Here is a 141913-nt window from a genome sequence, read left to right as displayed (position 1 = left end):
CTGGTAGCTATGGGCGTCAGGTCGTAGTAGTCACGAGTGTTGTGCGCCGCTGACTGGTGGAAGGAACAAAACATTGGTGTCCACACTTTCCCTCTTGCAGCCTTTGGGCGACCGGCCGCCGCATGCTGCATGGCATGCATCCCTGGCTCATTGTACTACTGCGCTCTCCCTAATCGGGGCCCCTTAGGAGGCTGATGGTTGCTCGATGAACGTCGCTCATATCCTCCTGTGAGTGCCTCCCTTCTCCTGGTCGACTGAGTTTCTTCTACGTTGATGTACTCCATGGCCTTCCTCTGTAGATGGCCGAAGTCTCTCGGTGGCTTCCGGATGAGCGATTGAAAGAACTCTTCTTCAATGATCCCTTGGATGAAGGTTTTCACCAGCACGTCCGAAGAGATTGTTGGGATGTCCATCGCCACCTGATTGAAGCGCTGGGATGTCCTCTCTAGGCCCTTGCCTGAGCGAAAATAAGTTCACGCTCATCTTCTGGTGGCAGCGATTGTTGGTGAAGTGATGAAGGAATGTCGCCCGGAAATCTTTGAAACTGTGGATTGATCCATCCAGCAATCTCTTGAACCAACATTATTCTGGTCCAGAGAGAGTGGTGAGAAAAACCCGACACTTGACTCCATCAGTGTACTGATGAAGTGGTCATCCGGGTCGGTGGTTCCATTGTACTCTCCTATCACTAAAGGAGTGTAGTGCCTTGGCATAGGGTCGTTCAGAATCTCCTGTGAAAACTGTTGATTGATCCACTCGAGTGAATCATCCTCCCTAGGCGCTTCCCCATTCCTCGTGTCCTGAACGGCGCATCATCTGAAGAAGACCCTCGGTCCTTGTCCGTTCGACCTCGTTCCTCCGATGGTCTTCTGAACAACGCTCAATGGAAGGGGATAGGCGCGTTGGGCGCTTCCCCATAAGTGTCGATCGATGGTCATTCGGGTCGGTGGTTCCATTGTACTCTCCTATTGCTAGAGGAGTGTAGTGCTTTGGCAGAGGATCGTTCAGAATCCCCTGCGAAAACTGTTGATTGATCCACTCGAGCGAATCATCCTCCCTAGGCGCTTTCCCATTCCTTGTGTCCTGAATGAACACATCATCTGAAGAAGACCCTCGGTTCTTGTTCGTTCGACTTCGTTCCTCCAATGGTCTTCTGAACAACGCTTGATGGAAGGGGATAGGCACGTTGGGCACTTCCCCATACGTGTCGGTTGGCTTCTTGTTCTATCCCCGAGGGGAGACTTGTTCCATTCGGTCTCCTTGCTCGGCTTAGCGACCCACTGGTGATGCTGCGGGCTCCTGTGCTAAGCGCTCGGCCAACGCCTATTGTTGTTGTTGCTCCACTATCTTCGTCGCTCGGGCTTGTATCAACATGTCGAGCTCCTCCTGTGTCAGCATCACCATGGCGATTCATCCAGCATCCTCCATCTTCTCGTTCGGATGCAGGCTACGTTCCCACAAACGGCGCCAAAATGATCATGTTCGAAATTGTAAAGCTGGAAAGCTAGGAGGTGGCAGTTTCGCTAACCTAACATGGACTTCGCTCTGCTCTGCAAAACAAATGACGTTAGGGAAGGGGTCTCCAGCGTTGGCCCTCCAACGCTCAAGTCAGTCACCAGAATGTAGAGAAAAACAGAGCAACAGTAGTAACAATAGAATTCAAGAATAACGCGTACTTCCATCGATGATGGACCCCCTTTATATAGAGCCCTGGTGGGTGACATGCACGCTTACCGAGGCATAAACACATTCTATAATATGCCCTATGATAGGACCTATCAGGAAAGTACCTCTGACACCATACCTTAACTGGCATGCATATCCCTGACAAGACAGTAGAATGTTCCATAATACGATCCGTTTGTCAACCATGTCTCGTGTTAGCGGCACCACCTCCCAAAAGAATGTAGAGCGATACTACAGTGGTCCCATTGCTGGGCCGAGAGGGGTAGTCGCTCGGTCGGGACTCCTCTTCGTCCTCGGCCAGGTCCCGCTGCTTGGCCGAGCGGGGTAGCCGCTCGGCTGGGACCCCTCCGCGTTGTAGACCTCGGTGGCTCTCCTATGTGATGGTTTTGTAGCACCTACCTTCCCCCCGTTCGAACAGGCTACTCGATCTCCCTCGGCGCCCTACTACCCCATATGGAGCGTCAACTATCGTACGTATCATCCTAAACTGGACTGGAGGTCTGTTCGGAACTGAGTCCCATGGGTCGAGGCCTGACAGCCCAACTGGTCATTGTCATTGCTCTCCTTTCGACCCTCTGGTACCCAGGCGTTAACCACCTTGACTTTGACCTCCACCCTAGCAATTGACCCCGTGCCAAGTAGGCCTCCCTCTATCGTCGCATAAGCGAGTAATTCTGATGTTGAGCACTAGAAAGGGATAGCAAGAGTACTGACGAACTTAAAGTATACACATAAATATGAACTACATTATACAAGATATCTTGTTGTGATCGAAGGATATAACGATGCGAGTTGGATATCTGATGAAAAGACTCTAAGTCTACGAGTGGATATGTATTAACTTTGGAAAGTATAGTCATTTCATGGAAATCTTTTAAACAAATCATAATGGCCAGATCCACGATGGAATCTGAGTTTGTAGCTTTTAACAAATGTGGTGAAGAGGTTGGATGATTACGATAATTCTTAGAAGATGTTCCTATATGGCCGAAATCGGTACCGACAATTTTCATACATTATGATGATAGTCAATCAACAATTGACCAGATATAGAGCCATCTATATAACGATAAGTCTAGACATATACATTATAGATATAATATCATTAGACAACTACTTTCAACAGAAGTTATCACTGTTGACTATGTGAAGTCAAAAGATAACTTAGTAGATACGTTAACCAAGGTGTTAAATAGGGAGTTAGTTGTAATTTCATTGTGAGGGATGGGTTTAATGTTGATGAGAAATATGTTAGATCGTGAAAGCACTAGAGGAGGCGGAGGAGGGGGGGGGGGGGTGAATAGCGATAAAAAAAATTCATAGTCGAGTGCACAACGGAAAAGTTAAATACACAATGGTAACAATAACCGATTTTACTTGGTTCGGAGCCTTTGTTGACTCCTACTCCAAGGCTCGCACTTATTGAGTGTTTTCGTTGGACAATTCACTAGCAGATCGCAAAAAGGGTACAAATGTAAGTACAAGAACTTTAAAGAAGAAATACCGACAACAATAAAAGGAAAAACTTTTAGCAGTAGGTTGTCGGAGAAGCTTCGCAGCATCACAGGAGCACAGCGCAGTAGAGCAGTCGTTGGAAGACGTTGGTATATTTTGCTCCAGGGCGAGACCTCCTTATATAAGATGCTCCGGGCACCCAGATCCCTTCCGGGTGCCTGGACCATAACGTAGGTCCGGCCAATCAATGCGCTCCCCGTGACGACAGGATAAATTTTTGCCTTCCGAGCGTCCGGACCGATTACGGGCACCTGGACCAACTCTGGGCACCCGGATCCCTTCCGGACGCCTAGACCACCTTTCTCCAGAAAGTCCTTCTCCTGCAAGAAAGAGTTACTCTGAGGAAAAATAACAGCTAAACTACCCTGCAAAACAGAAGTTAGCACAATTATAGTAAAAGAATAGTAATTAAATTCTGTCTCACCGAGATCAGAATCTAGTCACGATCTCAACTTAGATTCTCGAAATGGTTCTAAGTTGGATCGACGTCTACTGTTCCCTGAAACGGGGAACACTTCCTCACTAAGTCACTTCCCTCCAGTGACTTACCTGCCAAACATCCGGTCAGCCCGTTGTCCTATCTGGACTTCGTGCCATCTATCAAGTCAGCCCGTCGACCAAGCTAGACTTCGTGCCAGACATTAGGTCAGCCCGTCGAACAGTCTGGGCTTCGTGCCAGACATCACGTCAGTCCGTCGACCAGTCTGGACTTCGTGCCAGCTATCAAGTTGGTCTGTCGACCTAGCTGGGCTTCGTGCCAGCTATCAGATTAGCCCGTCGACCTAGCTGGACTTCTCCTGCACATTTATTCAAAGTATTGGATCACAACGAGACTAACTTAACCTACTTTGTCATTCATCAAAATCTGAGTTAGACCGTTAGTACTCACCGCACCACCAAAACATTGGTGCAAAGAAAACCTAACATATGCAGATTGGAGATCACAAGAACTATATTCAAAGGGACAACTTAACTACACTGACAAAGTTACTCACTGTGGGGAACGACCCAATAGATCAGTGAAGGATAGAGGTTAAGTACATGACTTTTAGTAATCTAATAGAGTAATGTGGAATACTCTTAAAAGATCACCTATGTGAGAAAGAAGTAGGGTCGCTTCAAAAAGAATTGTAAGCACAATTCCTAGAGTTTCTCACAAAATCAGGCATGTTTATTACCAAGAACAAATACACTCATGAGAATTGAGTTGTATCAGGAATAATCATGTGTGAGATATGTCAATACTTACACAAATGGTAGAATAGTTCAAAGACATCGTGTCTATTGGTGCAATTAGCCACAATTGTCAAACTCAGGTTTTGAGAAATAACAAACAATTTAAAGTTATATGTTATGTTATCTAACCTTTTTACCAAGTATACAGAAATTGACAGATCTAGAGGATCTGACACCAGACTGAAGCCCAGTTAGGTCTAACGACTTGATAACTAGTATGAAATTTAGATAAGTCAAGGATTAACCTGATATTTGGCAGGAAGTCCAGCTAAATCTGTGGGACCTAATAATTGGCCGAAGTCCAGTTGTGTCTATAGACCTAACAACTAGCATAAAGACCTGGTGGGTCAAGAGACAAGTCAAGTGACTGCAAATGGTAAGTGAAGATAAGCACTGGAGGAAAGTGATCCAGTGAGGATGAGTCTCGTTGAAACTTAGGCTTTGATCTAGCCCACTCCAACCTAGGAATCTAAGGCCGAGATCTAACTAGACTGGATCTAAGTCATACTACATTCATGCATTTATAGTTGTTTTTCTAACTCTGTGTTGTAGAAAGACTAACATTTTACAGGTTGAAAAATTGATTTGATCGGTCGATCGAACGTCAGGGATTAGTTGACCGAACCTAGAAGAACATATCAGAATTCAACTCAGGATTGGATTTCAACCAAAGGGATCGCTCGACCGAACGGTGGACAACTAGCGAGCAATTCAGACCAGATAAGTCAAGGGTGGATCGAAGGTTCTGTGAACCGAACAGTGAGGATCAGTCGACCGATAATAGTCAAGTCTCGAAAAGTGATCTCGATTTCAGTGGATTGGATCAGGTTCGAGTTGGCTTTAAAAAGGGGTGCTCGAAGCTTAGAAAATAGGACTTTTAGATAATCAATTTTTGATCATTCTATCGCTGCATTCTCCATCCGTTGCGACTCTACTATGCCCGATTGCTACTGGCAGACTGACTCCAATACCTATGCTCAGCCAAAGTCAATTCTTCTAAGTGTTGGTAACTGTTAGGACCTTCGGATGCGGCTAGAGAGGGGGGGTGTGAATAGCCGACCCCAAATTATCGTTTCTTCCTACAATTTAGGTTAGCGCAGCGGAAATAAAAGATAGAAACGAAAGCGGAGAAGATCAAACCTCAAACACGACGATGTAACGAGGTTCGGAGATGATACTCCTACTCCTCGGCGTGCCCGTAAGGTGGACGAAGCCTATCAATCCGTCGGTGGATGAGACCCCGGAAAATCGGCTAACAACAACTCCTTCTGGGTGGAGAAACCTCGCCACAAACTCTTTTGCAACAGCAATAAAGGAGTACAAGATAGAGCAAGAAAACAAGAAGAATATGAATGTAACAACACTTTGCTTGCCTTCTTGTCGACTGGAGTTTGATGAAGCAACAATTTCACGATGCCAGCAGCAACTGATCAGCAAACCAGCCGAAGCTTCAGAAACACAGAGCTCAGCAAAGCTCAGATCGCAAGAGTGAGGAACAAGAAGAAGAGTCGTTACTGTAGAGGCCCTCGACCTCGATATATATCCTGCACCTGCTGCACCTGTGAAGAAGACAAAGAGCAACACAGAAATCTAGCCGTTCAGCGAAAGCGCATGCACAATGATCTTAACTGTGGATCGGTCAGGAGACTGATCGCGATCCGTGGACCGATCAGACAACAGCCTGATCGGTCTGAGGATGGTCTGATCGGTCGTGGGACCGATCAGACTATATGTGGATCGGTCCATGACCGATCCCCCCCTCTCCTCTCCATCATTTCACTGATCGGTCTACAGACCGGATAACCACAGAAACATTCTATTTGGTTACCGATCGGTCACGAGACCGATCAAGACAATCGAATCCTGGATCGGTCACTAGACCGATCCAATGCCTTAGTTCCCAGCCCTAAACCTAAAGCCTTCCGGTCTAAAGAGCGAGCTCAGGCCCTCTCGGCCTAGTCAGAAGAGCAGGCTACAGAGCCCTCTCGACTTAGTCCGGAGAACGAGCTACCGAGTCCTCTCCGGGCTGTCCGGTCCAGGAACGAGCTCCCGATCCTCTCGACCTGGTCGGGAGGCAGGCTCCGAGCCCTCTCAGGCTTAGGTCCAGAGAACGAGCTACCGAGCCCTCTCTGACATAGTCCGGAGAACGAGCTACCGAGCCCTCTCCGACTTCCTCAACTGGTCCAGAGAACGAGCTCCCGAGCCCTCTCTGACCTAGTTCGGAGAACGAGCTACCGAGCCCTCTCCGACTTCGTCTGGTCCAGAGAACGAGCTCCCGAGCCCTCTCTGACCTAGTCCGGAGAACGAGCTACCGAGCTGTTAGAGTGTATACTAAAAGCCTAGCTTTTGGTATAAACATTTATCTAGAAATAAGAATCACATTGGTCAAATGTCTACATTTGTGATAAATGTAGTTGTTCAATTAATTTATATTGTAGATAACATGGTGTGTGGTGTCACACACAGAGGATCATGTTATCAGTACCTTATAAATTATAAACAGTAGCTCACGACCAAAATGGAAAGGAACAAACCATTAGAAGGTCGTAGTGTAATTAGGTATCAGTTTATCTTGACTGTATAATTACACTAGTACACTTAGAGTGTATTGAGTAGGACCATTTGAGGTCGTTTCTTTTATACTGATTTTATAAAGAAACAAAGACCTCGGTTATTATGGAAGTGTGTGCTCTTAATCCTAATATAATAACAAGCACATATATTTGATATTTATTTCTTTAATTTATCAATGGGTGAGATTTAGTTCGATGAATCAATAAGCCCGATAAGTTGGGAAATGGTATCACTTATAGTGTGTGTTGTTGATTATAGAAGGAAACTGTGTCCTAGAGATACTAGGATGATAATGTCCTCAAGAGGAGCTCATAAGGATTGTCATGTTAAACCCTGCAGGTGGACCTAGTCCGACATGATGATAAGGTTGAGTGGTACTACTCTTGGACTAAGATATTAATTAAGTGAGTTGTCAGTAACTTACTTAATTAGTGGACATTTGTTATCTTAAACACAGGGAGACTAACACACTCATAATAAGAAGGAGCCCAAAATGTAATTTGGGATTGGTGCGGTAGTTCAATAATAGTTCTCTAGTGGAATGAATTATTATTGATAAAATTAAGTTGTGTGTTCGGGGCGAACACGGGATGCTTAATTTTATCGGGAGACCAAAACCAATTCCTCCTCTCGGTCCCTATCGTAGCCTCTAGTATATAGAGATTTATACCCACCGCATACCCACCTTCTTACCCATCCAATGGGGCCGGCCAAAGCTTGGGTCCCAAACTTAGGTGGCCGGCCACTAGAATATTAAAAAGGATTTTTATTAAAATTATTTCTTATGTGGATATCATGTTTTTAAAAGAGAGTTAAAAAAATTAAAAATTTCCTTTTATAACTTTCTACAAAAGATTAAGAGAAGAGATTAATCTCTTTCCTTATTTGTAGTTTAAAAGGATGGTTTTAATTTTTGGTAAAAACTTTCCTTATTTGTAAATCATCTACATGATTAAAAGAGAGTTTAAAATTTGAAATCTTTCCTTATTTGTTGATTAAAGGAGGATTTTAAATTTTAAGAAAACTTTCCTTTTTAAACATGTTCATGATTTAAAAGAGAGTTTAAAAATTAAATATTCTCTTTTATAAGTTTCTATAAAAGATTAAGAAAAGATTTGATATCTTTCCTTATTTGTAGATTGAAAGAGATTTTAATTTTTAGAGATAACTTTCTTTTTATCCACATGTTTAAAAGAAAGATTTTAATTTATTAAATTTCCTTTTATAAATCAATCATGAAGGGATAAAATTATTGGAGAAAATTTTATAAATTTCCGGAAACAAATTAGGAAGTTTTAATTCTTGTTTAATTAAAACTCTCCTTGATTTGAGGAAATAAGTGGCCGGCCATGTTTTAGTGAGAAGAAAAATTATTTTAATTAAAATAAAATTTTCCTTTTCATGGCAAAAGAATTAAGGAAATTTTTATTAAAATTTCCTTATTTGCCAAGACCAAGGATTATAAAAGAGGAGGTAGAGGAGCCTTCAAGGGTGAACAACCTCTATTATTTTCTCCCTCTTTTCTTCCTTGGTGTGGCCGGCCTCCTTCCTTTCTCTTCTCTCCATCTTGTGGTCGGACCTCTCTTCCTCCTTGAAGATCAAGTGGTGGCCGGATTTTAGCTTGGAGAAGAAGGAGAGAAAGCTTACATCCCTTGGAGCTTGATTGATGGAAAAAGATCTTCATCTCTTGGAAGCATAGTGCTTGGCCGAAACTTGAAGAAAGGAGAAGAAGGTGCTTTGGTGGTTTCTCATCTCGGAAGATCGTTGCCCACACAACGTCCGAGGTTAGAAGAGGAATACGGTAGAAGATCAAGAGGTTTTTCTATAAGGTATAACTAGTAATTTTTCTTTCCGCATCATACTAGTTATTTATGGAAATAATACCAAATACAAGAGGCTTACGATTCTAGTATTTCGAATATGTTTTTCGAAGTTGTGTTCTTTTATTTTTCTTTTCCTTATGATTTGATTGTTCCTTTTGGTTGACCTAAAGTTATTTTAGGAAATTAAATATTAGCTTTCCATAAAAGGTTTTGTCTAGTCGATGGTGGTTGTTCTCATATCCAAGAAGGCCATGTGCCTCGCCACGTCAGTACTGGGAACCAATTATGAAAATTAATATTTAATGGAATTAATAACTTAGGTGATTTGGATCAAACGTGTTAAGTTCCGCAGGAGATCCAAGTCTAAACCTTAAAGAACAAATAGATTAAGTTTTGGATCAAACGTGTTAAGTTCCGCAGACGATCCAAAATTTAATTTAAAAGAACACATGGTAGCTAGGAAAAGGTTCAGACCTTTGTACAAAATTTTTGTACAGTGGAACCTCTAGGTTTTCCGAGTAGCATCCAACAATTGGTATCAGAGCTAGGGTTTTGCCTCTGTGTATTTGGTATTAGTTTAATTATGCACATGTCATACATAATCTATGCAGGATAATAGTAGGATGTGCTAACTTTGTGGATGCAGGATCCAACTATTATGGCTTATAGTTTTATGTGTGTGATTAGACCCTTGGACATGTCAAGGGCATTTATATGTGTGTGCATGATTGTATTATAAAATACAGCAGGAGCTGTATTTAGTTTTATTAGGATTTTATTTTTGATCTAGATACATGTACATTCCTTTTATGGAATATAGGATCAAAATTGTAAAATTCTATTTATGTCGCGGATCGAATCTTGCAAAGCGTGGAACCTTCTAAGGACCAGAGGCGCAGCGGAACAAGGAGCAAGATGGATGCGACAGCTAGACCCGGTGGCGGTGGCCAAATATGGCAGCAGCTTGGGATGACAACACATGGAAGACAACTAGAGATAAAAGCCATAATAGTTGAAAATTAGATTTTCTATTTATTGCTTTTATATTGTCTTTGTGTGCATGTTAGTTTACAAGTTTAGTAGGCTAGCATAGTTAAAATTCCTCATTAATAAATAACTAAGTGGGAGAGGGATTTTTAAGTAAATCCCATGGTCTCCATTACTGGTTTGTAAGTGATGCAAACAAGCTTGCGCGTTGGCTCTGAGTGCCTTCCTCCATAACGGATGAGCTTATTTGCGGATCACTAGAACAGACTTCCATTTTTGGATGACTATAGGAAGTTAATTAAGAGCGTGTGATCTTTCCCAACGGAAGGGGCATAATCTTATTAATGGACTTAGTGTCAAGTAATGGTATACACTTAGACACATCTAATAGTATCCTCCCCATCGGAGTCACTGCTATTATTTGTGTGACCAAATGAAACCAACTATTAATTTGTCATAAAACTAGGTTGACAAGATAATAAAATTAAAGGGTTAAAACCCCTCTTACAAATGATTGATTTTGTATACGTCCACACTAACGTGGCATACAAAATTAACGGTGTTTGAGATAATTTTATTTGTCATAAAGTTACGTTGACAAGATAGTTAATGGGTAAAACCCTCCTCTTACAAATGTTGATTTTGTATACGTCCACACTAACGTGGCATGCAAAATTCACGGTGTTTTGAGGTGTTGGTAAATTTAAATAGTATTGTTAGAGAAATCAATATTATTTTAAATTTAGAGTCTTGACCAAATATTTGATTAAAGATAGACCAACTATTAATTTTATTCGTCATAAAGTAAGGTTGACGAGATAATAAAATTAAATGATAAAATTTCCTCTTTGAATTATTATACGTGGCATACAAAATTCATGGGGATTTTTTAAGGAGTTGGTCTTAACCAAATATTTTTGTGATTCTTAGGATGATGGTCAATCCCTAGCTGATATACTTTAGGATAGACTTAGTGGTCCCAATAATAATTGATTGGAAATAGGATTTGGACATTAAGGTAGACTGTTCTCTTAGAACTAAGAACAATATAGGTGTATTTTATTCATTAGTTGATACATGTTTAGTGGAGTTATCTACCGGTACCTGGTGTGTAGATACAAGATGCCATTAATCATGTATGCAATTCATTGTTCCAGGAAACCCAACAACTAAATGAAAGGTAAATCACCGTCCACATGGGCACTACTGTAAAAGTGGTAGTTGCGGTGGGAGATGTTTATCCTTTGATAAGAATAAAATATGGATTTTAAGTAATTGTCTTTACATACCAAGTTTAGAAAGAACCTGATTTCAGTTTCTAAACTATTATAGATATTGTGTCTATTTTGATAACAAAGTTGTTATCAAGAAAAATAGGAAAGTTATCTATTCTGGTATGATGGTTGACAATTTATAATCCAATAACTCCCACGATGCAACAAATGGAAATTAGTCACACATCTTCTAATTTTAAGAGAAAGCAACCTTCGGAAATGAACCAATTATATCTTTGGCATCTAAAGCTAGGTTATATTAACTTAAGTAGGATTCATTGGTAGCTGATGAACTTTTGTGTTCATTAGTAGTGGAAATCTTTCCAACCTACAAGTCTTACTTGAAAGGAAAAATAACCAAGAAGCTTTTAAGTTTAAGGGGAATGGAGTCAAAGATATATTGGAATTGGTTCATTCTGATTTGTGTGATCCTATGACAATCCAGACAAGAGGTAGTATCGAATATTTCGTCTATTTTATAGACAACTATTAAAGATACAAATACATTTACTTAATGTACCGCAAGACTAAGTGCTTTGATTAGTTCAAAGAGTACAAGGCTGATGCGGAGAAATGTTAAAGTAAAAAAGTCACTATGGAAAATCGTAGTGGCAAGTACCTCTTGAGAGATTTTAGGAGTCACTTATCAGAAGTTGGATTTCAATCCCAACTAACTGCATCTGGAACACCTCAACAGAATGGTGTAGTAGAAAGAAGGTATAGGACTCTTATGGAATAATTAGATAGATGATGAGTTATTCAGAAAATTACCAAATTTGTTTTAAGGATATGCTCTGGAAACGGAAGTGAACGTAGTACCTTCCAAAGTCATAACTCTCTGCTCATATAGAATTGCTGAATAGGTGTAAGCCTATTTTGAAGCATATTCGGATTCGGGTAATCCAGCACATATGTTAAAGAGAGATAATGATAAGTTGGATAGGAGTTCACTTGTTTGTAAGATATCCTAGATAAACAAAAGTAGGTTTATAGTCTTAAAAATCAAAAGGTCATTGTTAGCATAAATGACTGATTTTAAAAGGACTATATAATGAACCACGTGCTCATAAGTAAATTTGTTCTTAAGGAAATAATAAAGGACATGTCTAACCTAGTACCAACTGTACAAGATGAGATACCACAAGAAAACTGCAACTCGTATCACAAATTGATACACAATTACGGAAAGTCTTATTGTAGTGGGAGGGTTGTTATGCAACCTAAATAGGTTCATGTTTTGGGAGAGTTTTGGACTCGATCTCTGGAGGGCATGAACATCCCGGTCATATGATGAAGCACTCCAAGATAAAGATGCAAGATCTTGGCAAAGAGTAATGAATAAAAGAATTAGAATATATGTATTCTAATAAAATCTGAAGCTTGTAGAATCACCAAATGGTGTAAAAGCCGTTGGGTATAAAAAGGTCTATAATAGGAAAAGAGGGATAGACAGGAAGGTAGTAACTTTCAAAGCAAGGCTTGATGAAAAAGGAAACTTTTTCACTGGTAGTCATGCTTAAGTTTATCCGGATTCTTTTATCTATTTGGCAAGTGGATGTCAAGACAACATTCCTTAATGGAAGTCTTGAAGAAAACATCCATATAAAGCAACCAGAAGGGTTCATTGCAAAGGGCTAAGAGCATCTTGTGTGTAAGCTCAATCAGTCTATGGACTGAAGCAAAGCTTCAAGGTCTTGGAACATCTGATTTATCAAAGTAATCCAGATCTATGGATTTAGTAACCGGATAAGTCTTGTGTATACAAAAGGTGTGATGGAAGCGTGGTGGTATTTCTTGTACTATACGTAGATAACATTTTTGGTAATTGGAAACAATATCAAAATGTTGTCAGAAGTAAGGGTATGGTTGTCCAAACAATTCGATATAAAGGACTTGGGAGAATGTATGTATTCTTGAGATCAAAATAATAAGGGATCGCAAGAAAAGAATATTTTACTTATCCCAAGCTTCATACATCGGAAAAATCCTTGCTCGTTTTAAAGCATGCAAAACTCCAAGAAAGGTTTCTTACCTTTTCAGCATGGAGTAACTTTATCTAAAGATATGTTTCTGTAGACATCAAAGGAGATAAAGGAAATAAAGGCAGTTCTTTATGCTTCGGCTGTCGGAAGCCTAATGTATGCTATGCACGAGATCAGAAATCTATTTTGCCAAGGGCATAGTTAGCAGATATCAAAGTAACCCTAGACAAGGACGCAGTAAAGCATATATTGTAGTACCTTAGAGGCACTAGAGATTATATGCTAGCTTACAAGGCAATTAATTTAGTCCTTGTGGGTTGCAAGGATTTTGACTTCCAATCGGATAGGGACAATAATAAGTCAACCACGGGGTTTTGTGTTTACTTTAGGAGGTAAAGTCATAACTATGGAAGAGTGATAAGCATAGGTGTTTTTCTGGACTCCACCATAGAAGCTTAGCATATGGCAAGCCTCTGAGGTAGCCATAAAAGCTGAATGACACAATAACCTCAAGATAGACTTAGATATGATTTCTAGTTTGTCCAAAAATTATTACAATTTATTGTAATAATGTTGGTACAATAGCAAACTCGAAGAAACCATAAGTCTATAAGGCAAGTAAACACAATAGAGCGCAAGTACCACCCAATACGAGGAATCGTATAAATGAGGAGAAATTGTTGCCGCCTAGATTGCATCAGGTGATGACCTATAGATCCTTTCACTAAGGTCCTTAAGGCAAGAGCTTTTGATGGGCATGTTGAAGGGATGGGAATCAGATGTTAGAGTGTATACTAAAAGCCTAGCTTTTGGTATAAACATTTATCTAGAAATAAGAATCACATTGGTCAAATGTCTACATTTGTGATAAATGTAGTTGTTCAATTAATTTATATTGTAGATAACATGGTGTGTGGTGTCACACACAGAGGATCATGTTATCAGTACCTTATAAATTATAAACAGTAGCTCACGACCAAAATGGAAAGGAACAAACCATTAGAAGGTCGTAGTGTAATTAGGTATCAGTTTATCTTGACTGTATAATTACACTAGTACACTTAAAGTGTATTGAGTAGGACCATTTGAGGTCGTTTCTTTTATACTGATTTTATAAAGAAACAAAGACCTCGGTTATTATGGAAGTATGTGCTCTTAATCCTAATATAATAACAAGCACATATATTTGATATTTATTTCTTTAATTTATCAATGGGTGAGATTTAGTTCGATGAATCAATAAGCCCGATAAGTTGGGAAATGGTATCACTTATAGTGTGTGTTGTTGATTATAGAAGGAAACTGTGTCCTAGAGATACTAGGTTGATAATGTCCTCAAGAGGAGCTCATAAGGATTGTCATGTTAAACCCTGCAGGTGGACCTAGTCCGACATGATGATAAGGTTGAGTGGTACTACTCTTGGACTAAGATATTAATTAAGTGAGTTGTCAGTAACTTACTTAATTAGTGGACATTGTTATCTTAAACAGGGAGACTAACACACTCATAATAAGAAGGAGCCCAAAATGTAATTTGGGATTGGTGCGTAGTTCAATAATAGTTCTCTAGTGGAATGAATTATTATTGATAAAATTAAGTTGTGTGTTCGGCGAACACGGATGCTTAATTTTATCGGGAGACCAAAATCAATTCCTCCTCTCGGTCCCTATCGTAGCCTCTAGTATATAGAGATTTATACCCACCGCATACCACCTTCTTACCCATCCAATGGGGCCGACCAAGCTAGCTTGGAACCCAAGCTAGGGCCGGCCAAGACCAAGTGGATGAGCCAAGGTGGTCGGCCAAAGCTTGGGTCCCAAGCTTAGGTGGCCGCCACTAGAATATTAAAAAGGATTTTATTAAAATTATTTCTTATGTGGATATCATGATTTTAAAAGAGAGTTAAAAAAATTAAAATTTCCTTTTATAACTTTCTACAAAAGATTAAGAGAAGAGATTAATCTCTTTCCTTATTTGTAGTTTAAAAGGATGGTTTTAATTTTTTGGTAAAAACTTTCCTTATTTGTAAATCATCTACATGATTAAAAGAGAGTTTAAAATTTGAAATCTTTCCTTATTTGTTGATTAAAGGAGGATTTTAAATTTTAAGAAAACTTTCCTTTTAAACATGTTCATGATTTAAAGAGAGTTTAAAAATTAAATATTCTCTTTTATAAGTTTCTACAAAAGATTAAGAAAAGATTTGATATCTTTCCTTATTTGTAGATTGAAAGAGATTTTAATTTTTAAAGATAACTTTCTTTTGATCCACATGTTTAAAAGAAAGATTTTAATTTATTAAATTTCCTTTTATAAACCAATCATGAAGGGATAAAATTATTGGAGAAATTTTTATAAATTTCCGAAGACAAATTAGGAAGTTTTAATTAATTAAAACTCTCCTTGATTATAGCTTGTGGTGGCCGGCCATATGAATTGATGAGAAGAAAATTGTTTTTAATTAAATAAATTTTCTTTTTCAATGGTAAAAGAATTAAGGAAGTTTTTATTAAAATTTCCTTATTTACCAAGACCAAGGATTATAAAAGAGGGGGTAGAGGAGACTTCAAAGTGAACAACCTCTATTATTTTCTCCCTCTTTTCTTCCTTGGTGTGGCTGACCTCTTCCTCTTCTCTTCTCTCCATCCTTTGTGGCCGGACCTCTCTTCCTCCTTGAAGATCAAGTGGTGGCCGGATTTTAGCTTGGAGAAGAAGGAGAGAAAGCTTACATCCCTTGGAGCTTGGTTGGTGGAAAAAGATCTTCATCTTTTGGAAGCATTGTGCTTGGCCGAAACTTGAAGAAAGGAGAAGAAGGTGCTTTGGTAGTTTCTCATCTCGGAAGATCGTTGCCCACACAACGTCCGAGGTTAGAAGAGGAATACGGTAGAAGATCAAGAGGTTTTTCTATAAGGTATAACTAGTAATTTTTCTTTCCGCATCATACTAGTTATTTATGGAAATAATACCAAATACAAGAGGCTTACGATTCTAGTATTTCGAATATGTTTTTCGAAGTTGTGTTCTTTTATTTTTCTTTTCCTTATGATTTGATTGTTCCTTTTGGTTGACCTAAAGTTATTTTAGGAAATTAAATATTAGCTTTCCATAAAAGGTTTTGTCTAGTCGGTGGTGGTTGTTCCCATATCCAAGAAGGCCATGTGCCTCGCCACGTCAGTACTGGGAACCAATTATGGAAATTAATATTTAATGGAATTAATAACTTAGGTGATTTGGATCAAACGTGTTAAGTTCCGCAGGAGATCCAAGTCTAAACCTTAAAGAACAAATAGATTAAGTTTTGGATCAAACGTGTTAAGTTCCGCAGACGATCCAAAATTTAATTTAAAAGAACACATGGTAGCTAGGAAAAGGTTCAGACCTTTGTACAAAATTTTTGTACAGTGGAACCTCTAGGTTTTCCGAGTAGCATCCAACACGAGCCCTCTCCGACTTCGTCCGGTCCAGAGAACGAACTACCGAGCCCTCTCTGACCTAGTCCGGAGAACGAGCTACCGAGCCCTCTCCGACTTCCTCATCTGGTCCAGAGAACGAGTTCCCGAGCCCTCTCTGACCTAGTTCGGAGAACGAGCTGCCGAGCCCTCTCCGACTTCGTCTGGTCCAGAGAACGAGCTCCCGAGCCCTCTCTGACCTGGTCCGGAGAACGAGTTGCCGAGCCCTCTCCGACTTCCCATGCCAAGCTTCCATACTTGGACTTCTCCCGTGCCAAACTCCCTACTTGGACTTTTCCGTGTCAAGTCTCCATACTTTGACTTTTCCCGTGCCAAGCTCTCTGCTTGGACTTTTCCGTGCCAAGTCTCCATACTTGGACTTTTCCGTGCCAAGTCTCCATACTTGGACTTTTCCCCGTGCCAAGCTCCCTGCTTGGACTTCTCCGTGCCAAGTCTCTATACTTGGACTTTTCCCGTGCCAAGTCTCCATACTTGGACTTTACCGAATCAAGTCAACTCAAGTCGGGTCAACCAGGTCAACCTTGATCGAAGGTTGCACCCACAATCTCCCAAGTTTGTATTCTTGTCAAATATCAAGATACAACTTTTCTATTCTCATCAAACATTAAAATACAACTCGAGTCAGGTCAACTCGAGTCGGGTCAACCTTTACCTAAGGTTGCACCAACAATCTCCCCCTTTTTGATGTTTGACAAAAACCATAATCAAGTTAGGTTAACCCGATAACCTAACTTAGGTTTTCCAATAGTTCTCCAATGCTCTTCCTTGAGCATTCTCCCCAAATTCCAATGTTCTTCCTTGAACATTCTCTAGACATTCTCCCCCTTTTTGACACATATCAAAAAGAGTGAATCAAGGTTAAGAGTTTCTTCTTAATGAAAGTCTCATACCTTTCATTGAAACCCTTAATTTCCCCCTTGATACTAAAGATAATAATCAACTTAGTGATAATCCCATATCACTCATCCTCAGAAATCGAGTAAAAACTCCCCCTAAAAGTCAACTCCCATTTGACCAATAGGTAAAACTCCCCCTAAAGGTCAACTCCCCCTTGACCATTGCACCAACAATGTCTTGGAGAGTTTCAATCCTTTAGAAATCTAAAATACCAACTTCCAGCTGAAATTTCAGACAATCAGTTGAAAATCAGCATTTTGGCATGCTCAGCCCTTTACTGGATCGGTCACCAGACCGATCCACACTTCCCTGGATCGGTCCAGTGACCGATCCAGACCTCCCTGGACCGATCGGAATCCTCTCTGATCGGTCCACAACTCTCTGATAGGAATTTCTGATTTTTCTCCCGAAATTCAGAAACCCCTAAAAATTCACAGAAAATTCCAAAAATTGTAAAATTTTGAGGATACATTCCTCATAACATATATTATCATGGAAAAATAGTTTTCTATGAAAATAACTTCCATTTTCAAATCTTGATACAAAGTTCGAAAAACTTTGAAATAGCTCAAGGTTAATCCATCTTTGTATCAACTTGCTCAATGATGAATGATATCACTAGAAAAGCTTCATCAAGGTTTTTCAAATCAATTTTGAAATGATTTTAAACCATTCAATTTAGGACCACAATCTTAGGGCTAAATGTACATGACTTGTACACGAGCTTTCCCTATGATCCTCAATTTAGAATTAGGCTCATCTAGGTACAAGAGCTATGCACCTTGATCCTAACTCATAATCCTAATATCTCACACACATCTAGGGTGTATCAAACACATCCAAGTCAATTTTGATGTGAGATATGGGTTTAGGTCATCTTAATCTAAGTTCTCATGCATTCTCTAGACAACAATTTGATTTCTATATCAAATTGAGTTTTTATCCTTAAATCAATTTAATTGATCATAAATGCAAGAGATGATGACATGGCATAAAATAATATCATAAGTGAAAACATGTGCCAATGTCATGATGTCATGTCATAAAGTATGAAACTTAAATAAGGCATGACATATAACTAACCTAAGCATTATCATGACATTTCAAAAGATAATAAAATAAATATGATGTCATGACATGGCATATGGCAAACAATATATGGCAAATAACATATAAAGGTATAGAAAATACCTAATTCTAGCCTTAGTTGCCATTTTTGATAATTTTGATCATTTTACCATAAATTCTTTATTTCTAAGTGTAATAGATCTAAAATCATATACTAAAGATTTTTAGATCACTATGTGCCAATTAGATTGACCCTAGAAAATTCCTCAAGTGTGATTGGCACATCCTAATCACCTTAGGAATGAGTAAAATTTTAAATTCCATTTTCAAGGCTTGATTACACCTTGAAAATTCCTAAAATGCCACCTTTTGCCATGATTAGGTTAACTACCTATCCAATTAAGGTTGGCACACCTTAACTCATCTAGCGTGATGGAATCACGCTCCTAGGAGCCCAAAACCTATTTGAGCTCATTGGGTTCACTAAATATTCACTAGGGATGACTTCCCTAGCAACCCTCCTAATGACCCTCCTAGGCTTTAAAGCCTTGGTCATTTGAGACTCATCAAGATCAACTCTAGGGGTGACTCCCCTTGTGACCTTGGTGATGGTCTTCCTAGCCCTAGGTCTTGTTCCATAATCGAATGGAACAATATGGTAAGTGGGCTTGACCACTTGAGACTTAGGCTTGTGACTCAAACCTCTCATGTCCTTGGGCTTTTGCTTTTGACCCTTAGACCCTAGAGTTGACTTCTCCAAATTCTTAAGAGTCTTTTCTAAGGTGTCAAGTCTTGACCTCAAGACTTGATTTTCCTTCTCTAATACCTCAAGTTTTAATTTGTCATTTTTCTTTGAGGTATTCCTAGGCATATGTCTAGTTGTTTTGGGATTCCTATCTAGGTTTTCCTTAACCTTAGATGAGTTAACTCTAGGGTTGGCATTTCTAGTATTATCCTTACCTAGACTAACATGTTTGGCACCTAAGCACATGTATCGATTTCTATGGTTATCATGCTTATCATCATTGGCAATTGCAATAAAGCTACTAGCATGTTTCTTATTAGAATTGCAATAATGTGCCTTAAAGGGTACCTTAGGGTTTGCCTTAGCTCCCCCTATAGATGTGCTTGGTCTCTTGTCCTTGTGAGGTTGCCTCCCCCCCGGACATTGGCTCCTATAATGTCCCCTTTGCTTGCATTGGAAGCACACCACGTGCTCCTTGCCCTTGCGTATCGGGACTCCGGCTTCCTTGACCTTTGGCGCCGGTGGAGTCTTCCTAATCCTCTTTGGACATTTACTCTTGTAATGCCCATATTCCCTACATTCAAAGCATATTATATGTAATTTATTTGAAATTAAGTTGCTTGAGTTACCTAGGGTTGAGGATGGATATACGCTCTCTTTTTCATCCCTTCCGGAGGTAGAGGTTTCTTCTTCTTGCTCCAATCTTGAAGAAGAACTCTTCTCCTCTTCTTCCTTAGATGTTGAGTAGCCCTCAACTTCTAATTCCATACCTCCATGATGTGAGCTACTTGGCTCACTTGACTCCTCTTCATGACTTGAATTGGAGCTCTCCTCATGAAACTTAGCCAAGTTGTTCCACAACTCCTTGGCGTCGTTGTATCCACCTATCTTACACAAGATATCATTAGGTAATGAAAATTCAAGGATTTTCGTTACCTCGTCGTTGATTGTGGATTGGTGGATTTGTTCCTTCGTCCACTTCTTCTTCTCGAGAGGTTCTCCCTTTTTATCCACCGGAGGAGTAAAACCTACTCGTACACAATTCCAATTCACTAGGTTAGTCATAAGAAAATACTTCATTCTTACCTTCCAATACGCGAAGTCGTCGCGATCGTAGAAGGGTGGAATCGTGATGTCTTCTCCAAGTAGATCCATTCTCTAGCTTGTGCTCCCCCGGGTGTTAATCCGACGAAGAGCAACCTGGCTCTGATACCACTTGTTAGGACCTTCGGATGCGGCTAGAGAGGGGGGGTGTGAATAGCCGACCCCAAATTATCGTTTCTTCCTACAATTTAGGTTAGCGCAGCGGAAATAAAAGATAGAAACGAAAGTGGAGAAGATCAAACCTCAAACACGATGATGTAACGAGGTTCGGAGATGATACTCCTACTCCTCGGCGTGTCCGTAAGGTGGATGAAGCCTATCAATCCGTCGGTGGATGAGACCCCGGAAAATCGGCTAACAACAACTCCTTCTGGGTGGAGAAACCTCGCCACAAACTCTTTTGCAACAGTAATAAAGGAGTACAAGATAGAGCAAGAAAACAAGAAGAATATGAATGTAACAACACTTTGCTTGCCTTCTTGTCGACTGGAGTTCGATGAAGCGACAACTTCACGATGCCAGCAGCAACTGATCAGCAAACCAGCCGAGGAAGCTCACACGAAGCTTCAGAAACACAGAACTCAGCAAAGCTCAGATCGCAAGAGTGAGGAACAAGAAGAAGAGTCGTTACTGTAGAGGCCCTCGACCTCGATATATATCCTGCACCTGCTGCACCTGTGAAGAAGACAAAGAGCAACACAGAAATCTAGCTGTTGTGTCGTAACGGCTAGGCCTGGACCGATCAGGCTCGAACCTGATCGGTCTGGGAGACTCCTGATCGGTCTGTGGACCGATCAAGCCCTAGGCTGATCGGTCCCCAGAACGATCAACCAACTCTCACAGAGAGTTGGCTTCGAAGTCTGATCGGTCTGTGGACCGATCAGACTATAGGTGGATCGGTCCACAGACCGATCCCCTCCTATCACTCTCTGAAGTCCATCGCTTCCTGATCGGTCTACAGACCGATCAGTTAACCCACAGAAACATTCTGTTTGGTTACTGATCGGTCACCAGACCGATCCAGACAATCAGAGTATCACTGGATCGGTCACCAGACCGATCCAATGCCTTAGAGCTTCCCAGCCCTAAACCCTAAAGCCTTCCCGGTCTAGAGAACGAGCTACCGAGCCCTCTCTGACCTAGTCCGGAGAACGAGCTACCGAGCCCTCTCCGACTTCCACGTTCGGTCCAGAGAACGAGCTACCGAGCCCTCTCTGACTTAGTCCGGAGAACGAGCTACCGAGCCCTCTCCGACTTCATCCGGTCCAGAGAACGAGCTCCCGAGCCCTCTCCGACCTAGTCCGGAGAACGAGCTACCGAGCCCTCTCCGACTTCCTCCGGTCCAGAGAACGAGCTCCCGAGCCCTCTCTGACCTAGTCCGGAGAACGAGCTACTGAGCCCTCTCCGACTTCGTCCGGTCCAGAGAACGAGCTCCCGAGCCCTCTCTGACCTAGTCCGGAGAACGAGCTACCGAGCCCTCTCCGACTTCGTCCGGTCCAGAGAACGAGCTCCCGAGCCCTCTCTGACCTAGTCCGGAGAACGAGCTACCGAGCCCTCTCCGACTTCGTCCGGTCCAGAGAACGAGCTACCGAGCCCTCTCTGACATAGTCCGGAGAACGAGCTACCGAGCCCTCTCCGACTTCCTCATCTGGTCCAGAGAACGAGCTCCCGAGCCCTCTCTGACCTAGTTTGGAGAACGAGCTGCCGAGCCCTCTCCGACTTCGTCTGGTCCAGAGAACGAGCTCCCGAGCCCTCTCTGACCTGGTCCGGAGAACGAGCTGCCGAGCCCTCTCCGACTTCCCATGCCAAGCTTCCATACTTGGACTTCTCTCGTGCCAAGCTCCCTGCTTGGACTTTTCCGTGCCAACTCTCCATACTTGGACTTTTCCCGTGCCAAGCTCCCTCTTGGACTTTTCCGTGCCAAGTCTCCATACTTGGACTTTTCCCCGTGCCAAGCTCCCTGCTTGGACTTCTCCGTGCCAAGTCTCCATACTTGGACTTTTCCCGTGCCAAGTCTCCATACTTGGACTTTACTGAATCAAGTCAACTCAAGTCAGGTCATTCAGGTCAACCTTGACCGAAGGTTGCACCCATAATCTCCCAAGTTTGTATTCTTGTCAAACATCAAGATACAACTTTTCTATTCTCGTCAAACATCAAAATACAACTCGAGTCAGGTCAACTCGAGTCGGGTCAACCAGGTCAACCTTGACCTAAGGTTGTACCAACAGTAACAACTTTGTTTATTGTGCATTTTCTTTATATACCTACAGAAGAAAAATGTAGGGTTGTTACACTTTTCTTCGTTTTTTGTATTCGGATTACTCTTTTGGCGGTTCTGAAAGAGAATTTAGTGGATTACCTACTGATAGGTTCGAGAGACCTAGGTCTAGGAGTAGGAGTAGCCGAAGGCTCCAAACCGAGTAACCACTTGTGTTCATATTTCCTTTTACTTGTAATTTATCTTTTTCGCTGCACACTTTGTTTTACAAACCAAAAAAAAGAAAGTGTTTAAAACTACGTGATTCACCCCCTCTCATGTGCATTGGTCCTACAGTGTCTACTGTCAGCTAATAAACAAACAGATTTTTACAAGGAAAGGTTCAAAGGGTAAAACCTACCTGGCCTATACTGGACTTAACTGTTGAATGCTATCATATACCCTATGTCCATTCATGTGGGGGGATTGTTAGAAATGTGAATGGAAAAGGAGGTGAAAAGTGTTGGGGTTCAATTAAAGTCCCACATTGAAAAAGATTTGGTAAAGATCATGAGTTTAAAAGGATGTAGGATATCTCTATTGGCATGAGACCTTTTGGGTAGCACCCAAGAGCAAAGTCATGAGGGTCTAGGCCCAAAGTGGACAATATCATGCGATTGTGGAGATATGTTGACATCCTTTGGGCACAACAATTGGTATCAGAGCCATGGTCCAGACCAGATGTCATGTGGGGGTGGCCTTGAACGAAGTTGAGGGTGGGTCCGGAGTAGGTCAGGGTGATCGGATGCTTGCGAGGAGGCCTGGAGCAGGTCAGAGTGACTGAATGCTCGTGGGGAGGCTCGAAATAGGTTAGATTGACCGGATGTTCGTGGGGAGCCCGAAGTAGGTCAAGGTGAATAAATGTTTGCGGAGAGGCCTAAAGCAGGTCAGGGTGATCGGATACTTGCGGGGAGGACTAAAGTAGGTTAGAGTGATCGGATGCTCACGGATAGGCCCAAAGCAAGTCAAGATTGACCAAATCTAGCTGCTTGCAGGGAGACCCGAAACAGGTTAGGATGACTAAATGCTCACGGGGGGCCAGATCATGAGAGTAATTATGGTCCTTCGTTTGAGGGGAGGATTGTTGGGGTTCAATTAAAGTCCAACATTGGACAGATTTGGTAAAGATCATGTGTTTAAAAGGATGTAGGATATCTCTATTGGTATGAGGCCTTTTGTGTAGAGCCCAAGAGCAAAACCATGAGGGTCTAAGCCTAAAGTGGACAATATCATATTATTGTAGAGATATGTGGACATCCTTTGGGCACAATAGAAAGGAAGAAGGAGACTCCTTCGTGTATTAGTTTAGTCCCATATTGAAATTTTCAAGGCACTATGGTTGGTTTATATTGTTGCACATGCATTGATGATGTGAATAAATGCATGGAAAGAGGTTTTCTCTTACACATGGGTGAGCAGGGGGTACAAATCCACAACCCAGATTTGCACTAAACCAAGTTGACTCATGTACGAGCACGACCTACACACGTTGAATGTCGAAACTATCGAGGTAAAATTTGTCTAAAAGAATGAACTAACGTTTTGTCACCTATATTTCTTTTTACTACATGCTCAAGAGTGTAAGAAAAATATTAATATTAAATTAATGACCGACATTAAACCCATTAATGGTGACTCTATAAGATCTCAAAAAATAATGGATGACATTAAACCCATTAATTGTGATTCCGTAATGTCTCGACAAAAATGGTCGACATTAAACCCAACATTGAATGGTCATAACTAGGTCATTCATTGCAGCCATGGGTGAGCCCTCCTATAAAAGGAGGTCATGAGCAAAAGGAGAGGAAGAGAAACAAAAAAGCAAAAGTAAAAGAATTCCTCCACCTTCGTTCCCCAATTCTTTTCTCTTAGTTGTACATCCGCTCATCTAAATTACTCATGATAACCCTCAGGTGCATTCTCAGTTCACCATGAAGAATCAGTGATTAGTTGTGTGTGTAGTTCTATCATTATATCCTAAGAAACAGATGACCCGAGAGAATCTCGAAACACAGTCGGAGGTGAGACGAATTTGTTTCAAGGAAACTGCGTTAAGCGCAGGCCTTAGTATCTCCCTAAGCAAATTCCTTTCCTGACTCCCGACTAGGCTTCCAACTCTCGACTCGGTGACTACTTTCGAACTCGGTGATATGAAGCACCAATCTTCCTGACAACCTAGTAGCTCGTCCTAACTTACAAGGCCGACAGTCTAAGATTCCGCTCAAGTCATCTCTACATATAAATTTGAATTTGATTTGCAAATTTAGTATTTTTTTTTTCAAAATCTCCCTATTGTCCAGCACTAACTACCAGATTAGACCATTGTTTGATTTGAAGAGAACGCTTCCACCATTCAACGTGTGTATGTATTTCTAGCTAAATTAATAAGTTGATTATTATGCCACTTATTCAGCAAAAATACGATTATGTTCACCTAACAGTCCCGGATTATTCATGTCACTTTTTAAAAACATGTCACTTTTTAAAAAACGTGGTACTGTCATATTAGTGGTCCCTCATGACTATCCCACATTATTGAAAGGGAATTTAATATAAATCCAAATTGACAAGTACATAGACGGGTTAGTAGAGATGATGAAATTCCCTATCAAGTTTCGACCCCCCCGATTACTATAATCATTATCCCATGTATTTACCAACTGAGTTAGCCCTGGGGGCCAAAAATGATAAACAAGGTAATACCTAACATAGGGTGACCGGCTCGATCTCACGAAAATTTCACACCGACCGCTAGGATAAATTAGGAAGCGTTCGTGGCCGATGGTCAATAAGCCTAACATCTCATGGTTGTGTACTCCATTTGAAGAAAAAAATCTCTTCAAATGTGTTGTAACTAGGGATCAAACTGCGGATGTAGAGGTGACAACTTGATGCCCTTTCGCTGCACTGTAGCCCCGGAGGTAAAAAAAATGATAAATCAGGTAACATTGAACTTCGGGCGACCAGCCTGACCTCACGAAAGTTTCCCATCGATCATCAAGGTAAATTGGGAAACGCATGAGGCGGGTTGCGCAAAAGTCTAGTATCCCGTAGTTACGCATTTCATTTGCCGCCAACCCGTCCCAAGGCCAACACGAAGGAGGTAAATCACGGACGGCTACTAACCTTTGGAAAAGCGACTAGCATATAAGGGAGGCATTTACCTCAACTTTGTCGAGATTCGAACCCTAGACCTCATGATAGCAACACCTCATGCGCTAGCCACTAGACTCATCCGAAAAGATATATAACCTTGGGAATAAAATGATAAATCATATAACACTGAATCCAAGATAATCGATTCAAGTTTATAAAAATTTTCCATCGGTCACCTACATAACTAAGAAAGTGCTTGCTATTATGGTTTGTTTGTGTTCCATATTAGCGTAAACCTTAAATCATAATAAGTTCTATTGTTATAATTTTGAATCAAAATATTTCTTCAAAATAAATTGTTTAATTTGGATTGATATGATTTTTATTTTTAATTTCAAACCGAAACTAAACAATACTTTCAGTTCAGTTTAAAACTGAAGTATTGAACTGGAACGATTTCCATTCAACTTGGATTTTGGATTCCACAAAATCCATTTAAACTCAAACCGTATCAACTCCTGCTTGTAAGGATATTTTAACATCACGAAGACTATTTCTTGTCCATTGCTTATAACATTCCTACTAATGCAGTGTACATGGTAACAAAAGATGAACACGCTCATCCCTAACGCTCCTATCAATTTGTCCCAAGATTAACATGAAAGAAGAAAATCACGGACGACTACTAATCTTTGGAATAATGATTAACACATAAAGAAGATATTTACTTCAATTTTATCAAGATTTGAACAGCATACATGATATGATAACAAATCACTTGTTTATTAACGCACAGAGCTTCGGCGTCCTTCATATGAATAGATTGATAGGGATCTTTTACCAACTTAGACGGAGAGAAAGGTAGGTTTTAAATGGGACAGGAAGCTTCCGTGATCAAATTCAAATATATCATCTTGTAATTTCCATATGTCAAGGGTGTAATAGACAAATTGCTGTAGTGGCGGCGGTAGTTGGCATTCTTTTTGTCCATGAGCTTTTTTCTGGTCATAAATCGTTCCAACGGTTGACTTTGACCAGCTGACTTCTGAATTTAATGATCTCTTAAAAATATTGTCGTGCCGTTTCCAACCTTCGTATATCAAAAAGGCTTACGTGAATGATGGGCTTTGCAAGTTTTTTCTCTCCCTTTTCTCCGTTATATTTCTGGTTCAAATTTGTTTTTTGCTCCAATTTTTTCTTAGTTTGTAAACTTTGACCACCTACGACAGGGATTAAAGTAGTTTCTATAGCGGTAACAATGTAACATAAATTATATTTGGGGTTAAACGATTCATATTTGACAATATTTTCACTGTTTATCATCCTTACATGAATAAAGAATGAATTTATTTGTTGAGCTTCTTTCCTATCTTTGTGAAATACCTGAAGTAAGAAGATGAAGCACGAGCACAACGCTGAGCCATAGCAGTTTGTCGAATCCGATGCGTGATGAGACATTAACATCAAGCTGCCCGGTATTTAGGTACTGGTTCTTACCAGATGATACGCTGACATTTACAGATTGAGAACCTGCAAATAGAAGCTTAGCAATTGCTCCAAAAGAGATCATATCCAACAACACGGACTTTGTAGGTGATGGATCTTACAATCATAGTTCGTCCAACCCATTCGTTGATTCGCGATATCGTAAACAAATATCTTGTCCTTCAGAATGATGTCTGTGGAGAAGCATTGTTCCAGTTAGTTGCAGAGAGTATTTTCAAACACTAAAGCAGTTGTGTAGATGGCAATAAGAATCCGATAGAAGTGTGTGATAATTCAATAAGACTCTGATAAGTGTGTGATGATGCACAAACTGTCGTACTCGAGGAGCCTTTAAAACCAAGTGAACACGATGAGAAATCGATGCTACATAGACAACACAACAAAGGTGTAGATTGTGAACCTCCGAGTATCGTAATTCCTAAACCATGGTTCTTCTGCCAGCCAATACACCATATGGTAGAATCATCCTGCGCATGAGTAATACAATGATTACCAGATAGTTTCGAAGAACTTGTTTCGTGCGCCATACGTAGATAATCTTCGAGTGTTGACTGTGATTGATTAAGCTCGGAGAGTAACTTACAACATAACCTTGTTGAAGAAGGTAATCTTCAGGCTTTAATGGCATGGATGCACCGCCTTTAAAGTTCAATGATACGGAAGGAAATGATTCATCGATGCTGCAGATTCAGAGATGCATTAGACAGACTAATATATTGTAGTTAAAATGCTCAAAAGAAGAAAAGAAGTCCCTTCTTCAATGGGAAAAACCTGCCGGTCGTAATGAAACACTCATTTCCTTTAAATGGTACTGAACGCACAGATGGCGAAAGCCAAGCTATTATCTGCATATAGGATAAGTAGTATTAGACCAAAATATGATGGTATAAACCAATAATGGGATATTTTTATAAAATCATGCTTAGTTTCTCGTATACAAGGATATCAAGTTTTACTTACTGCATTAACAAAGGGATCATAAGCTTGCTCTGCAAGGTAAGCTAATGTGGTTCCAGAGTCGATGATGGTTCCGTGTGTGTTTGATACTTCAAACACAGATGGGCTAATCGATAGTGTTTTCCCATTGACAGCAATACTCTCTAGATGTAAGTTGTAATGAGATCTGGAATCCAAACCAAGGCAGTAAATAATTCCATAGATCTAAAATAAGCAAAAGGGAAAACAACTTGGAGTAAGGATACAAAATATTTGTGACCAATTAAAGAAGAAACCTAATATCAATGCATTTTTTGAGGAAAATAAGTCCCCACGGGATGCCTAGTGGGCTAGAGGGTGGTAGACTTGTTAAAATGGGGCAAGAGATCAATTCCCAACGGGCGCATGGAGAAAAAAAACCCTCCCACCCCAGCCAACTTGGTGGTCGGTTATAAGCTGACCTCGTGATTTATCTCCTTTCACATAACTTGGGGACGGACTGAGGGGCGCCTGGGGTGAGCATAATCACCTTTTGCTAAAATTTTTTGAGGAAAATAGAGAATGCAAATAAGGGAAGCTAAAACATTAGCCAATCTATGTAAGCTGAGAAAAGACCATTAGGCAAAGTGCTTGTGATGAAAACTCTCGATTATTAAGCTCGCACCAAATCATCCACCATCAACTAGGAAACAACCTGTCATTATCAAATTTTAGTTAATGAATCACAAGAATAAACTTTAATTCTCATTGTATAAGAAGCCTTACACTGAACCATGTAATTACTTTTTGTATTTGTGTTGTTCTACTAAGAGAATTGAAGATCCCATCATGTGGGCTTGTGGTGAGCAGTGAAGGTTATTCCATATTCTAGAGTTTGATTTGGATTGACAAGTATGCAGTTTGAGATGATGGATTTTAGCAGTGGTGTTCAGACCCTTACAGCAGTCTCCAAAGCCACCAAGTGGTATCAGAGACATTTGTGATGCTAACAAAATCTAAATCAAATGAGGCCACACCAATCTAAATAAAGATAAAAATCAAAAAACATGTGTGCATTACAGCTGGGGCTTTATATTTCTACTCGATGAATTATACTTCCATCTCTCTGGTACACATAATTTTCATAACTTTTACTCATAATCCCTTGCTACAGAATCAAATCTAAAAGGACTCCATACATGTAAGTAAACCAGTATCACTAGTTGTCTTGTGGTAACAATCAACAGCAGCAATCGACGAATACAGTCTTTATCCAACTGCTAGAAAAGAATGGTTCTGGAAAATAAATAAAATCATCTAAGATCCTATAGCAAGTCCAAATCACAAGCAGAATTAGGCTGACAATATACTTTGTTCAATGACCCCATAGAATTTGCATCAAAGAGACTTACTGTGATGGAACAAGAGGGGTATAGACAATACCCGGTTCAATAATTTCTCCAAGAACCAATATGCCTCCACCATTATCAGATCCCTTCAAGCAATGAGAGAATACTCTAGGAGTCACACCTATAGAGGACAGCTGCGAGATGACGGATAATTGATGCTGTCCAAATCCAAAAATCCCATCAACTGCCCTGTCTGCCTTGGTCAAGTCTCCAGTCTGAGAGTTGCTACATCTGAGCACAAGAAAATGTCAAATTATAAATTCATCCAAGTTGAATCAGCATTTTCCAGCTTCCAAGTATATTAGCCTTAATTTTCAGGGAGATACCATTGAAGTTCATATTCTTCTTTGACATACTTGAATGCTTGTTTAGTTACTCAGAAACTAAACAATTTAGTATAGAAACAGTGAACCAACTTCTCCTCAGTATTTAAACCCCAAAAAATTCAACAACAACAACAAAAAACAAACAAAAAAGGCATTGTGATTTTTTTTTCATTTGAGTTAACCAACTTCATACCAAAATTGCAAAAAAATTTGGGCAATAATGAATTATAAAAAGATCAAATCTTAATAACTATTTGTTACCCAAACATAATGGTAGCTGAGGAATTCACTGTCTGCTGGTTTCCCATAACTGCCTCAAAATACATGGTATCAGATACATAATATCCAGACGTGCCACTCCCATCACCATACTGGAAAGAGTAACTGCAAGGGGAGTTTGAAGAACTAGAAGTAGAGCACAATGTTTCCCCATTTTGGAGGCCTGAGGTGCACCTATCATCAGAGCAACGGATTTGTGATGATGCGAAAGAAGTTTCAGGATTGAAGTACTCAAGCTGGATCTACAATGAGCAAATGACAACTTATGCAATTAGACTTCATTGAAGCTCTAAAAGGAATTGCCTTTTAAGTCTTAGAGAGTATCATCCATCAAATAAGAACAATTTCAGAAGTACAGAGAATTGATCTGTCACACTGAATCACTGATTGAGGGAGTTCAAAATTTAGAAAAGAGAAGAGTTCTTACGTTCAACCCACTGGATGTAGGGCATCCATTGCAAGGATTGCATGCCACCCACAAGATATCGCTTCCTGTATCAATCTGAACATAGAATTCTTTTGAGGGGTTCCCCAATTGGACACGAGTATAATAAAGTCTGTCATTACAAATTCAGAATCAGAAATTTCTAAGTGCATTAAACAGGAAAAAAAAATTGAAAGACCAAATGAAAAAGGAGGATGAAACATAGAGCCTCTATTAGTAATCCGTGCAGTTGTGCAACAGAAAAGTCAAGGTTTGCACGAAGAGAAAAAAGTGGAGAAAAAAACTCAAAAAGGTCACATTTTTAGTGAACATAGATGGGAAAAAAATTCCAACCGACGCAAGGAAGGGAAGCGGATACCCGACGGCGAAAGGATTGGCGGCGCCCCAAAGGGGGAAATTCACCACCTCGACGGCGGATGACTGCAGAAGCGACCGACCTGCGTGCCGGGCCCGATCCCGCGACCGGAGGTGCTCCAGCCCAATCCCTTTCGTTGGCAGCGCCCTCTCCAGCCTCAGCTTCGGCGGGAGAATCCAGTCGCCGGCCTTATCAGAGGAGACATGATCTATCAAGCAGACCGCCCAGATCGCGAGCAGTAGGATCAACGGAGGCCCCCACATCTCCCGATCAACCAACCACTCTTCTTCCTCTCCGCAAAGGCTTCACTTTTCGTCTTTTTTCGTATAAAAGGAGTTGCGACCGAAGAGCTTGCAGAGGAAGCGAAGTAGATGAGAAGATGAAGAGGAAGGGAAAAGAAAGGGATAGCGTGAGGCTGCGATGCCATTTACATGCTCCTACTCTTCCTCTTCCTCTTGCTCTTCCTCTTCCTCTCGAGCTCCATCTCTGCTTTGGTTTCTTGTGGATGACGAATCTGATGACTTGTGCAGATATTATTCGCCGCCATAGTAGAGAATCCTGTACGGTGTACTCGGGGACTAAGCTAAATATTCATTTTGTCCCCAAAATATTTTCCTTTTTTCAAATAGCTCCAAAATAATCAAATACACTGAAAATTTCAAACTCTTAAGATAATCCTAACCATTCAAATTATATAAAAAATAAATGAACCAATTTATAGTTGACTGTCAAGTTAGTCGGGAAAAAATTTCAAACTCTTACACACTATTTGATGATGAAAAATAGTTTCTAAGACAAAAAAAATTATAAAAATTTGCATCAAATTGTCCTGATCAAAATTTTAATAATCCTAACAATTCATTCAATCTCTTGATTGAATACATCCCTCTTAACTTTGGCAAATACTTTGCTTCAATTTTCTTTGATGTAAAATAATAGTGTGTGCCAAATAGGAGTAAACAGATAGTAAACTTAATTTGATTATTTGTCACACGTAAATACAAATAAAAACACAAGTCAAATGAGATGGATGAACTACAAAGATGAGTGTTGAGCAGGCTAAGCAAGTCTAATGAACCGAGTCAAGCAATCAAGGCAAATTGAATAGGTTGGACCTACAAGCCATTCATCTCTTTAATTTGTTTTTTTCAATCATCTAGTTTTCTATCTATTGGACTAAGCAAACAGAAGAATAGTAAACAATTGAAGGATAATATAGATGATATTTATCCATCCAATCACACAAATCTATTCATATGGATATTAGAGAAATGGCAACAAGACAACAAAAATGATTTAATCCCCCAAAAGTTGAGCTTGTTACATACATATGGATGCAAATACCTTTAGTAGCTTACAGCATCAAAAACCTTGACAATTTCTCATTTCACCCAATTGAAATATCTGGAGGGGAAAAAAATAGGATCAGCTGTTGACTGTGATGTATAATGAAATTTCGGCTTAAATCAAAGAAACAAAACTAAAACTTTAGGTTTGTACGCCGACTATGTCAATCATTTGATTTGTTGTGCTTAGTGTAGCAAGGGGTTTTGCTTCCTCTTTTGATTTAAAACTTTGGCTTTTTACATTCTTCAAACTGTTTGGCAACCTTTTCATTGCTTCCGTGGTAGGACACATACCATGACAATGAAGACGATTGCATGCTGCACCATACTTATTTCCTTCGGTTGGGTTAGCTTTGCTGAAACTCTTTGTTTGAGTTAACTTGTGTGACTTAACGCGAGTAAGAGGTACCTTGGGGGCAACCAAAATGACCAAACTTAGAACAAGTAATGCAACTGATAAGCTTTGCTGAGAGAAATCTAGCAGAGAGGACCAGTAACAAAAGCTTGTAACTAAAAAGAAGGGATTAACCTTGCAGGAACACTACTTCATTCATGGTGGATAAGTAAGATTCCTTCTTGCAATAACTTGTGTAAAAGATATTAATCTTTTAATTCAAAATGAATAACTTGCAAATTCTTTGTCTAGAATAAATATAATAGAAAAGCAGTGAGTACCTTCTTTAATTCAACCTTTGGTGGAGGACCCTCATTCTAGAACCTCAGAACAGGGTTTGCTTTGAAATTCAAGTTCTTTCTGAATTCCTTAAGAGCTTCCTCTTGCTCCTCCTAGAAAATATGAGAAGCTTATGATTTAAAATTAGAAATATCTGGACAACAGATGGCATATAAAGTTTAAATCTTTGCTTTTATCAGGAAAAAAAAAATCTATATGGTATGTTAGGCATCCACCACAAGAATATTTAATCACAAGCCCATATGCCAAATTGTCACAGCACCAAATTCTAACTGCAACTTAAAAATTTTATTGACTGCACAAATGCAAGTTGTTCAAAACAAATCTATGAATCTGCACTGGTGAACCCTGCCTCCAAATATTGCTTAGGAAGAATTGACATTGACAAAGATATTGCAAGATAAATGCAACAAATAACAAAGTACAAATTCTCGTGAACCATGACAAATATCCTATATATAATGTGAAAGCATACCCTCATCCTAGCTTCGAATTGCATTTTCTCTGCTTCCATAGAATGATGTTTCTGTTCTAATTTAGTGTAGAACTGAAGAAAAAAAAGCCTTAATAGAGAAAATGCAGTAGAGAAAAAATGACAACCATGATATTATGTGGATTTAAGCTTTATGATAACAACAAAAAATGCCTTAATAGAGAAAATACAGTACTTCTTTTCGCTTTTCTGCAGGTTCAATGCATCTGAAAGTAGGAGCAGTAGCGACAGTTGTTCTTCCTTTACATGTTTTGACAGAAGCTGCATGACTAATAAATAGTTGAGGAAAAACTAATAGAGGATCTATAAAATCATGTAGTCAGAAATTTAAAAAAAAAAAAGGGATACACAGGAGCAACAGAGTAGCGATAGCCAGTGACAGTCTGGTCTACTTTCATGTCAGGTTGCAAATGTGAATTGTCTGCTCCCCCATGCTTTTCTTTGCTGGCAGTTGCTTCATCAGTAGAACCATGACGATCTTCAGTTGCAAGAGAAAATGGTTGAGGAACAGTGTAACTATGTCTTGCATTTCCAACATTATCATGCTTCGATGCTTCTGGCTTATGATTAATTTTTGAGGGGCATGCATATTTGCTGATCCCTTGCGATTAAATACTATGTGTCTAGGATCAAGCGCTACTTTTCCTATCTTGTATTGACATCTGTTAACATTTCCTATTAAGTTGTCCTTTTCATATTAGTTTTCAGTGAGCCATTGTTTGATAGGGGGAAAAAATCATGTACATCTTCCTTTTAGCACAATTTTACTCTCATGCGCAAGTACATTGGTTACAGAGTTTTCAATAGCATACAATCCAAAAAAGGTGGTGATCATGCAGTCTTACATTAAAAGATCTAAATGTACTTTTGTACACACTTTCAGAAGAGACCAGTTATCCATGGAAAATTTTATTCAAGGAAAAGCAATATGTTCCCAGAATTAGTAAAGGGAGATTTTAACATGAAATTACCATGAAAAAAATGATCCAGGAAATAAGCAATACCAAGAGCAAAATCGATTAGAGAGTAAGTTCCACAAAGAATTCAATGAAAGCAGTAATTTTTAAGACGGTATTAGAAATATAATACGTTGAACAAGCTCTCATCTACTAAGGAAGATGCTTCCCTCCAATTCTTTCTTTTATCTTTTGCTTTCACTGTCATGGCTAAAATCAATTAGTCATTTCATGGAAAATCAAATCCATCACAGAGACCTGATGAATCATGCACCAAGGGAAGACCTGTATTGTTTGCACTGCACATTTAGACGATATGCATTCGCGCAAATAGTGCCCGTGAGATCAATCGCGTAACAAGAACTATCCAAACCAAGAAAATGAGACAGACGCAGGATGTATTTCAATCACAAAATCAAATCTCGCGAAATAGAAGAAAATTAGAACATAATCCGTCTTAAATTCAATCACAAAGTCAAATCTAGAAGGAAAAAAAGAAACAATTCAGCGATGAACAAGAGCTCCAGCCAAATTACCCATCAAATGGTCACTCAAATCTCCAAACGTCTACCCTAACAGGATTGGGGCGGATTCAAACAACGAACGGGAGATCAAACGACAGAATTTAGCAGAGGCCTCGAAACCCAACGAAGAGAGAACCAAAAGGGAAAGAAACAAATGCCATTGGAACCTCGTACCTCTTCGTTTCGACCTGCGATGGCTGCGATTGCTTCCTTCGCCTCAGCCTCCTCTTCCACGGCGGTCGCCGCCCCTTCTCTGGACGACGTTGAGCTCCGTTATGCTATTTACAGCACCTCCCTTCTCTATTGGCGGCGCCATCACTAGTTCACCACCACGTGGAGTGGAGTCCCATTAAGCCACAGCTTCAAGGGTGAGCTTACCGTAATCGGTGGAACGGTGAGAGGACTCGGATTAATCGGATGAGTATTACACGAACAACACAACGTCGCACGCATAAAGGCACCTGCATATAATAAGAACATGACCAGGGCCCCATGCTAGTCAACAATTTGGAGGTGGTAAGAACTGCGGGTGTCTGTCACAAAAGCAAGACATTTTATCACTGGAGTTAAAAACATTTAGGGTAGTTTTGTTCTCTCCTATGAATCGGAATGGGAATATGAATGAATATGAACTTGGATATCATTCTTAAAAATGATATTTAGTTAATTAAATATTTTCAATCGGAATGAACCTAAATTTTCTTTTTTATTCTTACAGGAAAATAAGAGAAAAAAAATTAAATAGGAGAGAAAGTTGAATGTGAGAAACATATAATAAGAGAAAATGATGAGAGAGAAAGTGTGTTGGAAAAAAATGAAAAGAGAGAAAGTATGATCAAAGAAAATGAGGAGAGTGCTGACAGAGAAAGTGTGCTGACAGAGAAAGAGTCAGGGGAAAAAATGAAGAGAGAGAATGTATTATGAGAGAAAATGAAAGAGTGAGGAGAGAGCAAGTGGGTTGAGAGAGAAAGTGGGTTGGGAAAAAAACAAAGAAAGAGAAAGTATGATGAGAGAAAATGAGAGACTGAGGAGAGAGAAAGTATGCTGAGAGAGAAAGAGTTATGGAAAAAAAAAAGAGAGAGAAAATGAAAAAGTGAGGAGAGAGAAAGTATGATGAGAGAGAAAGTTGGTTGAGAGAGAAAGAATGATGGGGAAAAATAAAGAGAGAGAAAGTGTTATGAGAGAAAATGTGAGATTGGAGAGAGAGAAAATATGATGAGAGAGTGTGTGCTGAGAGAAAAAGTGTGATTAGAGAAAATAAAGAGAGAGTGTGTGATGAGAGAGAATAAAGAGAGAGAAAGTGTGATGATAGAAAATGAGGAGAGAGTATGCTAAGAGAGATTGAGGAGAAAGAAAGTATGATGAGAGAGAAAGTACGATGAGAGAGAAAGTATGCTGAAAAAATAAGTAGAAAGTGTGATAGAAGAGAATGAAGAGAGAGAAAATAAGGAGAGAGAGTGTATGATGGAAGAGAATATAGAGAGAGAATAAGGAGAGAGAAAGTATCTTGAGAGAAAAAATATGATGATAAAATAAGGAGAGAGAAAATATGATGATAAAATAAGGAGAGAGAAAATATGATGAGAGAGTGTGTGTGAAATTAAAAAAAATTGAACAAATATACTAAGGATATTTTTGTCTAAAATTTAATTCACATTTCTATTCCATCAAAAACCCAAGGGAGGGGTGAGTTTCATCCATATCCAAATTTTTGGATTTCATTCCAAAATCTTGATTCTATTCTCATTAACCAAACACAAGATTTGAGAATGAATCCATTCCCTCATTCCCAAACCCACAAACCAAACGCCACCTTGATTTATTTGATTTTCATTTAACCGGTTTTGTCACTAAGGGTGAGTAATTAAATTAATTAAAAATTATTTAATATTAATTAATTGAATTAAATTACAAATTAATTATTTTAGTTAATATTGAATTAATTGAATTTGTTTAAAAAATAATTAAAAAATTTATATAAAATAGTTTAGCATGAAGATCCATTATGGTCGATATTCAATATTTATTCCCATGTTGGTGTTTAGTCTACTAGGGTGTGGGCCTATATGTATTGAAGAGTGTGCGCGCCCATTTTAAGAGCAAAAGGTGAATACGTTTGCCCCCAGCGCCCTCGCTAGCTCGCCCAAAGAGTAAAATAGAGAAGGTAAATCACAGTAATTAAAAAGGCAAGTGGCAGGTGAAGTGAATTTTCCACGGGTTACATGGATTTATGCCCCGCCAACCTCGAGAATTGACCCCTAGACCTTATGGGACATCAACCCTGTCACTTGTAAAGAAAACCATAACAGATGAAACTCCGACACTCCAAGAAGATCGAAGTGACTAACTGTGAAGGAAACTCTCTTAATGTGAAGATACTTCAAGGAATTACAGGAAATATAAAGCAACTGGAAGATAATTTTAACAATCATTACAAAGTTATCTAAAGACTCACACCTATCAACTAATTTGAAATAAATTTTCTTGAAAAGTAATAATGCATTAAAACCACCCAAAAAGTATGAACCCATAAATATTTCTTGAAACCCAGCAGTAGACTAAAATTATTTTAGTCTACTAGAAACATCACTTTATAATTTAACACTCCCCATTAAAGTGATGTTCTCAGAACTAAACCCAGCTTTGATCACAGATCGTCGAATGCACCCTTTGAAAGTGATTTTGTAAAAATATCGGCAATATTGTCTTCACTTTTAACTGTGATCATATCAATAATCTTGTCAAGCACTTTCTCACGAATGAAATGATGCTCAAGTTCAATATGTTTCGTCCTCGTGTGGAAGACAGAATTAGATGTAAGCTTGATTACACTAAGATTATCTCCATGAATAGGAATGGGTTGATCAATGGGCACGTGTAGATTCTCAAAGAGTCTACGAAGCCACATACACTCTTGAGCAGCATGAGCAGAGGCTTTGTACTCTACTTTCCATCAATAAAACCAAACTTCTTGACAAGCCGTTTAGTATAGCTGAACTGAGACGCAAAAATTGTCTTATCCAGATTTTCAATTTGAAGCCCAAGAAAATTACTAAGCTCCCCTAGTTTCTTCATATCAAAACGCAACAAAAGTTCTTCTTGAAGGCTAATGACCTCTGCATAATTGTTGTCCGTTAGAATTATGTCATCCACATACAATAGAATGACAACCATAAGTCCTTGATGTTTTTTGATAAAGAGACTTAAATCCGCTTTAGAAGTTGTGTAACCGCAGAATCTTAAATATTCTGCAATTTTTCTATACCATGCTCGTGGAGCTTGCTTTAATCCATAAAGGGTTTTCTTCAACGTACACAAAATCCGGATGATACTCAGACACAAATCCAAGCGGTAAATATGTCTATCAAGCTCTCCATATAAGAAAGTATTTTTCATGTCCAACTGCCACAATTTCCAACCAAGGCTAGCCGCTAATGATAGAACAGTATGTATTGAACTCATCTTCGCCACGGGGCTAAATGTTTCTTCGTAATCTTCCCCGTATTTTTTAGAGAAACTTCAAGCTATTAGCCTTGCTTTGAATCGATCTATGCTCTCGTCATCCTTTCTTTTTATTCGAAAGACCCATTTGCATTAAACAAGTTGCACTTCAGGAGATTTTGGAACCAAGTCCCACGTTTGATTTCTCTACAGGGCATCCATTTCTTCCTTCATAGCAGCTTCCCATTCTTTCACTCCTTTAGCTTCATCATAAGAAGATGGTTCTTCATCGTCAATAGGATTCGCAAAGAAGCAAGAAAATTTTGTGACAAAATTATCATCTCTATAATGAGATGGCCGCACAACATTTCGTCTCGGACATTGGCTGATTGTCTCCTCCTGAGAACCATAATTTTGGATAGAACACAAGTTCTCCCTTTCCCCTTGATTTTCTTCGGACAAATCTTATGAGAAATTGGACAATGACAAAGTTATTGTATCATTTTCTTCCTTATAGGCATTTTTAGAATCATGGGAAGAGATCACATCAAAGATAACATCACAAGATACAATACATTTATTAGACGTAGGATCCATACACCGTCAACCCTTTCTTAATCGGCAAAAATGCTTTTAATTGCCTTAGCATCCAACTTACTCTTTTGAGAATCAGACACATGAATATAGCATATTAAACCAAAGACTCGATGATACTCTACATTTGGTTTAACACCAAAGAGCAATTCATAAGGTGCCTTATTATTTGTCGAACTAAGTGGCACTCGGTTAATCACATAAGTTGCACATTTCATGCCCTTTGCCCACAATGCTTTGGGCAAATTCTTTGCATGCAACCAACATTTGCAGGTCTCCACAAGATTTCTAATTTTTTGCTCAGCCACACCATTTGGCTGTGGCGTCTCCGGACAAGACATTTCTCTTTTAATGCCATTTTTCGACAAAATGAGAAAAATTCATTTGAACAGAATTCCCCTCCATTATCTATCTGCAAAATCTTGATCTTTCTACACAATTTCCCTTCCATAATTTCCTAGACAAGAAATCTTGAAAATACCTTTGATTTGTGTTTTACAAAATAAACCCATATGAACCATGTATAATCATCATCCACAAATAGCAACATATAGTTAGATCCAGAATAAGAAGTGGTTCGAGTAGGATCCATCAACTCACCGTGGATTCGTTCCAAAGGAGCTGTACATCATGAATTTGAGCTCTTGAAAGAAAGTCTGTGTGCCTTTCCAAACTGACAGTCTTCACAAATTCTTTCATCCTCAAACTTTGATAAATCGGGCAAACCATCAACCATTTTTTCCTGAATCATAACCTTCAGCTTAGTCATGTTTGGATGACCAAGCCTCGCATGCCACAAAGAGGTAGTATCATTTGTATTCATCTTCTCAATGTATGAACTTGATGCAGATAGAACAAATAAATCATTAATACGCGTACCAATATGAACAACATCGGCTTAAATTTATTTGACGTTCCAAAGAAACTTCACATCGCGTGGTCCAAAGAGCACAAAATTTTCAGCATCCACCAAATTTGCGACTAAGAAAAGATTCTTTTGTATCCCCGGTACGTGACATATACATTTAGCGTGATTGATTCTCCACGATTATTGTCGATGACAACGGTGTGTTCTTTCTGAAATTTATGAACCGTATTATCAGCGGTGATAATACCGTTGTCGCTATCATGTAACCGAGAGCATGAAAAAATTGATTTGTCTCCGGTAAGATGATGACCGCAACCAGAATCCACAATCCATTCATTGTTGGTTGAATGCTTCGTGTGAGAAGCTCCTTTAGCCATTAAGCATGTTTCCCGTTGAGTTTTTCCATCAACAATATCAGTAAGAAAGCAATTCTTCCAATCATCTTCCTTTGGCTGTTCAGACTTCTCGGCCACATCGGTCATATTTGCGTAATTTTCTAACTTCAATTTAACTCGACAATTCTTTCTAATATGACCGAGTTTGCCGCACTTGTAACATTTAAACGTCTTCTTAGATGCTTTAGAATACTCTAGAATACCTTCTTCCATCTTACCTTTGCTTTTATAAAAACTCCCCTTTTTAATAAACAAGACACTCTTCGACTCATCCTTAATGTTCGTTGTAACCATTTGCTTGGCCAACGACTCCTGTGACGAGAGAAGATTTTCAAGTTCTTCTAGTGATGGTTGTTGAGTCCATCCTTGAATCGAAGTGCTAAACTAAGTATACTCAGGCTGAAGACCACGGATAATATATCACTTTTTTCTTACTTCCGAGATTCGCTCTTCAGGATTTAGAAGAGAAATTTTTGAACGTAAATTTTTTTACTTTAAGAAAATATTCAGAAATCTAGATACCATCTTGCTTCACAACCGCCAATTCGTTTTCGAGCATTTGCAGCTGAGCCTTATTCCTCTTATTGAACAATTGATCAAGAGTTTGCCAAATTTCACGAGCAACCCCATATCCGATTATATGCTCAAATATTCCATGAGAAATGAATCTCTTCAAAACAAATTCTGCCTTGGCATTTTGTTGTTTCTATTTCTTAAACGCTTCTGCATTCGCTGCGACATTTTCCGAAGACAGTGATTAATCTTCCTCACGAAAATAATTGGAGCTCTGATACCATGTAAAGAAAACCAGAACAGATGAAACTCCGACACTCCAAGAAGATCCAAGTAACTAACCGTGAAGGAAACTCTTTTGATATGAAGATACTTCAAGGAATTACAAGAAGGGTAGTACTAAATGACTAGAATCTGGCCAACTAGAATATATTTTGTAAGTCATTATCAAGGATATTTTAGTAATGTCACATTTATATATTAATTACATGCATAAATTACAATTCATTTCTAGCTGGTCAGATTCTGGCCAACAAGATTTATTATTACAAGAAATGTAAAACAACTAGAAGATAATTTTAACAACTATTACAAAGGTATTTAAAGACTCACACCTATCAACTAATTTGAAATAAATTTTCTTGAAAAACAACAATGCATTAAAACCACCCAAAGAGTACGAACCCATAAACATTTCTTGAAACCCAGCAGTAGACTAAAATTAATTTAGTCTTCTAGAAACATCACTTTATAATTCAACACTATTTACAATCTCAGCTAGCTCGTGGGGGCTGTCTGTTCCCATTTAAGCACCATGTCTATGTGCATTCGTTTTCGACATCATGTGCACCCATTCTTCATACCGAGTGCACACTCTTCACGGGAGCTCCAAGAGAGATCCACAGATACCTTCACCTCTAATTCACTTCACAGGAGATCTTGAAACAAATCTGATCATTTATGAACAGATCCAACTGCCAATTCATGATCAACAAGGCATTAATGCTTTATAAATTCCATCTCTGAGCTGTATGTAATATTCATCATTATTGAACTTCCTATCTAATTTGATTCTTAGGGACAGTGTAATCAATGGTTCTTTTGTCATCTTAATTATTTTCACTCCCTAATTTAAGCAGATATATGATGTGCTCCCTTCCCTTCAGAAGCTTCTCAGCATCAAACTCTATGCTATATTATTAATTGCTTCATCAGTACTTTGCCCCCACTTCCAGTTGGGCTTGCAATATTAAAAGAGAACCAAGCACCAAGAATCTCATCATGTTTCCCTATTTTAATTGTGGCAATAAACAATACACTAATTGTCTGGTAATAAGTGGAACAATTTATTGATTAATTAAGCAAGCCAACACCATTAACTAGAAGGCACACAGAAGCAGCAATGTTGAAGTAGCATTTCTTGCTGTCCATACATAAAGGTGATGAACAAACTAGTTTGATAATAAAAACATAATGAACAGTCTTGATTATACTTGAGAAATATGTAAGCACGCATGCAGATGTCTTGATCCAAATCCAGAGGGAAATTTGCCTTTTGTCATTTTACTTGGTGGAGCAAATCTTTAGCTTCTGTTCTTGCGCTTCTCCATGGCTCTTGGTGCTGCAATAGGAGAGAACAAAATTCAGTTCCTCTGATATATTGAATGTGTTTGGAAACTTATAAGAAATATACTGACCAATTCCAATGGCTTCTGATCCCTTCATGATACGTAAACGTTTGCACGAGTCAACAAACATCCTGGATCATAATGTTTCGAGATTAAGTAAATGTCGGTGTGAATTTCTCAAATGCAATGTGAAAGTTGGTGAAAGAAACTTACTCCCATGGAACATCACCGACAAGCATCCAATCTCCATCCTTGTCCTCATAGGTTGGTACATACTCAGATCCATTCAGCAGATCCATCACCTTGCTCTCATTCACGTAGTCCCTCCCACTCATTCCCTGAGAACCACTGTTTTCTGATACATTGCCAGAATATCAAAATTTTGATTTAACTCAACTGGTTTTCAGACACACAAAATGCATTGACCGTGAGATTGGTCTCAGAAAATTATGAACAAATACATTGGATCCTCTATTAAAGTTTTAGCTTTTTAGATTATAGTGAACCAATTAGGACCAGAACCAACCCATTATTTATTCTGCAGTTCTCTGATATATATATATATATATTACTGATCACAGATCATCCAAGTAACTATAGATACTTAACCTAAATGAGGATGATGCATCTACCATGAAGTTTCAGCACACAACTCTAAAGTAAGAGGGTCGTCGAGCAAGAAAATATTATAGCCACAGGGCTAAGTCCAATCATGGCAAACAGCAAAGTATTGGGAGAGTACCAAACATGAGTTGGCCTACATGATTCTGTGCGCTGTTATGGCTACAGAGTTAGCCACCAATTAAACAGATTCCTGAACCATCTCATGTGGGGCACAATGTGCACTCCTCTCACATGGCTTGTCCCAAGTTAAAAACTCCTTGATGGTGATTGCTCAATTAAGATAATTAAGGCGTACCCTACTGCATGCATGCATACCAGTGCTGGTGCTGAAGGAGCTGAACATCTTCTGCAAGGCCATGGAAAGCTCTTGGTAGCTCTTGTACATCTTTAGGTCCACCTTGCGCAGGTACGGAGCACCATCCATGCTCACCTTCACAAAGGCTGCCGGAGAGTTGCCAAGCTTTTCGCTGTCATCTTTGTTGTTGCCGGCCCGCTTCTCAGAGTGAACAGAGAGGATGTTCTTCCTGAAGGATCTCACTGGTGGCCAACCCACAACCTGTGCCCTGGCGCATAAATATATTCTCATAATGTTAGATCCAAACTGAAGTAAAATTTTGGTGATCATACATATCAAATATCTGTGAATTTGCTACTGAAAACCAAGAACATAAAATTTTGTTTATATCTAAGATAAAACTTTTGTTTAAGATATTAGGTTCGCCAACTTTCTATTTGAAGTGAACGCATGCAACCAAAAATCCATCCCCAACTAATTATGTGTGAATTTAGAAATAAACCTTGTTGTTAGTAAAGTTAGAATACGCTGACAACATGTTTGCTAGAATGATATAAAGTTTCTTCCTCGAGCAAAGACATCTGAAAAGAAAAGGAAATTTCTTTCATCCAAAGGAAAAAAACGCCAACAAATTCCTATAAATGAGGATTTGTGCGCAGGCATGAGACAAATCTCCAACTCCAAGAGATGATATAAATAATTCTAAGAAAATGCTAAATGATTCGAATCAAAACATAAAAAAATGCAGCAAATCATATTCCAAAAAGCACACATTAATTGATTGGGCGAAAAAAACATTAATTATGCTAATCGACGGAGAACCAAACGTACTTGGAAGCAGGCGGCTTTTCCGGGTCGACGCAACCGCCACAAGACGCAATGTTCACAAGGCTCGGCGTCTTCTTCATCATATTGTCGGCAGATTGCACGGCCGCCGCCGATTCCTTCGTCTCCGTCGGAGTCTGAAGCTGAAGCTTCAGATCAATGGTCTCCTCGAATCCCCTCTTCTTCGCGCCCTCGCCTTCCCCTCCGCCGCCGCTGCCGCCCCCGCAGGGCCAGCCCAGTCCCAGACGCAGCTCCGTCTCCTCCAACCCCAATCCACTCGCCATTTCACCGACGAACACTCCGCCGCAGTCTCTGATCTCTAAATCCTCCTCTTCTCTTCTCTTCTCCTCTCAAATTTGCTGCTTCGGCTTCGATCGCTACTCTCGCAAACCAATTATAAGAAGGGAAGCTTGGATCTCGAGCATTTTTTAACTCGGAAATCTCTAGGGAACCAACAAACACACCCACGCTCGAACTCATTGGCTAGAATCCCAGGGACCCACACCAAATAGGCCATTCCAAATGCGAGTAACACCAGAATAGGGTAGCATAGAGAACGAAGGTCAACAAGGCGTCGGTTTGACGTACTCGATGAGGTAAATCGTCGGGTCCCCCGGGAGACAGCGGGGGACAGGGCGCCGAGGTAGGGCCCGCACGAGAAACAAACTTTTAATGGCCGGGTCAGGACGCGGGTAACATGTGTGGAGATTCTAACGGAGCGCCCACGTGACGGTGTTGGGTCCGGTCCGGCTGGATCGAACCCCGGCCCATATGAACATTAAGAGGCGACTAAAGATGTCATAATTAAATGCAGAGCTTTTGTATTAGTGTAGAGATTAATTAGTGAAAATAATTAAGATTAGATCAAGAAGGAGGTAATTAGTAAGATTCTTACTTTCATGTCGACCATTTGGATATTTTTTCTTAAAAAAAAAAACAATCCGATACACGAAGCTCCCGTTATAAGGGATTCTGACGTGATCATGAACATGAGGAAAGATCCATTGTACAAAATCCTGAGGAAGGATCTATTATACGGAATCCTGAAGAAGGATCCATTGTACGCAATCTTACTTTTTACAAAAGACTGTTTTCAGAATTCTAACTCGTGACTTTTTTATTACAAATAATAATTTTACTGTTACGTCGAGACTTCCCATCTACCATTTGGATATTTTCTATTTTTAAAAATAATAGTCGACACATTTCGGTTCTTCAACTCTCCATGAGTGAATTTATTGTGAAGTTGTATCCTCAATGTCAACTTCTTCCTATGAAATCTGAGTAAAAAAACAACATTGCGTTGACAATGAAGATGCAAGCAAGGTCACAATCATAAATGATATACTTTTCTATAAAGTTTAGCGAAGAGATAAAGATTTATGTAACTGACTACCGATTAGTTGATCTACATAATCTGAAAGACACAAGAATCATCATAGCATCGACTTCAAAAGCAGTTTCAGTTATCCATGCATCTGTCTGTTGACAGATGATTGACGATCTGAATACTTTTGCACTCCTCCACAGATCCTTTTCTGAAGGTGCTCGAGGCTCGCTATTCGTTGCATTGAGACAGTTCTGCCCATTTTCCCCGGAGCTACAACACCATGGGATATATCGTCGACTGAAGTGGTAGTCTCAGGAAGACCAGGATTGATGCCCAAGTCCTGCATCTGCGCCTGAGAGATTTGATATTTATCATCGCGGACCGGAACAGCACCGTCAGATAAGTTCGATAGGCTTGTAGAAAAGGGTGCATTGATGGAGGTCATGCCAGAGACCGCCGAGCAGGAAGGAGGCATCCCAGTTAGATGTTTTACACTGTCCTCGGCCATCTTCACCTGGATACAGATGTAAAATTTGAAACTTGCATTGCGCATAGATTGAAACCAAAAGTTTTGAGAAAATATAAATGTGCAAGTGGGTGAACATATTGCCTTGGCTTTTAAAGTCTCCACATCAGCTTGGAGTATCCTATTGTCGACAGCAGCTTTGTTGTACTTTTGACTGATATCGGCGAGTCGCTTCTGCAGGGACGAGTTCTCAACTCTTAGCTGTAAAACCTGTTGCAAGGTCTTGGGAAGTACTTAAAGTGCTCCTTCACCAATTATGTTAAAGGATCCAACAATGAACAAAGAAACCTGTGCTTCAAGCTCACTTAAATGTGCTTGCTTTCTCCGTCTTGAGCGTCTTGCTGATTCTCGATTCGAGATCATTCTGAGAATAAGATAACAAATTGCTAAAAGAGAAGACCAGGATAAATAAATAAACAAGGATTAATTTGGAGCATAGAGTTGTTCAACAATCCGGCTATTTACTACTGTTCTAGTCATAACAGCTTTGATAAAGTAGGTCATGCAATTGATGGATTAACTTTAAGCATGGCATAACCATAACGTATGTTCAAATACACCTTTCAGCAAGCATTATAGATGGTTAGGACACTTGAACTGCTCAACACGAATAGACTTGCAACCAAAAAGTGGAGCGCATGTAGATATCTTCAACAATTGATACCTAGAAGCATGGAGATGTATTGTGTTGGAAAAACCGTGTTCAAGAAGACGATGGAGACTACAACTGTAAAATACTATGTTGTGAGCCCCCCATTTGAGAGGAAACATCATGTGCACTAGAAGAGCTCAGACATACTTGAACTTGTCTAGGAGACTATCGAAAAGAACACTCTTGCAACACACTTCCAATTGTAGTCTGTAGAAATTTGCTTATAACTCCAATGCCATGTTGAGCCGCAAACAGCCTAATCGTAACTCAAATACCTGATAAATTATTGGGAGAACCTGTACCATGGTTTGGAATGTCATTCAATTTTGGTTAGCACATGCAAGGCATCTTGTTCTGCTTGTAGACGGAAACTGAAATGGGAACACATAGCCAATACATTCCTCAAGAACTTCATTGCTTACTTCAATTTGCTGGCGCCAACTCACCATCAGTTGAAGTGAACATGCATGAAGAATCTAGAATGAGAGGCTGCTGCTGCTCAGACATAACCCATTAACTTGTTCACTATTAACTTGCGAACCTAAAATTCATTGACTAATTTAACGTATTTCTATCCCTATCATTCGGAACACGGCCTTGATCACTCTAGCCTCCAGCTTGTAAAGGAATTTTAAGCCTTGTAGTGTACACTTAAAGAGCTCTTAGAGAAACTCCTGATCTTGCGAAGGTGGAACTTGTACAACATGGGCACTCTATTAGCACTCTTACTCCTTAACCATATTGTTTGTGTTCCTCTTTTTATCAGCATGGGCACACTTATCGAGCTCGTAGACACTCTTGAACTTGTCTAGATGAGCACTGTATTTGTTAAACTATATTTGATACAGTATGTTATGAATTGACCCAATAATGAGGTGTAAATCAAAGTCAAAGTGAGGATGAGATGACAATCAAAATCACCGAGACTTGGCTCCTAACTCCTCAACGCTAAGGCATTCAGTATGAAGCCAGTCGGCTTCAAAGCCGGTCGGACTTAAGGGCATCAGTGCTCCAGACCTCAGTGTGAAGACGCACAGAATAAATTCGGTCGGCCCCAATGGTTGGTCGGGCTTATAGGGCATAGTTCCCTATCTCAGCACTAAGGCAACTCTCAGCATATGGTCGGTCGGCCCAAGTGTCGATCGGGTTTACAGGACATAGCTCCCTATCTCTCAACATATGTCCAGTCAGTCCAAGGGCTGGTCAGGTTTACAGGGTGTAGTTCTCTATCTTGCAATACTAAGATAACTCTTAGCATATGATCGGTCGGCTCCAGAGTTGATCGGACTTCCTAGACTATGGCCGGTCGGTCACAACGCTGATCAGGTTTACGAGGCTCAGCACGCCCCAACTTATATATAAGGCAAATGTATGAGGCAATTCTCAGTACCAACCTAGTTGGTCTAAGAGTCGGTCGTACTTAAGGGGCTTAGTTTCCCATTTCTATTGCCAGTCTCCCGTCATACAATCGATCGGCTTTAGGTAGGTCGGATTGCCTCCAAGAGACAACATTGTCAGGGAATCACAACAACCCGTCAAAGAATAACAACTACTTGTCAGAGAATATTCTACTCCTATAACATATATGTGCGATGGAACCTTCCTCGAAGGGTGGCTATACATCTTCCATCACCCGACATTCTGACGGCATATTCTCTCAACTGTCTTATTGATGGCAGAAGTTATAAGAAGCGACTTATATACCGGTAACGGAAGATTCCTCAAAGGATGACTGCACATCTTCTAGGTTGTACATCTTCCATCACCAGACATATTCTGACACCAAATATTCCTTGTCACCTCATTATTACGGAAGTTATGAGAGGTAGCATAAAAGGGGTCAAATATGCAAAAACATCCTCACGCCTTACATTGGGCGCATACATCTACTGTTCATTTTCTTCTCCATTTTTCGCTCCGTCACCATACTAACTTGGATATCGGAGGGTCTGTGTCAGGAATCCCTTCCCTGATTCTCGCTCTAACGTTCTCTTTGCTCTCTCTCTTTGCGGTGTGCGCAGAAAGGAGTGCCCCAGAGAGTGCTAGGTGTCATTTCTTCTCTCCCAGTCAAGAATAGAGTCATTTGCCTAGCACGTCATCTCCATCGCTTTCAGACAAGATCAATATTCTTTTTATTATATACTTTGCTCCGTTCACAACTTGTTTATATATCAACTACCATGTCAAAAATACTACGTTTAGTCTAGACATGAAACATCATCCTATTAAATGTATAAAAAACAGCTCGATAAATGTTGAAACTTTATATGAACAAAAGAAAATTTAGGCAGTTGTTTTACCCATGTGATGATAAAATTATCATTGGTCTCCTTTGCCGGGAAGAGCATTAGATACCTAGATATAAGGAGTTACACCTGTTCCAGCTTTAAACATCATGCCAAACTGTTGTGACTATGTTTGAATATCGGCAAAATTAAGCTGGTTCTTCTATTTTTCTTTTTAAAAATCTCCTCTTCTAAGGTAACAACAATAGCAACATGAATAATAGTAATAGTAATATCACCTACATTTGAATTGCAAAAACAACTAGATGCATAAACTGATCATCTGTGCCTCAATCAGAAATCAGGAGAATATGATAATAATTTTACTCTGATTCATTTGCATTTACCTCCTCAACCGCTTTGCATCAGCAGAATCCATATTTTCTGTCACTTCTGCTTCGCCTTCAACTTCATCTCCATCAGAGAGCTCTCTAGAGGATCCACTGGTAGCTGGTTTTCCCTGGACACCTGAATTTTGCATAATATAAAAGCTAGAAATCCACTTGTATTTGCCTTATGTTGCATCTTGAAAGCATCTCTTAAATACTAATCATACAAAGGTTAAAGAGCAGGAGAAAGAATGAGATACAGGTAAAAAATTATCGAAGTCATGGGATGGACAATGCACTTGATATGACTCACACAGTTAGTAAGCATAGTCAACTAAGAAGTTTTCTAGAAAACTTGAAGAGAAAATTTTAATAATAGAAAAATTATATTATGCAATCAAGTATACCACTTGTAGTTACAAATATTGTAGCAATAAAACTTTCGTTTCCGTTGAGCGTACCCTTTGTCGGTGCTTGATGTCCCTGCAGCGAAGCGTCTGGAGTAGGTGATTTGGTGTTACTATTAGCAGTAGGAACACAATCCTGAGGATTTACACTAGAACCCTGTAGAACATAAAGATTCATTGTCAGCAAGATTCAAAAACTGGTTCCTGCATTTCTTTTATAGATACACAATATAAATTGCTATTGAGATAAAATACTTTCAGGAGGATTTTCATGATTTAAACTGAAATATGATTCCTGACAGGGATGAGAAGAGAAGCAACCAACATCATCATTACCTATTTCTATGTTACTGCAAACAGCACCAGAAGCATCAACAATACAATCTGATTTCTATAAATGTGATTCGTCAAAATGTGACATAAGAATTGCTTCATACAAACTAATTGTGATTGTGTGAACAATCAATTAAATTTACTACAAAACAGATTCTGATGAAAAGAAATATTAACATCCTCAACCTCATCCTGGTATAATCACATAGACAATCTAAAAAACTTATTCTACAGGGTGAAAAAAAAAAACATTAATATGATATTTCAAAAATGTAATCTATCTTTAAACCTAGAAAGTATTTATCTGGTTTTATAGATTCAGCTAGGAAATTGCCTAAACTCCCTAAACCTTACGAGTTTTATAGTGAAAATCGACATAGAATGATTGATTTGCAGATGACTGAATGAAAGAATAAACTGAAAAGGCTCCTGGTTAATGGAAAAAAAAAAGGAGGAAAGATCTGGTCTTCCCTAGCTTGTACCTGAGAAAAGGAAACATTTTGGTTCTTCCTAAAATATTGAACTACAGGTGCAGCTGGTCTTTGGAGATGCAAATTTACTCTTTGTTTCTCCTCTCAGCTGCTTATTCATAGAGTACCATTTTCCTCCTAAAATTCAGCAACAAACTATCAACAAATAATTCAGTGGCACGCTTGTCCAAAGGGAGAGTGATAAGTGGTTCATCGTTAGTGTTAATGAGATGGTCAAGCCCAAGATGGGCACTCATACAACTTTACATTTGGTGTCATGAACAGTGCTTGAACTGAATTGCAAACAAAATTGGCATGATAATAGGATTCAAATTGTTGAGCAGAGTAGTGGAACCTAGTTGCGTACCCTGCAAAGGAACAAGAAGATAGAACAAAGGGAACCTTTTGCAAATCTAGAGGGCAATATAGGCAACAAGAAGCAACTCTAGAACATAACAAGAAGAACAGAACGGAGACCAGTACTAGGAAAATTCAAATAAGGGAATTTTAAAAAATAATCATTCTCAAGCATCCAATTCCCCATCAAAAAACAAGAAAGAGAAAGGAACAACAACAACATTTGATCTTCTTCGGGAAAAAGAAGGGTTTGACTTGTACCCGTGACATGGCGACGGCGGCGCAGTACATATCCAACTTCTGCTTCAGCAGCGCGGCGTACTCCACGGGATCAACCCCAGTCGACCGCGGAACGGACGTTCCGCCTCCATCAACGGAGACAGTCGTCTCGCTCTCGGCCTCTCTTGCCCCATCACCCTTCTCGGTGACAGAAGCACCACCGACTGGGGTAATATTATGATCGGAAGCTTCTGAAGCGGCGGCGGCCTCCTCCAAGAATCTCTGGAAGTACCACTCCGACGCGCTCCGGTTCATCCCGCCGGCAGCGGCCGGGGGATCCGCAGCGGGCCAGAGTGGATCGGGGATCTCCTCAGCAGAGAAGGCTTGTTCCATTACGTCGAAGTTCTTCCTACCTACTCCACGATTTCGACTAAACCTACGTACTAGGCGAATTGAACAATGAAGAGCCTTTATCGTACGATTCCAATTTCCAACCACACACAGTGAAAAGAACAAAAGAAGAAATTTACGAGGGAGAGGGACCGAGAGACGTCTCTTCCGCTTCCTTCTCTGGTCAAAATCTAGGCTTTTTACCGGGAGAAGAAGCGGCGCGGCGGCGGAGGACAAGGAGGATGAAGGAAAACAAAACGTTTTAATCCCAAGGCTGCGGCGTTGGGTTGTCGCAACGGCGCCTTGCTTGTCTCGTGCGCCTCCACTCCTTCCGGAGGGAGGATCCGCTGTCTTATTTCCGACAGGAAACAGAGACAAACATTGACGTGCGGAGATAGGTCCCACCGGAGAAAACCCACATCGTATTCGGACCCCACTTTTATCGTCTATTTATGTGGCTTACCAAAAATAGGCCTACTCGACCGCGATAGCTGTTCTTCGAGCTGCTTGTGCTCGCCTGCATTAACCAGGTCAGGGAACACAAAAACATGGGAAATTGATGGGACACAGGAAGTAGATGTCTGGGACCCGCAATTTAAATGAATAAATGATGGGGAAGATCCTATTCCCTGGCTTTTGAAGGACAGTGACTCTAGATCTTATCTCTTGCTATTCCGGGTGGAGTAGGTTTCACGTGGCTCGTCGCGTGTGCTTAAAAATACAAATCAATATAAAGGAAATTGAAGCTATTTAAAGAAATTTTAATATTATAATACAAAAATCAACGCAATTTCCTAAATCACGGAATCAAAGTTCTGAAATATTCAAATTAAGGAGTTAAATTTAGAAATTACCCGATATCCATTTTATCCCTCCCGATCTTATCAGTGAAATATTTTTTGGAACAAAGGGAGAAACTTTATTAACAAATTTAGAATGAGTCAATTGCTATAATAAATTATTATTTAAAATACTATATATTACATGTAACTATTTCTTTAAGTAGAAAACTTAAGGTTTATCTATAAGAAATATGCATTTTTTATTTTATGGTTTTTTTATATTTCAAATGTATAATATATATTTCTTTTTCTTTTTCTTTTCCTTTTTATTTTTTAATATATATAAATATGTAATGGATAATGATGAAATTTTTGTGATGATAGTTAATTTGGTTACGTAGAGATTACTTGACACAATTTGTTACACCATGGACCCATCACTAAATCCAATTTGAGGTGGAGGTGTTATCCTTCATTCCTCTTGGCTCATAAGACAAAGAGATCAACTGTTTTTCTTTTGCCAAAGAATAAGAATATATAATTTAAGAAAAAATTATGATATATTTGATAGGGTTGAGTCTCAAATCAAGTTTGAAGATAATTTAGAGGATTCATCCTCCAATTCAGGTTAAAATAGATTGACTCATTTTATTATTTAATCTCTTCTAATATTTCTCAAATAATCTTTTGTTTTTCCTTTTCCTACATCATCTAATCTAATCTCATTTCACTTTCTCCTTCTCCTTTCCCTCCACTTCCCCTCAAGTAAACATAGCATAAACCTATATTATATTTGTCATTTCTATGTGATTAATCAAATGAATAATTCCTATCCAACTTGCTCTCATTATTAATCATCATCATTCTTTGATATTTTGTCCAGTTGATTATTTTTATTTTATCTTTTTCCCCCTCTTAATAAAAATTATATAGAATCATCACATCAGCAACCCCTATAATCGATCTCACGGATATAGAGGGAGATAAATATAGGTACACAATTAAAAGTACATGATCGAGACGTTAACCTTAGATAATGACACCCCAAGGATCAAATCCTAGATCTCTCGATTATAAAATCATGCACCCTAATTGTACTACACCCTGGAAAATATTTTTTTTCTCTCTTAGTCAATAGAGTGGTCAATAACTTTTGGAATTAATAATCAAATCATTTTAACTTTCTTCCTTCCCAACCAAAGAATCATATTAAAAAAAGACTAAATTATATATATATATATATATATATATATATATATATATATATATATATATATATATATATGAGAAAATATGAATTATGTTGGCAACCAAATTGGATGAGATGAAAATAACGTATGTGGATACTTGGGCTCTTGTTATATTTCTTTCATGCACACATAGATTCAAAGTAGGTGGGATTTCAAATATCAAGCTCACTATTACCTTCTTTTTTTAATAAATATTATTTTGTATTTATATGGGATGAATAATAGAGTGACATTTTGAATTGGAACAAAATGTTAGAGTGTGATTGATCATGACTTCTGGTGGCAAGAAAAGTGTGAGGGAAAAGGCCATGAGAGTGACCTATTTCTTCCTTTTCCAATTCTCCCCATTACAACTAAACTAATCTCCATCCCTTTCATAATACACTATAATTACATCATAATAACTATTATAATGAAAACATTTTATTGGACGAGTTTCCAATCACTAGTTCAATAATTGGAACAGATCTAATTGAGTATGACGGTATGTAGGATAGTATCTACGATACAAGAAATATAAATCAACTCAACTCTTGTCTATTTCTTAATTACTAAATAGGTGATTATATTCATCCAAAATGTTCCTAAGTCCATTCTCAAGATTCTCAAGTTATGTGAATGGAAATAAATGACAAGATCAACTTATAGCTGACCGTAAAATTTTTTTCCCAACCATCTTAATAACACAAGCATGTAATAAAAGCTTTTTGAGCAAATCTAACTCTTCAGAGATAGTAACATATCGAATTGTCAAGCTAAAGTTCATTTCCACAGTTGCCAATACAATTAGTACACAGATCAGCATCTTATTTTTGTGAAATGAACCAAACTCTCCCTACTTATCCTCCTCTTCCAATCACGTCGACAGTGCAAACAAAAAAAATCAAAAACATTTCCTGTCAGTATCAGAGTATCCAGCATCGGCAGCGTTTCACATCTTGAGGCCCCTCGAACCACCGATCCCAAGACGAGTTTATATGTCCTGCGGTTCTGCAGAAAACGAAGTTATAGCATAGAGATTTTAGTAGGTTATCATCTTCAGTTATCGGCGGATAAGATGAGCTTGTGTGTTGATTACTCTAGGAGCAAGGGGTCTGGGCAGCTTTCTATTTGCCGTAGAAATCTGTTCGGAAGTAAAACTGTTAAATTAATCGTTAAGCCGATCATGTTTGGAAGCTAGTTATTGAGTTGAGTTTGCATACGTACTCTGGTAATGAAGCAGATACTTTGTCCATTTTATCAAGCTCTTCAAGCTCTTTCTGTTCAAAATCAGAGGAAAGAGTCTGATGGTTAGAAGAATATTACATGGATGAGAGGAAAAAATATGTGCAAATTTTTCGATTTGTTCAGTTGAAGCTATCAAGAAACTAGGAAAATAGATGAGGGAAATATCCATTAGTTGTAGTCCACCTTACAAAATTAAACAAATCAGAATCAATGCTCTGAATTAGTAGTAGATACACAGCCCTATCATGTATGAGCAATTGCAAAAGACAGATAAATAAATGTTAAATTCGTAATCGAGCAAGAAATTCAAAATGCCAATATGAGAAGATAATGACTGAATTAGTATAAAAAGTTAGATGAATCAGCCAGGAGATTGCAGTTGTTATCTTTTCCAAGCACATCATCAAACAGAAGAATCTTGAGGTATCATAAGTTGGCATAGTGCAGAGCAGCCGCAGCGATATGGCCCTATTGACATGCAAGGGTTCCATGTGTGGACGATGAAACTGCAGTAACGAGACTGCATGCATAGCAAAGAGTACTGACAGCATCAGTAACACTGATCGAAGGAGCAGAGAGGACCGGCAACAAAAGTAGAGATGATCAGCAATGGTGATAACACAAACAAAAGATTGTACTATGACTCAGATTTGTTGTTGGGTGGCAAATTTAGAAAGATTGTACTATGACTTGGACACTATAGGAGAGTTAGTAGGAAAACTTTTTTCCAAATGTTTTGATAGATATTCAGATCAAACCTTACTTCGCAAGCAATTGCATAAGAAAAAAGAAAGGAGAAAAATAAACTAGTTGCATAATTAAGTAGGAAACTAAAAATGCCAATATGGCATATAGCATAGTGAACGGGAAGGAATAAGGACAATCAAGCAGGAGACATCCATACCTAGAATTATTCTTCCCTAACAATGATATTGATAAAATGCCAGTTGAGTTCTTTACGTAAAACATAACCAAGAACCTAAGTCACTATTTCTTTTTTCAGTGCATGAAATACATATCAGGCCATCAGGGCACTATAAAATTCAAGATCACTTCATCGCTGAAACCATTCTCTTTCACAAAGATTACTTACCTCTAGACTCTAGATGTTAACCAATATTACAATCAAGGAACACACAGATTTATATGAAATACTACACAAGTTATTTTGCTTTAGGTTTAACATTCATCCATCCCTTGTTTATAAGATTAAACTTAAGAAGCTACTGCCTCAAACAAACAAATCGATCTAGATAAATTATTTCTGGTATTAGATTCATTCATCCTTAATCCTCTAGCCAGATTAAGATTTTTTTTTTAAAAAAAAAACTACCAATACTTGCAATGCTTCCATTATATCATAGTTATTTTTCTAACCAATAAAACCCATTTAGAAACAACCAGAATGCATGATAAACACTATCAAATAACTACTTTATGTGAAGATCAACATAGAGGAGCATCATTATCTTATTGAAGTTCTTTTAGTAGAATACAGTGTATGACCAAAAGAATAACAAAGAACTCCCAAAAAAATGAAGGCTCAACTGTCTTTCTAGCACACATTTCTTCTTATATCCCAGGACATTGCATAGAAGTGTGCCCATGGAGATTTTAGCGTTACAGAAAAGTATGAACATCAGAAGATTGTACTCTCCAAAGCAAATAGCTCATCCGCTGAATTAACATATATCAAGTTTCATAAAGCAAATAACAACCACAGACGTGTGGCAAGAAGTAAATTAAAATGATTTTTAGCAGGAATAAGTAAAAAAAGATTGTCCTTTTTTTTGTTTATTTATAGTCATTATCTTCTATAAGGAACTATTTGACCAGAAAAAAAAAAAAGAAGGGAGATGCGCGTTTTACTTCGAGGAACCGAGCTTCTTGCTCCAATCGCTTGACTTCCGCCAAAATCCAATGCTTCCCCCTGGTATCCGATAAAGTAGGTACCCTGCGATCAATCGCGGAGATGGGCTCAGCCTCATTTGTCTGCATTCTCGCCTCCCCTAAAAATTAGAAGCCGAAATCAAGGGCCGCAACAGGGACAAAAGAGGATCTTTAAGCCCCCACCAAGTTTCCTCCTCCTGCGCGTCGCTCCCCGGTGGTCCTTAACGCCTCCATGGCAGCGAATCCTTCAAGAAAATTTCCAGCAAAAAGATCCCTTTTCTTGTCTCATAGCGTTTGGCCGTGGCCGTAACGCAGCGGCTCGCTTTGATCGGCTTTTGGAAAGACCAAAAACGCTTTGCCTACCTTGTTCGCCCGTACCCGATCTCGCAGATGACGCTCGGTTGGACGCAGAGGTGGTCCCCAAACGCGGGCCCAGCAACTCCCTGGCGACCGACAGGGAGGCGGCGGAGCGGGAAGCAATGGTCGAACGGCGGCGGCGGCGGCGGCAGGTGGTCGAGATGCAATTCAACCTCACCGGGGCCTAGGTCAGTTAAGGCGAACTTGGTCGGTCTTCTTTTCCCTTTTTGCACAAATTTGTTTACTTTCGTCTTTTCCGCGGAGAAAACATGCAGACACGTAGGAGAGCCCACTGTTCATCTTTAATCAATTTATTATTATTATTATTTTAATCTAAATCAATACATGTAAAAAATTTATTTATAAAAATTCAAAAACAGAATCTCGTTAACTGTATTATCATTTTTATTATTTTATAAAACAGGCTTAGATATATAACGTTTAAAATTCTCTCCGTTCAATTTTATAATAGTTTTTTTATGAACTAATATATATTTTTTAATTTAATCTAAAAATATTTTCCTGTCTTAAATTTATATATACCAACTCATTCATTCCCTCCGCCGCCGGCCTGGTTTATTATTATTATTAATTTTTCTTTGTTTTTATGAGGATAAATCATATATTTATTATTAAGACAAGAATAAATAAAAATATTAAAGAAAAAAATTAGAATGGTGCTTATTATGAAAAAATTTCTAGAAATAGATTTAAAATGATAGAATATGTCACCAATAAATATATAAAGTAATGACAGAGTACACATCAAATAAAATTAGAAAAGAATTGATTAATAATAACAAAACAAAATAAATTGTATTTAAATATAAGAGGAGGGCCCTCTCAAGATTCCCTCACGCTCTAGCCAAAAAAAAATTAAAAAGCAAAGTTTTTTAATATATTTTTAAATTTTTCCTAACTTTTTTTATTTCGATTTGGGATCGAAAATAATAAATTTAAAAAATATTTAATTTTTTTTAAACAAATAATAAAATAATTTTAAAAAAATAATTTTTTATATAAAATTTAGTTTTCGACTGATATTTTGATAATAATTTTATTTTTTATTAATAAAATTATTAAATTCTTTAATTTTTTAGTCATTGTTAAAGGTAAATAAGACTTTATTAATTTTAACTTTAAAAAATTTATTTTTATTAAAGTATTTTATTTTGTATTGTATAGATAAAAAAAATCTCTAATTAATATTATTAAGAAAAAGATTAATATTATTATCGAGTAAGAAAAAAAAAAGAAGGGAAAAAATATTATTTAAGAGGGAGGAGAAGGGCGCTATTTAGAGTATCATAACAAAGCAAGGAGAAACATAAGAATCGTGAATGAGAAAAGAAAAATATAATTAGGATTTTTAAGAAATATTAAAAAGGAAAGAGTTTATTAGGTTTTATAAGAAATATAATTAAATAAAATAGTGTCATTAATTGTAAAATAAGATGGAAATAATAATAATAAATAAAATATATCAATTAAAAATGAATTATATTTAAGGTATAATAGAATTTAATATAAAATTATGGAAGGTAATTAATGAGTAAATAAAGATAAGTGTAAGTTATAAATAGTAAGCGATAATCAATTAATTGATAAGGTGTTATTAATAAATTAACATGATATTTATAATTAATTAATATTAATTACGTCAATTTAATTTCTTCAGTGTATTTAATTAATTAATAGATGGACCCTAATAAAATTAAAGACTTACTCACAAGGCAGATTTCCATTGTACAATTTCAATTTTGGTTAAAAAACTTTAACGTTTTCTGTTAGTATATATAGTGTATCATAAGTTTGAGAATAATTGTTAGTATATGATAAATTATTATTATATAAAGTTAGATTAGTCTTTTATTATTATTTTATTATTTATTTATACTTTTTTTTATAAAACCTAAATTTTTACAATATAATTTGCTAGTCTGCTGCTAGTTGTCTCATTCTCTCCTTCTCTTTGTGTTATCTTTTGTACTTTATTTTATTCATAGTTGTATGATTATAAGATTTTATTTTATTTTTTACTTTTAATAATTTGGCACAATAGTAAAATTGTTATTATATGACTTACAAATTATAGGAGTTTAATACACTGGGTTATTTTTTTTTACTTTATTAATTATATTATTGCTTATGCTCAACCAACATTATGATGTATTTTTCTCAGTTTTTTTATGATAAGACTACATATTTAGGAATATGTCAGTATTTATAATCTGGAGTTTCTAAACTACGTGACACTTTGTAAAATTGAATGAGTTATTTGCAATCTGAATTGTGCAATGTCAAGTCGATTTTATCATTTTTTTTATTTCATAAAACATGCTTAGACAAATAACGTTTAAAATTTTATCCATTCAATTTTATAATAAGATTTTTTTATTAACTAATATATATTAATTTAATCTAATCTAAAAATATTTTACCGACTTAAATTAAATTTGCACGACCTAAAAATAAATTTTATAAATTTATATGCCAACTTTTTCCTTCCGCCGGCGGCATCGAATTTATTATTATTAAATTCTTTTTTTAATAATATTGTTATGCAAATTTTTCGTTATTTTTATTCGAGTCAATCGTATATTTGTTATTAATTTTTTTTATCCCTATATAAAGATAATGCAGCGGTAAAATAGAGAAGAACACGAATATTCTAGAGGTGAAGCCATCCATCCTCCTCTCGTCCCCTCCCGCCCTTTTCCAAATTTCAACTTCCTATTGCATTGGCATGGACTATTATCACCTTAGTTCCTTTTCGATGATTTAATAATTAGCACATGAAATATTACTATTATAAAGTTTAAGATTCGAATTTTGATAAAATCAAGATAAATACTTTCCTTATATGTTAGTCATTATTCTAAAGATAATCCATGATTTATCTACTCAGGGACGCTATGGACGAGCGTATTCATCTTTTTTACCACCATGGACTATTATCATCCCTTCAGCCGCAAGCCGCTGCGTTCGTCAAACTCGGGCGATTGCAATATCCCCGATTCCCTTCTCCGTCCCATCCTCTCCTTCCTTTCCACCCACGACTCCGCTCGCACCTCCGTCCTCGCCCGCCGATGGTGCAGCCTCTGGCCCCCGGTAGACGTCCCCTCCGTCAACTTGGATCGTGATGATTTGCAGACGGAGTCCTCGTTGAGAGCCAACGACATGCTCCGTCAATTCTTGGCCTCCTGCAGAGACTACTCTTCCTCTTCCTCCTCCTCTGTTTCTTCTCTTCGTATCCTCTTGCACGACTACTTCAACCGCCCTGTCACTCAAGAGATGTCCGTCTTCGTGTGCTATTCTCCTCTGCCCACTCCTATGTTATTCATTTTCTACAGTACGCCATTGTTCTTGCTACTCGATTTAAAATTAGACGACGGCCATGGGCCTCGCTTACGCATTCCTCCTGAATTGATCGAAGTCTCCTATCTCAAGAGGCTTTTCCTTACGATCGATACATTCTCGGAGGGGTTCATCACGGGATTGCTCGCAAAATCTCCTAACCTGGAAGAGCTAACGTTAGATGTAGTAGATCGTTATGATGCTGTTATCGAAATTACAGTACCGAGTCTTCGCAGGCTATTCCTTACGAGTACTCTGAGCAAGATGCATATTAATTGTCCGAAACTCGAATCTTTATGCATAGAAAGGAGGAGTTGTCATCTTGAAGAGTTCCGTGGCTACATGCCCTCTCTCTTCTCTCTTCATCTGGGTGAATTTCGATGGTGTCATACGTTGGCTTCCATGCTATGCCATGTGACAGAGTTGAGCACATCTCTTCGAAATCTTCCTTCTAACTCGGTACGTACGTTATGATCTTTTTTTAATTTGTAATCGTAGATTATCGCTTCTTGTTGAATGTTTAGCTTATTCTTTTGTTGGTTTTAGGTGGAGCTTAATTCTATGGCGGAAAGCTTTAAATTGTTTCATAAATTGAAGAAGTTGAAGGTCCATTTGCATCTTCTTAACAAGTATACTACGGAATTACTCCTTTTGTTGCTTCAACAGACTCCAACTCTCCACTCGCTCAACATTATCGACGATAGAGAGGTATAATTTGTTGTTAGTAGCTAGTGATAATATCTTAATTTGATTTTCATAATCTCTAATTTTTATTTAAATTTCAGGATCCATCCCCTTTCGAATTTTACATTTGGAGCGAGTCCTTAAAAATGATGCCTAAGGAGAGTTTCCATAATCTCAAAGTAGTTTCAGTCAAAATCAAATCAAAAAAGGTTCGATCAAGAATTTTGGAAATGTTATATGAGAGAGTTTGAATGAAGTAGTTGTAAAATATTTGTATTTGTAGCATACATATTGCAATTGCATGTATAATGATGCATTTTTATTTGACGAGCCAAAAACACATTGAAGTTTATACTTCAGTTGACGAGAGCAATTTAAAAAGAAAACAAGCAGCAGAATTGAACATTTAAGCAATTTGGCATCAGGAAATTGGATTACAAAACAACTTCAACCTCTGTTGGTATTATCTCATACTTGAGCTCTTGAAACCTCTTCATTATGCTAGACTTGTATGCTTCGACTTCGGTGTATTCCAAAGAGTTTGGAGTCGAGCTAATAATAGGGACCGCGCCTTCTTGGTGCAAAGCCCCAGCAGCTTCATCTGCATATCTCAAGCTATCAGTTTCTTCCTAAAACAAGACCTTTTGCTTCTATGCTTAGAGTATTTTACATATTGATTAGAAATAAGATGCGCATGATCAAACGCCAAACTTCATAGATTACGATACATCAGCATCAGCTAAATTATGATTATTTAGTAGGAATGAGTCCAGTTCAGAGGGAAAGGAGCATCTTTCTCTCCTCTCATTCTTTATCACTTGGGGTAGTTTGGTGCTTGTATTCTTCCTCTCCCTTTTCCTTCTCATTGTCGAGTAATCAACGTTATGATTTCCCTCCCCCTTCTCTCCTTTCCTTCTCCTCTCCCTTCTGTCACCCAAAGTAGCCACAAACTAAACATTTTGCTTTAAGGTACAAATGAATCTTGGCATGCCCTCAGACCTTGAGTTCAGACTATAAAAAAGGGCTAATATCGATAGAATAATGATAAAAAAATCTATGTACAGATCGCCTAATCAAATAGAATAACGATTTTGATGACCTCTTATAAACCAAATCTAATTATGTTGAAGCCAATCATGAAATGAGTGCAGTGTACAGCAATATCTTTGTTGGCTATCAAAATCAATTTCAGCTACTCTGTCATACTTACCAGAGTGTGAAAGAGCAACCAGAGCTTTCAGAGCTTCTTTGCGCGTTTTGTCATCCTTGGCAGTCTTCAGCATATTCAACAGCTCTCGAGCGCCACCCAACTCCACCACTCTCATTCTCCTTCCATCTGATTGCAGCAAATGATAAAAATAAGTATATGGCAGATCAAACAATAAGTTAGTCGTCTACTGAATTTTGACAAGAAGTTGCAAATATCAGGTAGGGAAAATTTTCAGCTCTGATACAGAAGGTAACACAAAGAAGCTGCTTTACTTGACTATGAAACATTACTTACTAAGAATCAACAGGAAATTGCAAGGTTTACTTCCTATCCAACATAACAGGGGAAAACAAAATAGAATGACCGGCAAATTGAGGATAAATGAGTTAAGATTTACCCATAAGAGGGCAATCAGAGTATCTCCAGAAATTGGAAATTTTGAAGTTTCTTCTTGTGACAATTTAGTAAACCACGCACCCAAGGTTTCCAAATACCCAAATCACGTCCCCTACTTTTAAAATCACCAACTCATGCACCAATTTCCCAAAATACCCTTTCTCTCCACCGTCTGCTTTCCTCCGCTCTCTATCCCACCGACGGTTGCTCGAAAAGGTGGCAGAGGCGGCCACAAAATCACAGTCGGGTCTGGCAGCAAAATTGCAGCTGAGTGACCGCGAAATTGTGGTCAAGCCTAGCCACAAAATCGCAGCCACTCGATTAGTGTTACTTTACATAGAGTTTGTTTGGCGGAAGGTATAAGATGAAGGATGGATTGGAAGTGAAAGATAAGTCAGAAAGACGGATCCTCTATCTTGAAAGATGAATGTTTGAAGAGATAAATCATAATGTCCATCCTTCATAACTCATACACCCAAAATCAAAGCTTATTGACAGTTATTAAACATTAAAAGGTGATCCTTCTTCTTCATTGACATGACTCAAGAATAATTTTCTTGTCATCGCTCGTCTCCCCTTTCACTCTTTACTATATACCCATCTTTTCAATTTACCATCTCACAGAGGAAATAAGGCAGCAGCAAGTGAGAAAGTCTATATGATGCTTACAGCAGGAAATGAGTTCTCACAGTCTATAATATTAAATGGAAAATTATCAAAGAAGAAACCCCAATTCAAGTTGGAAAGCATTCCTATGACATAATCTAGTATTGCAATAACAAATTGGAGTGAGTTGAGTATGAATACCAGAAAGGAAATATCAAGATACGTGTCAGTCATATATCTAGGAGGGTGATATTTTTAAGGAAAGAAACTTCAACAAATGCTAGTTCAATATCAAATACCATCAACTGCATAACGTCTCAATCTGGAAGCTCCCATTCTCTTAAACAGAGGATCCTTGACACGCAAAAGAGAAATGGATTGTTGCAATAGATTATCTCCTGAAATTTTGTTGCAAAACAATTCTGTGACCATTTTATATTACCATAACAGACTAGATGAAAAGCAAAAAAAAAAGAAAAGAAGAAAGGTGTTTAGCAGTATAAATTTCATACCCATGTAAGGGAAAAACTGGAATGCAACAAGTCCTGCAGTCCCTATGAAGATGGCTTTCAGCACCCACCCAAATTTCCTTTCAGCTTCTTCCTCAAGTGCCAAATCCTCTGAAGCATCTTCAAGGTCAAAAATATCAAATCTCAGTGCATGCATTCTCATTTTTTTCCATTAACATGAAACATACCAGACAGATTCAATGCATCAACTTCCACTCTATATCATACCCAGACAGTAAAAGGCATCTGTGGATTAATGATGTAATAGAAAAACAAGTTTAGAGAGACAAGAAACTAAAACCAATTGTCCAATACTAAACTTTCTTGGATGAACATATGCGAAAGAGCTGAAAGATCCAATTCCCACCATTACATTGACGTTATGACAAGGACTGACTGCAATGCTCTGCCCATTTTTCATTTATCACTTTATTTGTCATCAAAATTAGTGTAAGGAAATGCCTAATTATTAGTAGTATTCAAATGTATTTTTTTAATTTATTGTAGTAATATTCTTGAAGCAATTTTCTCCATGTCCTTCTTCTCCCACTTTCTGCAAATCCTGATTGTGCTACTTGCCTGACAATAGAGCTTATGCGACTTCTCTGAAAACTTTCATGCCACTTCTGACATATGCTTGCTTTATCTTTTGTTGGGCTAAGATCTAATTGGCAATTGAAAAAATTGCATGTTTTAACAACCTTATTTCTATTAACATTCGGCTTACACTACTATTTGTATATTTTCTGTTAACCAAGCAGCATGAAGGCCAGAATGTCTAAGAAGCAGATAAATTTTACACAGAAGGCAATGTACTTATTTCAGGGAAAATAAGAAGAAAGACAATCCATCATAACTTCAATGATCTCTGTCGTAATCAATGATCAGCATCCTTCCTATTGGACAATAATTTCAGTGTAATTGTTTTTATGTAAAAGAAGCTCTCATCCATGCATCAGAACCATGTAGTTGGTTCTCCTTACAGTATCTAAATTGCACTTCACTCAGTCACATTACTTTACCAAAGTTTCGAATCAGCTTCATTATTCAAACTAATATCATCTCCTAAAGGCTCTTTGCTGAAATTATTCTTCTTTTGTCTACACTTCCTTGTCTCTAGTAGCTGCACAAACATGTTTCTCATACCGTAGACACTTAAACAATCTTCAATCAACAAAAAAACCATCGCGTTACAAAAATTAGAGATTTCATTAGTTCATTACCACTCTCGTTGATGGACGAGAATTGCCTAAAGAAAGAAGTACTCTCATTGTTTCTTGCGCTCAAAATCTGCAACCAAACCACCATATCACCACAACGGTACAAAAAAATGAAACTTGAACTGAAGCAAGCTTACAAGCGTCCGACGAGAGCCGAGATGAGAGGCGCCGAAGAGCTGCGTACCAAACTCCGGAAAGATCTCCACCGTCGAATCTCCAGCTTGGGGCGTTGAGGAAGCGGAGGACGTGGTCACGCCGGGAAGAAGGGATCCACTCGAACGGGAGGCGGCGGCGGCGGCAGATGGCGGGCGTGGAAACCCTCGCCTCAGCCCGTTGGAACGCAGGACTCTCAGGGCAAGTCCCCGCATAATTCTGTCAACAACCAGCGAGACAGAGCGCTATGCGGCAATCTGTCATTATGGGCTCTCGGAATTAGGGCGGTAAACGTGTCGAGCCGAGTCGAGTCGAATTGTGTCTAACCGAATCAGATTGAATTTTAAAATACTTAAAATAAATTTATTTGATAAAATATTCGAACGGAGCTAAGTCAAATTTAAAATAAATCAAAATTTTAAAATGATTATTCAACTTTAGTTTAATTTATTTTTTACGAATTTGAAATGGGTTCGTTTAGATATTATCAGATATTATCGAGATCTTAATTTAAACTTAATTTGAGTTTCGTTCATCTAGATATTATCAAATTTTTAATTTAAGTTTAAATTTTAATTGTTTGATTAATTTTTTATTTTGATAATTTAAATTTATTTATTTTATTTTATTTTATTTTATTTTATTAATTTATTCAGAAATAATTGGTTTATTAACCGTCCTATGGGAATCGTTTTATATTAGTAAATTTTCAATTTGGTCCCGTTAAAATTAAAATTTTAGTTTTAAAAAATCATAAAACCCCTTTTTTAAAAAGGCCTGAATTGGCCCATTGAATCGAGGCCTGGACTTCCAAAGAAGGCCTTGAATGGGTTGGGTTTATAAGTGAGCTTTGAAAAAGTCCTGGACAGAACCAGTAGGGCCGGCCCAACCCAAGAGTACGTCCATTTGTGTTTGGTGTTTGGGGCTGCACTGTCAACTGTAATACACAAAATTAAAAAGCTTCCTGTTGAATTTTGGATTTAAATTTAAATTTTGGTGTTTGGCCCTGCTCTTCTTTTGTTTTTGTTTTTAAAATTTTTAATTGTCTTTTCTATCAAAATATAGAATAAAGGTTATACATAAAGAGAAAAAATAGAAAAAAAAATTATTTACATGTGAATAATTTTAAAATATTCATGTATAGTGTAGTTTTTAGCATCAGCTAAAATAAAAAACAATCAAATTCTCTGTCTCAAATTTTTCTCTATCCCTATATTTTATTCATCCTTCCCAAGCTATCAGGCGATCGAAAGCCTGACCTATACTCTATGGAAAAGGTGAACCTAGATAATTAGACATGATCGACATCGAAATTTGACTGAATCTAAATAGAAGTTTTGATCGATAATGGAGAAAATCTTGCTTGGATCCAGTAAGATTTCGACACTAATAATATTAAATTAAAATTTATTCATAGATCGATAATTAATTACAAAGCTTATCCTTACTCGATAAATTTTAGGCTTAAAAAAACATCTTTTAATTCATTTAAATAATAATAATAATAATTATTATTATTATTATTATTATTATTATTATGTTATCTTTTCCGAGTTTGATTAGGATTTTGAGATTATTTAAACACCAGTTTTAGTTATTTTATATTAATAATTACTATCGTTTCTTTCCTCATATAATAAATTTTTGGATGTCATTGTTTGATATTACATGGAATCAATGAATTTTTAAAAGATTATTTTTAATATTCGTGTTCAAATCAAATAATTCAATAACTTTCATTATATTAATTATTTTATTGCTCTGATTAACTTGTAAAGCAATAGAATATTCTTAAATTTAATATGATTTTATTATTATTATTATTATTATTATATAAAGTTTATACTATTTTATTTTATAATATACAAATATAAATATTATCGAGCGCTAATCTACTAGAATGACAATTAAATTATTAGTTAATTTAAATTTATATATATAATAATATCATCTAAGGAGGTCCTCTGATTCATAATTTTTTATCTCTTCCGTAATTTGCACATCTGATTACGGTTTGAATCCAGTTAAAATTGACAACGATCTCTCTTAGATTCACCTTCCCACCTAGGTTAATTATAGTTTTGGGTTGAGTCAAGTGACTGCCGGCAATGGGTGGGTTGCAAGCGGTGGGCGGGTTGCCCTTGCTCAGCATCATACAGTCCGCCCACCGCCAGTGGCCTTCGGCTGCCTGGCTCGATCTCAAACTATAACCTAGGTGTGGGAAGGTGAACCCAGGGAAGATCCTAGCTAATTTTGACCGGATTCCGGCAATCCGATGTGCAAATTACAGAAGAGACCAAGGATTGTGGACCAGAGGATCTAGACTCTCATCTAAGGAGTTGAGCGTTAACAGTTACATGTATATACAAAATTATTAATCTATTTATATACAAATGACCTTTTTAGATGTACTTTTTTTTCTAATTATTAATCATGTATCATAAAATTTTAATGATTTTTAGTATGATTGTATGATTCTACGATTCGATTCCGACCTATCAAATCCTAACCTCAAATCGATTCAATGTAAAATCACGATTCTAGAAACTATACTTTGGCCTATCTTCCTCTCTCTTGTGCTTTTTCTTTCTCCCGTCACAAATCCAACAAGTCCTCCTTAACTTGTCGGCTAAACATGAATCTCTTAGGGCATCTCCAACGATTTTATGGTAAAGGGACGTTTTTTGTTATCCCCACCAAAAAGGAAGAAAGATATTAAGAAGCTTCGATGAAACTCCCTCCCATGTCAAAATCAGGTGAAGAAATTCTTGATGAAATTAGTAGTTATGGATTTTTTTTCTAATATATCAGGATGGTTCTGATGATATAAATAAATACATTGTTAGAGTGAATAAGTATGGTTGGAGGAAAATAAACATATTTTGGGAGCGACCATATTAGAAGTATTTACTAATTTGGCATAATTTAGATATGATACATGTTGAAAAAAATTTATTCGATGACATCTTTAAAACTGTGATGAATATTCATGAGAAAACTAAAGATATAACAAAATCATGCGAGGAATTAAGATAATTAGTAAGTAAATTTTAGTTGCATCAGAACGAAACAACTGGTAAATATCCGAAAACATATTATACAATAGACAAAGAAGGTAAACAAGTCTTATGTACTTGATTGAAAGCAGGACGCAGTGAAGATTTTGTTCCTTATTTTGATTATGATGTATTGTATTGGATTATTTTGTATTTGACCAATTTTATATTGCATTAGATTCGGACCTGTGTTTAAATTTATTATTATGTATCTAATATTCATTTTAGTTTAGCTAGATTGTTATGTTGTTTGTGATGTGTTGTGAATTTGTTATGTTGTTGATGTGTAGTGAATTTATTGTGAGTTTTGTTAATAAGTATTATGAGTTTATTGGGAAAATCATCTCTTGTGATGGTTGAAGTATTTAGATTATTATGTAAACAAAGAAAATAGAAAAAAAAAAAGAATTAGCAAATTGTAGAATATATTAGGGATGGATATTTGATTTCCCGTCACTATTAATGATGGATATATCTTAAAACCGTCGCTAATAGCGACAGATTTTTCAAATATCCGTCACTATTAGCGATGGTAAGTCAAATGCCCGTCGCTACTATCTGATAGCCCGATACGTTTTGATATAAAAAATAAGATATTAGCGATGGAAATTTTAAATATCCAGTAATTTAAATATTCGTCGTTGCTAATAGTGACGGATATTTAAATTATCCGTTGCTATTAGCGACAGATATTTAAACTTTCCGTTGCTAGCACCTTAACAAAGATTTTGGTCTGTTTGGCTTGTAGCGACGAAAATATAAATTTTCTTCGCTATAGTATCAAGGACTGAAATCTACATGATGGATGATGTCCATCGCTATTTTGTCGCATTATTTATTTAGCGATGGAATAATACGAATAAATTACATCTCTACTTCCTATAATTTTTTGTTGTGTGAGGATATTCTCGGATAGTTTTATTTTTCATAGAGCATATGAGTCAAACAGAGATGTGTACATCAGTCATAAGATTTATGAGCCGAGCAAGGGTGTTCCCCTAGGCGTATGAGTTGAATTCCCAAGTAGAGATATCCTTATAGGTAGGGCCAACCCTGACTTTTAAGGACCCTTGGACAAAAAGAGAAAAGGGACCTCTATAGGAAAAAAATTTACTAACGTACGATTTAAATATAGTTTAATAGAAAAATTTGAAAATCAATATATTTCATTTAAAATATGGTACACTTCATACCAAATATATTTCTTAAGATCCTTACAAAAGTACAACATCATACAAAATATGTTTCCAATGTTTCTCAAAAAATATATATCTTTTAGTCATTCAGTCATCCTGACCTGTTCCGGACCTCCCTGCGAGTATCCGGTCACCTTGACCTTCGGACCCACCCTCAACTTCGTTGAAGACCATCTCACATGACATATATATGGTTTGGACCATGACTCTAATACCATTTGTTGTGCCCAAAGGATGTCCATATATCTCCACAATAGCATGATATTGTCCACTTTGACCCTAGACTCTCATAGTTTTGCTCTTAGGCTCTCTCCAAAAGGTTTAATGCCAATAGAGATTTCCTACATCCTTTTTAACCCTATGATATTTCCCAAGTCTTTCCAATGTGGGACTTTGATTGAATTCCAACATCATTTTCTTTCAATTCTGCTTGCTCATTCGTTGCATGATTATGATCATTATTTTCTCTCAATTATTCTTGCTCATTGATTGCACGATAATTTAATTATTCTTGATTACTTGATTGCTGCTCATTTGTTGCATGATCATTTAGTTTTTATTGACTTTTTTCTTGTAATTCATCAACTAAATCTTCAATTAAAGAGTCAGCCTTAAAAAATTTACAAAAAACACTTTTGTGAGTTTTAATAATTTATTTCACTATTTTTCTTTTCTAGCTCCAAGATTGATATTTTTTAAAAATATATTTGTACTACAAATTTTAAGTGTAAAAATAAAACACATAAAACTAACAACAAAGCTAACAATGAAACAAATACAAACAGTGAAAATAATAATCAAAGAGCAATAAAGCCTAGTTTGTGCTTGAAGTAATTGATATAATCTATTCTATGATGATTAAAATTGGGATGATTTATTTAAAATCTTTCAAATCTATAAGAAAAATTATAAAATATTAATTCCAATATAATATATTAAAAATCAATAATATTGAATATTGACAATAAGAAAAAATATAGATAAGTAGATAACTTACCTTATAAGTTTATATATTGATAAATAATAATATTAATGAAACTAAAATTTTAATTAGAAAATTTTTTAATTTAATTAGAAGTGATTCGAAGAAGAAGAAGAAGGGAGAAAATTAACGTTAAGGATTCATATTTACTATTTAGAATCTTATGATTTCTGTAAATAAATTAATAAAAAAAAATTATATAAAAAATAAAATTTTGTAAAGAAAAAAATCCTTTACCTTCTTTATTTTTTTAAAAAAAATTTTATTCTTAAATTTTAATATAATTTTTTTGTTTGACGTTTATTAAAATAATTCAATAATATATATATTCTTGAACCTTTATTAAAATAATATAATAAAATACATTTTTAAATTTTTATTAAAATAATTTAATTATATATAATATATATTATATATGCATGTCAAATTTGAAGGCCGCCCAATGATATATCTCGTGACCGCTCCTGCGCTCATAGGACACATGACATAATTGTCATATTCAGGCACGATTCAAGATTAATTAATATATTTCTAACCCCGGATCATTGTATATTTTTGATAAGGTACACACATTTTGTAAGCCGTGAGAACGATATAACGGAGAAACGAAGGGAAGGAGCCTAATAGTAGGAAATATATTTCGGATGATCTTTAAAAACACATCTAGAGTTTAGTATGATTTTTAAATACCTTAAATGTTCTAAAACATCTCAAATTTTATATTTTATCGTCAAAATATCCTTTGTTTATAAGTAAAGTTCAGCTTTGGTAATAAACTATAAAATGAATACGGCATTTTGATATTAACAAAAATTTAATTCATTTAAAATATGATAAGATAGTAAATAGAATTTGATAATTTTATTGTATTTTACTTATCTGAATTTTAAGATTTTATTTATTTTAAAACTTAAATTTAAATAGGCTTAAGTTTATTGGCGTTTTTATTTATTTATATTGAATTAGAAACTTATATATATATATACACTACAAAAATAAAATTAAATAACTATTTTGATAAGAGAATATTTTAATTGCCCATATAATGTTAACTAATTATTAATATAAAAATATTATAAATACATATTATTATTTTTATTTTAAAAATATTTTTCTTGTCTGTTTTAAGATTTTAATTTTATAAATATATAATATAAAACTTTTAAAAATTATCATTTTATTTTATTTTTGGAAAAATCTAAATGCCCACTTTTATATTTTTTGAATTATATCTGAAATTATTAGTATACATCTAATATTATTTAATAATTTTAAATTATTAATTAAATATATTTATACTCAAATTATTTAATTTATTCTTGTTCTAAAATCATCATTATTTTTTAACTCTTAATTTTGAAAAAAATAAATAGTGACTCATTATGAGTGACTGTGTATTAAAACAATTTAATTTTCTAAGTATATTAAGATATAAAATTGTTTTTATAATTTTTTTCTTTTTATTTTTATTTTATAGATTGGACCTTGATTTAAAATAAAATCGCCTTTATTATTTTTATTTTAAAAATATTTTTCTTGTCTGTTTTAAGATTTAAATTTTATAAATATATAATATAAAACTTTTAAAAATTATCATTTTATTTTATTTTTGGAAAAATCTAAATGCCCACTTTTATATTTTTTGAATTATATCTGAAATTATTAGTATACATCTAATATTATTTAATAATTTTAAATTATTAATTAAATATATTTATACTCAAATTATTTTATTCTTGTTCTAAAATCATCATTATTTTTAACTCTTAATTTTGAAAAAAATAAATAGTGACTCATTATGAGTGACTGTGTATTAAAACAATTTAATTTTCTAAGTATATTAAGATATAAAATTGTTTTTATAATTTTTTTCTTTTTATTTTAATTTTATAGATTGGACCCTGATTTAAAATAAAATCGACTAGTTCTAAATAATGAATTCGATAATTCATAAAATGCCAATTTGTAATCATAGTTGTTATCAATTTATAGTTTAAAATCGTTGGTTCAGTATTTAGTTCATGATCAAGACTGTTAAGATACTTCAAAATTATTATTATTATTATTATTTTAAAAATATATATAATTATATTTTAAAAAAGTGATCGGTTGATCCAATTCTGAATTCCCATATATATATATATATATATATATATATATATATATATATATATATATATATATATAAAATTAAATAAATTATATTTTTGATAAGTTTATTATTGAATATATCAAGTTAGATATTTTTTTATAAATATAATATTAAGATGATCATTGAGTAATTAAGAAAATTAAATAAAATTAATAAATTTATTTAAGTTAAAATATAACAGTTCGACGTAGAAACATCAAAATAAATATATTATAAAATTAATTTTAATAGAAAGACATAATAGTCCACATTAATGATGAATTTAATAGAAAGAAAGAATGGATTAATTAATATTAACCCGTTCATTAATAATACTAAAATATCATAAATATAATTTAAAAAAAAATGAAATAAGATGAATGGGAGAGACCGTGTGTATTAAAATAATTTAATTTTCTAAGTATATTACGATATAAAATTGTTTTTATATAATTTTTAAAATTTTTATTTTATAAATTTATGTAGTTATTACTAAATTGGACCCTGATTTAAAACCGACTATTCAATGATTCAAAATTATGAATTCGATAATTCATAAAATGTCAATTTTTAATCTTAGTTGTTATCACTTCATAGTTTAAAATCGTCGGTTCAGTATTTAGTTCACGATCAGGACCGTTAAGATACTTTAAAATTATTATTATTATTTTAAAAATATATATAATTATATTTTAAAAAAGTGATCGGTTGATCCAATTCTGAATTCCCATATATATATATATATATATATATATATATATATATAATAAAATAAATTATATTTTTGATAAGTTTATTATTCAATATATCATAAAGTCATATATTTTAAAAAAAATTAATATTAAGATGATCATTGAATAATCAAGAAAATTAAATAAAATTAATAAATTTATTTAAGTTAAAGTATAACAGTTCCCTAGAAAAATCAAAATAAATATATTGTAAAATTAATTTTAATAGAAAGATAGAATAGTCACAGTATGAATTTAATAGAAAGATAAGATAAATTAATTAATATTAACCCGTTCATTAATAATATTACAATATCATAAATATAATTTTAAAAAATGAAACAAAGATGAATGGGCCTTTAATTAGGCCTTGAATTATAATCAATTATATACGTATAATTAGATCAATGGTTAACTAACTCATTCACTTAGTTATATATAGGCTAAACCGGATCCAGTTCGGACCAAGTCTAGGTCTGAACCTGATTAGGAGTCCACGCCGATTCAGTTCAGTCAGGTTAAATCAAGTCTTACTAATAGTGGTATGAAAGAGTTTACTCGTGAAACTTGTGTTTAGGATAAAGTATTTGATCAAAAATCGAATTGAATAAATCGATAATCAAATAAATCATTTTTTTAAAATCAATTGAACTGACCGAATTTATCTATGAAGATCAATAAAAGATTAGTTAATTCGGTTTTCAACAAAATTCACCGAATTAATCAAAATTTTAAATTTTATTCGATTTAAAATCTTTAAAAAGAGCTTTATTTAATTAATTATATATTTAAATTAATATTTTTATTTGATTTATTAAAGTTAACTGAATTATAAAATTTAAAATTGAAATCGAATCGAATTTTAAAAGAAAACTTAAATTTTAAAAGAAAAATCAAAATTCAATTCAGTTAATTTAATTTTACCATAATATTAATAGTAAAAGAAGCAATGATGGCTGTATGAGATGAGGAAGCTATCGAATCGATGGGAAGAAATGAGACAGAGGATGTCAATTCTAAGAGGATAACGCTTGAAAGAGACAAGGCCATGAAATAGAAGCTATGAATTCTGTGACGATGACGATAGAAAGAGACAACTATGGTCTATAGGAATATATGAGGAAAGAGTAATAATAGTGATGATTACTCAGGTGGCGGAGGAAAGAGTCGGTGATGGTGAACCACATAGAAAAGAGTAGAAGTTGCGGTAGATCCGACGATGGTAAATTTGACGATGGAGGAAAGAGTTCAAGTTGTAGTAGACACGGCGACGGTAAACCTGGTGATGATAAATCCACAACTTAACATCAACATTCAGTCAATGGTTGAAAAGGAGCGACCTGTTTTAAAGAGAAAAGATAAAATTATTGACTGCCACCTAAGCTAATAAAACTTAATTTATATACAAATTTGTATGATTGTATTAAATTTTTTTTATTCTAATTTTAGGTGTCTATATAACACTTGTTGTTATTATTATATAACAAAAGCCGACAATTTATTCTTAGACTAACAAAACATTTGTTGTTATTATTTTTGTTGGTATTGGAGGCAAACATTAGGTGAAATCGAGAAAGATTTTAGTTATACATTTAGATTATAAAAATAAATAAATAAAAAATTAAAACAAACTATAAAAATAATATATAATATAGTTATTTTTTTATAAGATAAAATGAAAAAAGTCTATAAATTATGGAGGGTGCGGTTCAGCAAAACGAAGAGGCTGATTTGATAGGGCCGGCCTAACTGGATTGGGCCAGCCCAATCGGATTTTAAATTAACAGATTGGGCCCGGATAAACACAGAAATGGGATCCACAAGCACGTCGGACACCTGATGTCTAATGGAAAGCCAGGTACAAAAGAGAGTTCTGATTGATCGGGCTAACAAAAAGATCGGTCAGTTTTATTACAGTTTCGGGTACTTGGGCGATTGGAGGCGTGGTGAGGAAGGAGATCGACTAGGGTTTTAGGACGGTTCGCCGCCTCTCCTCCTTTGGAAAGTGCATCCAGATTCCTCTCCCCGCAGGATCCGTGGCACTGTTCCCGTGATCAGTGTTCGCTTTTACGTTGGAATCCGGTGGATTTTGACCAGCAGAGATGGGCGCCGTCGAGGACGAACTCGGGAACTACGAGATCATCAAGGAAGGGGAGGCAGAGATCCTTATGCATTCCAGTAACACCGTCTTCTTCAACAAGGCTCAGGTGCCATCCTGTGATTCAATTGGGCGCGTTCGTCGCGCAATGCGAATTCACTAATTTTTGGGTTTTTGTGACGGTTAAATGGATTCTTTTTCTTCCATATTTCTATGATTTGATTGCTTTTCTTCCTTTTTTTTTTTGCCTTGTTTAAAACTAAATATATATATCTGCAAAAAAAAAAAAAAAAAACTATTTTCGTGCTTTCCTCGGATATTCAACTTGATTCGTAATCACTTCTTCCTGAGAACGTTTTGCTAAAGCAGACATGCTGTGTTCGTTTGTTGACTGAGACCTCTCACTCTAAACTAGGTAATCGAATTGATCAACTTTGACAATGAAACTTAAACATGATAGGTTCTCTTGATAATCTGATGTTTCAAGGAGCCAATTACTAGGATGTTGCTATTGTCCTGGGTTCGAAATCTTCCTTGGTCAAAATTGAATCTTGCTTCCAAAGATGCTCCGAAAAGAGGGAAAAAATTGCAAATTTGATGTTTGTAGTATACACAAAAAAGGTTGGTTTTGAGCATCTCGTATGTACATTTGAAAACAAATCACAAGGATAATGCATTTCACAGCTGCTCGTGAGTAGATTTATTCCTACTGCTCACATTAAGATACTCTATGATCTTCAGTATCTTTTAACATCCTTCACCAGTTGCACACTTGCACTTGCATACTGAATTGAGATCATTTTAAGTGTGGGCCTACTTGGAAATCCTTCTTCCGAAACTTCTGTTGTATAATTTTTGTTTAATTCAAGCATCCTTCATAAATGGCTAATTAGTATCTCACTTGCTTTAGAATATATTTTAATTAATAATTCAAGTTAGTGAGACCTTGTGTCTATTGCTAGAGGCTATAATGCAGTTCTGGCGCAAGTGCTATGGTCCAGGGTGTTGATGGTTTAGCTTGTTATGGTACCAGTGTTTGGTTTCTGTCTTGATTTTTAGAAGACTTGTATTCCAGAAAGGGGTTTATAAAATTTTCTTGGGTTTATAAAACTTTCTTGTACTTGAGATTTGTTTCAAGCTATTTTGATTATCGAATAGCTTAAACTTTTTTGGATAAGTTGTTAACTAATTTGTTTCAGGCTTCTTTTTTTTTCCTATAATGCCCAGGAGATCTTGCTGCCGTAATTAATTTTACTTGAACTTGTTGCTTTAATACTTGAATTAGGTATACAATCGGGATATGTCCATTGCTGTTTTGAGGACATTTATTGATAAGCAGAAAGAGGAGCATGATGCATATTTAAGCAAAAAGAAAAAACCTTTAAACAAGATTCCCAATGGCAAATCTTCTGAGCCTGTTACCTTAGATGGAAGTTCAAGTGCCATTGAAGATGAAAAAACTAATGGAGCTACTGCAGAAAAAGCCAATGAAGGGATTGAAGTACAACATACTCAGTATGATGGCGAAGCAAAATATATTCCAGACAGGGAAGAAACAACTGCTTCAGAAGAATGCATAAATATTCCTTTGAGAGGAAAACAAGAACCTAAGGCACCTAAAGTTCTTGAGGTGAGTCACATGTACTTTTTTAGCATGATTATTCCCCTGGATTTGTGTGTACCAATGAGTCTGAACTGTAAGTTGCCATTCTCTTATAGAGACATGCATCTGTGGTGGTTGTTTTACTAGTAGTTTTAAGTTTTGCACTACATGAATTTATAGGCTTTGGCAGCTTCCGGATTAAGAGCTCTGCGATATGCCCGTGAAGTAGAAGGGATTGGGAAAGTTATTGCTCTAGACAATGACAAAGGTTCTTTAATTGAAATTGTAGATTCAATACATATAGATTATAATTTTTTCTTGTTTGGATATTGAACCATACCTAACTTTTTATTTTTTATACTTTTTTTCTTTGTGCAGCATCAATTGAGGCTTGCAATAGAAATATAAAATTTAATGGTTCTGTCACTTGCTCAAAAGTAGAGGCTTATCTTGCAGATGCTCGAGTTTATATGCTCACTCATCAGAAGGAATTCGATGTGGTAAACGTTGTTTTTTCTTTTCAAATTATATATTTCACGCCCTTCCTATTCCCCCCACCCATATTTTTGTTAGTATTTGGCTATTTGTTCAATTTGCCACTTAGTTGAAGTATGATCTCAAGATAGGGAGAGAAATAGTTGTAGTAAAAGATATATATAATTCAGTGAGTGGAGTGGAGAATGAAGGTAGTGTGCTTGTGTCAATTCAGTGAGTGGAGAGGAGAATGGTGGTAGTTTGCTTGCGTCATTTAGATTGCATATTAATTCAATATAGGCACACTTGTGGCTCATGGACCTTTGCTTATCTGTTTTGGTACTAGTAAATGGTCCACAGTACTTGATCAGGTTATTGCTGTCTTCTAAATTTTCTCAATTTGGTCTCTCTTCAGTTTATCTTGCAATAGTATGATGGGAAGTAAAAAAGTAACGTTTTAGGATCTGAAATGAAAGACTAAAAAATGTGGCTTATTTAGATTGTTTCATGGTTGCATCTAATCTCAAGTTGTATTGTGAACTTTATGGTACTCTTCCTTGTTAACAGGAAGGTTAGTTGTGGATCCTTTCTCCTTTCACAATTCTTGATATTCATCAAAGTTATACAAACACTTTTATATGGCACTGTAGTTGTACAAATGTTCTTTAAATTTTCTTTATATTTATTCTAATATGACCGAGATTACTTATGAATATGCTTGATCTAATATTTAACAAATAGACTTTTATCAAATATGTTGCAAGGTACTGCTATTTTGTTAATATATTTGTAATGAATGGAGAGTCGAATGTCAGCGTCACAATTTTGTTGCAGGTGGATCTCGATCCTTACGGTTCACCGTCTGTATTTCTGGACTCAGCTGTACAATCCGTTGCCGATGGAGGAATTCTGATGTGTACCGCTACTGATATGGCAGTTCTTTGTGGAAACAATGGAGAGGTTTGCCATTCAAAGTAAGGTTTGCAACAATGCTTTTGCACACACTCAAAAAGAAAAAAAAAAATGACACATTCTGGTTTTAATATCAGAGTTTTCTATTGAAAAATAGGTATGGCTCCTATCCTGTGAAAGGGAAATATTGCCATGAGATGGCATTGAGGATCCTCCTTGCATGCATTGAGGTATTTTACACTATGATCTTTGGACCAATACACCTGGTGTTTTTTTGATTGATAGATAAATAAAACTGAAACTCCTTAACATTGATTAATAGTGAACATTTTGATGTTTTTTGATTATCAGTTTACCATCTTCTAATGCAGAGTCACGCAAATCGCTACAAGCGATACATTGTCCCTATCATCTCTGTTTATATGGATTTCTATGTCCGAGTTTTTGTTCGGATATTCACGTAAGTTGGCTTCTACCTTGTTCCGTTGTATTTGAAAATTGGAGATAGATGTAAATTCAGATGGTAGGTTACAGCATGTACCCTTTTAATCCTCACATAGTGCTCTTTCTGTGATCTTCTATGCAGCTCAGCAAGTGCAATAAAAGATACACCTCTTAAACTCTCATACGTTTACCAGTGTGTGGGTTGTGATTCTTTCCATCTCCAAAGTCTTGGGAGGACTATTTGTAAGGTAAGTACTCTGATCATATTCCTTTTCGTTAGGATCTATATTTTTTTTCCCCAAGTCTAGAAATAGTATCTCATCATCTTATGCCTAGTGTTTGATTTTTGATTTGTTTTATTTCAAGGATAATAGCGTCAAATCTGCTCCTGGATATGGTCCTGTGGTTCCTCAAGAGTGCAATGATTGTGGAAAGAGGTTTAACATGGGTGGTCCTATTTGGTCTGCTCCGATTCATGACAAACAATGGATAAATTCCATTTTAGCTAACGTTAAAGCTATGAAGGAAAGATATCCTGCTTATGAGAAAATTTCTGCTGTGCTCACTACTATCTCAGAGGTTAACCCCTTCTTCTAGCTACTTTTTCTTTCTATATTGTGCATTTCAACTACACCGTAAGTCTCATTTGTTTAATCTGTAATGTTCAGTGAAATAACATGGATTTTTATACTTATAAAGTTTCTCTTTACCTTGGAATTGTCATCTGAATCTGACAATTACTTTTCTTGGTCGTTCTGTGAATAGTCTTGGTTGTCTTTACTACCTTTTTTATCCTTTTAATTTACACTGTATTCTCTGGAAACTTTTCTTTTGTGTACTATTTCAAAATAGACTAGTAATTAAATAAATATCTAATTATAAGCTATATGTTTTTTTCCATCTTGTTATTGATTGTAATAAGCTGATTTTTTTTTTTCCTTTTATCTGCCAGAGAATATTTACACCAGTTCATGGTACCATTGGAACTGCTATTAAACTTCTATTTATATTGTGAATCTTTCTTAGAAATTGAATCTTAAGTTTGTTTGTAACATGTGCAGGAACTACACAATGTTCCTCTCTTTGTGAGTCTCCACAGTTTATGTTCAACACTCAAGTGCACTTCCCCGCCTGCAGTTGTGTTCCGCTCTGCAGTCATCAATGCTGGGTTTCAAATTTCAGGAAGTCATGTGAATCCTTTGGGGCTCAAAACCGATGCTCCAATGGATGTCATTTGGGACATCATGCGTTGTTGGGTAGTTACTTGATCCCTCTCTTAAATTGCTTCTAGCTACATTATTTTTTTTCGTCAATTACTTCAACTCCATCCCCATGTTCTTTGTGGAACACAAAGTGCATATTTGGCTTATAGTTTCTTTTGCATGGCATGTTCCCAGGTAAAGAATCACCCTGTCAAGGCACAACCACAAGACAATTCAGGAACAGTAATACTCGCCAAAGAACCAAAACTGCAAGTATGACTCATCCCTCTATCTCTGCTATTTGATCACTCCGAACAAATATGAACTCCTAGGATATCTTTGTAGTTTCCCCCCTTCATCTGAATAACTTGATTCACATTTTGACCACACTAGGATGTTGCTTATTGACAATCTGATGCCGCTATAGGAATCCAAGGAAGAAAAGATGGCGTGTGCATGTCATACTAAATGAGCTTATTTGTTTAGATCCATCAACTACTATTAATTTGATCGTAAGCATTTTGGATCATTTATCGAGTCTAACGTAGTGAACACCAATCCTCTCATCTAGATGGATAAGACTTGTAACAATTAATATGAGAGAGGATCTAATATCAGAAATGTTGAGTTGCCATCGGGCATCGACTATGAGTTGAACATTAGGCCTTGACTAAAGTTGCAGAGCCTTAACCACATAGATCATGACATATTAGTCCAGGAAATTACTACTAGCTTGAATTTCGTGAATTTGGATCAGTAGTCAAACAATGTTAATGGCACAAAACTCTGATTCAAGCATGTTTTTTGTCAGATAATGAATACTTCTCTTCGTGTCACAGGCAAATTTTGCCCGAGCAGCTGCTTCACTCAGCAAAGCGAAAGTTAAAAAGGAGGTAAGATACCTGCCTAACCCAGAGAGGCATTGGGGGCCTAAGGTTAAGGCAGGGAGGCAAATTACAAGCAAGCATTCCTCTTTATTGGGCCCTGACATAGTGACCAAGTCTCTTGGCAAAGAAGCTGAAACTGAAGAAGTTCGGGAGGTAGAACAAGATGAACAAACTGCAAATTCAATTCAAGAAGGGCCTGCTACGAAGCGACAAAAGACTTCAATTACAGTGACAACTGATTGCTGAGGGATCGTCGTCGTCATTGTCGTCGTCCTCTTGCTAGTCGTCACGACTGTTTGGATTTGGATAGTCTTGAAATTTGATTGTGCTTGATTGTTGTGGTGGTTTTGATCTAGGTGCAGTCCTGTCATACAGAATAGTTGAAATGTATTATTCTTTTTGAGTTAAATATGACAGGGTCAAATATAGAACGATCATCTGCATTCTTGAACGCACGAATGAGTTGCACCTTTTCTTTTTATTCTCTGTTTTAGGACTATTGGTTTCTCTTAAAAAAAAAAATTAAAATGAAAATAAATAAGAAAAATAATTCCGTATTGTTATGTAATAAAATCTGTGAACAGTTAAAGATATTTTCTTGTTTTGCAAATTAATGTTTAACTAAGTTTACACCGAACATTGATTTTTAATTTATTTTATTCTCTTAGAAATATGACTTATTTTGGTCTGCTTGATTTGCGCATATTGGCTTGGCCAATCCATTATATTGTAGCTGCACAATTTCATCATAATATGATTCCACGGATCATCTGAGATGATAAGTGATAGTTCGTTTGTCATATGAGGACGAGGGGTTGAATCGTAAGATTATCAGGGCGTAAATTTCTGGACCTTATGCATCTCATCCCACTACTTGTCCTCTCGGTTGTCGTGATTTATTTCCCTCGTGATGACTTGAGATCGGATGCGACAGGGGCGTTGGGAGCGAGTGATTTCATCTTTTACCATAATTTCATCATAATATAATTAAAACACTATTTATTTCTTGAGGATAAATAAACGTATTCTTTTTATTTTCTTTCTTTAATTGTCGCTTATATAAAATCCTATTTTCAAGTATCTTTTAAAGTGATCACTTGATTAAAACTAGTGTATGTTTTAAAATGATTACTTATGATTAAAACTAGTGTGGTAAGTTAATTAATGTTAGTTGAATGTTTGCCAATATATTTATAAAGAAATTTTGTGCAATAGTTTTATAATTTTTCTAGCTTCTACAAAATCCCCACCATTAAATGTTAGCAATAGATTGCTAATCCTATTTTTCTAGTTGTATGCATTAGGAGTGAGCAGTCAATCCGTCCAATCGATCAACCCGCTTATATCGATCCGAATCGAATCAAAAAAAAAAATCCACTGGATATAGGACCAGATGTAAGATCCTGATATTGCATTATCCGATCTAATAGGACCGGATAATTTTTTATCCTAATAATCGAATCAACCCGATCCGCGATCACCCCTACTTGTAACAACTACTATCGATAAGTTGCTACACGTTGTAGTAGTTACTACCGATAAACTGCTACAGGTTGTAGCAGCTACTGGCGATTAACTGCTACAATGTATAATGAATAATGTCTATTATCATTTTAAAATATTTTATTCTTTTATTATTTTATATTTATATTTTATATTTCATTGAATATAAGGTCGGATATCCAAATAATTGACAATCCGTCAGATATCTGATACATAAAAACCACTGGATATAGGACCGGAAATAGGACCTGATATTATATTATCTGATCTAGTAGGGCTAGATAATTTTTACCCTAATAATCAAACTAATCCGATCCACGATCACTCCTAGTATGCATAGACTAGAAGAAACTTGTATCTATCTTTTTTTTCACTTTTCTTCTCTTCTTTTCTGCCCATTTGTAAACAAAATAAATTTAGCTGCAAGCCTGCAAATTAAATCATACATATCTTTTAAATTTTCTTCACTATATTATCAATATGATATTTGTCTTTCCTTTCTCCTTTACTTCAATACCAATTCTTTCCGCACAATAAATTGACAATCAAAGGAAGGAAGGTAAATTGCCAAACCTTAACTTTACAAGATATATATATTAACAATATTAAAATTAGCAATAAAATAAATATTTCACACAACATTACAACTTTGAGATAATTCATGAAAGAAGAATAAGCTCTAAGGTGTAAAATTTAATCTAAATCATCTGGTATTTTTACTATCCCCTATCATGACTGTACATCTTCAGCCTAGAAATCACAACTTGCCTGGATTGACATGTGAATTCTATCAGCAGATGTCTGGACAGAGTGAACAATCAGCTACCCAGTAAAGTGAACTGTCATTTTTCATTACCAGTCATTAGTCTTCAGCCAAAGCATCATCCTGTAATTTACACAAACTCAAAGTTCATTGTCTCCATTCTCAATCCATCCATTTATATTAGGGAATCAAAATAATTAACTAAATGCCTCTTCACAATGATTTTTAAAGACAAAGGTGGATGAATCTACCTTGACCTTGACACGACTAAATCAGATACCAAACTCTCTGCATAATCAGCAATGCAAATAAGTGACAGAATTGAAGTTTGCTGTCAATTCTAGAATTGCAAGTGGCCCTTGCTGCAGCAAGAACTGGTTGATGTCATATCCTGCATTCCTGACTGCAAGCAGCATGGAGTTGGCACAAAAGAAGGAATACTCACATTCTGGTCTTTATAGTACTTGCCTAACTTTTCTGTTATATCAAATGGATAACTGCATCTTCTACATGAGGCAATGTAGAACTAAAAATTTGACAAGCATCTGACTCAAATAGCAATGCATCATTAGATATATATGTATCAGTGCAGACGTGAAATAACAAATTCACATATATGTTTACTTGGTGCCTCAGGAGTTCTGTTTCTTCTTTGAAATCAGAAAAGATCTTGGACTTTATAGTATACAGATTTCAAAATAATGATACATGAGTGATTATTCATAGATTAAAAATGAAAGTTCAAACCTAAATAAAGTAGCTCTCAGCTAATGAAGATCTTGGACTTTCGCCAGCTAATCTGTTAGAAGGCCAATTTGTCTGCCAAGTTTTCTAGTGTACAAGCAAATTATTGTAACTCATCCTTGAGAACTGCAGTTTAAAGCTGGGTAAGATAATGAGGTTTATCAAGAACTTCCTCTAGTATATTCTCCTCTCTCTTTTTCTTGTCATATTTCTCATCATCCATCATAAACAATGAATTCCTTTTAGTATCTAACATATTAGTGGAGAGTAGTGTTGCTATAGATATTTTGTCAACTCCAATCTTGAAACGAATTGCAGGCCTGTTACAAGGGAGGATACTTTTTTCACTATCATTGAAATCAAGAGATCCAACTTTAGATGTCTCTAACTCAGGAACAAAAGTCTCAAATTCCACTGACCTCTTGACAGATTCTACTTCTCGTGGAATAACAACCTCAGATACCTCTTTCTCGTTGTATAAAAAAGGCGGATTCAGAAATGGATTGTTACCAGCCACTCTCTTACCCTTCCTAAGATCACCATCGTTGGTCAGCTGAAACCTAGCTGAGACATTGAAACCAAGCTGCTTCTGTAAGCTCAACAAAGATCTCCCTGGTTTCCTCCGCTTTCTTACTCGATTGACATAGTCATCTTTAGTGTCAGTGATCTTCTTGTTGCAAACCTCCATACAGCTATATGTGTTAGCATCATCAGGGAACCTAGGAAGCCAATCAGGAATGTGATTTCCAACTGGCACCTCCCCAACTTGAGCAAAGCTAGGAGTACATTTGGGAATTCGAGAAATAGGAAATTTCACAATAGGTGGCTGAAATGAGGCATTCACTTCTGAGTTTACAAACTGGATGATCTCTCCCATAATGCCAGAACTCAAAATGCATCTGTGAGAATCAGATGCTCCTGGATAGCCCCAAGACGAGCCCAAATCTTCCAACCCCTGTAATATATCAAGGACATTGCAACACGTTCTGCCAGCCAAATTAGCATAAAAGTTGGCAGTTTCGCCTAACTTGCAGATGAATCTAACAGCGACATCGGAGAAGGCGTAGTTCGCAGATCGCTGAGTACTGTGGAACCCATGCGTCTCACAAATCTTGGCGACGGCAACCTTGGCGACGGAGTGGCCAAAATCCCCACCTTCCGAAGGCTGCCGTCTCTTCGACCAGGTCAGCTGATTTCTTCCACTCGCCTCTTCCCCATAGCTCATATTCAATCGATCAAATCATCAGCTACAAAATCAAGTCTTCACCGATTACAACCACGACCTACCCATTCACTGTTCAAAACATGCCGAAAAGCGTGCGCGATTTGCAAATTTGTAACAGACTTCTCTGAAAACCTAAAAAGTTGTCGATTTCAGTAGCTTCTCGACCAAGAAGCGCAGTGCGAAGCCAAGAAGAGTACTTGAATCCGGTGCTAGACTTGAGGGTCACCTCTGCAGCTAACAAGAGTTCCTCCAATATCGGACAAGCTAGGGATAGGGGAGAAAAGAAATGATTTAGCTCGAAAAAAAAAACCCTTTTAAGGTTAGAGCAGAGAGAAACAAGCAATACTGGAACAAGATTACCACCTTTAGAAATTGTGCGTTGACGAGGCCGATCAACAAGACCTTGGATTCATAAACCCTAGAGTTTGAGAGACGATCGGAGAGGGAGAGAGACTCGTGGTTCTCTAGATATTTATCGAAGTCGAGGGTCTTCAGAGGATGATATCGAAGGAAAACACGTGGCGCTAGATGGATGGTTCGATTGACTGTTTGTGGTCCGTCTGAGTCATATTTGAGTTGACCGTTCGCGGGGCCCGCGACAGGATGGGGATCCTATTCCCATGGTCATGCTAGACGACGTTGCGCGAAGTGAACCGGACCGGTTCTGCCGGTTTAGATCTGCGAATGACTGCAGCTAGTCAAATCAACTGCGAATACGCCCAAATCTTCTTATTTTTTTCTTATTTACATCTAAGGCCCTTGTCCAACCTCGACAACACTTTCTTGTAACTTTCCAATAAAACCATTTTTAATTAAATATTTTGCAATGTTCTAGACATTATGTAACAAAAGGCGATTTGCTGGCTCAACATCCCCACTTATCCGCTCCTCTCTAGACCAACATAAAGAAGGTAAATTACAGATGACTACTAACCATTAGTGCAAGTGGCTAAGACATGAAAAAAAATATACTCAGTAAAATGAATATTATTCACACAACCAATAAACATGTTATTCTCAGTAAAATGAATGCTTAACAATGTTTAGCATCTTATATTGTAATTTTCTTTTTCATATTTTTAGTTTCTTGTCTAAATAGGAACAATAAGGTAATTTAAAATCCACTTTCAATCTTTCCTTTCTTTGATCATTATTTATAAACTTGGACAAAAAAAACTAGTTTCAAGAAGTAAACCCTCAAGTTCCATTTGTATCTCTTTGTACAACTGGTTAACTTCTTATTGTCTTGATTGTATGTCATTTGTTTCCGATCTTTTCATTATCTTTAGTCTTTTGCTAGAAGAGAAAAATATTTTGTAAATAACAATTAAAAAGGTTTTTGTTAATTCATAAGTAAAAGGAATAGAGTAGGCTTAATGCCATTATAATTATAAGAAAAAAAATAATCTCTTAGTATTATTGTTCAAATCTAATACAAGATTATGACGTTTCATAGCATAATTTATTCCACAATCGTGTCATTTTTTACATTGTTTTCAAAAGGTATAATATTTGAACCAAAAAATATAAAGATAAAAAAATTAGAGTTGAACAATCGATAGTGTTAATGAAGCTTTTGCATATGTTAAGAAAATTAGTCCAGTCCAAGTAACTGGTTAGAAAGCTAAAGTTTAGACACCAAAATATATGATCAAAGTGATAATAAAAAGTCCAACAAAACCAATCGTTATATGAAAAATGTTAAGTCAACTTAAAACTATACTCTAGAAATAAATCAATTAAGAGACCATTTATAATTTTCAGCCAATTTTAAGACAATCATAAAATAAATAATGCAAGTTATCTGTCCCTCAAAAATCTTTATAAATTCTAAATTGGTTTTATCAAAGCTATAGGTAAGCAAATATTACAAACCAAGATAATTTTACCTGTACTATGGTATAAAACAAAAGAAAAACAAGTTTATCGGAGATGTGAATTGTAATATCTAAAAGTAGTCATCAGTCAATCTTAAGTAATCATAACTGATATACTAGATAATACCCTTCTTATATTTTTTATAGCATACAACAATTATAAGAGCATGCTGACTTGGTTATGTATAATGTATATATGTGAAAATTTTAATCATCTATCTTTTATCACTAAAAGATGTAAAATGAAAAAGAAGTACCACACATATCCAATTACTAAGTACTATCTATTTCTAATACATATTGAAAATTGTTAAGAGATCATCAATCATGGTTGGTCATTTATAGAAGTTCATCTGTCTTAATTCTTGAATATTTTTTCTACCTTCTTCAGAAGGAATGACACAAAAATAGCGAAAATAAGATAACATTCCACAATTATCATGAAATCCAAAATTCAATTAGACAAGAACATCGAATCATTTTTAACTCATCAAATTTAATGCAATTGCCTTAAACATGAACTACTACTACCACCTAAACATGAGATTAGACCACAACCATTTCATTCCTTTTCTCACTCGGATGGTGCGGTGGTGGTATAGAGGGGCGTCGAGGATAGCCAACTGCACATCTTCAACTCATTTAACTGTTGTTCACTGTCTATCTCGATGTAAGGGGAACTAGGAGGATGAGAAAGATGGTGCTAACAATCCACGCAACCTTTCCAGTGCTACGAAAGAGCTTCTTGGTCATGGTGGCGATCCTACCTCGTGCAATGGTCCTATACTCCGAAATGGAGCTCAGCATGCAGGACAACAAGTCATTGGCCCACCCTAGAAGCAAACTCTTTGATGGAGACGAAGGGGAAGATTAGGTTTTTTTGGGAAAAAAATTAAATTGATTCGAAGTTTTTTTTTCGGATGAATGTAAAAAACGAAGAGGGGTATTACGAGAAGGGATACGTGATTTGATCAATCCAAAAATAGGATATGCGGTTTGGGTAATACACAAAACCAAGTACATGATTTGGGAAATCACCGATACATTATTATTATTAAATTTACTAATTTTGGTTAATAACTTTATTTTAAATAGAACATCAAATTGATTTGGTCCCATCAATTTATCATCCTCCCAAATAATAAATTTATTAAATTAATATTTTGGTTGTAAATATTTTGTTTTTCTAAATATAACAAGTAACAAGTAGTAACTCATAGGTTGGCCTTAGAAAAGTTTACAATTAGCTCCCACAATTTTAATATGATAATTACGAGCAAAAGACTAAATTCTAGTAATATGGGATTATATGTAGAATTTTTTTAATACAAAATACTTGGTCATCTTTGTTGAACGTAACCTATTTTGACTGTCAAAATCATTATTAAACCCTTTAGAGTGTAGTAGCGATGTCAACCATAATGACATACATGCAAGATCAATTATATGGTTGAATTAGTTTTGCTTTGGGTAGAATTACATGATTAATAGTTAAGTAGGGATACCTTACTTCTCATCAACATTCGAATAAAGAAGTCCTTCAATCTGTATGGAATTAGCATTTTCATTTTGCTGTTGTTTTATGCTCCTTTTCCAGCCACCTCTTCTATGCTTCAGTTTGCTGTTGTTTTATGATATTCTAAGACATCTGATAGCAGAGTCTATTCTGTATCTCCTCATCCTAAAAGCTCTGGCAACTACAGTTTATTCTGCAAGGGGATAAAGAAAAAAAACAATAAAGTTTTCCTCAAGGAATATTAAAGTTGAACGTACATCAACCAAACTATTAAAGTAATATATCTGAGCTTAGTTTGGCTTGTGATAGAACAACTTTCTCGTGGAGAAAATGAGGAACAAACATACCGTGATCAAACAGTCTGCTGTGCCGTTCATGAAACAGCCTAGGAAATATGATTTCGCTGCTTTAGGGTAAATCCTAAACATCTTGTTTTTGCAGGAAACATGATTGGCATGCTGTGAACTAAATATAAGTATAACCAGAATCCTTTTTTTCTGATCTGTCTTCCATCATTTTCCTTGTCCTCCATGCTGAATCCCATAAGCCTGCTGCAGTATATATATTTGCAAGAACTACATAATTGACAGATCTTTCAGGAAATAATGTAAGAAGATATCCACCAGCTACCTCACCGAGGGATGTATGACCATACAAACTACAAGCACCAAGCACGGCACCCCAAAGTGATGCATTGGGCTTGATATCCATCTTATAAACTAGATCATAAGCTTCCTTTAGTAGACCTCCACGGGCAAGGAGATCTACAATGCAAGAATAATGTTCTTCTCTTGGCTTGATATGATACTTTTTTACCATCAGGTTCAGATACTCCAAACCCTTGATAACTAAGCCTGAATGACTGCATGAAAATATAAGAGCAAGGAATGTGACACCATTTGGCTTCACCTCATTCGCTTCCATCTTTGAGAATAGTTTCACTGCATTTTCTCCACAGCCATTCTTTCCATATCCGGTTATCAATGAAGTCCATGAAATGACATCTTTTTCTCTCATCTCTTCAAAAGCACTAGAGGCATCATGAAGTTCACCTGACTTGGCATACATGTCAATCAGAGCATTTCCCAATGCTGTATCATAATCAAAATCAAAGTGGATCTTGCGCATATACGCATGGATCTGTCTTCCAAAATTTAAGTCAGGAGCATTTGCACATACATTAAACATGGCACATATCATAACCTTGTCTATCCTATTTCCCATGCGATTTATTTGATGGAAGATATCCATCGATTTCCGACAAAACCTATTGTCGCTTGCATACCCAGTAATTAATGCAGTAGCAGAAATCAGATCCCTATCAACGATGGAGTTATATAGCTTTGTCGCCTCATCCAAGTTTTTGCATTTTGCATATGCATCAATCAACGGTCCAGAGAGCATGGCGTGGCTCTCAAGTCCCAACTTGATAATTGAAGCATGGATCTGGTCAACATGCAGCTGAACTCTAGCCGCACTGCATGCCCTCAGAATATTCGCAAAAGTGAATTGATCAGGCCGCACACCTGTTTCATTGTGAATTGGGACTGAGTAGAAGGTTCAAAATGTCATTCAAAGAGATGGAACATGATTCTGATGACCAAACTACTTTATGTTGGTACTTCATATTTATTTGGGAAATTACCATAGCAAGTGGTATATCCACGCCAGCCAAAAAATGAGTATTTTAATAACTATAAGCTCATGTACATTTTAGAAGATCCATGGTCCTTGCGCACTATCAAAGTAATTACCACCTCTACATTCAAATAATGAAGCTTGAACTTATGTAACCAGAAATACAGCTCATTTAACAAGGATATAATTAATATGAATAGTAGAATAACAAACTATTTCATGATGAGAAGTTGGAGGAACAACAAACCCTTTGCTTTAAAACTATCTGTCAGAGTACAATAAATAGTAAGTGAGAAGTTATCTTCATTGCTATCAACTTGAACAAGTAGTAGTCTAGGAAAACAACTAGTTTAGAATTGCATGGTATTGTCTTTTGCACTACTATTTTATTGAACATTTACAGCCTTGTTATCATGTTAATTTGACATCAATAGCTTTAATCATTTGAGGTGAAAGATGATACAAGTGACATAACTGTGATGTATGATGTTGGGAGACTAAGATGTGCTTATATGTTTGGATTACAATTCGTCAATTAATCAAGACAATGAAGTTGGAATAAGGAACAATGTTATTCACATATAAGTAGGAAGATAGCAAATTATCAGAGAACTATCAAGCTTTGAAGAACTCTAAATGTTAGTATTATTTATGATAGAACATATGATGACTACAATTTTTTATATGTTGCTTTGAAAGAAGTGCTGAAAACAGGCTTAGAAAGATTCAAACTTACCCTCTCTAATCATTGAACCAAAAATTTTAAAAGCATCATCCCTTAGGCCTCGCACGGCACAACCACCTATCATTGAATTCCAAGTGACAACGTCCTTTTTCTCCATCCTAGCAAACAGATGCCCTGCATCAGCCACTGATCCGCACTTGAGATGCATATTAATGAGAGCAGTCTGAACAATCAAATTATCCTCAAATCTGCTTTTGGTAATACATCCATGAATCTGCTGACCATTGCTGATGAAACCCAAAGAGGTGCACGCTCGCAGAACGCTACCATAGGTAAACTGGTTGCCACTAAATCCAGATGATCGCATAAGAGAAAACAATTCCAACGCTTCCATTGCTTGACCACATCGGGCATACCCAGAAATCAAAGCAGTCCAAATCACCACATTCCGATAGGGCATTTTGTCGAACAATCTTCGTGCCATAGTCAAGTTACCAACTTGGGCATGGAACATGATAAATTTTCTGCCCGTGTGCAAGTCAGCATCGCGGCGGACGGGAATCAGATGATCATGGAGAGTCAATCCATTGTCTGAACCACAAGAATCAGTACAAAGCTGCAGTAGTAGAGAGTAAGCGGAAGGTGGTGAGGGACTAGTGGAATTGAAGATGAAGGAGTTGAGAACACCTCTTCGTCCTCTGAACTTGCCCAGGGTGAGGAACTGTGGCTCGGGTTGGAACAAGAAAGAAGGGAGAGGCGGCGGAAGGAAGCCATGACTGGGAGACCAAAATTTCTGTTTAAGAATGCATTCATATTTTCTGCACCAGTGGAAGAGTTATGCGGAATATATGTGATTTATAGTTTCTACACTAGTGGGAGAGTTATGCGGAGACAAATCGAAGGTTCGGCGAGCAAGAGTTCCAAGTGCAAAGCCTGTTTGATTCTGTGAAATCTGCAAACATCAAGAAGCGAACAAAGATTAAGTTAATTGCACTGCTAAACCGTACTTTTAAAACGCTTCCGCCAATCGGCGACGCGAGAGATCGGAGATGGGGAAGGGGAATGGAAACGCCAAAATCTGATACGGGGAAATGAGATCAAAGTTTGATCGGAACAAATGGGTTGGACGGACGCAAGGAGCTGCGGTGGTGGAGATGGTCTGCGGCGGGCGGCCCATCGGAATCAACACTGTTGCGTCGTCAGGCGGCGTAGCTTGGCCCACCGTCACACTCAAACCCTAATTCCATATCGTTAGGCTTGAAGGAAAGTGGACGTTTAGAAAGATGATTTACCTGAAGACAGTTTAAATAGCAAACTCCGTAGGAAGAGCAGATGGCTAAGGGGCGGCTTGTGCGCTGGGAAATCAGAGGCAGCGTCGAGGCCAGGCGGCGCCGCGGCGAGGACGGGAGTAAAGGGAACAAAGCAGCGTCGAGGTCCGGCGGCGCCGCGGCGGGGGTGCGGACGAGAGTGGGAAGGATCAGGGAGCGAGGGTGGGTATCAGGGCTTTTAGTATATTACTAAATTGGACCGGCCTGGGAATTTCAATTGAACCGGTTTAAGTGATAAAATCGCTTTTAAGTTTCGACAGTTTACCAAACAATAAGTTTTCAAAATATCTAAATCATATAATATAATTTTATAATTATTAAATCACGTATCTATTTTACGTATCCATTTTTCATTTTATTTTTATTCTCAAATTAATTTGACTGGAAAAAATAGTCGAATAATTTCTTTTTCAGTCGAATCAATTTATTCTGTTTGAAAAATCTATTAATTAATTTTGATCAAAATTGATTGATAAATCTAAAAAATTCGAAATGATGTGAAATCGATTCATATTATTTATCTAATTCTTCTGATTATAAAAATACTATCACACATCAATTTGACCGAATATATTAGAACAGTGATTTTTTAAATACGAATTAGTTTTTTGGATTCATTCGTGTTTAAAAAATTATTATTTTTATTATATTGGATCAAATTAATGTTTGATAGTATTTTTACAATCAGAAAAATTAGATGAACATATAGAAACTGATTTCATGTTATTTCGAGGTCTATAAGTACATCATCCGATTTTGATCGAAACTGACTGATGAATTTTTTTAAACACACAGAAAGAAATTAATTCAATTAGAAAAAAAATAGTCGATTGATTTTTTTTCAGTCGAATTGATTTGAGGACGAGTGAAAAACAGGAAGTGAGGATTTGATAGTTTTAAACTATAATACGTGATTTCAATATTTTAAAAACTTATCTACTCGTTCAGTAAAAAGCAATTAGAGTTTTGGTTACCCGCCGGGTTATTTAGACCAAAGTAAAATACAAAGAATATTTAGGGCCAAAATGAAATTTGCTCATGCTTTTGTTCGTGGCAATACAAGTGAAATCAGATTTTCAAGTCCATATTTTTATAGATAAGGGAATAGACCACGTGGAATTACGGTCGGATCGTGATGGTGATCCGGCCACAATTGATTACAATATTTTTTTGGGTTCACCGTCCCCTTCCAAATTATAATTTATGTAGGGACGGGTGGCCCGAGGCCACCTCAAAGCTGCCAGTGGTGGACAAATAAATCTAGGAAGAGGTCGTAATTAATTGTGATTAGATCACCGCCACATGATCCGATCGTAATTTCATATGATCCATTCTCTGTTCCGCAAAAATATGGACAAGTAGATCCCCTATAAGGCCACCCTGCGTTGAGAGGATTTTGATGGCGACGGAATCGCCTTCGACTTCGAGATCCCACCCCGCGTCATCGTCCCAATTCTCTTATCCGGGAACCTCCTATTTCCCATTGCTCGACCACATCAGGAATACCCAGAAATCAAACGGTCCAAATCATCACATTACGATAGGGTATGTTATTGAATAATCTTTGTGTCATAGTCAAGTTACCAACTTGGGCATGGAATATGATAAATTTACTGCCCACTTCAAGTCAGCATCGTGGCGGACGGGAATCAGATGATTATGGAGAGTCAATCCATTGTCCGAACCACAAGAATCAGTATAAAACTGTAGTAGTGGAGAGTAAACGGAAGAAGGTGGTGAGGGCCTAGTGGGATTGAAGATGAAAGAGTTAAAGTTGGGTCGTGAAGGATGACTGGGAGACCAAAATTTTCGCCATTAGAACGACCCAATTTCTACACTTTACTGGGTAGAAATCACAACTTGCCTGGATTAACATGTGAATTCTATCAGCAGATATCCGGAGAGAAAGTGAACGATCAGCTACCCAGTAAACTGACCCTCCAGTGCAGTGGCTGTCATTTTCATTACCAGTCATTAGTCTTTAGCCAAAAGCATCATCATGTAATTTACACAAACTCAAAGTCCATCATCTCCATTCTCAATCCATCTATTTATAGTAAGGAATCAAAGTAATTAACTAAATGCCTCTCACAATGAATTTTAAAGACAAAGGTGGATGAGTCTACCTTGACCTTTATATGAATAATTCAGATACCATAACCAAACTCTCTGCATAATCAGCAATGCAAATAAGTGACAGAATTGAAATTTGCTGTCAATTCTAGAATTGCAAATGGTCCTTGCTGCAACAAGAACTGGTAGTGAACTCGATGTCATATCCTGCATTGCTGACTGCTAGCAGCATGGAGTTGGCACAGAAGAAGGAATTCTCACATTCTGGTCTTTATAGTACTTGCCTAACTTTTCTGTTGCATCAAATGGATAACTGCATCTTCTTCATGAGGTAATGCAGAGCTAAAGCATTGACAAGCATCTGACTCAAATAGCAGACGCTTCATTCATTAACAATGTAAAGAAATATGAATAAACCAATGCATGCATAAGTAGGTACACTATGTATGCATTAGTGCAGACGTGAAATAACAAATTAAGATATATGTTTACTTGGTGCCTCTGGAGTTCTGTTTCTTCTTTGAAAGCAAAAAAAGACTTTATAGTATACAGATTTCAAAATAATGATACGTGTGTGATTCTTCATAGATTAAAAATGAAAGTTCGAACCTAAATAAAGTAGCTCTCAGCTAATGAAGATCGTGGACTTTTAAGGTTCGCCAGCTAATCTGTTAGTAGGCCAACTTATCTGTCAAATTTTCTAGTGTACAAGCAAATTATTGATTATTGTGACTTGTCCTTGAGAACTGTAGTTTAAAGCTGGGTAAGATAACGAGGTTTATCAAGAACTTCCTTTAGTATATTCTCCTCTCTCTTTTTCTTGTCATATTTCTCATCATCCATCATAAACAATGAATTCCTTTTAGTATCTAACATATTAGTGGAGAGTAGTGTTGGTATAGATATTTTGTCAACTCCAATCTTGAAACAAATTGTAGGTCTGTTACAAGGGAGGATACTGATCCTGTTTCGGAATCTGAGTCAGATGAAGGTCTAGTGCACGAGGGGGGGAGGGGGGGACTGAGACACTTTTCTCGTATATTCTTTCGAAAAGGGACTCCCATGTGGTACTGACAGGCGACGACGCTGGAGCCAATGGTACCTGAGCTCTGCGCACCCTCAGACGAACACACGGGTGTTAGAGGCTGAAAACCAAGGAAAAAGTCTCCGGAGTAGGCCTTCTGACGCTCAAGTCAAGTACTTTTTTTCCCAGAAGAATAGTGTACGAAGCAAAAAGGAAGACAAGTGCGAATGTGCGAGAGAGCGTACCTGCGTAAGAGAGAGGGCCTCCCTTTTTATATGATAGTGCATACCTTCTGGAGCCTGACTGATGTCAGAGAATGTCAGGCGGCAGGACTTGTCAGGTGATGGAAGACACGTGACATCCTCCTATAGACTGAAGGAAGATTTCATTCGTAGGTGATGGCAGACCGTTGGAATATTCCCTGACACTTGGCAGTTATTCTCTGACGGACGGTTACGATTTCCTGACCTTGTTGTCCTGTAGTTCTTTCTGCCCTGATCAAGAAGGAATAGAACAACCTTGGATGATCAGTCGAGTATAACACCTGGCCTAGACCTTGAGAGGCCGAGGCCTTAAAGAGGTAGTCCAAGCAGTGGGCGGGAGTTAGATGACCGAGAGCTTTAGCTTATTGAGAGCACCGGACTTAAGTACCGTCAGGCCGTGAGAGTCTAACCCGTCAAATCCTGGTCAGGTGTCATCCAACTGTGTACCCAGGTGTCTCAGATCTGGAGTCCCGATCTATTGGAACCCGACCGGGAATCAAGTTGTTGACCTCGTTCCATACCTATTGGCTGCTTTGTTCCTCTGGACTTATGACTATTACGTCTCCTTGACTTCTGACTGCTACGTTCCCTTGACTTCTGACTGTCACGTCTCCTTGACTTCTGAATGCCCACTTTTATCGGACCCCATCATTATGCACCGTATCTCCCCCCAAGTCTAGTTGAAGGAGACTCAAGTCCAACTGACTAGACTCAGGTTCTAGTTTTACTTGTTCCGTCCTTCCGTTATTAAATGCTACATCTTTTCCCAATTCCTCGGACATGCAACCTAATTAATTACCCAATCATCCTTGAGAGAAGAGCCCCATAAATGCCTTAAAACTGCCTCTTCCCACCTTCCTCTTTAAAAGGGTTGAGTCCCCCCATATCATTGTAGCTTTCTCGCTGACTTCTTCTGACCATGGAATCCACCCCTAATTTTGATGAGGTGTCCTCTTTACGCCAGCAACTAGCCCACATGACTCAGCTACTCACCCACAAGGACACAGCTTTAGTCGAGATGATACAAAATAGAGATCTTCAGTCTTCCCTCCGCTAAGATATTGAGGAACTCTGGTTAGTCGCCAAGTCTCGGACCTGAGCTAAAGTAGCGTTGAAGTAGAAAGCTTATGTGGATTTGGAGAGACAGGCTCAATTCTTGATCTATCTAAAAGAGAAACATGCTGCCTCCATAGCCCTTCTTCAAGAAGAAAACCGGCTCAAAGATGAAACTACTGCCCAGTAGCGTCGCATTGGTCAATTTACCAAGGTTGAGCTGGTTCAGGCGCGATCCAACTCGGGGCAAGCAAATCATACGGAATACCTTTGCTCAATGTGCCGACCGGCTACTAACTCTGTCGCGGACTTCTGATTACTTAGATACCCTTGGTTGTGCAATGAGATTTTGAAAGGTGTTGCCTATACTTCATTAAATAAATGCAAATCTAGTTAAACTTCGGTCTCTGTTTCTTTTCCCCCTTTTTCCTGGCATGATTTTTGTTGGCTGATAACTTGCCCGGGACTTAAGAGTACAAAAGGCTGACCCATGAGTTATGAAACGTGGTAGTGTGATGCGAGGGCGAGAGTTCAAAGCCTTGCTCGAGGGCTCATTGGTCGTGAGAGCAAGCTCACTTATAACTCGCACTAAGGCGAGAGTCTGGAACCCCGACCGGGAGGTCGTTGGTCGGGAGAGCAAGCTCACTTATAACTCACACTGGGACGAGATTCTGGAACTCCAATCGAGAGGTCGTTGGTCGTGAGAGCAAGATCACTTATAACTCGCACTGGGGCGAGAGTCTGGAATTTTGACGGAGATGTTATTGGTTGTGAGAGCAAGCTCACTTATAACTCACACTAGGGTGAGAGTCTGGAGCCGTGAGAGCATGCTCACTTATAACTTGCATTGGGACGAGAGTCTGGAGGCGTGAGAGCATGCTCACTTATAACTCGCACTGGGACGAGAGTTTGGAATCCCGACCGGGAACGGATCTGGATTCCTGACCAGGAATGGATCTGGAGACCGACTAGGAATGGGTATGGAGACCTTACTCGGAGTGGGTCTGGAGGTCTGACCAGGAATGGGTCTGGAGACCTGACCAGGAGTGGGTCTAGAGGTCTGACCAGGAGTGGGTCTAGAGGTCTGACTAGGAAGAGATCTGCAGACCTGCCCAGGAGCGGATCTGGAAGTCTGAACAAGAAGAGATCTAGATACCTACCTAGGGATGAGTCTGGAGGTCTGACTAGGAGTGGGTCTGGAGGTCTGACCAGGAGTGGGTCTGGAGGTCTAACCAGGAAGAGATCTAGATACTTGCCAGGAGCCGATCTGGAGGTTTGACCAGGAAGAGATCTGGAGACCTGCCCAGGAATGGGTCTGGAGGTCTGACCAGAAAGAGATTCAGACGATCAACCCCTGTGCCTCACGGGGATCACGCTTAAGGACTTAACTTAATGCACCTGCAACCACGAGGTGTAATACATAAGGCTTTAGTCAAATTTAAATCTCACCATGATTTGGAGGAGGCATGAAGGCGCCAAATTTGAAGCGTCCCTTCCCGCCGCCTTCTTCTTCGTGTCCCGAGGCAGCCACATGGAATTTTTAGTCTCTGAGGCTTAGTCTTCGCAAGGTAAGGTACTCCTATTTGCATATCCCCTTCCATGATTTTCCTGTCACTTCCATAATAAATGCTCTTTCCTTGGGAGATGGCACGTGCCCCACTAACTTAACTCGTCATAATGTGTGACACACACTTTTTGCATGCAACCCCAAATAGCTTCTGCTTCTCTATCTGACGGCTAACATGTGATATGTCGTTTCAGTTGTCTAGCTCGCCTTTTGATGTTTCCTAATGGTTTTGGTTTAAAAACCCTAAAGGTTGTCCGTCGTTGTTTCTCATCGCTCCAACTTCCTCCAGGTTTCCTTCTTCCTCTTTCTTTTCTTACTCGCCTCCCGCTTTATCCCTTTGAGATATTTGAATATCTTCTTCACTGCTTTCTAGTATCTTGATCTTGTATTTGACTGAAAACAACTAACTAAGCCAACAACATAGTTTATATCAAGACGTGTACACAATATAGTGCACGTTAACTACCAATGACATTGACATATGATTTTTTTTCTTCGTTTTGGCTATTTTTTTAGAAGTCTTGGGATACATACTTTTGCTTAGAGCAACACCTCTCACTGTAGGTATTTGTTCAATGTTACAATCTAATATGTTGAAGTGTTGTAGCATCTTAGTGATATAAACTTTTTGAGATGAACTCAAAAGCCTTTTTGCTCGATCTCTAATTATTTTTACTCCTAAGATGTACTCAGCTTTTCATATATCTATTATATCAAATTGTGATGAAAGTTATAATTTGACTTCTATCACAAATTTTATGTCACTCCCAACTATTAGTAAATTATCAACATATAATGATAAAAAGATAAACTTTTCTTTTTTTCTTATGTAAATACAATGATCCTCATTGATTATTTTGAAACCATAAGATAAAATGACTTCATTAAATCTTATGTTATATTATCTTGACTCTTGCTTTAGCCTATATATAGATTTTTTTATTGGTACAATCATGCCCCAAGGAAGAAATTTTGATGGTTGATAATTATTTAAGTTTAGGCTAATACATTGGATCTTATATGAGTTCAAGTTTGTAGAACCAAGAAAGTTGAGGGTTGGATTCCAGCAAGAGAAGTCCTTGCATGTCGAAAAAATGGATATAAGACAAGAGAAGTCCAAGGGAGTCAGGGGACTAGATCTTTGGCACAGAAAAAACTCTTGTAGGTCAGAAGATCGGATACAGGGCCAGGGAGGTCGAGAACCAGAATCTTAACGAGGCAATTGATAATCAACGCAAGCAAGTGTGCTAATCGATTAAGAAAAATACCTAATCGATTAAGAATGTGTTAAGCGATTGAGTCAATCGCTTAACAAGCATTCTGTTTCAAACAGAAGGTTTCCTAATCGATTGGTGTAATCGATTAGGACGCTGTAACTTGTAAGTGATTGGATCAATTGCTTAGGTGTCTTTTGCTTCGAACAGAATATTTATGTTTGAAGCTTAAGCGATTAGCTCAGTTGATTACGGGACATTCTACTTGAAATAAAATAATCCCTAATTGACTGAGCTAATCAATTACCCTAAATCTTAATCGATTAGGGTAGGCAATTTAGGGGAGTCATGTAAATGAAACACGTGCCAAATTGACTACTCTAATCGATTAACGATGGGTAATCGAGTAAGGTCATTTCTTAATCGATTAAGACTCACAAAACGACAGGAAAAATGTCTCTTTCTCTAAAGATTTAAAAAGACTCGAAGAGCCTATTTTGAACACTATTTCATTGCGCCCTAGAGTTCTCAATTCTCCATTGCTCACAGTGCTCAAGTTTAAGCATTCAAGCTCTCCCTAGTACTACAATCTCAAGCCACTCAAAGAAGAAGAAGGTGTACTTAAAACCCTAATCTATTTTCTTCTTCTTCCTTGTGAGGTATTCTTGTTGAGAGAGGGTTGTGGATTATTGTGTAAGGTTTTTCCACCTTCGATGTTGATCCGAGAAGGAGAAGTTTCATAGTGAAAAGTATGACCATAGTGTGAATCCTTGGATTAGTCATCTCAAGAAGGTAGATACCAAGTAAATACAAGGTGTTAGCATTGCCTTCAAATTTCTACTACGCAAAATCAAGTCAATCAAGAAATCGAAGTGAGTCATTTACCTCTCCTCCCCCTCTAGCTCAACCGGTCCTAAAAAATGGTATCAGAGTTTGTGGCTTTTGAGGATTAATCTCCAAGCAAGCATAAGCTTAAAGCTACAAGATGCCATTGAAAGAGGAACGAACTTGATGATAAGGGAGTGGTTGTAAGAAACAAAGTTAAATTAGTTGCTAGAGCCTTCAGTCAAGTAGAAGAGTTAGATTATGACGAAACTTATACACCCGTAACTAGATTTGAGTCTATTAGGGTGATGTTGATTTTTTCCGCTCATAAGGGATCTAAATTGTACCAAATAAATGTAAAATCAGTATTTTTAAATGATGCCATAAATGAAGAGGTATATATTAAGCAACTTCTAGCGTTTGAAAATTTAAAGTGTCCAAACCATATATATAAATTCAACAAGATTTTATATGAACTAAAATAAATTCCCTAGACTTGGTATGAATGATTACCAACGTTTCTAGAAACTTAACATTTTCTTTATTTTTTTTTATTTGCAATTTTTTACAACCGTAACAATGATGTACTATGATTAAAATTTTAATATAAATTATATGAAATTTATATCATATAAAATTTTGATACTATATGACTTATTTTATACCAAATTCTTTTGATATGGTACACCAGTATACTATACCAATTCACCTTGTGAATCTTTTCATTACATTCTATCAACGGAAAATGAGAAAAGTTAAATCAGTATTTTTGAAATGTTCGGTCTTGGAGGCGGAGGCTGACGGTATTTCTTATCCCGTTTGTTTTTTTTAAAAAATAAAATCTATTACGTTAGAGTGCAGTTATTTGTATTTTTCTCTCTGATTTTTTTATTTACACTTTTTTAACAATTAATAAGGATGGTCTCGTGCGATATTACAATTTTAGTATAAATAATATAAAATTTCAGTATATTACAATTTTAAATTTTTTAATATGATATATGATACGGTGCATGAGGAGAGGGTCGTGCGGTTGACGTGGTCCAAAGTCAAACCCATGAGATGATCAGAAGTCCAACCCCTGTGAAAGTCAGAAATCAAGCTTATGTGATCGCGGACAAAGTTTCCATTGATAGAGCAGTCAAAGGTCAAGAACACAGTTGGGCGAGAGCCAACCTTGAGGGCAATTAAGGACCGGGTAAAACAGGCCAGGTACAGTTGCGGACCAGGCCCACAGGCCAAGTACAGTTACGGACCGAGCCCACAGGCCAGGTACAGTTGCAGACCGGGCCCACAGACCAAGTAAAGTGGTGGACCGAGCCCACAGACCAGGTAGAGTTGCGGAAGAAAGCTTTTGACGTAGCATAGACCGGGCGCACAGGTCGGGACGAACAAACCTTGGATAACAGAAGACAGAAGCAGGTCGGCATACAAACCAAGCGTACAGGTCGGGATCGACCAACCAAGGATACAGGTCGGACTTCTAACCTTGGGGCACAGGACGTAACGTGCAGGTCGGGATTGGGTCAACCAAGGAAACAGGTCGGACTTCTAACCTTGGGGCACAGGACGTAACGTGCAGGTCGGGATTGGGTCAACCAAGGATACAAGTCGTACTTCTAACCTTGGGGCACAGGACGTAACGTGCTGGTCAGGATTGGACCAACCAAGGATACAGGTCGGACTTCTAACCTTGGGTCACAGGACGTAATGTGTAGGTCGGGATTGGGCCAACCAAGGATACAGGTCGGACTTCTAACCTTGGGGCACATGACGTAACGTGCAGATCGGGATTGGGCCAACCAAGGATACAGGTTGGACTTCTAACCTTGGGGCATAGGACGAAACGTGCAGGTCAGGATTGGGCCAACCAAGGATACAGGTCGGGCTTCTAGCTTTGTAGCACAGGACATGACATACAGGTCAGGATTTGGCCAACCAAGGATACAGGTCGGACCGGGCCCACAGACCAGGTAAAGTCGCGGAAGGAAAGACCTTTGGAATAGCACAGACGTAACGTACAGGTCGGGATTTGGCCGACCAAGGATGCTAGTCGGACTTCTAGCCTTGGGGCACAGGACGTAACGTACAGGTCGAGATTGGACCAACCAAGGATACAGGTCGGGCTTTTAGCCTTACAGCACAGGGTACATGAACAAGGATACAGGTCGGACTTCTAACCTTGAGCACAGGACGTAACGTACAGGTCGAGATTGGACCAACCAAGAATACAGGTCGGACTTTTAGCCTTACAACACAGGGTACATGAACAAGGATAGAGGTCGGGCTTCTAGCCCTGCGACATAAGCATACCGTACAGGTCAGGATTGGCTAACCAACGATACAGGTCGGGGCTTTTAGCCTTACAACACAGGGTACATAGACAGGGATATAGGTCGGGCTTCTAGCCCTGCGGCACAAGCATAGCGTACAAGTCGGGATCAACAAACACCAAGAGCCAGGGCAGGGATAACAAGAGGAGGAGGCCGGTGCTACGCGACAAGCAGTCCAAGAAATCGTAACCACCTGTCAGAAAATAATCACTGTCTGTCAGAGAATATGCTAATGGTCGGGTATTTACAGCACTTTGATTCCTCTCTAGGCATATAAGAAGACGCCACATGTCACCCATCGCCAAACAAAGCCTGACAGCCGACATTCCCTGACACCTGCCAGACCCCAGAAACATCCATTGTAGTATAAAAATGGATGCTTTGTCCCTTACGCAGGTACGCTCACTCGTCATTTCTTACTCGTCTTTACTTTTCGTCCTTTCTATGTGCTTCTGGGGAAAAAGTACCTGATTTGAGCGTCGGAGGGCCTGACCCGGGGACTTTTCCCCTGGTTTCTGATCTCTAACGACTCGTGGGCTCGTCTGAGTATGCGCAGAGCCCTAGTGTCATCATCCTGGTCATCACCCTTCGTCATCCGCCCGTGGGAACCCTTCCGGAGATTGCCAGATAGATCGGACGCAACAACGACTTTCCGTCAACCTCCAGTACATCGAGGTCCACCTTCATCCGACTCAACTTCCGGACGGAATCAATATATATGATATATAAATATAAGAGTCGGTATGTCATATGAATCATCCTATGACTGTGAATCTTTTCACTACTTGAAAATAAGAAGAGTTATATCAGTATTTCTTTTCAAGACTACTTAAGTGTTGGCGAATGACTATTTCGAGGAGGCGGATATATTTTTATTATTAACAACTAAGTCCTTGTAATTAATACAGTACAAATTATGTAACGCGTATCTAATAAGTACATACATAACCTTACAATTTTATAATAAAACTCTTTATTAAATATTTAGAAATGTTCAAGTCATCATGAGGTTGAACTCGCGGAAGTCCAGCTCCCCGTCTCCGTCAAGGTCGTACGCCTGGATCATCGCCTCGCACTCTGCCACCGACCGGTCTTCCCCCAGGCGGCTGAGCGTCCTCTGGAGCCCCGCGACATCGATCCTCCCAGACCCTTTCACCGATTCGAACGCCCCAAATGCCCTCCTCATCTCCTCCTCCTCTTCCGCCCCCTCCACCATCATCCTCGCGAAGTCACCGAAGTCCAGCTTCCCGTCTCCATCCATGTCCAGCTCCGCCACTGCCCCTGCTGCCTCCTCCTCCCCCATAGCCTCCCCGATTGACACAAAGAACTCCAGCAGCTCCGCTGCCGAAATCTTCCCATCCCCATCCCGGTCGAAGTGCTGGAACACCTCCAGCAGCTCCTGAACGCGGTCCCTCTGTCGACCTCCGGAAGAGGACGACGTCCATGAGGACCTTGTTGTCGGGGAGGGCTCAGCAGTGTCTACCTGAAGGCAGCACCAGAAGTTGATCGTTTTCTTCCTTTTCGACATGTTTGCATGGGCCATGCAAGCTTCAAATGAATCCCAAGGAAACCTAAATTTATAGGGTGAGTACATGGAGTTAGGTGAAGCAAAAGTTTAAATTGAATAAATTGTTCGAATCGATTGAATTTAAAATTTTGATTAGATTATTTTAAAAATATGAATTTTAAAAAATGATTTATTTGATTTCGATTAATCCGATTAGGTTCGAATCATTTTGATTAGGTTTTAGTGGAGTGATGTCGATTTAATAATAATTATTCTTAATTAAAATTTAAAAATAATCAAATAATAAAAATTATAGTGAATATAAAAGGGATTAATGGAGTGAGAGTGGAATGAGAATTGCAAAAGGAAGGTTCGAGGGAGTTTCCTTGCAGGGGATTTGGTAGGTCTTGTGTCACTTGATTGTCATTATCTAATTGATTAGTGCAGTTCTAGTTTTATAGCCGCGTAATTAAATACCAAATTTATGTACATTATTGTATGTTTTTGTTAGGGCTGATGGATTGAGGATGGAGACCATTTTATATATTTGCTCACGTAAACCTAAAAGATTAGGTTAAGTGGATGTCATATAACTGAGTTGATAATATTAATTTATTAATGTGGTGCTTTTCGGGTTGTGTAATTTGAATAGACAATATAGTAAGAGATATTAACAGAACTCTTATAGATCGTAATGTAAAACATAAATTAAAAAAAAATTATAATTAATATATTTTAATTCTAATTTTATAAAGAAGGAAATAAATTTTTTATCCGAAAAAATATATAACTGAACCATCTTAACTCAAAATAAGATATGGATCATGACAAATCCTTTCTTATAAATACCAAGAATTTTAAAATTATCTTAAATATCATAAAAAAATAATTATCAAAAAATAGTAAAAAGATTTTTAAAATTAAAAATTGACGGTTATGATTTTATCAGTAACAAGTAGGAACGGAGCCAAAGGGGGGGCGATGGCGGCGGCCGCCTCTCCCTTCAATTTTTAAATATAAAAAGTGTATAAGGTATAGAAATAGGGGGTAAAAGAGAGGTGAATGAGAGACAATGACATGATTGTTTCTCTTCAACATAAATACATACATTTTGCTTCCTCGATATAAAATTCCTAGCTCCATCCTTAGTAACAAACGTAGATTTTCAAATTTTATACATATGACCACCGATAAAACCTTATTTCGAGCTCTAAATAAAAAATTATATCTTTTGAATGATCATATTGGGCTTCATTAACATGCATCAATATCTCTTTGATCGATTAGTGGATAAAATCAATTTTCTTTAGATTTATTTAGATGGAAGTTGTAAAAGGAATGAGTCTTTGTAGATCCTCTACTATATACACGTGATTGAAAATATGAAATAATAAAGGTTAATAATAAGTTATAATTGTCGTAAAATAATATATGTATGTAGATGTCCATGAAATCTCAATATTCCGTAAACTCCCTCATTGCTACATAATTCATATCTCTTATAACCTCCTAATTTATGTAAATACATAAGCATGGGAGTTTCAAGATGATTATATACTTATAAATACCTATGTATGCATTCTTCTCATGTGAGAGTAAGAGATGAGAGAGAGAAAAAGGTTAATAATATTATCTTTTTCATATGCAATTACTTATACAATTTCACAACACTATATTTTTATTTTGTTTTTAATTTCAGCTATATATATATATATATATATATATATATATGTACATATATTTTTTTTCTTCATCAAAATTATTCACATGCCTAATTAACTATGGTTAAATTTATAGTTCTTGTTACTTTATTAGTTATTGTCCAATTAACTATTAGTTAGTTACTTATTTACGTGACTTGCAGCATTTCAAAAATATTTTACAGTTATATTTTATAAAATCAGCTTTTGATTATATCATGTTTTATCATTTATTAATAAATATATATGATAATAATTATTAATGATTTAATTTTCTTTGTATTAGATTTTCACAATGTCCCATCTTTCAAAGTTAAAGTTTGTGGCTCTTGATATTTCTGGAAAAAATTATTTATCATGGATTTTGGATGCAGAGATTCATTTAAAAAAAAAATGATGCTATGGGTCTTGGAGATACCATAAAGGATGGATTTTTGTACGCAAGTGAAATGAGAAAAATGAAATCATAAGATATAAAGCTCATTAGTGGCACAAGGTTTTTCTCAAAACTCTTGTATTGATTATGAAGAAACATATTCCCCTATAGTGCATGCAATCACATTTTCATATCTTCTTTGTATGACAACACAAAAAAAATTTGAAATGCATGTGTTTGATGAATGTAGTAATAGCTTATTTGTATGGAAAACTTGATATTGATATTTATATGAAAAATCTCTGAAGGACTCATGATGCTAGAAGCATCAAGTTTAAATTTTAAATATATTTATTCCATTAAATTACAAAGATCTGTGTATGGATTGATGCAATCTGGATGTACGTGGTATAAACATCTAAGTGACTATATGATGCAACATAAATATCAAAATGATTCAATATGTCCATGTGTTTTTATAAAAAAGTATGGATCAAAATTTATTATTGTTTCTGTATATGTTAATAATTTGAATATCATTGGAAGTCCTGAAGAACTTATATATACAGTTGATATCTTGAAAAGAGAATTCGAGATGAAAGATATAGGGAAAAGAAAGTTTGTATTGGATTGCAAATTGAATAATTTGCAGATGGAATTTTTATCCATCAATCAGCTTATACACTAAAGGTTCTAAAATGATTTTATATGGATAAAGCTCATCCATTAAGTTCCTCGATGGTTGTTCTATCTCTTGATGTGAACAAAGATCCTTTTCAACCTAGTGAAAATGGCGAAGAGTTGCTTGGTCCTGAAGCACCGTATTTAAGTTCAATTGATGTATTAATGTATCTTGCTAATAATGCAAGACTAGATATAACATTTGTTGTAAATTTATTAAGCAAGATATAATTCTTTTCCAGCACATAGATATTGGAATGAAATTAAACATATATTTAGCTATCTTTAAGGTACCATCGATTTGGGCTTGTTTTATTCTAGCATGTCTATTTCAAAATTAATTGGTTATGCAGATGCAAGATATTTATTTGATCCACATAAAGGTCGATCTCGACTGGTTATTTATTTACATATGGTGGAACAACTATACTTTGGCAATCTACCAAACAAACCATAACTACTACATCATCGAATCATTCAGAAATACTTGCAATACATAAAGCAAGTCAGTAATGTGTTTGGTTGAGATCAATGATTCAGCATATTAAGAAAAATATGGTTTAGCTGCTAACAAGAAAATTCCAACAATATTATATGAAGACAACGTAGCATGTACAACAAAATTAAATGACGGGTACATCAAAGGGGATAGAATTAAACATATTTCGCTAAAAATCTTCTTCACTCATGATCTACAAAATAATGACGATATAAAAGTTCAACATATTCTTTCTAGCGATAACTTGGTAGATTTATTCACCAAAGCATTACCTACAACAACATTTGAGCGAAATTAGTACATGGTATTGGAATGTGGTGGTTCAGAGATCTCAAATGATATTTCAAACAGGAGGAGCAAAGTCTCACTATACCATATTATGTTGTTCAGTAAATTTATAGTGATACGGTTACGGAATGACGTACTCTTTTTCATCATTAGATTTTTTTCCATCGGATTTTCCTAATGAAGTGGATTCCTTAATTATGGATATCAAGGGGAAGTGTTATAAAATAATATATGTATCATGTATGTAAATGTCCATGAACCTCTTCATTGCTTCATAATCTATCATCTCTTATAATCTCCTAATTTATGTAAACACATGAGCATGAGAGTTTCAAGATAGTTATATACCTATAAATATCCATGTATATATTCTTCTTAGACGAAAGTAAACGAAAGAGAAAAGATTAATAATATTTTATTTTTATATACAATTGCTTATATAATTTAACAATAATAATTTATTATTTGAATTCTTCTGTATTTAGAGTGTGTGTTTTTTAACACTAGGAATCCTCTTGAGTCTTGAGGATAATTTTCCTTTTTCAGTAAGACATAGATCATTACAATAAATTCAAAAACATCCTGACTAATTGTATATATTATAAATATTCATGCATTTTGTCATTTAGGGGAAAGACAGTCTACCATCTTATAAATGTTTTATTTCCTTTATTATTTTATAAAATTATTAAATTTAGCATTTTAACTCCCTCTTGAATAACTAACGCAAAGGATACCAACTTTTTTAAAAAAAAAAACGAAAGGATTTGGTTTGAAAATAAGTAAATTTACAAATAAATAATCAGTGGACGGCTATTTGCTTGCTTTTTAAAATAAAAAAATAAAATCGTACACTATTTATTTCAAATAAATTTAATGGATACAAAAAGTTTATGTTCTTAATTCTAAAAAATAGAAGTTTAAATTCTACAAGTTCATTTATTTTATTGGATAATGATTCAAAATTTTCAAAAGACAATTAAATTTAGAGCAAATCATTTAATATATAGCCTACGCATTGCACGTTAATGGGCGATCCTACGTGGTCCGAGCACCCGAGAGCTCTTCCAAATGTCCCAACTCTCACCAAGTGAATCGAGACATCCGGAAATACGTTCGGATACTCGGATATGTGAGAGTTACTCATGAAGTTACAGGATGAGAGTATGCATGACATAAATATATGCTACGGACAAAGTGCTACGGACTTCATCCATGACAATAATCGAGACATTTGAAATAAATCTAGGCCCCTCGATTCATAGGGTAGTTTTTTTTTTTTATTTATTTTTTTAACTCTCAAGTAAATTTTATCTTTAGAGTTTAGGGATTAGATTAGAGTTTTCAAGCTAAAAAAAAATTTTTAAAAAAATTTAAGTGCTCACGGGGTATATATTTAGAGTGCTTAATATCATTTTTTATTACTTTTGATTTTCTTTTTACTCCAGAGTTAAGTTAATTAGATTCTACCTTTAGGGCGCGTTTAGTTCGGGGTTATCCTTGATAATCTTGCTTATCCATCAAAGATTATCAACGAAAGCCTTGTTTGGTTTAGGTAATCGATGATTCCCGAGTAATGTTCTATGCCCGACACGTCAGCAAAAGGGACATGCAACTCGGAATCGGAAAACCTCAAAAAACTGAGGTTTTTCTTGATTCCGGAGTTAACCAAAATTTTTTACCCAAAATACACTCAAATAAGAGAAAAATGTAATAAAAAAAGAAAAATATAAAGAAAAATAAAAAATTTTAAAAATAAAATTTAAAGATTTTAAAAATTGTAAAAAATACATAAAAAAATTTAAAAATAGAAAAAACATTAAAAAAAATTTAAAAATAATAAACAAATGGAAAAAACATAAAAAATAAAAAAAATGCAATTTTTTTTAAAAAAAATGTAAAAAATAATAAAAAACATAAAAAATTTTATAAAATATATATAAAATAAAAAATAGAAAAAATAGAAAAAATATAAAAAACATTAAAAAATAATAATAGAAAAAATTAAAAAAATAATTAAAAAAATTAAAAAGGTAATAAAATTTAAAAAAAATAAAAATGAAAACAAATAGAAAAATAAAAAAAACATAAAAAATAAAAAAACTTTAAAAATATGAAAACAAATAAAAAAAATAAAAAATACCTAAAAATAAAGAAAAACATGAAAAAGGAAAAATAAAAAAAATTGTAGAGTTTAAATAATATATATATATATATATATATATATATATAGAGTATTGATATTGTGCGCGACGCGCACAGTCGCGCACTGTGCGCGTCGCGCACAATATCAGTGTTTTTTTATTTTTTTTAATTTTTTTTAGTTTTTTGAATTTAAAAAATTCAACATTTCCTTATTTAAAATTTAATATATAGATATATCCCCTAAACATATTACAATATTCAATAAATACTTAAATTAATTTTATTTTAATTTTTTTTTTAAACCAAACACTATAACCTAATTAGAAAGCCTAAACCCTATAGGTAAAATCTTTAAAAAAAATAACTTTAACACTATACCCAAAGCCTGAACCCTATAAATAAAATCGTAAAGAAATTTTTTAATTTAAAAATAAAAAAAATAAAAAAAAACACTGATATTGTGTGCGACGCGCACAGTCGCGCACTGTGCGCGTCGCGCACTGTGCGCGTCGCGCACTGTGCGCGTCACGCACAGTATCAATACTATATATATATATAGTTGGTTTTGTAACTAAGGGTAATATAGTAAAATATTAAACTAGGTTATTTATTAAAACTTTCAAACAAACAAGTTTTTATTGTATTACCTAGGTTGAACCAAACAACATTGGTTATGTTTTATTCCCCTTAACCTTGGTTATGTGATTACTTGGTAATTACATAACCAAGGTTATACATGATAACTTGAACCAAACACACCCTTAGGGTTTAGACGTTGAGTTATAGTGTTAAAGCTAAAAAATAATTTAAAATAAAAAAAAATTAGATGCTCACAGAGTATAATATCTATATTTAGGGGATTTAATGAAAAATTGATTTTAAAAAAATAAAAAATGAATTGAGGCACCTGAATCATCCAAGCGCCTCAATCACTATGGCTCGGACGGTCACATAGCACACCATCTATAGCATATCTCACACACACTCTCTCTCTCTATAAAGGAGCGTTACCTGTTCACTCTAGCTATCTTGGGCGATTATATATATATATATATATATATATATATATATATATATATATATATATAATCTCTTTATTAACTAATTTTTGTGAAGCCCAAAATGAAATTACATTAATGGTATTTTTTTTCTTTTTACACTAAAAATAATTTTAAGACTTATTAGTAATTTTCTCATGTTGTTTTTTATATAAAAAAAATACGCACTTTCATTATTTTCTTTATTCTCACATCTTAGAATTGGTAACACCGCGAGTAGAGAAATTTCTATAAAAATCTTGGATCGGACGTTAGAAAGTATATATACCTTTCTCGACCCTTTCGCTAAGATCAAGTGTAGCAAAGCGAAGTCAATTTCTGAATAAGGGATCTTCATCATTTATGCTTTATATATATATATATAGGCTAAGTGACGCTTTGTATACGACCGTGAGCGAAATCTAGCGTGGGTTATCTGGCGTGATTAAAATTTAATTTTTTTAGTCTTTCTCATCTGTATATAATAATTTTTCTCTCTACTTTTTAAATTAAAATGAAATTTTATCTTCTCTCTCATATTAAAATAAAAATTTTCCATCCATTGCTTTCACTCGATTTTTAGATGATTGATTTTGACTCTAAAGCTATCCGTTGATGGATCTTGCATTTCTCTTCATTATTAAAATTTTAATGAAATAAACGATGAAAACTTTCTCACTGTGGAAACTTTTCCTTAATTTTACTTTCCGCTCTCTCTAGTAAATAGATCATAAGGAGACATATTTGTTTTTTTAGTTTACACTAGATATCCACCGATTAATCCTGAGGTAACCGATCAAAGAGGCATAAATCAATTACACCTTATCTCAGAGGTCATATTAAAAATGATAAATTTTAAAAGGGTAAAATGATATATATATTTTTTTCTTTTATCGTTAAATAATAATAAGTTACCTTGTGGGTGTAGCCGAGCTGTATTCAAGCAGGGATTGCCACAAGTAAGGCATGGTTTGATTCTTAGTAGGTGTAAATATTGTTTTGGGTTGTCTCATGCTCCTTGTCTTGGAAGACCGCTCGGCTAAGGCTGAATAAATCTTTATAATTTATCCCTTTCTAGAGGGTGTGGACTCGTAATATAAAGATTGCTCAGGTGATGATTTCATATTTTGCCACCGGTTAAATAATCATAGCCTATATATTGATGGATCACAGGTCTGAAATGGCCCAATTTAAGAGTAATGGAACGACCCAATTAATTGGAGGGGGCTCACGTCACGTGGAGCGAGAATTTCTTGTGGATCAATAGCACTGTAGCTTTTAACGCGGCGTTGCAAGTTCTCACGTTAAAATTAATGACTTGAACGCGTTCAAGTTGCATGGGGTGGGCCAGGGCAAATGTGTAAACTTTTTTTTTTTTTAATAACGGTTAGTTTTAAATGTAACGGGTTTTTAATAAAAAAAAATTTGTTAAATAATGACTTTTTTTAATAATGGCTTTTTTAAATGTAAAATTTTAAATTAAAAATTAAATAACGGCTAGTTATTTAACGGTTATTTTTTAACGGCTAGTTCGAAATTTCATCTATAAATAAGCATCAATATGCACACATATTTTCATTCCAACTCACTACTCTTTCAATTATACTCTTTAAATTCTCTCCCATCTATTTTTTCAAATTCCTATCATCTTGTTTTCTATCCGAAATGGATGAAAATAATAGGACATTTTTTACAAATTTCTTGAATTCTACAAACAACTCGCAAGAATATTCATCTTCCCCAAATCCACAAATTCCACCAAATTATCAATACTCACATCCATTTTCCAATATGTCATTTCCTCCACAAAATCTTCAAAATTTCCAAGGTTTTGGAAATTTTATGAATTATCTGAATTATGCCCCTTGAGGCATGAGTCATCCATATTTCACACCGTCGGTTGTTCATGGATATGGTACCCTGCACACAATTGGTATGTCTTTCACTCCTTTGATGTTGAATGAACCCGCAACTCCGACTTTTGTTCCAGAAACTCAACTTTCCGACCGTGAATCCCCAATTGAGGTGGTTAATTTAGAAAAGGCGGTTTCAAATGCTGAGGGTACAAGAAAGCGTTCAAGTTGGACAAAGGTTGAAGACGAAGTCTTAGCGAGAAGTTTTGTCACTATCAGTGATGATCCAATAATCGACAATGATTAAAAGGCGGATGCTTTTTGGGGACGAGTTGCAAGCTACTACAATAAGAATCTTCCCCTATGTTCAAACACCAGAAGTGCAAATGTTATACGGTCACATTGACACAATACAATCCAAAAGAAGGTATTTCGATTCAACGCAAATTATAATAGTATTTATAGTTCATATCGAAATGGTCACAGTGATGAAGATATATTGAGGTTTGCGTACGAAAAATATCTATCCGAAAACAATGGTGTTGCATTCAATCTCGAACATGTGTGGAGAATTGTCAAAGACCGTCCAATGTTTACTCCACAGTCCGCTGATCACTTTATGGCGACAAAGAAGACGAGGACCTCAGAGTCGGGAGCAAGCAACACCTCCTCCAACCAAGATGTGAGTATAGACCTAGATTATGAAGATACTCGTCCAATGGGGCAAAAGACAGCAAAAAGAAAGGGAAAAGACTAAGTAAAATCGACCATGGAGGATCTGAGAGTAAACTATAATAATATTATCACAAAGTTCACTGAGTATACAAGCGTGAAGAAGTCCGAAGTCGATTTGAAACAAAAACAACTCGAAGTAGAGGAGATTAAGGCAAAAGCTGCATTGTCCAAATCCGAAGCTAAGAATCGTCGTTTGAAGTTGAAGGAGTACGAAATATTGAACAAAGACACCTCGCAGATGACAAAGGAGCAGCTTATCATACATGAATGCCTATGCAAGGATATTATGTCAAGATGGAATATCTAAATTGTTTACTTAACGTTCATTTGTAATTTTAGGTGTTCAGTTGTAATTTCATTTTTCCAATTTTATAATTTTAAGTGTTCAGTTGTAATTTCGTTTTCCCAATTTTATAATTTCGTTTTCCTAACATTGTAATTTCGTTTTCTCATAAATATCTATTTTATTTAATAAATATATTTAAAAATTAATATTATTTTTGAAACATAATAAAATTATATTTTTAAACGTAAGATTATTATTAAAAATAATAATAATAATTTAAATATTTTAAAACATATTTATTTAATATGATATAATGTTAAAATGAGTGAGTGAATAATGAGTATTAATGTTATAAGAGTATGTGACAGTGAATCATATGCCTTTTTTTTGATAAGATGATAAATATTATAATATTATAGGATTGTGGATGCTCTTATTGAATTTTAAAGACCAGTCCACTATTAAAACGAAAATCAATCTTAATCAAAGAATTAAACTAAAAAAATTGAAAAAAAAAAAATGTATCGGAGTCGAATCGATGCCTCGTTCCTTGCCGTCCGCCTCCAATCCCAACCCTTCTCCTACGCCGCCGACCGACGACCGAAGAAGAAGGTGTACCATCGCGTCCTCGAGCTTGACAAATATGTTGACCTCCAGAAGAAGCCGGCTCTCCTTCTCCGTCTCTGCTCCATTCTCACCGCCCGCAGGGACCGCTCCATCCTCCTCCGCGACCTCGAGAAGGAGGTTGGCTTCGTCCAGAAGTGGAACTTCCTCTCCCTCATCGAGCGGCACCCATCCGTATTCAAAGTCTCCGGCGGATCTGTCTCCCGCACCCCCATCTCCGTCCGCCTCACCGACAAGGCCGAGAGGGTCTCCGCCCAAGAGGCCTGCGCTAGGGAGATGATGGAGCCCATCGTGGTGAGGAACCTGAGGAAGCTTCTCATGATGTCGATGGATTGCCAGATCCCCTTGGAGAAGATCGAGCTCATCGAGTCCGACCTCGGCCTGCCTCCTGATTTTAAGGCTTGGTTGATTCCCAAGTACCCCGACTTCTTTTCTGTCAGGAAGGTTAACGGGATGGACTACCTTTGCCTGGAGACCTGGGATTCTTCCTTGGCGGTCACTGCTCGTGAGGAAAAAGTGGACCTTGCTAGTGCTCCGATGAAGACCAAGGTAGTTCCTAGAGATGGTAACATCGTCGGGCCGTTTGCTTTCAAATTGAAGTTTGCAGCTGGCTTTCGGGCGAACAAGCATTACCTGGAGGAAATGGTTAAGTGGCAAAAGATGGCGTTTCCTTCACCTTATTTGAACGCAAGGAGTGTCCAGCTTGCCACTCCACAGGCGAGGAAGAGGGCGGTGGCTGTGTTGCATGAATTGCTGAGTTTGACCATGGAAAAGCGTTTGACATCTGATAAATTGGATGCATTCCATAATGAGTATCAGCTGCCTTGCAGACTGTTGCTTTGCTTGGTTAAGAATCATGGAATTTTCTATATCACAAATAAGGGTGCGCATAGCACTGTCTTCCTTAAAGAAGCTTATGATGGATTCAATCTTATTGAAAAATGCCCTCTGTTGCAATTCCGTGATAGGTTTGTGGCACTCATTGGAAGGCCTAGCCCTGATCTGCAAAATGCATTACCAGCTTGATTTGACTGTTGTGAGGGCACATTGCTGTCTTGATGTCTATTATTTATCTGCTGGCTTGATAATATTGGCTTTCCACTCAGCTCAAATCTATCCTTCTTGTCTGGTAGATAACCTCACTAGGACATGTTATTCATGCCGTAGTAGGCTAAATTTTATGAGATGATAAAAAATTAAAATTGAACTGCGTACTAGCATTGATAACCTAGATTCTTGGAACAACTTGTGGTTATATATGGAACTATATACTGTAGTTCTAAGGCTATGAGACTCATACCAATTATATTGCTTATATCATTGGAAATACTGATTCCACAACTCATTTGCATGCATATTTTTTTTGGTCTCATCATTGTCTCAGAGTAGCTTCTGTATGAAAAATATCACTGTATTGTAGAGTGAATGCCACAGTATTTTAGAGTGAATATTGAAATGCTTATGACTTGTTTTTACCAGTAGTACAAATACTCTTGAATCATGGAGTTTAGGAATGAAATATGGATGAGTTTGTCTTCCTTGCGGAGGATGTATAACAAACTAAATGTCTGACACACATTGTTGTTCATGCATTTCCCTACCTCTATCATATTAGAATATCTTGTTAACTAAATCATGACTGTACTTGCACCATCATTGAAAATTGCCTTGATCAAGAACAAATTCATCTTGGAATTAGGACAATTATATACTCTACTGAGGCACATGATTACTTAATCCAAGCATAAGTGAAGCCGGTGTACTTTAAAAAATCATCAAGAAATGGCATTTCGTTGGAACTTGGAAGCAGATGATTTGGTTGGGACAATTATAACGCCACTTGTATTTTTCAGTAGTCCTCTTAGAATCTCTAGCGAAAGATATAAACTCTCGAATATGGTAATTCTACCTCATTCATTTTTTTTCTTTTTCGAATGGATCTAGTGTAGTCACTGTTTGTTTACTAATCAATATAACTTTGCTGGCTACTATGCTAACACTTAGAAGTCAAAACCCAAAGTTCAAAAATTGTATCTTATAGGGATTAAAATTTTTCATCTATATTTAATGCATAAATTGGTAAATATTAGTATATTTTTATTCCAACTTATAGATTTCAGTTTATCATCCAAACCCCATCATTTACTGAAAAATTATCTTTGATATTTATTTCGTCAATTTGAACAAATTGTGGAGATAAAACTGAATGATGAACTTTCTATTCTCATCATAAAGCAACTTGTCCTACTTGGATAGAGAGTGGTACCTTTAGTTCCTTCTCAATTACAATACCAGACTTGAGAGAACATCAACATAAGAAGTTTACACAACCAGTAATGCAAATTCATCTCTATAGTTAGAGTTGGTTGAAACTACTAGTGACAATCTCGCTAGGAAAAAAAAATCATATTCTACAGAAAACACCATTTTTGAGCATCATGAAGAGGGGAAAAAATAGTTACTAAACATGGTTGTGATGTTTAGACTGATTTATGTGCTTTATGTGCGAATATGAAGACTTGTTTTCCAGATATGCCGGCTTTTAAGTTAGGTGAATAATCACGGCAGGAATGAGGCAGCCACGCACTTTGATCACCTAGTTATAGTAGATTTTAACTACCTTTTTAATCCAACGCAACAATTCGTAGTGTGCTCAATGAAGTGAAGCAATTTTACCTTTGTTAACTTGATGATACAGACAACTTTTTTGAAATCTCCTATACTAATATGATTAAGATCTGGATGATCAATCAATATAGATTCATCTCCTTTTACTCCATGGCGGGAACACAATGAAATATATGTATCTAACCATGATCTATGAGATACAATGGCATGAATATTCATGAACTCATTACCATAGGATGTGAAAAGAGTTCTCGTGCAACTTCTTGTTGAACATGTACTCGATCATATGAAATTACATTATATTGGAGCATGAAAGGACCTTTTTCAGTTTATAAGAAGATTATACTCATTGATTCAGCACACATTTATGATCATTTATAATTCCATCTTTTGATGTTGGTTTTGTTTTTCTGCCTCAGCATGAGCATGTAGTGTCGTAAGAAAGGGTAATATATAGATCTGGTTTTTATTGGATGGATGGTATATTTTTATAGTCTGTTATACTATCTATGTCATGATACAACTAAATTTTGTTTACTTGTTGTATATAACGTGATATCTTCAATCTTATTACAGCGCAGACCTCTGCCTGCCATTTCTTCTTCTTGTTTTTTTTCCTTTGAAAAATGCATTCTTTAATTGGTCAGCTTTCTTGGAGATGTAAGTATGAAGCAAATCAAGTTTAAGGCTAAAATCATGACTAAGGTGAAGTCGCTGGTAGCTGGATTAGTATCTTCTTAAACATCGTTATGTCATTTCTTTGATCTAATACAGTTAGATGCAGTTTCTGAATCATTTCAAGTGAAAGATGACTTAATCACATCAGATACTGTATCCTTGTTGATTATAAGTGCATAATTTTTTAAATATAAGTAGCTCCTTAGAAGTGATAAATTGCATTTGATGTGCAAGATGCATGGTATGTGCATCAATTGAGAGTTCAGAACCTAATAGACATAATTTTTTCTTACAATTTTCTTCATTGATATTCCTTGCTATAACCCAAGGATTCACGTCACAATTCTCTAGCAAAAAGTTATTCTATACACAACATCAAAGGCTAGTTGAAATAGTTCTACCAAACCTAACTTTGTCTTGTACTTGTTGTATACAGCATGATGGTTCTTCACAGGTATGATTTCTATTATTACAGTATCAACTGTCAATACCAACACCTAACTTTATGACTCGTGGATGGTCACTATAATGATGAATCCACATATCCAGATCATGAAATCTAGAGCACAACGCTTACCTGTGCTCAAGGCTGTATGCCATCAACTTAAAAGGAAACTAGTAATGGAGATGGGCAAAAATGTGGCCAGCATTTTTTCACTTCACTATGTTGCAGGTAGATGGAATAACATTTCTCCACTATCTGGCCCAGCATTATTTTCCTCGCAGTTCATTAAACTCAAAGCTCAATGATTCAGAGGACAGCATAGTTGGTTATAATCTTTGAAAAATACCTCCATATCATTACCACTGTCTCTAGCAAATACAATAGGGCATCTGGTAGGAGTTTATGCCTAGAAAACTTCTATTATTTTTCTTAGATTGAGCTTGTCTAGGATAACGTATAACTATGTAAATCTGACTTCATGATTGCTGATGTTTTTTGCAGAATAATTGTGGCCCTTTTGATTTGAAACATGATGCCTACACAAGGACAAGATGATGCAATATGGCATGAGAAAAGAAACTAGGAGAGAGTAAGTGGAGTAGAACAAGGACAAAAGGTGCAGGTAATGGAGGATAACAAGGAGAAAAGGGTGCTTTTCCTTTTGGCAACGATTTGAAACTGGATACAGGATCAATCTGTGGAACCGATCGATTTCGTGCCCCTCTAGATAATTGGCGTCCAATCTGTAGCTTTCAAGAACTGTGACTTCAGCACTACGTTGAACTCGAAGTGAGCAGTAATTGTACTATGTTGCGGATCTATAGATCTGTCTACGCTGCCCTTTGGTGTTCAGTTTTCTACCCACCTCTACTTTAATTTGCTTCCTTTATGACAGTGGGCAATGATCATGAGGAACTTGGAGGTGTAGGGACAACTACATGTTGCTTTAAATTAACAAAGCAGAGCACTTCTCTGATAGTCTGTGTAGCTGTGGAAACTGGCACTGAAGCAGACGAACGATCAAAATCTGGAAGAGCAGTGCTGCAATACAAGTATTTATATGATAACAATCGACGACAGGTAAAGAAAGTATTATAATTATGCTGATGTTTTTCCTTCAATTTTGTTTAATGTTATTTGCAGAATGGCATAGGTCAATAAGGTCGGCCACAACATTATGCATCTCTCATGGAGTTCGATCTCTTGATCACCAACGTATCTACTTCCACATTCAGCAACAGATCATGCACGGATTCGATCATCTCCTCCTCCTCCAAGTAATTAATTCTGTAGCATCGCATTGACTGAAGCTTTCTTGAATCGATGATCCATTTTCGGCTCAAAGTTGGCTTTTTTATTTATGTGGAAGGGAGAGAAGGTGAGCGTGGAGCGGCGGAATCTGTTCCTGAGGCGAATCCTCGTGGTGGCGCGGCTGTTGAAGGCGGAGGAGGACGAGATTGGGAAGAAGAAGTGTCTGAGCCGGGCGTTGGAGGAGCGCGTCCATCACCTTCGCGCGGAGGCCCAGACGTGGCGAGATGTGACGCTGAGCCTCGAAGCCGTCGCGGGCGTGCTCCGTTGCGACCTCCACCGCGGAATCGCGGCCGCCGCCGTCGACGATACGGAGTCGGCCTGTTGCCGCGGCGATGACGAGGCCGAGGCGGCGAGCAGGACAATGCGAAAGAGCGCGTGTCGATCGTGCTGCGAGGCAGAGCCATCGGTGGTGCTGCTGCCGTGCCGGCATCTCTGCGTGTGCGCGGCGTGCGCGCCGGCGACCTTGCAGCAGCAGCAAGAGAGCGAGTGTCCTCGTGAACATGCCTCGTTAATATTTTACAATTTGAAATAGATTTCTGGTTTATTTAACCTTTTTCTTGGATGTAAAATATGATAAATAATTCCGAATGATAGGATTTTGTTTATTCCGAACGTTTTTTCTTAGCTCCCTTCGCCTTCTCTTGCATCCTTCCCTCGAAGTATTCATCGCCTTAATAAAACCACGAGAAGATTAGATTTTGGTTGCAATTAAATATTACATAAGAATTGTATTTTTTGGAGAGATATAGTACCACATTGTTATTAAGTGGGCTGAGACACGGCATCGCAGGCAACATTAATATGTTACTAAGAGGGTTCAAATTCGTCCTCTTGGGGTGATGCGATAATTAAAGCATGGGGTGTTGTCACATGAAGTCTTGGAATCGAAACTTGACGTGATCGAGTATAACCTCTCTCATATCTTGACGGAGATACTAAGGACGAGTGAATTATCTTTTACCATGTAAGAGAGTTAAAACTCGATACCTCAATTAATAAATGTCTCCGCACTTGACAAAGGCACTTTGACAAACATCAACATACATGAAACACACCATGATGACCAAGTAGATCTATTAAATAAAATCCAAAAAAGTCATATCTAATGACTTTTAGCATAGTTGGATTGATCGATCCTTTTATTGAAAATAAGGGGACCTTTGTTTTTGGTAATAAGGGTGGGAATGGAAATAAAAATAAATGATTGTCATTATTAATATTTGGATTATAAGAATAAAAATATAAAAATCAATGAATGATTTTTTTATAATTGGACAATGAAATTTTCCCTTAATACCAAAAATGCTCTTAATCTAATATTTTCCATCGCATCCCTCCTCTCTTCTGTTCGCAACCCGCTCTCGAATGACACCGAACACTGCCCTGAGTCCGCTCTCGAATGCCACCACCTCACCAGGGATTCGAAGCACCCCTTCCTGCTAAGTGAACAAGCCGCTCGTGAACTATTCGAATCTCGATTCGATAAAAGCTCGTTTAATGAGGTTCGTTAAGATAAACAAACCAAGCTCAAGCTTCACAATATTCGGCTCGTTAGTTCGTGAACATGTTCGTTAAACTCATAAATCAACTTTTAAATAAAAAATAATACTTTTGATATTGAATTTATAGATTTTACACTCTATTTATGAAAAACATAGACAAATATATTAAATTTATTTATTAGAATAAAATTATAAATTTTAATAAGAATATTATAATTTTTTAAAAAATATATAATTTAGTTTTTAATGAATATTTAAATTTATAATTTATATTTATTACGTTCGTTTAGGTTCGATAAAAGCTCGAATAAGCTCGTGAGCCATGAATATATTCGTTAAATAAAGCTTGAGTTCAACTCGATTATAAACGAGCCAAACTCAAACATCTAAGAGTTCGGCTCGGCTCGGCTCGATTACACCCCTGCTTCCTGCTCGAACCCAAACTCCTCCTTCACCTTCCCTAGTAGCTTCGTGAAGGTTTGGTGGTCTAGGTATTCCGACGGGATCACGAACCGCCACATCTCCTCCCCATGCTCACCACTAGGTACCCCTTCGATAAGTTTTTAAAAAATAGAGAAATTATTTTTTTAAAGCATTAAACTAGTAATGGTAAAATTGAAAATTTATTTGATTCTTCTTAGTGATGTTAATTCAAAATAAATATTATCAATTATAATAATATTCATTCCAGAATTTGAGACAAACATGATAATGCAATCCTGATTTTTATTCTATTGACCCGTACTCAAATTTATTATCATTCCAATTGACAAATTTTAACCAAACACTCCATATTTTATGGGTGACACAATTGTAGCAACCCTCAATGACTCCACACGGTCGGCCCCATGATTATCAATGAAGAAATAAATCGAGAAGTTATAGTTGGCTAGTACAGGAGAGGACTTTTTCCTCGATTTTACCGAGATTCGAATCCTTACCTCTCCTATTGTAACAACTCTATCCCGCATTAATCAACTCAACTTTATCCCGGAGCCATTATGGATGGCACAATTGATAATTGTATGGGTTGCTCTAATATATTTTAAGGTCAATTTTAAGATAGATGCAGAATGACTTGTAGGTATGGGACCATCTGTGATAAGAGTTATCATATTTTTCTTTAATAAATTGACTCATACATGGTGTTCCAGTAAACAATAGGATATGCTGTCATTTAACAAGGGTTCAATTCTCACGTCGACTCTTATATGCTATATGGATTTATCCTATAAAAATTTACCTCGTTATCTAATTTACTTTCCACTAAAGACGCAACTGATGATACATTATTTTAAATACGTAACTTGTTCTATGCTTCTCTTGCACCGATCCATTTGAGAGACTGGAAATTTTATGGAAGGGGAGACTTGTGGGTCAAAGTCAAGCCTCCCATTAAGTCTACACAGCCCATGAAAGGAATATCTTTGCCTTTGCTTCGGTGCCACGTATCCACCATGTATGAACGGAGCTAGGTCAAGTCTACTCATCAAGTCAACACACGCATGGAATATCTTTGCCTTTAGATTTCATTACTTCGGCGCTACGTTTCCCTGTATGTTAAATGTCGTCTTGTTGTTGTTTGGCGATTGTAACACAAAATCGATCATACCAATATACGATACGATATATTCAAAATAACGGGAGGCCCAGATTTGTTATTTTCGTTTCTTTTAATAGTAATATTTGGTTCTTTATTGCAAACGTAGGATTTGCTCTAAGATTCGTGCGGAGGGGAGGGGACTATCGTCTTCGTCTACGGGTGATTTAAAAAGTACTTAACTTTCCAAAGTAGTAAACAGAGCAAGCTCGGCGGACGCATGGACGACGACGACGTAAACGGGGACGACGCCGGCGAAATCTCAGCCGAGGATCATGATGACTCCGAGACCGATCTCTACTACTCCCGCAGCCGACGTAGCGCCGCCCTCGACCGCCTCCGCGCTCGCATCAAGCTGCTCCACCGCCAGATCAACAAGCCCCTGGCGGACATCGTCCGCGACTGCGTCCTCTACCACCTTCCTGCCCGATCCCTCCTCCGCCTCCGCGCCGTCGATCCTTCCTGGGCCAGTTTCGTCTCCTCCCCCATCTTCGCCCACACCCAATCCCTAACCCACCGATCCATCTCTGGCGCCTTCTTCCGCCCCTGCCACGGCGCGGCCGCCACCTACGCCCACTTTCTCCCCGCCGCCGCTCACATGATCCCTGAACCCGTTCTCTCCTTCCTCCCCGACGCCTCCCACTGCTCCGTCCTATTCTCTTCCCATGGGCTCGTCCTCTTCTTCAATCAAATTTCGCTCACCTACTATGTCTGCAACCCGATCAACGCCGCCTGGATCGCCGTCCCCTCCCCTCCCTGCGACCCCGGGCCGGAACCCCCTGCCGTCCTCGTAATTTCCCCTAGCGTCTATAACTTCCGCCCTGACTTCTCTATCGTGATCCCCTTCCGGATCGGCGACGATTGCGGCATCATCGGGTTCCAGACCTTCTCCTCGTCCGCCGGAGGATGGTGGGTCTCCAACGAGACTTGCGCGGCGGAATCTGTGTGCGCGGTTTCCGGCGTCGTCGCTGGCGGCGTGGTCTACTGGCGGACGACGATGCTCACGGTAATCAAATACGATCCGAAAAAGGACAGCGTTCGGATGGTTCCCTGGCCAATGGGACACCGGGCGAGCACGCTGTGGGAGATCGGAGAAATGGGCGGCGTCGGACGACTGTACTGCGTCGCCGTGACGTACGATTCTGTGGAGGTCTACAAACTGCTAGGCGAGTTCGACGAGTGGGTATGGATAGAGTCCTTGTCCATCATCGATGTCAGTTCTTATGGCTCAGACGATGAAGATGAAGCGGCGGAAGAAGAGAAGATGAAGGGGAACGAACTGTGGGAGGTGGAGCCAGACGGCAGAGTGGCGCTCAAGCAGCGGCCATGGCCGCTGAGGTTCCAAGGAGCGAAGATGGAAATTCTGCTTTGGGCGGAGGGTAATTTGGTGGCAGTCGACCTCGCGAGCAAGCAGGTGCGAACAGCGGCGGCTCCTGCCGGACCACCGGGGCACTACTATGTGCCTCACGTCAGCACACTCGCCGCGGTTCCTTTCTTGGGAGACTTGGCATGCTCATCCTCCACCATCGCGGCGGAGGGAGACGGACAGGGGCAGAGCCGGCGGCCTCCGAAGGCTCGTCGACAGTAGTCGGCTCCGGCGTGCCGAGTTGACTCACAAGTCTGGTAGAAATTTCAATATTTTTCAGAAATTGAGGGGGCAGAATCAAATATTACAATATTGTAAAAATAAATTATTCGAGTCTACTTATTTTCTATTTCTTAATAAAATTTATAGAATATCCACTCCTTACTATGAATTTCATTAAGCAATTTAGGTCATTGAATTGGAAAACAAAGTTTGAGAAAGACAACATAAAGTAATCATTTGAATTAAATTTATTGATAGTTAAGAGGTGATATAATATGTTTGGGAGCTCTAGATCTTGTAATTGTTTTAAAATACCAAGGGGAAATATAAAAAATGATAAAATTTGCTACAAGGAAAATGAGTGAAACGATAAGTTTTAAAATTTTAGTGCATTTTTTACATCAAAATTTTCCCTTAATATCATTATAGTTTTTTTCCCTTAAAATTTCAAATTGGTACTTTCGAAAAGAAGTTAAATAAAAAAAGTATTTTGATAATTTTAAGATCTTCGTTTACTCAAAATTTTAAATTTTAATAATTAATATATGGCTTTATTTATTTAAACAAAATAAAAGAGAATCCCTTATTACTATTTGTATTAATAAATATCTTAAAAATTACCTAAGAATAAATTTTTTAAAATATCCAAATCACACTCTAATTTTAAAATTACGTACTGATCCCGTCCGGAAGTTGAGTCGGATGAAGGCGGGTCTTGTTGTGCGGAAAGTTGACGGAGAGTTGTCGAAGTGCCGAATCTACCTGGTACCCCCCTTTGAAAAGGTTCACACGGGCGGCTGACGGCTAAAAATGATTAGGGCGATGACGCTGTTACCCTGCGCACACTCAGACGGATCTACCAGTCGTTAGAGACCAGAAACCAGGGAAAAAGTCCCCGGGCCAGGCTCTCCGATGCTCAAGTCAGGTAATTTTTTCCCAGAAATCACAAAGAAAGGACGAAAAGTAGAGACTAGTGAGAAATGACGAGTGAGCGTACCTGCATAAGGGACAAGACATCCCTTTTTATACTGCAACGGAAGTTTCTAGGTCTGACGGGTGTCAGGGAATGTCGGCTGTCAGGCTTTGTCTGGCGGTAATTGACACGTGGCTTTTCTTGATAGGCTGGCGGCAAAATCGAAGGTGTATGGAGCCCCGACTATTGGCATATTCCCTAACACTTTGATTATTCTCTCTGACAAGCAGTTACGATTCCATGGCTGATTTGTCTTGTAGTGTCTGACCGTCGAACCTGTGTTCCGAGATCTGGGCTCGTCCTGCTTTTATATACTTTGTCTGCTATCTCTGGTCTACACATCTCGATATGCACCCTGAGTTTGTATCTAGACCTCTGATCCTTGGCTCGACTGTTTTGACCTGCACACTGGGTTTGTAAGCAGACCTCTGATCCTGGGCTTGGCTGTTCCGACCTGCACGCTGGGTCTATAAGCAGACCTTTAATCTTTGGCTTGGATGTCCCGACCTGCATGCTGAGTCTGTAAGTAGACCTCCAATCCTTGGATCGGCTGTTCCAACCTGCACGCTGGGTCTGTAAGCAGACCTCTGATCCTTGGCTCGACTATTCCGACCTGCACGTTAGGTCTGTAAGCAGACCTCTGATTCTTGGCTCGGATGTCCCGACCTGCATGCTGGGTCTGTAAGCAGACCTCTAATCCTTGGATCGGCTGTTCCGACCTGCACGCTGGGTCTGTAAGCAGACCTCTGATCCTGGGCTCGGCTATTCCGACCTGCACGTTGGGTCTGTAAGCAGACCTCCTATCCTTGTCTTGGATGTCCCGACCTGCCCGCTAGTTGTACCTGGGCCGCGGGCCCGTTTATTACTTACTGTTAGGGCTGGTCTTATAATCTCCTCCTTTGACCACCCTATCCGCTGAGACTTTAACTTTTACCACGTAAGCTGGCCTTTTGACCTCTCGGCTATCCCTGTCAGCCTGACTGCTGACCGGCCACGGCGACCTGACTTCTAATCTTCTTGACCTCCACATCAGCTTGACCGCTGACCGGTCACGGAGGCTTGACTTTTGACCCTCCTGACCTCCACATTAGCTTGACCGCTGACCGACCACGGAGGCTTGACTTTTGATCCTCCTGACCTCCATGTCAGCTTGACTGCTGACCAGCCACGGAGGCTTGACTTTTGACTCACTTGTGGCCTTGACTCATGACAACATCATCCGATCGACCCCACAAAATATGCACCGTATCACAAGTCTCCCCCTCAAGTCTAGTCGAAGGAGGCTCTAGTCCGACTAACTAGACCCCCGTCCTTGTGTTAGCTGACCTGGCTTCCGCACCCTTTGCTGCCCTGTCTCCCCTTTGCCTCTTGGGGAATATCCTATCCTCCCAGGATAGGTACTATTTCCTATGCTCATGCCGACTCCTCAACTTCCGAGCGTACTTTCCTCCCATAAATATTACCTTGTCTTCTAAGCGTCGCCTCAAGTCTCAAGAAAATCTCTTCACCTTCTCCTTCCTTATAAAAGATTCAAACATCCGCTGCTTCCAACTATCCTCTTGTTAATACAATACTCTGTACTTATGGAGCCTACCACCAACTCTAACGAACTTGCTTCTTTGCTTCGACAGACCTCCCATCTGTTGGAGCTATCGTCTCAAAAAGAAGAAGCTTCGCTCCAGCAGATTACCACTCTGACGGAATTACTGGCTCAGAAAGAAGAAATATTGATGGAGATGATCGCGAGCAGAGATCTCCAAGCGTCCCTTGCCCATGAAATGGAGAACCTCTGGTTGGCCGCCAAATCCAGGACCTGGGTCGAAGTCGCTCTTAAGCTGAAGGCTCAATCAGACTTTCAGAGACAGGTGCACTATATTATTTATTTGAAGATGAAGCATGAAGATGAGGTGACTCTTCTAAAAGAAGAAGGACGGATCAAAGACGAGACCATTGGGCAACTGAAGCACGCCCTCGATCTTATTTAGGAAGATCTAATTAAGGTCCGAGCTCATCTGACTAGAAAGGATCAAGCTTCTGGCTCTGGAATCAATGTAAACCCTTAAAGAATGTATCTCTGATTTTGATGAAATAGTAGTTGTTTTTTTGTATTCCCCTTCTATTGTAGCTCCAATGTTACCTCATATCATATGAACTCTTGACCATAGTCAATGAGCCCCTCGAAGATAGGCCTGCGAGAGTTCCTATACAATCAGAACCTTTGAATACTGCTTTTTGACCAGCTAAACACGCCAATCAGATAGGCCTTGCAGCTTGGTGCGTCGACGAATATAAGACATATTGCTCGCAAAGATCATTGCCCGACCGAGAAGGTCGTTGGTCGTGAGAGCCCTACTCACTTATAACTCATATTGGGGCGAGAGTCTGGGGCAGCCGACCTGGAAGGTCATTGGGCGTGACAGCCATGCTCACTTATAACTCGCACTGGGGTGAGAGTCTGGGACAACCGACCTGGAAGGCCATTGGGCATGAGAGCCATGCTCACTTATAACTCGCACTAGGGCGAGAGTCTGGGACAGCCGACCTGGAAGGTCGTTGGGCGTGAGAGCCATGCTCACTTATAACTCGCACTGGGGCGAGAGTCTGGGACAGCTGACCTGGAAGGTCGTTGGGCGTGAGAGTCATGCTCACTTATAACTCGCACTGAGGCGAGAGTCTGGGACAGCCGACCTGGAAGGCAGTTGGGCGTGAGAGTCATGCTCACTTATAACTCGCACTGGGGCGAGAGTTTGGGACAGCCGACCTGGAAGGCCGTTGGGCGTGAGAGCCATGCTCACTTATAACTCGCACTGGGGCAAGAGTCTGAGACAACCGACTTGGAAGGTCGTTGGGTGTGAGAGTCATGCTCACTTATAACTCGCACTGAGGCGAGAGTCTGGGACAACCGACCTGGAAGGCCGTTGGGTGTGAGAGTCATGCTCACTTATAACTCGCACTGGGGCAAGAGTCTGGGACAGCCGACCTGGAAGGTCGTTGGGAGTGAGAGCTATGCTCACTTATAACTCGCACTGGGGCGAAAGTCTGGGACAGCCGACCTGGAAGGTCGTTGGATGTGAGAGCCATGCTCACTTATAACTCGCACTGGGGCGAGAGTCTGGGACAACCGACCTGGAAGGCTGTTGGGCGTGAGAGTCATGCTCACTTATAACTCGCACTGGGGCGAGAGTCTGGGACAACCGACCTGGAAGGTCGTTGGGCGTGAGAGCCATGCTCACTTATAACTCGCACTGGGGCGAGAGTCTGGGATAGCCGACCTAGAAGGTCGTTGGGCGTGAGAGTCATGCTCACTTATAACTCGCACTGGGGCGAGAGTCTGGGACAACCAACCTGGAAGGTCGTTGGGCGTGAGAGCCATGCTCACTTATAACTCGCACTGGGGCGAGAGTCTGGGACAGCCGACCTGGAAGGCACATCCTGACCAAGATATATATATTGCAAACCTGGAGAGTAACCTCTTGGCCAAGATAAATGTTGCCGACCTAGGGCTCGATCTCTTGATCAGGGTATATGTGCTGCCGATCTGGGGGGCGATCTCCCGACCAGGATATATGCTGCCGACTTGGGGGTCGATCTCCCGACCAGGATATTGTTTGAAGAGCTTCGACTGCGTCTATCATCAAAAAATATACCATTAGTGGTGTTGTGAGGATAACCATATTAAAATCTTACTCAGCCTTGGCCTTACTGCATTTGAATTTCTTTCCCGCTACTTTTCTTCGACGGCTCTCGAGAAAATCGCGTAGTAAGCGTTTCCGTACTCCCACCTCATATCATGATTTCCTTATCACGCCCATCATTAATACGGCTCCTAGGGGATCGACACCTGTCCCATGCCTTTATTGCTTATGCATGATGACACCGCTCATGCCACTCCTTTTAGTACACGCTTTCCCATAGGAACATGTCCCTTGACAATCGAACGGCTTTAGGCGCTTCATCCAAAAAGATACTCGACATCCCTTTTCGATATTCCCTAGGAGAACTTCCTTTATAAACCCTAAAGGCAGTCCGTAGTCATTGCCTTGCGCATTTCGACTGCCTTCCTTTTTCTGCTGCTTCGACTTCTCCGGCATCTCCACCCTTCCCCTTCTTGTCTCTTCCCATCTGGTGCTCTTCTTCCTCCCCTCGACTGATCTCTTCTGCGACCTTCTTTGTCTTGATAATGGCTGACGGTAAGGCTGTCTTTTGGTATTCATGTTTCCTTTATGACATAGACCAACACGACCTATTCGCTATTCGGTCTGACTTGGGGCTTGGCAAAGAATACGTACTTCGCATCCCCACACCCACAGAGCATCCTTCATCCCCTCCGGAAGGCTTTATGACTGTTTTCCGGGATCAACTGATGGGGGGCCTCCGTTTTCCTGTCCATCCTTTTATCTCTTCCTTGAGTGAATATTTTGGCATCTGCATATCTCAATTTGCCCCCAACTTCTTCAGAGCAGTTTGCGGCACCGTCATTTTATGTCGTGTGTACCGACTTCCGTTGGCAGTCCAACTGTTTCACCATTTCTACTCTTTTAAACGCTCGGAACCGGGAGTGTTCATGGTACAGGCGAGGCCGGATTATAAATTTTTTAAGGACATGCCTTCTTCCAATAAGGGGTGAAAATCTCGCTTCTTTTTCATTAGGTCCCCTGAGCCCCTGGTTGGGCCCTCCCAGTGGTGTTCTGACCTTCCTTCCAATCTCCCTGTGCATCAGCATCAACCCTTATGTTGTTAGTTAGAGCCCTAGAGCCAATCATTTGATGATTGTATGGACTCATGTATATCATATTTTTTGTATATTAATAAAGACATTGGTTTTTGGTTATTATGCTTATTTGTATTAGTGTCAGATAAAATAAGTATAGTAACGTCCTTGAGTAGAACGTTCATACCTATATCAATCGATTAGTTGAATCGATAGTGAGATGATATAGGGAACACTACTCTAAATCATTCCTAGTCGAGTATTAACATTCAGGGACAATGTTAATACAATAAGACTAGCATATAGGTCAGCTCGATGACTTGATCTCACAAGTCATGGATATAGAGATATCAAGCTGACACATGGGTATGCATTAGAGAATGTATACTGAATGACCCGCCATGAGAAAGTATAATGGATCGTTATATGAGTGTCATATACTTTCTCATGTGGCTATTAGTATGACTATTAGTCCTTAGACCTGAAGTCACCATGGATCCCTACATAAGGAGTTATGTACTTTAGTTTCGTCAAACGTCACCCGTAACTGGGTGGACTATAAAGGCGATTATTGGGTATATAACAAATTATGCAGAGGAATGTGAGTGATGTAGATGAGATCTATCCCTCCTATATGACGGGAGAGATATCGATATTCTTGATAGAGTGAGACCACGAAGTGTATGTCCATACCCAAATGAGTCAATATGAGATATTGAGCTCATTTGATTGAGTGAGTCTACTCGGAGTTCAAGATTTAGATTGGTCAGAGGATGACACGGTCTATGCCTCACATTGATCAATCTAGATGTCTAGGATAGAAGGACACTTGTCACATATTGTGAGGAGTCACAATTAGTAGTCACAAGGTGATGTTGGATCTCAACATTTCTTGTAACTTGGGTAGCAATGATGTATTGCTAGATGCCGCTCATTGCTTATGTTTCTAAAAAGTTTATAACATTGCCAACGTTACAAGAACCTATTGGGTCACACACAAAGAACATGTGCATGGAGATTAGGTTCATATGATGAACCAATAGGATTAGATTCATATGATGAATCAAAGATTGGATTCAAATTAGACTTATTGAGTTAGACTCAATTAGATTCAATTGTTGAATAAGTCTAATTTAAATTTGATTCATGAGTCAATTTATATTAATGAATTGAGATTCATTAAATTAAAATTGACTTGAATCAAAGCTTGGATTTAACTCAACAAGGAAGAGCATTGGTCAAGTTTGACTTGACCAAATAGAGGTTGACACATCAAGGTTTGACTTGATGAATTGCCACATCATGAGGATGACTCATCCTACATAGCATGCCACATCATCCCCTTATATAATGGTGTGCCACCTCATGGAGGTTACACACCATTAATCCTCTTAATGTGGCCGGCCACATTAATGTGGGGGTTACACATGTGGTGGCCGGCCACACTAAGTGATGAGATGTTTTCATTTGGTGAAATTGAATGGTGTTCAATGCTTCTTCTTCCTTGGGTGCTTCTCCCTCTCTCTAGCTTGCTTTTGGTCGTGGCTTCATGGTGGAGAAGAAGTGAGAGTTGATTCCAAGCAACTAGGTGGTGTGAAGGTCACAAAAGGAGAGTACCTAGAGGAGTGTATGAGTTCCTTTTTCCCTTCTCTCCTTTCTCACCTTTTAGATCCAATCCGAGAGCCCTAGAAAGTGCTAGCACACTTGTGGGTTCTCCTCTCCATCTTTGAGTGGTAGAAGACCACTCCTTGTTCGTGTGGATACCGCTAGAGGACCGTTCGCTTGACGGTCTCGAGATCCGGCTACCTTTGGACATTGCGGGATTACGAAGGGCACACATCAAGGGTAAATGTTTTTCCCTCGTAGATCTAAGAGTCGATCGTGTTTTAAACTCGTACTCGTATTTTTCGAAAGTTTTACCTTGCACGAGATCCGTGGCTTGGGCGATTCGGGGTTTCCGCGACGCGAAAAGCGGTTTTCGCGGCCCGAAAAACCCAACAGTGGTATCAGAGCCACGTGCAAGGCTTGTACGAGTTTGTTTTTATTTTTATGAAAAATAAAAACCTTCTGTGATTTTCTGTAAAAATTAGTTTTTTATGATTTTATGGGTAATTTTTCCGTAGAAGCAAAGCACAAGTGTCTCGGCACTTGTAGGCTACCGGAAAGATCTTTCAAAACGGCTTCGTTTTACCCAAATCCGTTTGGGACAGCGGGCTTGGGTGCCATTAGATCGCAAAGGAGCAACTCACGATGGTTAGATTGTGGGTAGGGTACTGCCCTAACCCGCAAGGGATTTGCTCATGATCGCACCCAAATCGCTTAAACGAACCACGGAAGATTTTTCCGAAACGGCAATGTCTCGCCCAAATCGTTTTGGGACAGCGGGTTTTGCGCTGTTGGATCGCAAACAAACCCTCGCGATGGTTAGATCGCGGGTAGGCGCTGCCCTGGGCCCCAAGGGATCCGTTCATGATTGCACCCGAAACCGCTAAACGGGACCGCCGGGAAATTTTACTCGTAAAATTGTAAAAAAAATTATTTTAAAATTATAGAAAATTATGAAAATATATAATTTTGAATTATATATTAAATTTGTGATAGTCATGGCCCAAAAACCCAATATGATTGGATTGTGTTGTAATTCATAATACGGCCTGCGTGCCGTTATGTTTTTATTTTTTCGCGACCTGCGCGTCGTGCCTTTCTCTTATATTCTTGTTGTAAATTAGATTTAGACTCTAATGTAACTCGAGTTTCAAATTGTAATGTACAAATTGGAGCGGTGGAGGGTCCACATGAGATGGAGTTCCGAGGCGGGCACGAGCAACACAAGGTGGTCAAAGGGAGGAGCTTGGAGAAGCTGTTGACCCTAGGTTGACCAATCGGTCTTCTCATTGGCTTGAGAAGATCGTAGTAGGGCCATGACTAAATCACAAATAAGTTAATTAATTGCTTGTCTATGTGATGCATGTTTAATAAGTAATTAATTAATTAGTGCCTTACGATTAGATTAGATCTAAGTCGTGCACATGATGCACCCTTGCGATTAGATTAGATCTAAGTCGTGCACAAGATGCATCCTTTTTTATTAGATTAGATCTCGATCGAACCAACTCTAAATGCCTAACCGTGCCGTGATACCTATCACTACCTCGATCACATGTATTGTTGAATCTGCCAAAGCAGAGCAATACATATTATCTTGGTAGGGTACGGAGGGACAATCTTGGTCCCGCCTATCAACGCATGGGTGAATACAAGCTCAATTAGATTGAGTATTCCTAGTTACTCGGTTGGATCGAGTCAACTATAGGCATTATTCCAACGGTTGGAAAAGATAGATCAAAATCACATCTATATTAACTCTCGGGCGTATTAGCCAAAGCTAACTCGAGTTTTAATATAAATGCAGATATTGATTTTATAAACAAGAGTTGCATAGAGATGTAATTGGTAATCGTTACCTACCGATCATACTAAGCCTTGGGCGTTTTAGCCAAAGCTAACTCAAGGGTTAGTATGATGTGGATCTTGTCCCACAAGAATTATAGAATTCAGTGGGAGCATCATTTAATTAAAGGCCTAATTAAATGATTTTAAAAAAATATGATATTTATTTCTGCAAATTTTCTGTTGTAGATAACCATGACGTCAAATACGAACATTTTCTCTCTGCGATCTGTCCTTGAGAAGGGCAAGCTCAATGGAGCAAATTTCCTGGACTGGTACAGGAACCTGAGAATAGTTCTCACCCAAGAACGTAAACTGTACGTTCTGGAGCAGCCCATTCCGGAGGCTCCTCCTGCCACTGCCACGCGAGCAGACCGAGATGCTTACAAGAAGCATCAAGATGACGCATTAGATGTGTCCTGTCTTATGCTCGCAACCATGAACTCAGAGCTTCAGAAGCAACATGAGTTGATGAGCGCTTACGATATGGTTGAACATCTTTGTCACCTATATCAAGGACAAGCAAGGCACTGGAAGAGGAACTCCAAAGAATACCTGGAAGATCTTAAGAAGAAGAGAAATAAGATTTCTACTTCAGGTATAAATGTTATAGAAGTCAACCTCTCTATTTCTTCATCGTGGGTATTAGATACCGGATGTGCTTCGCACATTTGTACTAATGTACAAGCGCTGAGGAATAGCAGGGCATTGACAAAGGGTGAGATAGACCTACGAGTAGGCAATGGAGCACGAGTTGCTGCTATTGCTGTAGGAACTTATCATCTATCTCTTCCCTCTGGGCTTGTACTAGAATTAGATGATTGTTGTTATGTGCCTGCCTTGACTAAGAACATAATTTCCGTTTCTTGTTTGGACAAGAAAGGATTTTCGTTTATAATAAAGAACAAATGTTGTTCCGTCTATTTAAACGATATGTTCTATTGTAGTGCACCTCTGATAAACGGACTCTATATTCTAGATCTAGAGAGCCCTATCTATAACGTAAATACCAAGAGGTTCAAGTCAAATGACATGAACCAAACATACCTCTAGCACTGTCGCTTAGGTCATATAAATGACAAGCGCTTATCCTAGCTCCATAAGGATGGTTTGCTGGACTCATTTGATTTTGAATCATATGAGATATGCGAGTCATGCCTACGAGGCAAGATGACCAAGACTCCCTTTAGTGGGCACAGCGAGAGAGCAACTGATTTGTTAGGACTCATACATAGTGATGTATGTGGCCCTTTCAATGTTGCTGCTAGAGGTGGTTACAGGTACTTCATCACATTTACTGATGACTTCAGTAGATATGGTTATGTGTACTTGATGACACATAAGTCTGAATCCTTTGAAAAGTTCAAAGAATTCAAGAATGAAGTACAGAACCAGCTTGGCAAGAGTATTAAAATACTTCGATCAGATCGAGGTGGTGAATACTTAAGCCATGAGTTTCGTGACTATTTAGCTGAGTGTGGGATTCTATCCCAACTCACTCCTCCTGGAACACCACAATGGAATGGTGTATCCGAAAGGAGGAATCGTACCCTATTAGATATGGTACGATCTATGATGAGTCACACAGATCTTCCGACATATCTATGGGGATATGCTCTAGACACGGCAGCTTTCATTCTCAACCGAGTTCCATCCAAGGCCGTGATAAAGACACCATATAGGATATGGACTGGGAGAGCCCATGTGTCTTTTATGAGGATTTGGGGTTGTGAGGCTTACGATCGACGTCAAGTCTCGCATAAATTAGGACCATCCGACAAGTGTTATTTCATCGGATATCCCAAGGAAACTAAGGGATATTACTTCTACATTCCCAGTTAACAAGGTAGTTGTGGCAAGATCGGGGTCTTTCTAGAAAGGACTTTGTTTCTAGAAAGACTAGTGGAGCACGCTCGATCTTGAAGAAGTTCAAGATGTGAACAATAGCACGATGCCTCGATGGAAATTGAACTGGAACCACAAAGTGTTGTGGATGATGTTGTTCCACAAGGAGTTGAGGAACAACAACCGTTCAAGTAGACATACCTCTTCGCAGGTCCGATAGGGTACGTCGTCGAGAGATACTCATTTCTGTTCGACCATGATGATGTTATGCTCATAGAGGATGAGCCTACCACCTATCAGGAAGCTGTGATGAGACCAGACTCCGAGAAATTGCTAGAGGCCATGAGATCCGAAATGGAATCCATGTATACCAACCAAGTATGGACTTTGGTTGATCCACCTGAAGGGGTAAAACCCATTGGGTGTAAGTGGGTCTTTAAGAGAAAGATTGACATGGATGGACTTATCTATAAGGGTCGCTTAGTAGCTAAAGGTTTCAAGAAGATTCATGGTATTGACTATGATGAAACTTTTTCTCCAGTAGCGATGTTTAAGTCCATTCGGATCATGTTGCTATTGCAGCTTACCATGACTATGAGATATGGCAGATGGATGTCAAAACCGCGTTTCTGAATGGAAACCTACTCGAGGATGTGTACATGACACAACCTGAGGGTTTTGTAGATCCACAGCATACTAGTAGAGTATGCAAGCTGCATAGGTCCATTTATGGATTAAAGCAAGCTTCTCGGAGCTGGAATCTTCGATTCGATGATGCAATCAAACAGTTTGGTTTCATCAAGAACGAAGATGAGCCTTGTGTCTACAAGAAGATTATAGGGGACATAGTTGTCTTCCTCATATTGTATGTGGATGACATACTACTCATTGGGAAGGACATCCCTATGCTCTCAAGACTGGCTAGGGAGTTGCTTCTCAATGAAGGACTTAGGTGAGGCATCCCGATTCTAGGGATTCAGATCTATAGAGATAGATCTAAGAGATTGCTTGGCCTAAGTCGAGTACATACATTGATAAGGTACTCCTTGGTTTGCCATGCAGAACTCCAAGAAGGATTTCCGATGTCACATGGCGTGAGTCTTCAAGACTCAAAGTCTCTTCTAGAGAGGAGAGACCGCATGGATCAGATCCCTTATGCCTCACCATAGGATCGATCATGCACGCCATGCTATGTACTCGACCGATGTACGCTTTGAGCATGACGAGCAGATACTCGTCCGATCCAGGAATGGATATCGGTCAAGAATATTCTTAAGTACTTAAGAATGACTAAAGAATATTTCTTGATATATGGAGGCAATGATGAGCTAGTTGTAAAGGGTTACTGTGATGCTAGCTTCCAGACCACCGGGATGACTATAGATCGCAATCGGGGTTCGTATTTTGCATTAATGGTGGTGTACAGTAGCTGATTCTACAACAGAAGCCAGTACATTGCTGCATCAGAGGCAACAAAGGAGGCAGTTTGGATCCGCAAGCTCATCACTGAACTTGGGGTGGTTCCTAGCATCGCTGATCCAGTTGAGCTCTATTGTGACAACAATGGAGCTATAGCACAGGCGAAGGAACCTCGCTCACACCAGCGGACCAAGCACATACTACGGCGCTTCCATCTCATTCGAGAGATTATCGATAGAGGAGATGTGAAGATTTGCAGAGTACCTACAGAGGCTAACATCGCAGATCCCTTGACCAAGACTTTGGCACAGAGAAAGCATGATGGTCACACTAGGTCATTAGGCCTTAGAGCCTATACTGATTGGCACTAGTGCTAGTGGGAGATTGTTAGTTAGAGCCCTAGAGCCAATCATTTGATGATTGTATGGACTCATGTATATCATATTTTTTGTATATTAATAAAGACATTAGTTTTTGGTTATTATGCTTATTTGTATTAGTGTCAGATAAAATAAGTATAGTAACGTCCTTGAGTAGAACGTTCATACCTATATCAATCGATTAGTTGAATCGATAGTGAGATGATATAGGGAACACTACTCTAAATCATTCCTAGTCGAGTATTAACATTTAGGGACAATGTTAATACAATAAGACTAGCATGTATGTCAGCTCGATGACTTGATCTCACAAGTCATGGATATAGAGATATCAAGCTGACACATGGGTATGCATTAGAGAATGTATACTGAATGACCCGCCATGAGAAAATATCATGGATCGTTATATGAGTGTCATATACTTTCTCATGTGGCTATTAGTATGACTATTAGTCCTTAGACCTGAAGTCACCATGGATCCCTACATAAGGAGTTATGTACTTTAGTTTCATCAAACGTCACCCGTAACTGGGTGGACTATAAAGGCGATTACTGGGTATATAACAAATTATGCAGAGGGATGTGAGTGATGTAGATGGGATCTATCCCTCCTATATGACGGGAGAGATATCGATATTCTTGATAGAGTGAGACCACGAAGTGTATGGCCATACCCAAATGAGTCAATATGAGATATTGAGCTCATTTGATTGAGTGAGTCTACTCGGAGTTCAAGATTTAGATTGGTCAGAGGATAACACGGTCTATGCCTCACATTGATCATTCTAGATGTCTAGGATAGAAGGACACTTGTCACATATTGTGAGGAGTCACAATTAGTAGTCACAAGGTGATGTTGGATCTCAATATTTCTTGTAACTTGGGTAGCAATGATGTATTGCTAGATGCTGCTCATTGCTTATGTTTCTAAAAGAGTTTATAACATTGCCAACGTTACAAGAACCTATTGGGTCACACACAAAGAACATGTGCATGGAGATTAGGTTCATATGATGAACCAATAGGATTAGATTCATATGATGAATCAAAGATTGGATTCAAATTAGACTTATTGAGTTAGACTCAATTAGATTCAATTGTTGAATGAGTCTAATTTAAATTTGATTCATGAGTCAATTTATATTAATGAATTGAGATTCATTAAATTAAAATTGACTTGAATCAAAGCTTGGATTTAACTCAACAAGGAAGAGCATTGGTCAAGTTTGACTTGACCAAATAGAGGTTGACACATCAAGGTTTGACTTGATGAATTGCCACATCATGAGGATGACTCATCCTACATAGCATGCCACATCATCCCCTTATATAATGGTGTGCCACCTCATGGAGGTTACACACCATTAATCCTCTTAATGTGGCCGGCCACATTAATGTGGGGGTTACACATGTGGTGGCCGGCCACATTAATGTGGGGGTTACACATGTGGTGGCCGGCCACACTAAGTGATGAGATGTTTTCATTTGGTGAAATTGAATGGTGTTCAATGCTTCTTCTTCCTTGGGTGCTTCTCCCTCTCTCTAGCTTGCTTTTGGTCGTGGCTTCATGGTGGAGAAGAAGTGAGAGTTGATTCCAAGCAACTAGGTGGTGTGAAGGTCACAAAAGGAGAGTACCTAGAGGAGTGTATGAGTTCCTTTTTCCCTTCTCTCCTTTCTCACCTTTTAGATCCAATCCGAGAGCCCTAGAAAGTGCTAGCACACTTGTGGGTTCTCCTCTCCATCTTTGAGTGGTAGAAGACCACTCCTTGTTCGTGTGGATACCGCTAGAGGACCGTTCGCTTGACGGTCTCGAGATCCGGCTACCTTTGGACATTGCGGGATTACGAAGGGCACACATCAAAGGTAAATGTTTTTCCCTCGTAGATCTAAGAGTCGATCGTGTTTTAAACTCGTACTCGTATTTTTCGAAAGTTTTACCTTGCACGAGATCCGTGGCTTGGGCGATTAGGGGTTTCCGCGACGCGAAAAGCGGTTTTCGCGGCCCGAAAAACCCAACAGACTTATGTAACGCCGCCTCAGAAGCCCTGCAAGGCGTGAACGTTAGCCTTTCTATATTACTGTTGGAAGGCTTTCTGTATCTGTTTGGGCAGACATCGGGGCTCCATTTGGTAAGACCACGTTTTCCTCTCCGCTACTCTTCGCTAACTGAGGTATCTTTCTTTTTTATCGCAGAGGCTGCCATGTTCCAAGCGTACTCCTCCGATGTTAAGCGTCGCTCTACAGCCTATTTGAAAACTTTAAGTGAGGAGCTTAAGCAAGGTTTGGCAGCTTCCTCCCGATTTGACCCTTCTGCTTCTCAGCCCGCTCCCTCTGCTCCACCACCTATCCCGCTGGCGATAGCCCACGGGGAAGCTTCTTCTGCCATTCCCTGTTAGAGTGTATACTAAAAGCCTAGCATTTGGTATAAATATTTATCTAGAAATAAGAATCACATTGGTCAAGTGTCTACATTTATATATACCAAATGTAGATGTTCAATTAATTTATATTGTAAATAACATAGTGTGTGGTGTCACACACAGAAGATCGTGTTATCAGTTCTTTATAAATTATAAACAGTAGCTCATGACTAAGATGGAAAGGAACAAACCATTGGAATAGTCGTAGTGTAATTAGGTATTAGTTTATCTTGACTAATTGATTACACTAGTACACTCTAAGTGTATTGAGTAGGACCATTTAAGGTAAGTTCTTTTTATACTGATTTAATAAAAGAACTAGACCTTAGTTATTATGGAAGTGTGTGCTCTTAATCCTAATATAATTACAAACACATATATTTAATATTTATTTCTTTGACTTATCAAAGGGTGAGATTTAGCTCGATAAATCAAAATGCCCGATAAGTTGGGAAATGTTGTTACTTATAGTGTGACTTGTTGATTATAGAAGGAAACTGTGTCCTAATAATCTAGGTTGATAATGTCCCCAAGAGGAGCTAATAAAGATTGTCATGTTAAACCCTGCAGGTGGATTTAGTCCGACATGACGATAAGGTTGAGTGGTACTACTCTTGGACTAAGATATTAATTAAATGAGTTGTCAGTAACTCGCTTAATTAGTGGACATTCGACATCTTAAACACAGGGAGACTAACACACTCATAATAAGAAGGAGCCCAAAAATGTAATTTGGGATTGGTATGGTAGTTCAATAATAGTTCTTTAGTGGAATGAATTATTATTGATGAAATTAAGTTATGTGTTCGGGGCGAACACGGGATGCTTAATTTCATCGGGAGACCAAAACCAATTCCTCCTCTCGGACCCTATCGTAGCCTCTTGTATATAGAGATTTATACCCACAACATACCCACCTTCTTACCCATCCTAATGGGGCCGGCCAAGCTAGCTTGGAACCCAAGCTAGGGCCGGCCAAGACCCAAAGGTTGAGCCAAGTTAATTGGCCGGCCATATTAAAAGGGAATTTATTTTTAATTAAAATTATTTCTTATGTGGATATCATGTTTTTAAAATAGAATTTAAAATTTAAATCTTTCCTTTTATAGCTTTCTACAAAAGATTAAGAAAAGATTTGAAATCTTTCCTTATTTGTAGATTGAAAGGTAGATTTTTATTTTTGAGAAAACTTTCCTTTTTAACCATGTTCATGATTTAAAAGAGAGTTTAAAAATTAAATATTCTCTTTTATAAATTTCTACAAAAGATTAAGAAAAGATTTGATATCTTTCCTTATTTGTAGATTAAAAGAGATTTTAATTTTTAGACATAACTTTCTTTTTATCCACATGTTTAAAAGAAAGATTTTAATTTATAAAATTTTCTTTTTACTAACCAATCATGAAGGGATTAAAATTATTGGAGAAATTTTTATAAATTTCTGGAGACAAATTAGGAAGTTTTAATTAATTAATACTCTACTTGTTTATAGCTTGTGGTGGCCGACCATTATTATTAAAAGAAGAAAATTGTTTTTAATTAAAATAATTTTTCTTTTTCATACCAAAAGAATTAAGGAAGTTTTTATTAAAATTTTCTTATTTGCCAAGACCAAGGATTATAAAAGAGGGAGTAGAGGTGCCTTCATGGGTGAACGACTCTATTCTTTGCTTCCTCCATTTTCTTCCTTGGTGTGGCCGGCCCTAGGGTCTCCTCTTCTCCTTCTTTTCTCTTCCTCCTTTGTGGCCGGCGGCATCAACACAAGAGCTTTCCATGGTGGTCGGTTCTAGCTAGGAGAAGAATGATAGAAAGAAGGCTTCGTTTCTAGCATCCCTTGGAGCTTGGTGGTGGTGGCCAGACCTTTACTTCTCATGGAGAATTAATGGTGGCCGAATCTAGCTTGGAGAAGAAGGAGCTTGGTGGTTCTCGTCTCGGAAGATCGTTGCCCACACAACGTCCGAGATAAGAAGAGGAATACGGTAGAAGATCAAGAGGTTATTTTGCTTACAAAGAAAGGTATAACTAGTAATTGTTTTCCGTATCATACTAGTTTTCTTTGTATAGTTATTTATGAAATACCAAACACAAAAGGCATATGATTCTAGAGTTTTTGAAATAGTTTTTTCGAGTTTGTGTTTTCTTCTTTTTCGAATTTGTGATTCGATTGTTCTTTTTGGTTAACCTAGAGTTATTTAAGGAAATAAATATTAGCTTTCCTTAAAAGGCTTTGCCTAGGCGGTGGTGGTTACTCCCATATCCAAGAAGGCCATGTGTCTCGCCATACAGTCCTGGAAGCCAATTTTGAAAATTAATATTTATAGAATTAATAATTTAGGTAGATTTGAATCAATAGTGTTAAGTTCCGCTTGCGATTCAAATCTAAACCATTAAGAACAGATAAGTTAAATTTGGAATCAATGATGTTAAGTTTCGTCTGCGATTCCTAATTTAACTTCTAAAGAACACAATAGGTTATTTAAGGAAAGGTTCGACACTTGTACAAAAATTTTTATACAGTGGAACCAGTATGATTTTCCTAGGACTAACCAATAATTGGTATCAGAGCTAGGGTTTGCCTCTGTGTGTTTGGTTTTCAAATAGGTTATGCACATGTCATACATAATTTAGGCAGGATAATAGTAGGATGTGCTAACTTTGTGGTTGCAGGCTCCAACTATTATGACATATTTTTATTGTGTGTGATTGGACCCTTGGACATGACAAGGGCATTTAATTGTGTGTGCATGATTGTAAAATTAAATACAGCAGGAGCTGTATTTGTTATTAGGATTTT

General features: G+C 37.7%; 13 protein-coding genes across 27 annotated transcripts; 4 read left to right on the top strand and 9 right to left on the bottom strand.

Annotated features, from left to right (window-relative positions):
- Positions 1-26425: 26425 nt before the first annotated feature.
- On the bottom strand, positions 26426-35296 carry LOC122055405 (aspartic proteinase 36-like). 4 transcript variants are annotated; one of them, XM_042616832.1, is made up of 18 exons: positions 35144-35296; positions 33838-33967; positions 33665-33758; positions 33472-33543; positions 32978-33088; positions 32597-32711; positions 32301-32360; positions 30960-31514; positions 30584-30713; positions 30139-30398; positions 29555-29782; positions 28188-28350; positions 27999-28072; positions 27811-27907; positions 27628-27694; positions 27329-27400; positions 27105-27251; positions 26426-26811 (listed from the first exon to the last, which is right to left on the bottom strand). In XM_042616832.1, exons 8-18 carry the CDS (start codon positions 31217-31219, stop codon positions 26567-26569), a joined length of 1743 nt encoding a protein of 580 aa, XP_042472766.1. In that variant the 5' UTR covers positions 31220-31514; positions 32301-32360; positions 32597-32711; positions 32978-33088; positions 33472-33543; positions 33665-33758; positions 33838-33967; positions 35144-35296; the 3' UTR covers positions 26426-26566. The 4 variants fall into 4 exon arrangements, with proteins under 4 accessions (XP_042472766.1, XP_042472765.1, XP_042472767.1 ...); XM_042616831.1 differs by lacking the exon at positions 33472-33543; XM_042616834.1 differs by lacking the exon at positions 33472-33543 and having other exon boundaries at positions 26652-26941.
- Positions 33014-35285, bottom strand: LOC121967937 (protein WVD2-like 1). Its single transcript, XM_042518476.1, has 5 exons — positions 35204-35285; positions 33840-33967; positions 33643-33750; positions 33472-33543; positions 33014-33088 (listed from the first exon to the last, which is right to left on the bottom strand). Exons 1-5 carry the CDS (start codon positions 35283-35285, stop codon positions 33014-33016), a joined length of 465 nt encoding a protein of 154 aa, XP_042374410.1.
- Positions 35297-42107: 6811 nt separating the features above from the next.
- LOC122055403 (auxin-responsive protein IAA30-like) lies at positions 42108-44536 on the bottom strand. Its single transcript, XM_042616830.1, has 5 exons — positions 44159-44536; positions 43348-43595; positions 42622-42763; positions 42478-42539; positions 42108-42401 (listed from the first exon to the last, which is right to left on the bottom strand). Exons 1-5 carry the CDS (start codon positions 44434-44436, stop codon positions 42364-42366), a joined length of 768 nt encoding a protein of 255 aa, XP_042472764.1. The 5' UTR covers positions 44437-44536; the 3' UTR covers positions 42108-42363.
- A 940-nt stretch (positions 44537-45476) lies between these two features.
- On the bottom strand, positions 45477-51775 carry LOC122055402 (bZIP transcription factor RISBZ2-like). 3 transcript variants are annotated; one of them, XM_042616827.1, is made up of 7 exons: positions 51591-51775; positions 51103-51503; positions 49736-49838; positions 49293-49413; positions 46297-46372; positions 46093-46230; positions 45477-45996 (listed from the first exon to the last, which is right to left on the bottom strand). In XM_042616827.1, the coding sequence occupies exons 2-7, from the start codon at positions 51451-51453 to the stop codon at positions 45619-45621; spliced, it is 1167 nt and encodes a 388-aa protein (XP_042472761.1). In that variant the 5' UTR covers positions 51454-51503; positions 51591-51775; the 3' UTR covers positions 45477-45618. The 3 variants fall into 3 exon arrangements, with proteins under 3 accessions (XP_042472761.1, XP_042472762.1, XP_042472763.1); XM_042616828.1 differs by having other exon boundaries at positions 51103-51496; XM_042616829.1 differs by having other exon boundaries at positions 46093-46218; positions 51103-51775.
- A 2437-nt stretch (positions 51776-54212) lies between these two features.
- LOC122055401 (guanine nucleotide-binding protein subunit gamma 1-like) lies at positions 54213-57217 on the bottom strand. The gene is made up of 5 exons (XM_042616826.1): positions 56963-57217; positions 56579-56844; positions 54689-54741; positions 54561-54605; positions 54213-54472 (listed from the first exon to the last, which is right to left on the bottom strand). The coding sequence occupies exons 2-5, from the start codon at positions 56705-56707 to the stop codon at positions 54388-54390; spliced, it is 312 nt and encodes a 103-aa protein (XP_042472760.1). The 5' UTR covers positions 56708-56844; positions 56963-57217; the 3' UTR covers positions 54213-54387.
- Positions 57218-59707: 2490 nt separating this feature from the next.
- LOC122055399 (putative FBD-associated F-box protein At5g56820) lies at positions 59708-61248 on the top strand. The gene is made up of 3 exons (XM_042616824.1): positions 59708-60772; positions 60860-61021; positions 61099-61248. Exons 1-3 carry the CDS (start codon positions 59903-59905, stop codon positions 61246-61248), a joined length of 1182 nt encoding a protein of 393 aa, XP_042472758.1. The 5' UTR covers positions 59708-59902.
- Positions 61249-61294: 46 nt separating this feature from the next.
- LOC122055400 lies at positions 61295-65349 on the bottom strand. The gene is made up of 6 exons (XM_042616825.1): positions 65076-65349; positions 64942-65008; positions 63722-63838; positions 63509-63607; positions 62208-62333; positions 61295-61598 (listed from the first exon to the last, which is right to left on the bottom strand). The coding sequence occupies exons 1-6, from the start codon at positions 65304-65306 to the stop codon at positions 61432-61434; spliced, it is 807 nt and encodes a 268-aa protein (XP_042472759.1). The 5' UTR covers positions 65307-65349; the 3' UTR covers positions 61295-61431.
- A 9709-nt stretch (positions 65350-75058) lies between these two features.
- On the top strand, positions 75059-81288 carry LOC122055397 (probable tRNA (guanine(26)-N(2))-dimethyltransferase 1). Its single transcript, XM_042616821.1, has 12 exons — positions 75059-75394; positions 76571-76915; positions 77069-77156; positions 77267-77388; positions 78197-78336; positions 78432-78504; positions 78646-78734; positions 78861-78966; positions 79085-79297; positions 79780-79974; positions 80116-80193; positions 80760-81288. The coding sequence occupies exons 1-12, from the start codon at positions 75290-75292 to the stop codon at positions 81051-81053; spliced, it is 1848 nt and encodes a 615-aa protein (XP_042472755.1). The 5' UTR covers positions 75059-75289; the 3' UTR covers positions 81054-81288.
- Positions 81289-82900: 1612 nt separating this feature from the next.
- LOC122055398 (transcription initiation factor TFIID subunit 8-like) lies at positions 82901-85559 on the bottom strand. Of its 6 annotated transcripts, none has more exons than XR_006132871.1 (3): positions 85406-85559; positions 83325-85306; positions 82901-83196 (listed from the first exon to the last, which is right to left on the bottom strand). XR_006132871.1 is itself a non-coding variant. In XM_042616822.1 (2 exons), the coding sequence occupies exon 2, from the start codon at positions 85040-85042 to the stop codon at positions 83951-83953; it is 1092 nt and encodes a 363-aa protein (XP_042472756.1). In that variant the 5' UTR covers positions 85043-85306; positions 85406-85559; the 3' UTR covers positions 82901-83950. The 6 variants fall into 6 exon arrangements, 1 of the variants encoding a protein (XP_042472756.1); XR_006132872.1 differs by having other exon boundaries at positions 82901-83149; XR_006132873.1 differs by having other exon boundaries at positions 82901-83472; positions 83821-85306.
- Positions 85560-88307: 2748 nt separating this feature from the next.
- LOC122055395 (pentatricopeptide repeat-containing protein At3g20730) lies at positions 88308-92254 on the bottom strand. Of its 2 annotated transcripts, none has more exons than XM_042616819.1 (5): positions 92051-92254; positions 91446-91710; positions 90810-91374; positions 88783-89961; positions 88308-88628 (listed from the first exon to the last, which is right to left on the bottom strand). In XM_042616819.1, exons 2-4 carry the CDS (start codon positions 91569-91571, stop codon positions 88901-88903), a joined length of 1752 nt encoding a protein of 583 aa, XP_042472753.1. In that variant the 5' UTR covers positions 91572-91710; positions 92051-92254; the 3' UTR covers positions 88308-88628; positions 88783-88900. The 2 variants fall into 2 exon arrangements, with proteins under 2 accessions (XP_042472753.1, XP_042472754.1); XM_042616820.1 differs by lacking the exon at positions 92051-92254 and adding an exon at positions 91766-92044 and having other exon boundaries at positions 91446-91551.
- An 11049-nt stretch (positions 92255-103303) lies between these two features.
- LOC121967993 (putative calcium-binding protein CML19) lies at positions 103304-103973 on the bottom strand. Its single transcript, XM_042518521.1, has one exon. It carries the CDS (start codon positions 103964-103966, stop codon positions 103433-103435), a length of 534 nt encoding a protein of 177 aa, XP_042374455.1. The 5' UTR covers positions 103967-103973; the 3' UTR covers positions 103304-103432.
- Positions 103974-114044: 10071 nt separating this feature from the next.
- Positions 114045-119843, top strand: LOC122055394 (protein WHAT'S THIS FACTOR 1 homolog, chloroplastic). 4 transcript variants are annotated; one of them, XM_042616818.1, is made up of 4 exons: positions 114045-118312; positions 118422-119000; positions 119064-119197; positions 119290-119843. In XM_042616818.1, the coding sequence occupies exon 1, from the start codon at positions 114065-114067 to the stop codon at positions 115193-115195; it is 1131 nt and encodes a 376-aa protein (XP_042472752.1). In that variant the 5' UTR covers positions 114045-114064; the 3' UTR covers positions 115196-118312; positions 118422-119000; positions 119064-119197; positions 119290-119843. The 4 variants fall into 4 exon arrangements, with proteins under 4 accessions (XP_042472752.1, XP_042472751.1, XP_042472749.1 ...); XM_042616817.1 differs by lacking the exons at positions 119064-119197; positions 119290-119843 and having other exon boundaries at positions 114045-115052; positions 115138-118148; positions 118422-118491; XM_042616815.1 differs by lacking the exons at positions 119064-119197; positions 119290-119843 and having other exon boundaries at positions 114045-115052; positions 115138-118312; positions 118422-118491.
- A 2495-nt stretch (positions 119844-122338) lies between these two features.
- LOC122055393 lies at positions 122339-124090 on the top strand. The gene has a single exon (XM_042616814.1). The coding sequence runs from the start codon at positions 122554-122556 to the stop codon at positions 123919-123921; it is 1368 nt and encodes a 455-aa protein (XP_042472748.1). The 5' UTR covers positions 122339-122553; the 3' UTR covers positions 123922-124090.
- The last annotated feature ends 17823 nt before the right edge of the window (positions 124091-141913 follow it).

The sequence above is a fragment of the Zingiber officinale genome, chromosome 3B (genome assembly GCF_018446385.1).
Source record: "Zingiber officinale cultivar Zhangliang chromosome 3B, Zo_v1.1, whole genome shotgun sequence".
Taxonomy (NCBI): domain Eukaryota; kingdom Viridiplantae; phylum Streptophyta; class Magnoliopsida; order Zingiberales; family Zingiberaceae; genus Zingiber; species Zingiber officinale.
Note: the sequence above shows the minus strand (reverse complement) of the source record. Positions and strands in the feature narration are given on the sequence as shown.

Bases quoted from the DNA above. Each gene is read 5' to 3' on its own strand.
- LOC122055399 (XM_042616824.1), top strand. From the start codon at position 59,903: ATGGACTATTATCATCCCTTCAGCCGCAAGCCGCTGCGTTCGTCAAAC. The intron at 60,773-60,859 runs GTACGTACGTTA...TGTTGGTTTTAG, and splicing joins GAAATCTTCCTTCTAACTCG to GTGGAGCTTAATTCTATGGC. The intron at 61,022-61,098 runs GTATAATTTGTT...TTTAAATTTCAG, and splicing joins ACATTATCGACGATAGAGAG to GATCCATCCCCTTTCGAATT.
- LOC121967937 (XM_042518476.1), bottom strand. From the start codon at position 35,285: ATGGCGCCGCCAATAGAGAAGGGAGGTGCTGTAAATAGCATAACGGAG. The intron at 33,751-33,839 runs GTGTATCCCTTT...TTAGTCATGCAG, and splicing joins ATCGCTACTCTGTTGCTCCT to CTTCTGTCAAAACATGTAAA. The intron at 33,089-33,471 runs GTATGCTTTCAC...CATATTTTCTAG, and splicing joins AATTCGAAGCTAGGATGAGG to GAGGAGCAAGAGGAAGCTCT.
- LOC122055397 (XM_042616821.1), top strand. From the start codon at position 75,290: ATGGGCGCCGTCGAGGACGAACTCGGGAACTACGAGATCATCAAGGAA. The intron at 77,389-78,196 runs GTAAACGTTGTT...ATTTTGTTGCAG, and splicing joins ATCAGAAGGAATTCGATGTG to GTGGATCTCGATCCTTACGG. The intron at 78,505-78,645 runs GTATTTTACACT...CTTCTAATGCAG, and splicing joins TCCTCCTTGCATGCATTGAG to AGTCACGCAAATCGCTACAA.
- LOC122055403 (XM_042616830.1), bottom strand. From the start codon at position 44,436: ATGGCGAGTGGATTGGGGTTGGAGGAGACGGAGCTGCGTCTGGGACTG. The intron at 43,596-44,158 runs GTACGTTTGGTT...TTTATGCGCCAG, and splicing joins GAAAAGCCGCCTGCTTCCAA to GGCACAGGTTGTGGGTTGGC. The intron at 42,764-43,347 runs GTATGCATGCAT...GCAATGTATCAG, and splicing joins CTCCTTCAGCACCAGCACTG to AAAACAGTGGTTCTCAGGGA.
- LOC122055394 (XM_042616817.1), top strand. From the start codon at position 114,065: ATGTATCGGAGTCGAATCGATGCCTCGTTCCTTGCCGTCCGCCTCCAA. The intron at 115,053-115,137 runs GTGCGCATAGCA...ATTCCGTGATAG, and splicing joins TTTCTATATCACAAATAAGG to GTTTGTGGCACTCATTGGAA.
- LOC122055395 (XM_042616819.1), bottom strand. From the start codon at position 91,571: ATGAATGCATTCTTAAACAGAAATTTTGGTCTCCCAGTCATGGCTTCC. The intron at 91,375-91,445 runs GTGTTCTCAACT...CTACTACTGCAG, and splicing joins CAAGTTCAGAGGACGAAGAG to CTTTGTACTGATTCTTGTGG. The intron at 89,962-90,809 runs GTAAGTTTGAAT...ACAATGAAACAG, and splicing joins TGGTTCAATGATTAGAGAGG to GTGTGCGGCCTGATCAATTC.
- LOC122055393 (XM_042616814.1), top strand. From the start codon at position 122,554: ATGGACGACGACGACGTAAACGGGGACGACGCCGGCGAAATCTCAGCC.
- LOC122055401 (XM_042616826.1), bottom strand. From the start codon at position 56,707: ATGCAGACAAATGAGGCTGAGCCCATCTCCGCGATTGATCGCAGGGTA. The intron at 54,742-56,578 runs GTAAAACGCGCA...GATTTTGAACAG, and splicing joins AAGAAGCTCGGTTCCTCGAA to AAAGAGCTTGAAGAGCTTGA. The intron at 54,606-54,688 runs GTACGTATGCAA...ACTTCCGAACAG, and splicing joins GTATCTGCTTCATTACCAGA to ATTTCTACGGCAAATAGAAA.
- LOC122055398 (XM_042616822.1), bottom strand. From the start codon at position 85,042: ATGAGCTATGGGGAAGAGGCGAGTGGAAGAAATCAGCTGACCTGGTCG.
- LOC122055405 (XM_042616832.1), bottom strand. From the start codon at position 31,219: ATGTGGGGGCCTCCGTTGATCCTACTGCTCGCGATCTGGGCGGTCTGC. The intron at 30,399-30,583 runs GTAAGAACTCTT...TGCTCATTGTAG, and splicing joins CTACATCCAGTGGGTTGAAC to ATCCAGCTTGAGTACTTCAA. The intron at 29,783-30,138 runs GTAACAAATAGT...TCTTGTGCTCAG, and splicing joins TCAGCTACCATTATGTTTGG to ATGTAGCAACTCTCAGACTG.
- LOC122055402 (XM_042616827.1), bottom strand. From the start codon at position 51,453: ATGGAACAAGCCTTCTCTGCTGAGGAGATCCCCGATCCACTCTGGCCC. The intron at 49,839-51,102 runs GTACAAGTCAAA...TATGTTCTACAG, and splicing joins CCGCCGTCGCCATGTCACGG to GGTTCTAGTGTAAATCCTCA. The intron at 49,414-49,735 runs GTACGCTCAACG...TGCAAAATTCAG, and splicing joins ACATCAAGCACCGACAAAGG to GTGTCCAGGGAAAACCAGCT.
- LOC121967993 (XM_042518521.1), bottom strand. From the start codon at position 103,966: ATGTCGAAAAGGAAGAAAACGATCAACTTCTGGTGCTGCCTTCAGGTA.
- LOC122055400 (XM_042616825.1), bottom strand. From the start codon at position 65,306: ATGCGGGGACTTGCCCTGAGAGTCCTGCGTTCCAACGGGCTGAGGCGA. The intron at 65,009-65,075 runs GTAAGCTTGCTT...GTTTGGTTGCAG, and splicing joins TCGGCTCTCGTCGGACGCTT to ATTTTGAGCGCAAGAAACAA. The intron at 63,839-64,941 runs GTAATGAACTAA...TTGACCTTGAAG, and splicing joins CTCGTCCATCAACGAGAGTG to ATGCTTCAGAGGATTTGGCA.